Genomic DNA, 116,965 nt, shown 5'->3' on the forward strand with positions numbered 1-116,965 from the left:
AGACTGACTCCTGGCAGGATGCAACCCTTGTGGGATAAAGCTCCAATAACACATCAGCAAAGGTTCACCAACGAAGGAATGGGGCAACCCTCCCACAGAGAGACAGAGATACAGCTACGACTTCTTCGAGGGACCCCCAGATGTGAGATGTCGCTGCTGACATATAAGTTTCTTATCACACTGCTGAGACGGACTCAGTGAAAATTCGGATTCACTTGCAAGACATACATTGTCACTTTGCATGCTCCAGCGACTGATCCGGGCACACACCCCGAGAGAGATTCTGAGGACTATCTACCAACTTCCTCAGTTATATCTAACTTTTGGAGTACAATTACTCAGTTACACTGAAAGACAATAACTAGTGGATCGGGACTCATACCGTGGCCAGTTGGTTTACCAGGTGGAAGCAGATGAGTACGCAAATTTTCCACGCATCCTTCATGTTCCAATGTTTTTGGTTATTTACGAATGTTACATTACAAATGTTTGGTAATGTTTTTAGTTTAACATTATGGTTTGATTTTTATTTCTTGTTCAAAATGTGGTACTTAACTATGTGCAGCTGAGCCCAGTTCTATCTAGTATTGGAGAACATGACAGATCCAGCATTACAATACAGTACATCCAGCGTCCTTTTTTGTTAGGTGTCAAGAGAGTGCAGAGTATACTTTGTAATGGCTAATTTTGTGTCCCTGAATATAAAGGGTGCAAACTCCCCCCAGAAGAGAAAATTGGTATTTAAAGAATTACAAAATTTAAAAGCTGATGTCGCCTTTCTTCAAAAGACGCATCATAAAAAAAATGAGATTTGGAGGTTGAAGGATGCTAAATATTCCAAATGCTATTTCTCTTCAAACCCTTTAAAAAGGCGGGAGTGGCCATCCTGTTCAGTAACAAAATTAATTTCTCCCTTGAACAGAAAGAGGTGGACACAGAAGGTCACTATTTATTGTTACATGGTGTTTTGGAAGGGATTCGAATTGTACTCCTTAACGTATATGCACCAAATAGAGGTCAGATTAGATTTTTAAATAAACTGAGAGCGAAATTAAAGAAATACCCGGGGACCCTATAGTCTTAGGGGGTGACTTTAATTTAGCACTTTCTCAAATGCATAATGTACTGAGAGTCAAAACATTGGCAACCCCGAGGGAATTGGAGATCTCCTCGCAACACTTTCGCCAATTAATACGGACTTTGCCAGTTTTGGATATTTGGAGGATTAAACATCCTAGACAGAAGCAATTTACTTTCTACTCCCATCCTAATAGCACGCATAGCCGAATAGATTACATACTGATCTCGCCCCAATTGAGCCATCCCGATCTTAAATCAGAAATAGGGCAAATCACCTGGTCAGACCATGCTCCAATAATGGTTCAGATCCCTTTAGAACACCTTCATAGGTCAAAATCGTGTCAATGGAGGTTGAATGAATCGTTGCTGACCTCGTCTGAGCATATTAAATTGCTTGAGACTAAATTAGAAGAATTTTTTTAAATTAATCTGGGTTCGGTACAACATCTCTCTACTGTTTGGGAAGCGCACAAGGCCTTTATTCGAGGCGAACTGATAACTTTGGCTAGTCAATTGAAACGTAACAAACAGGCCTCATTGAAAGCCCTTCAAAGCTCCCTACGGGCCTTAGAACAACAGTTTTCCAGCAGACCCACAACGCAACAGTTAGCCAGAGTCATTGCCCTCAGAAATAAAATTAAAGATGCGCAAACTCACGTGGCAGAAAAATCAATACAATGGTCCAGGCAAAGGTACTATGAATTTGGTAATAGAGCACACACCATGTCGGCCAACAAATTAAGGGTTCGTAAAATACTCCAGAGACCATTGATAATTAGACAGGGAGATTGAATAGAATCTAATCCTAATACTATTCTGGATTGTTTTAGAAGCTACTATGAGAAATTGTACAATTTACCCACCCCATATAAGAATCCGACCCAACATCAGCAGGCCCTAAAAAAATTTTTGCAACAATCCGGACTTCCCACTCTCACTAAAACTGACTCAGACATGCTCAATGCCCAGGTAACAGTGGAGGAATTGACCTCGGTGTTAAAAGATCTCCCAGCCAAAAAGTCACCAGGACCAGATGGCCTAACATATAAGTACTATAAATGCTTCCCTAAGCAACTATATAGTAAGATGTGTGACTTGTATAACGGGTATTTACAAGGTAGCCCCATACATAGAGATACCCTGAGATCATTTATAACTGTTATCCCAAAGGAAGGACGGGATCATACTAAATGTTCTAGCTACAGGCCGATATCTCTCATGAATGCAGATTTAAAAATATTTACCAAACTCTTGGCAAATAGATTGAACGAGATTCTGCCTAGCTTAATTCATAAAGACCAAGTAGGCTTTGTGCGAGTTATTGATCTGATAGATATACTTAATACAGAGAGGAAGGGGGCTCTAGTACTAAGTGTCGATGCCGAGAAGGCGTTTGACCGTCTCAACTGGGAATTTATGTTTGCTACCCTGGGGGTGATGGGCTTTTCTGGGTCATTTATCACTGCTCTTATAGGGTTATATTCAAATCCAATGGCGCAAGTGAAGTCAGCAGGCTTACTTTCTACGACCTTCCAGATTCACAATAGGTTGCCCCTTGTCCCCGTTCTTGTTTGTGCTAAGCATAGAGCCTTTAGCTAATAGAATAAGACTTTGTCCGGACATAAAGGGAGTTTCTGTGAAGGGTCAGTCATTTAAAATCTGCTTCTATGCCGATGATGTGCTTTTTACCCTAACCCAACCTCTTACCTCTCTTCCCAATCTGCATCAGGAACTGAATTTATATGGACTGTATTCTGGGTATAAACTTAATAATGATAAGACAGAGGTTTTGCCAATAAACATGCCCCTAGCTACTCTGAAGCTGTTGAAATTGAATTTCGATTATAGATGGAAAACGTGTAGCCTCAAGTACTTGGGTATTCTGATCACTCCCAATTATCATTCACTATATAAAGCAAATTTTGAAGCACTATGGAAATCCATGGCAAAAGATATACAAAATTCGGGGAAGCTAAATTTATCATGGTTTGGCAGGATTGCCACCTTGAAAATGACTATCTTGCCCCGATTGTTATATTATTTTGAAACCCTCCCGGTGGCAGTACCTAGGCCAGCCCTACAGCACTTTCAAAATCTATGCTATAGATACTGTATATCTGGGGAGGCAAGAGACAGAGAATACGTAGAACTATTCTACAGCGCCGAAGGACTCAAGGAGGTCCCAGACTTTTACGCATACTACCTGGCTACGCAGGTTAGGCAAGCCGTACAGTGGTCCTTTAAATTTGCATATACCAAGTGGATGGAAATTGAGAAGCTAGCTCTTGCCCCTATACATCCGAGCACCTTGCTTTGGACCAAACAGACTATCAAACTGGGGAAATTAGCCCCCCGGACTATATTATTCACAAAACAAATTTGGTCTAAATGCAAAAACAAATTAGTCCCAGCGGATAAGGCAAGTTTCCTTACCCCCTTTCTCTTCCATGACGCTTTTCCCTTAGGGTTGGAGAAGCACTTTGTTCAGCTTTGGCAACATATGGTAGCTTATCAACTTGTCCATCTATTTGATATGCGAACCAAGAATTTTTTGGACAAGCAACAGCTGATAAACAGGTATGAGCTATCTGACCTTAAGGATTATGAGTATTTTCAATTGAGGCATTATGTGAAATCAGTATGTGGGACAATGAAACTTCCTGAGTTGACCCCATTTGAGCGTTTATGTATTAAAGCAGGGGAGAGGAAGGGTCATATCTCCTTCATATATAAGGAACTAGTGGCACATGATGTGGATGGTCACCCCCACTTATACATGCAGCAGTGGGAGAGAGATTTGGGGACTCCTCTTACAATTGATCAGTGGGAATGTATTTGGATTAATGCCACTAAGACCTCTATCTGTACGACTATTAAAGAAAATATTTATAAGGTTCTGTTTAAGTGGTATCATACCCCAGCCCTGTTGCATAGACTTTTCCCTGCTGTTTCACCGAGCTGTTGGAGATGTGGTACCACACCAGCAACACTGTTTCATATGTTCTGGACATGCCCCCAAATAACGATTCTGTGGTCCACGGTACAAGTCTTGGTGAACAAAGCTACTTGTTTGGAACTTCCGAGTGAGCCTTTGACTCATTTATTAGGCCACCCAGATTTGGGAGTAGGGAAAAGGACACGGAAGGTGTAAAATTGTATATTTACTGCGGCAAGGTGTTTGATAGCAGCACGACGGAAGGACCCTTCACCTCCATTTTTATGGGACCTAATTAATAAAATCGAGCATGTGCGACGTATGGAGCACCTCACTGCCATATTACATAGCACCTCACTAGCAGCAGAGGAAGACTGGTTTATGTGGAACTCCTATTATAAGGAGTTGCTTGGCGAGGGGTAATTAGTGGAACAGGGACTGGGTACATTGGTAATAATTTCCCTTTTTTCTTACTTACCTTGCATCTGGTAATGTTGCCACATCATGAAGCCACAAGTGGAAATATTGGGAGGCTATACCGGTTCCCTGGGGCGAACTGGAGCGCATTGTACCACATGATGTTTTTTCTTTTTCCTTTTTTTTGGTCTTTTTTTTTATTATTATTATTTATTTATTTATTTATTTTATTTACCGGTATTTAATTTCTTATGTCTATTCTATGTTTATCACAAATACTGTCGGTCCATATTCTGGTATATATTGTATGATATTGCTGTGCACTCCTCAAAATGGATATGTACCTATGTATTTCTTCTTTTTCTTTATGTGATCTTTAATAAATAAACAGTTGATTATTAAAATAGAAAAAATGGAAAAAAGATAAATTTAAAAAATGAAAAAAGAGAAAATAATAGATGTAAAGTTTACTTAAACATAAAAATAGAAACAATTGTAAAAATAAACAATGAAAAATAAGAAATAAAACATTGAAAATAAATAAAAATGAAAAATAAAAAATGAAAATAAAAAAGGGGGTCAAAGAAGAACAGAAAAATGTCTTAGTGATGGATTTTTCGGAAATTAGAGGTAAATATTGATGGATACACCCCTCGTCACCAATACCTGTGCATACAAAACAAAACCAATTGTGTTAGTGTTGGGGGAAAAAATGGAACATAGAATATATTGAGACTCAAGGTATTTTCATATATTAATTAGTGCACAAACTCACAAAATGATGTAAGGTTCAATTTATTTTGTAGAAAATTTAAAGAAATATTTTTAAAAGTCGTATGAATATTTTTAGATAGATTCAAATATGAAATTCTGATTCCTATAAACTGTCAGAGATATATTGAGTAGTATACAGTGTGGTGCATACACACCAACTGGTGGTGATGAAATAATTATTTATGTATGAACGGAGAATAGGATACTAGTTCATTGAGTCCATATGGACTTAAGGTTTTGAGTCTATGTATCCACCGTAGTTCACATTGGAGTAAGATCTTCTCCCGATCGCCTCCCCGAATTGGTTGGGGTACGTGGTCGATAAGCATGCACCGGAGGTTTGCCAATGTATGTCTGTGGAGAAAAAAGTGGGCTGCAACAGGTGTATCAGCCTTCCCCGTTTCTAGTGCTGATCTGATGGCGGACCAATGGTTAGCCATACAACTCGGAATGTTGTGCTGGTCTTGCCGATCTAGAATAACCTGCAGGGGCACTTGATGTAATAGATAAGACATTTGGAGGTGCACGTCAATTTATAGTTAATGTGGAAGGGTTTGCTGGAGTGCGGATGGTTGAATGTAGTACCCGTTATGAGATTGTTGCAGGTTGTACAGGAAGGGCATCTGAAGCAACCGTTTTTCTGTAAATTTAGCCATGTGGAGGATGTGTTCTTTTGGTAACAACGGCTAGGGTCGGTCTTTACAAGAATATCCCTCATGTTTTTTCCCTGCTTGTAGGCTATTCGAGGTTTAGTTCTGAAGATCGCAGGGAGTGTCGTATCTCTTTCTATACTTGCCAGTGGTCTTGTATGGCTTGTGTGAGGGATTTTTTGTCAGGGGTATAGGTGGTCAGGAAAACAAGTCTTTCTTTCTCTGTTCCTTCTTTACTGTTTGTGGCTCGTTGTAATAAATAGTACTGTGTGTGTAGTAGGGCTCTTTCTTTGCAAGCTAATAAATCAAGTTATAGCCCCTCTGTATCAGCCTTTGAATAAGGTCATCAAGTTGTAAGTGTAATTGAGGCCACTCTGACTTGTTTCTTACCATACGTATCATCTGCGAATAACGGATACTTCTCTTGATATGCGGTGGATGACAGGATGTATGGTGTAGTAGGGTTTTTCGATCTGTCGATTTCCTGAAGGTGGTGGTATTGATCCCTGAGTCTGTGAGTGTTAGGGACAGGTCCAAAAATGAGATTTGGTTTTCATTGATGTTAGCAGTAAACTGTATGGTCGACGGAAGAGAGTTAAGTTCATCAATCATTGCTGAAAATTGATCCAAAGTTCCTGTCCAAAGTAAGAACAGATCCTCAATGAAACAATATAATTTGTAGATATATGAGCCGTATTTGGTTAAAATGTGTTCATATTTGGCCATATATAAGTTTGCAAATGCTGGAGCAACACTTGATCCCATACTCGTCCCACTTGTTTGTAAGTAATAGGATAATTCAAATTTGAAGTAATTGAGTGTTAAGCACAAATGGAGAAGTTGTATTAAAAATTCAATCAGTGGTCTTTTAGGATCTGGATGTGCCATGAGAAAGTCTTTTGCTATTTCAATCCCCTCGTCGGTGGGAAGGACCGTATAAAGCGAGGACACATCCATAGTGGCGAGTTTAGTTGCCAGGGGTAATGGTGATGACTGTTGCAGCTTGGTCAAAAAGTCCCCTGTGTCCTAAATATATGTTGGGGTATTCTGCATTATCTGTAATAATCCACGAACATGGCTAATGGTTGCAGTAATGAATCTCTTGCACTAACGATGGGGTGTCCAGGAGGAGGTGTCACTCCTTTGTGGATCTTGGGGAGTGTGTATATAATGGCTACAGATAAGAAAGTCTTGTGTTAGAAAGTCTCTTGTGTCATCTTTCAGAAAACCCATTGAGTATCCAAATTGTATGGCTGTGTCCACTCGCTGTTTGAATTGGCTTGTTGGATCTTTGGGAAGTTGTTTATATACCATTGTGTCAGAAAGTTGTCTTATTATTTCACTTTAGATAATCAATGTAGTCTTGTATAACAACGGCACCACCTTTGTCGGCTGGTCTGGTGACGATGTTGGAGTTGTTAGCAAGACTCCGTAATGCTTCTCTTTCTGAGTTGTGAAATTCGGGGCTGTATGCTTAACAGTTTTAAGTTTATGGGTTTCGACGATCAAGAGTCTTGTGTAGGCTTCAATTGATTTTGGAGTGTTAGTTGGTTCGAAACGACTAGGTTTCTTGAAGATTTGTGTACGACCTGTGGATGTCCTGAAATGTTCCTTAAGTTTAAGAGATCGTTGAAATTTGTATTGTATAAATTGTGTCTGTCATTATGTCCACTGTGTTCGGTTTGTAGGTACAAAAGATAGTCCTTTGGATAGTAGGCACATTTCGCTGGTGTCAATTCGTGTGTTCTTAGATTGAAGACTACTTCTTCGGGGGTCTGTGTTGTCTTGTGGAATGGGTGCTTCCAGCCACCCCTTCTTTTGTGCGGCCGTCCCAGTCTCTGGCTTGGGGGCCTGGGCTTAAAAAAGGAGAGGCACTTAGGTGGGGTGTCCCACCAGTAGTTTGTATTTTTTGTGCTGTGAGTGTAAGGAGTAAGATAGCGTCCGTATCTACCTCTGCTATTGCCCCGGCCTCTGATGGGGGTATCTATGTCCTCTGGATCTGGACGATCTGTTGGTATAATTTACATCCCCTCCGGTTAGCCACCTGTAAAGCTTCCTATTCTCATAATCCGCGTTCATGGTTGTTACCTTGTGCTGTTTAAATTTGTATAGTTCAGATGTGTATCAAGTAAGTTGTTGATGTAGTTTGTCAATCCAATTGGTCCAAATTCCAAAACCCACCAGCACTCACTGGCCTCTCCGATACAAGCTGGTCCGGTGCAATTACGTTGCAATAAACACACAGGGCTTTGCCCGCATGTATTGAGCTCTGAGTGCCGGTTTTCTTCTTGCTAATCAATCCAATTGGTGTCACTGTCTGCTCTAAGTATTTGAAGATGTTCAACATAATTACTTAGTTTGTAATCCCACAAGAGCTACATGATGATAGACCATCTTTAACCTTCGTTACACAATAGCATCGATATATGCTTATTAGTGATCCAATATATGAACACACCACTACATGTTTTATAATCATGCAACGCAATAATGTACAATGTTGCCAAGAGAGAGAGAGAGAGAGAGAGAGAGAGAGAGAGATAGATGCATGCAAAAACGGCAGCACTCCTAGGAAATTTCCAACACTAGTATGTGTATAGTAAAAAAAAATAGGTTTATTAATTCCTTTTTTTTCTTTACATATACTTGTGTTGGAAATTTCCTAGGAGTGCTGCCGTTTTTGCATCTATTCATTATTTTTTATATGTATATATTTTTTTTATTATTTTTATGGATTAGCACCCAGGTTAAGTTTTGTCTTAAGGTTGTGCGCTCCATAAGCACTATATATATATATATATATATATATATATATATATATATATATATATATATATATATATATATATATATATATATATATATATATATATATAAAATAAAAGACTCCAAAATCCGCACACGCTATCTGCTCTTAAGTAAATGTCGGGTGCTGTGCTGTAGTTGAACGTTGTACAGGACCAGAGAGTAGCACGCACAACATATCTTCTTTACTCCAAAGGATTTATTTAGAATACAAAAAGCATTTACATCGGTTATACACCTACGTTTCGGTTGTGTTCTACAACCTTTATCAAGATATGTTGCTTAATCAATGCTTTTTGTATTCTAAATAAATCCTTTGGAGTAAAGAAGATACGGAGTGCGTGCTACTCTCTGGTCCTATATATATATATATATATATATATATATATATATATATATATATATATATATATATATATATATATATATATATATATATATATATATATATATATACTAGTAGTTTAATAACACAGCCAGTGCAGCCACAGCTACTAAATCTAGTGCTGTGTAACCCACATTAAAGTGAATGAACCATATATTTAAGTTTTAAGTGTATTCAATTTGAAAAACAGGCCCATAAATATTTGGACAGACAACTTTTTTCTAATTTTGGTTCTGTTCTGCACAATGAATTTTAAATGAAATAACTCAGATGCAGTTGAACTGCAGACTTTTAGCTTTAATTCAGTGGGTTGAACAAAAAGATTGCATAAAAACGTGATGAACTAAAGCCTTTTTTTTTTAACACAATCACTTCATTTCAGGGGCTCAAAAGAAATTGGACAATTGACAAAGGCTATTTCATGGGCAGGTGTGGGCAATTCCTTTGCCATGTCATTATCAATGAAGCAGATAAAAGCCCTGGAGTTGATTTGAGGGGGGTGCTTGTATGTGGAAGATTTTGCAGTGAACAGACAACATGCGGTCAAAGGAGCTCTCTGTGCAAGTGAAACTATATATTTTTGAAAAGTACACATTCTACCAAATCTAAAATGGGTACCCATGCCTTTCTGCTCAGAACTACTGAGTCGCAAGGCTTTCCCAAAATTGTCAGTTTTGGTGAAATATCTGAAAATTGCCTCAAAGCTTCAAATTTCCAGCATCATATTGCCCATATATCATTACGTACCAAGAAAAAGCACTCTAAATATGATTGCCAGGGGTCCTCCAATCCGTTTGGTGCCCATTGTGCATAGGATTACCAAAGTATCTGGCATTTAGAGGCCCCAAAATAAAGTTAGCGCATACAAATAGTCCTGTGGGTAACTTCAGCTTATGAAAAATCAACTGCATTTTTTGTAGGGTAAAAACACAGAAATATATGTTTACCCGACAAAACCATATACAGTATTTTTGGTAAGTACACATTCTACCAAATCTAAAATGGGTACCCATACCTTTCTTCTCCAAACTGAAAGCTTCAACTTTCCAGGATTGTTTGGTCCATGTATCATTACCAGCATAAAGCATCCTAAATATGAATGCCGAGGGTCTACTAAACAGGTTGATGCCCAATATGCATAGCTTTATCAAACTATATGACATACAGAGACCCCCAAATCAAAATAGTGCATATGAACATATGACACTCTGGCTACTACAATATAAGTACTCAGTATGTGTTTAATGTGCCATGAGACCCCCCCCCTAACAGTATGGAGACCATAGAAAACCATATATTTTCCAAAAGTACACATTCTGACTAATCTAAAATGTGTAAATATGTCTTTCTACTGCAAACTACCAAACTGCAAAGCTATGCTAAGCATATCGGTTTTTATTAAATTTATGAAAATCGTCACAAAGCTTGCATTTTACCCCATTATATACCCCATATTTTATAATCTACCAGCATAAAGCATCCTAAATCTGAACACCAGGGGTCTACTAAACAAGTTGATCCCTAATATGCATAGATCTACAGAACTATATGACAAACAGAGACCCCCAAATCCAAAAAGAGCATGTGAATTTTCCTGTATGAAACTCTGGCTACTACAATATAAGCACCCGGTATGTGTATTATGTGCCATGAGCAGGCCCGGACTGACAATCTGTCCGTTCGGCATTTGCCAGAGAGGCCGCTCTATTTTTTCTTTAAGTGGGCCGTTCCTGATCTCTACTTATTAGAAAGTGCCACTGCCTTTCAATGCATCAGGCCGGCTCTAGGACCGCTCGTGCATTCTCTCTCCCACTGTGGCTCCGCCCCTCCCAGTCCTCTCTCTGTTCTGGTGCTCCTGTGCTCTATACAGGCCCACGCGCCATCAGGAGGCCTAACAGGATTTAGACTTAAAGGGGGGCCGGCTGTGCTGATCTTTCAGGATTAGCCGCCCCCCCCCTTAAGATCGTGGACATCGCTGAAGCTGAAGACTGGATCTTTTTCTGCATTTTCTGTCCATTTTCTGAGTGCCCCGCACTCTGCCACGCACTCTGCGAGTGTCTGCCCCTCTCTCTGAATTACACTTAAAGGAGAACCAAGCCCGAAATAGAAAAAACCCATACTCCCCCCCCGCCTATATGCCCACCCGGGCAAATGCCCCTAATTTTTTACTTATCCCTCCATGCAGATCTGACCTTGGGAGTTCACGGCAGCCTTCAGACTGGCTTTTTTGTTTTTCAAGGCATGTGCAGTTGTAGTAAATTTCCGGTCCCGAACGACTGCTCATGCGCCGAAAGTCACAATGATTTCTGAAGAATTTTCGTGACTGTCTTCGCATGCGCAGTTGTTCGGGACCGGAAACTTACTACAACTGCGCATGCGCCAAAACTTCTGAAGAATACTGAAAAAAGAAGATGGCGCCCGTGAACTGCAGAGAGCCGAATCTGCATCTAGGGGCAAGTAAAAAATTAGGGGCATTTGACCAGGGGGGCAGGTAGGCTGGGGGGATCAGGGAGGGGGATCTACCCAGGGTAGGGGGTAGGGTTTTTTCAATTTCGGGTTTGGCTCTCCTTTAAGTAAGAAAGGCAGCTCTTTATGCACATACATTTTTTGCAGTTTTACTCCAATATATGAGTGGATGTGTACAAGCGTGTTTACATGTGGGTTTTTTGCCAGGCTGCTTTTTACCCTCAGTCTGGCCCTGGCCATGAGACCCCCTAACAGTATGGAGACCCTAGAAAACCATATATTTTCTGAAAGTACACATTCTGATAACAGACATCTTTCTACTGCAAGATTACCAAACCACAAAGCTATGCTAAACAATGCTTTTTTTGAGATTTCGGAAAATAGTCACAAAGCTTGTATTTTACCCCATTTTATACCCACATTTTGTAACGTACAAAAGCAAAAATGTAGCAAAAGGCATGAATATGAACACCAGGGGTGTACTTAACAGTTTGATGTCTGATATGAAAAGATTTACCAAACTAGGTGGCATATAGAGACCCCCAAATGAAAATAGTACATATGAATTTTCATGTATGACACTCTGACGGCTACAATACAAGCACCCTGTATGAGTATTACTCACCATAAGACCCCCTAACAGTATGGAGACCCTAGAAAACAATATATTTTCCGAAAGTACACATTCTGACAAATCTAAATTGGGTAAATATGCCTTTCTTTTACAAACTACCAAACTGCTAAGCTCTGCTTAACATAACGCTTTTTATAAAAATTCTGAAAATAGTCACAAAGCTTGCATTTTACCCAATTATATACCCCACATTTTGTAATGTACCAGCAAAAGGCATCCTAAATATGAATGCCAGGGGTCTACTAAACCGGTTGATACCCAATATGCATAGATTTACCAAATAACCAAATCTCAGCTATTTCCAGACTGTGTACTCACAGCCATAGTTGAAGCAGAGGGTGAGGTCCAAACAGCTGAAAAAGCTTATTGTGAGCTAGATGATAACGCTAATCACCAGTTACTAATTACAGCGCAGAAGAATTTGGAACTACTGCAGGTAACTATGACCAGGAAAAAGCTACTATATGCAGCACAAATAGCCTTTGACCAGGGGGATAGGAATGGTAAAACCTTAACATACCTAGCTAAAGGAGCCCAGCCATCTAAATTGATCCCCTGCAGGTACCTATGTAACAGACCCAGCTGAAATAGCAAATACCTTCTCGAATTACTTTGAGGAACTATACTCCTCGCAGGTACAATACTCAGATACAGACTTGAAACAATTCCTGCAAAAAATGTCATTTACCAGGCTTACCAGGGCAGAAGCCGCCTACTTAGATAGCCCGATTACCCTTGAGGAAGTTATCGAAGCCATTGGCAGTCTCCCCTCTGGGAAAACCCCAGGCTTGGATGGTCTACCCGTGGCTTGGTACCGGCTACTTAGAGACCAACTTGCTCCACATTTGCATACCACACTCTTAGGGGCTACGGAAGCAGGTTCCCTCCCCCAATCCTTCTACTCTGCACTAATTGTACTTATATTAAAGGAATGGAAAAACCCGGACCTGTGTGACTCGTATCGCCCTATTTCACTTATAAATACAGATGTTAAAATACTGGTGGAAATCCTATCTAGATGCCTCAATAAAGTAATAACCTCGATTGTACAACCGGATCAAACTGGCTTCATGTCCAATAAGAGCACCACTATGAACCTACGCAGGTTATTCTCTCACCTACAAACCTCTCATACGAATCAGGGCTCTAGACTCATGGCGGCGCTTGATGCCACTAAGGCGTTTGATTCAGTTGAGTGGCCATATCTTTGGAACGTATTAGAGAACTTTGGTATAGGGCAGAACTTTATAGGATGGCTTAAGCTACTCTATTTAACTCCAGTTGCACAGGTCCAGGTCAATAACACCCTCTCTAAGAAATTCTCCCTATCCCGAGGGACTAGACAAGGCTGCCCACTCTCCCCCCTACTGTTCGCCTTAGCGATAGAACCATATGCTCTAATGATCCGGCAAACCGATGAGATCGTAGGCCTTAAGTATGGGAGGGTGGAAGAAAAGATTGCGTTATATGTGGATGACCTCCTCTTGTTCCTGGCGACCCACAGGACTCTCTTAGTCATGCACTTAACCTGCCAGACAGGTTTGGTGTCTACAGTGGCCTGGTCATAAATAAAAGCAAGTCTGTCCTCTTCACATTGGAGACTGATCAGAGAGAGGGTGACATCCAGGGACTATGTTGGGTGTCCAAGGTCAAGTATTTGGGTATACAGATCTCCAAGAGTACACAAAACTGAAAATAGCTGAGAATATTGACCCGGTAATGCAAAAATTTAAAAGTGTAGTCACTCAATGGGTAAATCTGCCATTAACAGTGTGGGGTAGGGTGAATCTCTTCAAAATGATATATTTGCCGATATTTCTTAATTTCCTGCAGAACGCCTCAGGGGCCATTTGTTCCGCTCATTGCCTAGGGGCTGGGGAATGAGATGGAGAATGAGAGTGTGGTTTTAAAAGCCCTTTAATGCTGCAGAACAGTGGCACAATGTGTTACAGTAGAGAAGGAGGCATGGGCATCCACAGAAAATTTACCTGGGGGGGGAGGAAGAAAACAAATCAAACAAATGACTTGTACCCTGTGGAGATTGTAATGTGTTCTAAAACCTGTGAACCATGCATGTAATTAACAACCTTGTGTTAAAACCCATATTTGCATTTTGTGTTACATTTAAATGTGTAAGGGAAATGCTACAGTGTACATATATGTATAGGAAATGTAATGCATTTGTGTAACCTATATTGTAAAGGATTTTAAAATACAGCTTAATTGCAAGTGCAGCTTTAAAATTAAAAGTTTTACTATACCTGTGATACAGCATGGTGTGGTGGCTTGCACCTCTTAAGAGGCAGGCCAGCAGCACTTCCTGGAATTTAAAGGGAATGTTGCAGTGCATGGTGGGAGTTCTGACTCCTATAAAAGGCTGGAGTGATGTGCAAGCAGGAGTCATTTGTAACGCATGAGTTGGATGTGATAGTTCTAATAAGTGTTGCTATATGATGTAAATATTTGTTGTTTTTGGTAACAAAGTCTGCTTTGCAAAACTCTGAATTGTGTTAAATAAGAGTCTTGCTTATTCTTTTTTTTTTTTTTATGGCAGTCTGCAAAATTAAATAAACTTCAGATTTTTTTCATCAAGACAAGTACTTTTTAAGAAAATTTCCCCATGCCTCACATACCAGTATTTTGGTTTCTACACAAACCTAACAACAGCTTTTCTATAAATATTTGGACATTCACATAGTATGAAGGAGGCCACAAACATCTGCAGTACTGTGCTGCAACTTTTTATTCCAAATTCCATAATTTGGAATAAAATGTTGCAGCACAGTAATGTGGATGTTTGTGGCCTCATGTGAATGTTCAAATATTTGGCCTTTATGGGGTGACCCAACTAAGAAGGTGAGCCCACTAAATAAAAAGATAAGGGAAGTGCTGGGAAAACTGCATAAGCTCTTCTATAAATATATAAAGTAGTAACCAGGGCCAGATTTACAAAGTGGGCACCCCTAGGCCCACTGCTGTTCGTCGCCCCTGTCCCCTCCCCTTTAGGAATCTGACAAAAAACCTTCTGTGTCTCATAAAGCATGTTGATTCTCTGAAAAAGTTTTTTTGATGCCAGCTGCATATTTATGCATCAAATGTTGTGTGCGACAAAATGTTTTGTCGCACTAGGTGAAACGAGTCGCAGCAAATTTGCCACAAATCTATGGCAAATTTTTTCACCCATTACTATACTTTATCTAGAAAACCCGAGCATTCCATATAACAGAAACCTGCAATATCCTTCATTAGGCTTTTATTGCATTGTGACACTTAATTACACATTATAAACCTTTAACACCTGCTTGAAGGTGGTGTAGTATGTTGCTCTCAAAAGTCCTGCTGCCTCAGTCTTGCAAAAAAAAAAAGTAAACCAAAAAAAAGCATAATGGATTTGAGTGCTACTCAATTCAATAGCAAATTCGTCAAATTAGGTGACCATGCGTCAAGCTCAGGGTGCAAGCTTCAAACTCGCATTACGCGACATGCTCATCATACATGCGTCAAAATTGAGCGTCACCAGTATAAATACCCAATGCCCTGCCCTTACACACAATGGCAAGTCCTAAAATGTTGACTAAAGAGCAGCTTAGCTGTTTTATTCGATATCTGCACAGGGAAGGGTATGATATCCCCTTAGGACCCTCGGGATACAGTCCCTGTGCAGGAATATAATGGAGAGGCTGCAGCACAGGCTGAAGAGGCGTTTTAACATCCGTCTGAGACTGCGTCTCATCCAGCGGATCTGGAGCGATGTTAAAGGGCCAGTAACATCAAAAAAATTTTACAAAAAATTTGTTAAAATACAGCAAAAAAAACACCAAGACAAAATAAGTGTTAAAATAGCAAAGCCTTTATTAAGAAATAACTTACAGAAACTCCACTTACCCTCCTCTTCATAAAAGGCGACAGGGCGACCATCCATCCCGTGGCGCTCGATTTCTCCTCCCTGGCTATTCTACTTGCATCCTGTCCTCTGCCCCCCATCTCCTTCTCCAGCTCTCTGTGCCGATATCTCTTCCTGTGCTGCCAGTACATTATCCATCCTTCGCTACAGTCAGTATTGCTTCATGTGCAGCAATTGAAATGATCGTTGCTCCAAGTAACACACACTATAATGTTACATATAACGTGTCCCCCTCTAGTAAACTGACGTTGCGGCAGAAACCATCTAGTTAACTGAATTGGGTACTTTTTGGTTAAACAGCAATATAGACGGAGTAGTACTAGTAGACCAGACCTAATATAATAAACCACAGATGTTTTAAAGAAACTGGCAAAATGTGAGCACTTTTTTCTTTTGAAAAGATAGAACTCCTATCAAGTCCTAACAATGTAGGCAGCGCATGTGTGTAGCAGTATACTGAGCCAAACATGAGTGTGAATTGGTATTCCCATTGACTCCAATGGAATTCAGCACATTTTGACACAAAGCAAAATATGCCATATTCATTTATCAGAGTCTACAAAGCTTGAAAGTAAGGGAAAATATTTTAATGGTAGCCCAAAAGCTGAAAAAATGTGACACAAACAACACCCATAGACTCTCATTTCAGAATATGTATTTTGCAAAAATATACCATTTTTGGGGGTTCTTTGTGCTGTTAGGAGGGTCTTGGGCACATAATTCACAGTCTGGGGGCTTTGTTCACAGAAGGTGAATCGGCAGCGGGGAAAATTCATATGCTCTTTTTTATTTGGGGTCTGCACATGCCACGTGCTTTGGTATATCTATGCATATTGGGCATCAAACTGTTCCATAGACCCTTGGAGTCAACATTTATGGTGTATTACAATTGTATGTAAGAAGTAAGAAATATGGCGAGATAAATGCCAATTGCAATATTTTAGGCGATTATCAGAAATGCCTTTAGCGTAGCTTTGCAGTTGAATATTTTGCTGTAGAAAGACATAATTAACCATTTAGGATTCATCAGAATGTGTACTTTACCGAAAAATATGGTTTTAGGGGTGTTGAGGTCATTGCCAAGTACAAAAATGGATGTCAGCTGCAGGAAGAGAATGCAATATTGCAGAGATCAAACTCAAGACACGAGAGTATCTCTTTGTTCTATTCTGGCATAAATATTCTATAGTACTACTATACATATATATTCAGATTTAATAACAGTAGCTATTGATTGACCGTTCACCTAGTTCTGTATAATGAGACCATAAATATATACCATTTCTGGGGGGGTCTCTGTGCTTTTAGGAGGGTCTTGGGCACATAATTCACTGGGGGCTTTGTTCACAGAAGGTGAATTGGCAGTGGAGAAAATTCATATGCTCTTTTTTATTTGGGGTCCGCACATGCCACATGCTTAGGTAAACCTATACATATTGGACATAAAACTGTTATGAGGACCCCAGGCTTTCATATTTGGAGTGATTTGTTTTTATACCCAATAGTATGTGGAAAATAAGATGCTACAGGGTGGAAGTTTTAAGATGATTTTTGGAAATGTCACCAAAATCTCCAAATTTAGGAAAGGGTTGCGGCTTGGTGCTTTGGAGTAGAAAGACATGCATATCCAATTTGGTTTCTGGGGAATGTGTACTTTTTCTAGCTTTGCCCCTCCCAAAATGATGTAAATGTGTTGATTTTGCAGTATGTGGAATTACAAAACTGATAGCTTGAATGAGGTATCTAAATTTTGGGGCCCCTATATGCCACATGCTTAGGTAAACCTATACATATTGTGTGTGTGTATATATATATATATATATATATATATATATATATATATATATATATATACAAATATATACAAGGAGGTTAGTAACAGCACTCAAGCTTAGAAAAATGTAGATGTGGTGCTCGTCCTTGGGGATGCTCCGGTTAGCTTCCCATAGTATGTAAAATCAAAAGATGGACAGCACTCACTTGTTAATGCTTAAATTCTGTATTAAAAGATAAAAAACTTTACATCACCATATATGTGCACATATCATTCGGCGACGTTTCGAGCCATGTTGGCCCTTTCTCAAGCCATGTGTATCAATGGTATAAAGGCATAATCCGTAATCAAAATGGAATTTAAAGTCCAGAGAAGGAAGTGACATGCAATGTATTTTTCACACATAGTGCGGGGCTTCCACCCCATAACCTGAATGGAATCAAAGATACATAGTACATATTTAGTATAGTAACAGCAATTATTACTCACACATACTTTGCAAAAATGTAGCAAATTAATTATAAAAATAAATACAAATCATAATCTTTATTAAGGCCGTGAGGGTGAAGTGTGTGTAGTTTATTGATCCACCACACCTCCCGCTGTTTCAATCTTAGCTCCCGATCCCCCCCTCTTTTCAGTGGGGGTACAGTTTCTAGCACCATATATCGTAGCTGGTCACTGGTGTGTCCATGCTCACGAAAATGCCTAGAAAGTGGCAATGCTAGATTACCTGATTTGATTGTTGATTTATGTTGGGAAATCCGTGACTTCACTTTCTGCACAGTTTCCCCAACATATAATTTGTTGCATGGGCACACAATCACGTAAACCACATACTGTGACAAACAAGTGTGGTAGCCCACACTTGTTTGTCACAGTATGTGGTTTACGTGAAGTATGTCGTTTTGTGGAGCCGTGCTTTGGAAATTTGGTAGTGTACTGCTTGGAGATTTTGATCTATACAAGTGAGAAATCTCCATAAATCTATATATATTTGGTATTGGCGCATTCAATAGACATATGACTTTCCAAATTGTCTGTGTTCTTGTACATAAAATGTTTTGTTTCTGATATTTGCGATTGTCCTATGTGAAACATGATTTTTTTTTATTTTATTAGACACTTATAAGACTATATTTTTTTTTACAGAAGTGGAATTACACCAAAATTCTAGCATATTTTAAAAGCTCAGGCTGTCCTGAAAAAAACAATATTGTTTTCCTGGGTAAACTAAAAGACCCCCCCCCCCAGCATAGGCCCTTAAATTGAAAGAGTACAAAATGTTTAAAAATGGTCTGGCAATCTTCATTTGCCTGGTGGACAACCAATGGCATCACGAAAGTACAGGATATGTTTCGTAACTCAAAATTACTGACATGGGACACTCTGCGTACACAATATCACATACCTTTAAGAGAACACTATCGCTTTCAGCAGATATCCCACTTTATTTTCAGATTATTGGGGCAGGGGTCTCCTTGCCTTTTGAATTTGTTTGCAATAACCCCCACCGCAAGCACAAAATCAGCTTGCTTTACACCGAGCTTATGGAACTAAAACTCTACAGGGAAAACAAGGGCAATGCTTAAATGGGAGCAGCGCCTAGGAGATTCTATAGCTGATGAAGAATGGGAGATGATTCACAGAACTATGGCAAAAGCTTCAATTAACACTTGTATAAAAGAAAATGCATATAAAGTTTACCATGATTGGTATTATACGCCCCAAAAACTTAATAAATGGTTTCACACGATGGATCTTTGCCCGAGAGGCTGCGGGGAAAATGCAGATGAAATGCATATGTGGTGGACTTGCCCTTTAATCAACAGATTGTGGAAAGAAGTCTTTCAGACAATTAATGATACCTTAGCAACGGCTTTAGCTGCGGACCCTTGGACGGCTCTACTGCTACGGAAGCCCGAACAAGTGACTTCTAACGAACACAAGCTCTGTGTTCAACTTTGTTTAACGACCAGGGGCTTGATAGCAAAAAAAATGGAAAGGACTCCCCCCAACGATGCAGGAAATTCGGAATAGACTGTGGTGGACTATTGAAATGGAGAAATTAACTGCTCTTATGAATAACAGATTACACAAATTTGATGAAGTGTGGAATATCTGGCTATTTCGAAAAGGCTTACTGCATAGACAGGTATAGCATTTCAACCACCAAACTTCCTATCCTCCCCCCCCAGTTTTCTCTCCCCCCCCCCACAATATAGTTTTTCTCATGTTTGAATATGACTATATGGTATTTCACTGCTTAACAATAAGAAACGAGAATATTCAGGATGTGAATGTATGTCAAGAAGTTCTTTATTCATAACTATATGTTTACATGTGAGAAATACATTCCATTGTATGTCTTTTTTCGGTCAAGCTTTAATAAATACAAAGTTAAAAAAAAAATGGTCTGGCAATAAAAGTACCAAATCGGCTGGCACCAAAAGGGTTAAAGATTGGCAAGCACTGGTTCCAAGTGCAATAACAGACTGGCCTAAAAATGCAGGTAAAACACTTAAATAATGACTGCGATTGCACTACCGAGGGCATTTTTTTTTTTATTCAACAAAACTACACTTCTGTGCTAAAATCAACAGTTTTATGGTGGGCAGCATGTTGGGTTGCAGGTAGAGTTGTGAGTCAGAGTTGGTAAAAATGTGGGTCTCTGGACAGGCAATTTTAGTCTTTTTCACTGCCACCGCTATGGGCCTTAGTTCCTGACTTCTTCGTGATTCTTATGCACAGCGAGGAATCTCCTCTTTTTCACCAGGTCACCATTAGGTAAGTTAGTATCCCAGATATATTCAGGAGATAGGACTTTAGTGGGTTTATTATAAAAAAGATACTTATTGAAATGAGATTCTTCTTGCCACACAGCTTCAATGTTCTTTTTCTTGTCAGCAACAATGCCTTTGTGACAAAATGTGCTAAGTTTATTAATCTCTTCTACTGTCCCCCCATAGAAAGCAGCCATGTAGTAGAAATCTCCTTCTCCATATGGTATATAGGCTGCTGATTCTGGGTTCCGATCATAAGTAAACTCATCACGTTGAGCAAGAAATAGTCCAGGGTGTATAGTGGCCACTAGATCCCCTAATATCTCTACTCCTACATGGTCATTAAATACCATATCCACATCAGCACACACCAAGTAGTCCACCTCCTTTGGCAGCCGATCATGGGTCAAGTTAACCAGGATCTGCATACGCTTCATCGAAATATCCTGCCAGCGTTTATCAGCTTCAACCTCCAGTAGGTTCAAAATGCGTCCAGCACCCAAACTTATTTTCGGTACTGCTGCAGTGTTGTCAGTGAATGCATAATATGTTACATTGTACCCAACCATAAAATGTTGTTCTGCCGATTCCAAAAATGGAAGGAGAAATCGAATATACCTAAGAAGAGACCACAGAAAGCATTTGTACAAAAATTGACTGTACCAGTAAAATTACTATTATGCAATTTGACTCACGGATTGGGCATTCTGGGCACGGATAGAAAAAAGTGTAAACTTGTTTTTTATTGATTTGAATGTCTATTTTATTTTAGAGATGTATTTACCCAATGTGATAGATGATGTTGTATCAGGAAAATGTTCCTATAATAATAAAGTGAATAATGTATCCCCTATTGTAAAATATAAAGGATATAAAGTCTTCAAGGAGTTCCTCAAGGTCAGTACTTTTTTTTTTTTATACAGGTCATAAAACTCCAGGGTGACTTTTAATATCCTCATATTTTACAAAAGGGAATACAGTATTCATTATAGTATAGCAAACAAGTTTTGCAGAGTCATGTGACAGAAATTACATTACTAAGCACCAATTAAAACTGATGACATCACTAAGCACTGATTAGAAGGATATAATTTACAGGATATTCACAGCTCTCATGTATTATATAGTGAATAAAGTACCCCCTCTTGTAAATCATAAGGATATTATAAGTTACCGAGGAGTTTCATGACCATATAAAAACACGAGGCCAAAGGCCGAGTGTTTTTATACAGGTCATGGAACTCCATGACATCAGACATAACTGATGACATCAGAACTCACCGTTTATAAGGATATAATTTACAAGATATGCATGGCTTTTGTGTATTATATATATATATATATATATATATATATATATATATATATATATATATATTATATATATATATATATATATATATATATATATATATATATATAATATATATATTAAAAACAATGATATAAAAGCAGTGATATTTAGCTTTGTAAAGCATTATCTGCCAGCTAATAAGAAATCCACTCTGTTTTTAAAGTAGAAGTTTACCAAAAATATATAATGGGGAAATTCTTTTTGTCAGTTCTCCAAATTGTCACCTGCACCTTTTATGTCCAACAACTCAATTCACTGGAAGGGGTGCCAACATCATCACAATTTCAACTGCAACCACAAAACCCCAGAGGCTCCACATCACTCCAGAATTACACCTTTACTGAGCAACATATTGGAATAACCAGAAACATTAATAAGTGTTGTTGGGCCCCTCTCCTGAAGCGACCTTCTGTGCAGACACGCGGGTGCACAAATCGCAGCAGGCCCCGAGGGGATGCGGGCCCTGGTGCAATCATACCCCCTGCTGCCTCGGGTAGTTCCGCCACTGAACATGACTCTTCTTTCGTCCATAAAGCAAATATTCAGTAGGGAGACAGGAAATCTGTTGCTTTAATGAATAATACCACAGAGGTGAAGTTGGCATAGAAGTTTAGTGATCAGCCTTTGATGGCAGATCTTAGGCTAGAGACCCTGGTTTGATTCCCTCCTTGTGACCCTAGACAAGTCACTTAATATCCTGTTGTCCCAGCATATTTAGTGTGCCTATAATGGCTGCCTTGCTTGCTGTAAAAGCACTTTGAATCCCACGGGAGAAAAAAGTGTTCTTTAAATATTTACACAAATTAAAAGAATGGCAGTGTACAAGGATGATATATCCAAGGTTACAAGGAAAATATTGCCTCCATACACTAGTAAGATGTGTATCAGTTCCAGTGTTGGACTGAGGCATCACCTCAAGGGACCCCTCATGCTGCCACCACTCCACTAATACCTCCTCTAGCTTGCTTGGCCCTGAAACCTTGCATCTTCTGCCAATCAATCCTTGTGCTCCACAGATCCCAGACAGGCAGACTGCTTGGGCTCACTGAGATGAGTGAAATTATTTTTATTATTAGTATAATTTTATATTACAGCCTGATTTCTGCCTTATTCACTTACTTTTTCACTGCAAACACAAACAGTCCAATCCTTTTGCCTTTTAACTGGTTGTTTAAAATCCGAAGGTCATATGTCCCATCCCATATAATAGGTGCGAGCCAGGGAGTGAGGACTTTGAGAGCAGCTTTCTGTCTGAAAAGCAAATTAACTGAACTGGTTAGCATTACTTGGCATATATCAGTGGTATTTAATAGGCAAGCTAAAAATAATATGCTCATTACACATTTTCTGTAGTGATTATACTGGCATGTCTTAGAAATTATGGCTAAAAGAAATGTCAAAGTAGGATTGACCTAAAATTTTCAGCACAGTGTAATGCCAAGTACCTTTTTGGGGCCCCCAGCTTAAGTTTCACTTCAAAGGAGAAGGAAAGGTTAAAACTAAGTAAGCTTTATCAGAAAGGTCTATATAAATACACTAGTAAACCCTCAAAGTAATGCTGCTCAGAGTCCTCTGTCAAAAGAAACACCACATTTCTTTCTTCTATTGTGAACACATGGGCTTATGCATAAGATTTACGGTTTTCATCTTAAACCTCCAGGGCTTGGGCTTCAGCTTGCTCAGTTTGCTCCCTTCCCCTCCCTGCTGCAATCTGAGCTCAGAGCGAGTAGGGGGAGAGACTCAGGCAGGAAGTGATGTCACAGAAAGCTAATATGGCTATATCATGTTACTTTAGCCCTCACTGGCTTTCAGCAGACACAAATGCCTGAATTCTCTCTGGGGCACACTCAATAACTCTTGTGTCCTGGGAGGGTTTTCTCTTTACCTCTCCAGTCCTTTGCAGCTCTCTCCAACACAAGGGGAATCATACACTTTCCCAGGTGCTCACAAGCACTCCTTCTCAGCTGCACACAGGCCCCTTCCCTCCACTCAAGGAGGTTTACATGTGGTCCCTCACCCTCCTCCACTCAAGGAGGTTTCTAGGGGGAAGCTTCGAGGTGTTGCTCCACACATCCTTTTAACTACAAATTTATTTGCTAATTACTTAGCTACCTACCTAGCTTAGGCAGCTGCAAACCCTTACACGGAGCAAGGAATGGAAGCCCATCCTGCTCTTTTCCATCCATTCCACGGACCCATAATCCAGCTTTTACTGAGCTGGTTCACAATTTACAGCTTTACTAGCTGCAGCAACATACTATTCCCTGGAGTTTACATCATTACAGCGTTTACAGCATTAGGCTGGTGAAATATACACAATATCGTGCCCTTTTTGCACACATACTGTATCTTACATATTCCCCCCACACACACACACACACACTGAAATCCTGATAGAAATGATTTTTCTCTTAAAGGGATTTCTATTGCTTCACTCTTTGGTTTGCATTTACAAGATGCAACCAATGTGTTTCAATCACAGTGTACACACATACGCTGCCTTGTATACCTGAATCTCATTCAGGCATGCTCATGTAGGTGATGCATTTTTTCTTCATTTTACTCCACCCAGTTATCATGCCTGAACCATGGGAGTCACTTTCAACACATGCAGTTTCACATTCTGCCACTAAGCCTGAACCTGCAGAATGAAGCAAAATTTTCCTTAGAATATCCCCAGTCAAGGAAGGTATGACTCTTTGGGTTGAATCCTGCAAGGCAAACTTACTCTATCACAGGGATCCAACACATGTATGTCTATACAATTGGTCAATCACAACTCCTGCTTTTTATCACCTGGGGAAAACACTTTGGCTGAACTTGTATCAACCCAGTCAGACACACATGCTTTGGTGCCTTTATCACCATCATGCACACTCTGCATTTTACATTTACCCACTGTAGGGTGTCCTTCTTGGTCACAGATTTGTGTCACACACACTGACACACAATCAGTTACATGCTCAGTGTGCAACCCACATTTGGCAGCATTGGTATCCACACTAACAGACAGGCACTTTCTGTTTGCAACACTCCTTCCAGGGCCTGTAGAACCGGAGTGGTGACTCACATAGGATCTGGGGTATCTAGAACCTCACAACCAGAAACCTAAGAGGAAGTTTTACATCAACTTCAATTTCCTGTACACTCACACCATGTGGCTTACCATCATTGGCCGTTATGTTATTCTCAACATACAACATTCACTGAGCTTAACACAACCCACTGCCTCTAGGGGTTCACTATCGGTGGTCTGGGAATCCCCACCTGTTCACACAACTTACTACTTTTAAAGTACAAGTCAAAAGTCCTCCCTCAGCTTGGCACTTACAGCATCACATTTTTTAAAGGGGCAATTGTCAGTTGTATGACCTGTATGCCCTTTTTACACACTTATCTTACAATATACACACATTCACCATACCTCCCAACATTTTGGAAATAAAAAGAGGGACAAAAAAGTTGGCACATGTAGCAAGGTGAATTTTTTTTGACCACTGCCATTTTTGTAGCCCCATCCCCCAATTACCATGTTCATTTTACAAATTTTAACATATTTCTGTGGTTTTTTTCAGTTATTACACTTTTACTAATGAAGGTGAATTGCCCTTTAAGCTGTGAGTCTAACTTCTCCCAAGGGACCTGTTATCTAAATTGTTACAATTACGTATTTGTTTATATCAAAATTGTTACAAAAGTATTTTATCTGAACCTCGTGGCTGTTCTGGGCTCTCTGCCAAAAGCCAATTAAGTTAGAAATATTGTTTCTTTGTTTTAGCTGTTCAGTGCAGAGAAAATCAGGACTTTCCAGTACAAACAAGTGTCTGTGGGTTGAGCTGTCAAAAGAGGGACTGTCCCACTGAAAATGGGACAGTTGGGAGGTATGCATACACATGGGAGGTATGCGTACACACACACAATCTTTTCTAATTTTGGTTCTGTACATTAACACAATTAATTTTTTTTTCTGTTTTTGCAGCTTAAGGATGGCTTGTTTCACCTGCATGGAGAGCTCCTTTGTCTGTTTACAGCTCAATGTTCCACATACAAGCACCCCCCCCCCTCAAATAAACACCAGGGCTTTTATCTGCTTCATTGATAATGACATAACAAAGGAACTGCCCACACCTGCCCATGAAATAGCCTTTGAGTCAATATCCAATTGCTTTGAGTCCCTGAAATTAAGTGATTGTGTTAAAAAAAGGCTTTAGTTCCTCACATTTTTATGCAATCATTTTGTTCAACCCACTGAATTAAAGCTGAAAGTCTGCAGTTCAACTGCATCTGAGTTGTTTCATTTCAAATTAATTGTGGTAATGTACAGAACCAGATTTAGAAAAAAAGTTGTCTCCGTCCAAATATTTATGGGCCTAACTGTACATATACATATGTATACCTTGTGTCCATAGGTACTCCTTCCTTGCAGTTCTTGTATGACTTGGAAGTAAGATGCATGCATATTTAGGTCTACATGAATATTTTCAGGTAATTTTATGCCAAAATCCAGGGCAAACACTACCTCCCCCACTGCATCTATAATTCATTCATAATCTTATCACCACCAATTCTTTATAAATAATTATGTCAGATCAACCACAGTCCTAAAATACTTATCTAATTAATTATATGTATTTTTTTGATAAATGCATGCTCGTAAAACAGTTTATTGGCTAATATATCTAAAAAGAAGAAAACATTTGAGTGTTTTATTACGCAGTGTTTGTTTTGGGTATACAGTACTTGGTGGGAAAAGACACTCCAACTAAGGAAGAGGTTTTATGCCACCAGCTGCAAATAAACCAACTTGGGCTATCAGGAGCAGATGTGTGGCTGTCCTGCAGATAACCTGTCTGAAGACACTCTTACCAGAGGTGAGTAAGAGACCTCCTATGGATTCTGTAGGTCTTGAGCACTTGGTTGGGCTAAGGAACCAGTGATGGAAACAGCAGAAGAAATGGTTGTTGAGGTGGGTCCTAAGGGCTTACCAAGCTGGAGCAGGCCATAAAAGAGGGCCACACTTTTCAGAGGACACTGAGGTGGTTGCAAATAGGTCAAGAGACATGGAAGACCACTGATGACTTAATGGGTTACTGTCTTGGAAGGTGAGGTGTAAGTGTGTGTGTAATGGGATAGTCTAATATAAATATCAAAAATTGTGCATATACATGATGTGCATGAAATGCTGTTTACTTTCTTGTAGCCCCTTTGTGGGCTGTCTTTTCCCCTTGCACAATTCATCTGTTCATCAGAGCAGGTAGGGCAGATGCATAGGCACTGGTCACTAGTTGGTAGGAGAAAAAACACAAAGCAACTTTTCCTATATTTTTAACATTAATCATAATTTTTACCTGTCAGGACATTAAAAAAAATAGCTGGGTGGATTCAGGAAACCTTTCTTTTAATGACATGTATTTTGAATACATGTACAGGTCTGTGTACAGGTACAGGAAAATACAGGTTTCCATTAAATTTTTAAAGGCACTGAATACTCACCAAATTTTGTACACAGATTTATAATGACTGAACCCGAATGAGTTCTAGACTGGAGCCACTGTACCTTATATCTGGGCGACGCAGCAGAAGTTTCCTTTCGCATTGTATTATTTCCATTTTTAAATTTTCTAGGTCATTCAAATCATCATTTTTTGTGTCTTCTACTTGTTTCTCCTGAAACACAACCTGTGTTTTCTGCATTCTAATAACACTGAAAAGGAGAAAATGTCTGTTTAGTCACCAACAGTACATATGCTACAATTCGGGTAAAATGCTGTTTGCCCTATAGAAGGAACTACTAATACAGTATATAATGCTAAAAGTGCTAAAATGGGTAAAAATATGGTGGGCAGAATTAGTCATGTGTGCACCTGTCAAACCTTGGAGTGTAAGGAACACGTCTCTGCCTAATCCAACTAGAAAACTCTGTGTATAGCCGCCGAGACTAAATCTGTTTACATGCAACATGTTTACATATAAGAAGTAGAGATGTCGCGAACTGTTCGCCGGCGAACTTGTTCGCGCGAACATCGGGTGTTCGCGCTCGCCGGAAGTTCGCGAACGTCGCGCGACGTTCGCCATTTTGGGTTCGCCATTGTTGGCGCTTTTTTTTGCCCTCTCACCCCAGACCAGCAGGTACATGGCAGCCAATCAGGAAGCTCTCCCCTGGACCACTCCCCTTCCCTATAAAAACCGAAGCCCTGCAGCGTTTTTTCACTCTGCCTGTGTGTGCTGAAGAGATAGTGTAGGGAGAGAGCTGCTGCCTGTTAGTGATTTCAGGGACAGTTGAAAGTTTGCTGGCTAGTAATCGTTTTGATACTGCTCTGTTATTGGAGGGACAGAAGTCTGCAGGGGTTTGAGGGACATTTTAGCTTAGGTAGCTTTGCTGGCTAGTAATCTACCTTCTACTGCAGTGCTCTGTATGTAGCTGCAGTGGGCAGCTGTCCTGCTTCTGATCTCATCTGCTGACTGCTGCAATAACAGTAGTCCTTGTAAGGACTGCTTTTATTTATTTTTTGTTGTTTTACTACTACTACTACTACTACTACTACTACTATAAGAGCCCAGTGCTATTAGTCTAGCAGTGTTGGGGAGTGGGACTGGTGTGCTAATCTGCTGCTCCTAGTAGTTCAGCAGCACCAACTTTAATTTTTTTTTTTTAATATTCATTTTTTTTTTATTTTACTTTTTTTTATTTTACTACCGCTGTAGTAGTGTATAAGTTGACCTTTTAGGCATTATTTGCCCTGTAGGCATTATTTGCACACTGTTTTCTTCAACCCGCCATCGAGCTGTGTGACCTTGTTCCCATTCTGTCTAAATATCCATAATATTACCGTCTCCAGAAAAAACACCGGAGTCACTTTTTTTCAAGCAGCATTCATATATTTTACGTAATCCGTATCCACCGCTGTAGTAGTGTATACGTTGGCCTTGTAGGCATTATTTGCACACTGTTTTCTTCAACCCGCCATCGAGCTGTGTGACCTTGTTCCCATTCTGTCTAAATATCCATAATATTACCGTCTCCAGAAAAAACACCGGAGTCACTTTTTTCAAGCAGCATTCATATATTTTACGTAATCCGTATCCACCGCTGTAGTAGTGTATACGTTGGCCTTGTAGGCATTATTTGCACACTGTTTTCTTCAACCCGCCATCGAGCTGTGTGACCTTGTTCCCATTCTGTCTAAATATCCATAATATTACCGTCTCCAGAAAAAACACCGGAGTCACTTTTTTCAAGCAGCCATAATATATTTTACGTAATCCGTATCCACCGCTGTAGTAGTGTATACGTTGGCCTTGTAGGCATTATTTGCACACTGTTTTCTTCAACCCGCCATCGAGCTGTGTGACCTTGTTCCCATTCTGTCTAAATATCCATAATATTACCGTCTCCAGAAAAAACACCGGAGTCACTTTTTTCAAGCAGCCATAATATATTTTACGTAATCCGTATCCACCGCTGTAGTAGTGTATACGTTGGCCTTGTAGGCATTATTTGCACACTGTTTTCTTCAACCCGCCATCGAGCTGTGTGACCTTGTTCCCATTCTGTCTAAATATCCATAATATTACCGTCTCCAGAAAAAACACCGGAGTCACTTTTTTCAAGCAGCCATAATATATTTTACGTAATCCGTATCCACCGCTGTAGTAGTGTATACGTTGGCCTTGTAGGCATTATTTGCACACTGTTTTCTTCAACCCGCCATCGAGCTGTGTGACCTTGTTCCCATTCTGTCTAAATATCCATAATATTACCGTCTCCAGAAAAAACACCGGAGTCACTTTTTTCAAGCAGCCATAATATATTTTACGTAATCCGTATCCACCGCTGTAGTAGTGTATACGTTGGCCTTGTAGGCATTATTTGCACACTGTTTTCTTCAACCCGCCATCGAGCTGTGTGACCTTGTTCCCATTCTGTCTAAATATCCATAATATTACCGTCTCCAGAAAAAACACCGGAGTCACTTTTTTCAAGCAGCCATAATATATTTTACGTAATCCGTATCCACCGCTGTAGTAGTGTATACGTTGGCCTTGTAGGCATTATTTGCACACTGTTTTCTTCAACCCGCCATCGAGCTGTGTGACCTTGTTCACATTTTGTCTAAATATTGATAATATTATCGTCTCTAGAAAAACCACTTGAGTTACTTTTTTTCAAGCAGCATTCATATATTTTACGTAATCCGTATCCACCGCTGTAGTAGTGTATACGTTGACCTTGTAGGCATTATTTGCACACTGTTTTCTTCAACCCGCCATCGAGCTGTGTGAGCTTGTTCACATTTTGTCTAAATATTGATAATATTATCGTCTCTAGAAAAACCACTGAGTTACTTTTTTTCAAGCAGCATTCATATATTTTACGTAATCCGTATCCACCGCTGTAGTAGTGTATACGTTGACCTTGTAGGCATTATTTGCACACTGTTTTCTTCAACCCGCCATCGAGCTGTGTGACCTTGTTCACATTTTGTCTAAATATTGAAAATATTATCGTCTCTAGAAAAACCACTTGAGTTACTTTTTTTCAAGCAGCATTCATATATTTTACGTAATCCGTATCCACCGCTGTAGTAGTGTATACGTTGACTTTGTAGGCATTATTTGCACAGTGTTTTCTTCAACCCGCCATCTAGCTGTGTGTATTATCGTTTCCAGAAAAAACCAACTGAGTTTTTGTTGTTGTTGTTGTTTTTTTAAAAATAATGCCAGGCAAAGGCAGGCCGCCACGCAGAGGCCGTGCTAGGGGCCGTGCTGCTATGCAATCCTGTGGCCCTAGCAAATTGCCCAGTTTTAAAAAGCCAATGACCCTGAACTCCCAAAATGCTGAAGAGGTAGTTGACTGGCTTACACAGCACACCCCATCCTCTACCGTTTCTAACTTTACCACAACATCCTCCTCATCCTCCACTGCTATGGCCACCCCACGTAACACTTCCTCCACCACCGGTGCCCCTTCTTCACTGGGGTCAGAGGAGTTATTTTCCAATGAGTTTCTTGAACTGAGTAATGCGCAACCATTATTGCCAGAAGAAGATGAAGGAGATGAGGACCTTACACCAGATTTAATTCTGGCAGAGAACACGATAGAGATGGACATAATGAGTGATGAGGAGGAGGTCCCCGCTGCTGCTTCCTTCTGTGATGTGTCAGAAGAAATTGATGCATCTGAGGAGAATGATGATGAGGAGATTGATGTTTTGTGGGTGCCTAGTAGAAGAGAGCAAGAGGAGGGTAGTTCAGATGGAGAGACGGAGAGTCAGAGAGGCAGTAGGAGAATAAGACTTAGAAGAAGCAGGGAGGACAGCCCGCAGGGATCAGTAGGGCAACAACATGTATCGGCACCTGTGTTCAGCTGGCCAACGCACCCGCCATTGCCGCCAATACCGCAAACTCCGCCAACTTCTACTGTTACCGCCAGATCGCACACTTCCAAAAAGTCAGCAGTGTGGGATTTTTTTAATGTGTGTGCCTCTGACAAAAGCATTGTAATTTGCAATGAGTGCAGTCAGAAACTGAGCCTTGGTAAGCCCAACAGCCACATAGGTACAACTTCTATGCGAAGGCACATGAGCGGCAAGCACAAAGCACTTTGGGAGCAACACCTCAAAGGCAACAGGCAAACTAAAAGCCACACTCCTTCTGGTCCAGCATCTTACTGCTCTACCTCTGCTCTCCTTGACCCGTCTGAACCACCCTCCACTCCGCCTTCCACCTTGACCACCTGTTCCCATTCCCAGTCATCTGCCACCAGCCAAGTTTCTGTGAAGGCCATGTTTGAGCGTAAGAAGCCAATGTCTGACTGTCACCCCCTTGCCCGGCGTCTGACAGCTGGCTTGTCTGCACTCTTAGCCCGCCAGCTTTTACCATACCAGCTGGTGGACTCTGAGGCCTTCCGCAAATTTGTAGCAATTGGGACACCGCAGTGGAAGGTACCCAGCCGCAATTTTTTTTCTAAAAAGGGAATACCACACCTGTACCAACATGTGCAGAGCCAAGTTACCGCATCTCTGTCACTTAGTGTTGGGCCAAAGGTCCATATGACTACTGACGCATGGTCCTCCAAGCATGGTCAGGGCAGGTATGTCACCTACACTGCCCACTGGGTGAACTTGGTAATGGCTGGGAAGCAGGGAATGGGTAGCTCAACAACAACAGTGGAGTTGGTGTCACCGCCACGGATTGCACGCGGTTCTGCCACCACCTCTACTCCTCCATCGCTCTCTACCTCGTCTTCTTCTTCTTCTTACTCTGCTGCTGGGTCCTCCTTCTCCTCCTCCACACCTGTGCACCCCCAGCTCCCCCTAGGCTATTCGACGTGCCAGGTACGCCGTTGTCACGCTGTCTTGGGGATGACGTGCCTGGAAAGCAAAAACCATACCGGATCTGTACTCCTGTCATCTCTGCAGTCACAGGCCGATCGGTGGCTGACCCCACACCAACTGCAGATCGGAAAAGTGGTGTGTGACAATGGAAGCAATCTGTTGGCAGCGTTGAGACTAGGCAATTTAACACATGTGCCCTGCATGGCACATGTGTTAAATTTAATAGTCCAACGTTTTGTCTCCAAGTACCCAGGATTCCAGGACGTTCTCACCTAGTCCAGAAAGGTGTCGGCCCATTTCAGACGTTCCTACACAGCCATGGCACGCCTTGCTGACATTCAGCAGCGCTACAACATGCCAGTCAGGCGTTTGATTTCTGACAGCCAGACTCGCTGGAATTCAACGCTCCTTATGTTGGAACGTCTGCTGCAACAACAAAGGGCCGTCAACGAGTACCTTTTTGAACTGGGTGGTAGGACTGGATCTGCACAGCTGGGGATTTTTTTCCCCCGTTACTGGGTGCTTATGCGCGATGCCTGCAGGCTCATGCGACCTTTTGAAGAGGTGACAAATATGGTCAGTCGCACCGAAGGCACCATCAGCGACCTAATACCCTTCGCTTTCTTCCTGGAGCGTGCCGTGCGACGAGTGACAGATGAGGCTGTAGACCAGCGTGACGAGGAGCTGGAAGCGCACGATTTCTGGTCGGAATCACCAGAACGAACCCAGGCACCTGCTGCAACGCAGGGAGAGGTGCCAGAAGTGGAGTCAGAGGAGGAAGGTGGCTTTGTGGAGGAGGAGGAGGAGGACCAACAGGAGCAGGCTTCCCAGGGGGCTAGTGGTGACCTTTTGGGGACCCCTGGTCTTGTACGTGGCTGGGGGGAGGAGACCGTGGATGATGCAGTCCTTGATAATGAGGAAGCGGAGATGGATAGCTCTGCATCCAACCTTGTGAGAATGGGGTCTTTCATGCTGTCATGCCTGTTGAAGGACCCCCGTATCAAGAGGCTTAAGGAGAAGGACCTGTACTGGGTCGCAACGCTACTAGACCCTCGGTACAAGCATAAAGTGTCAGAAATGTTACCAACATACCACAAGTCCGAAAAGATGCGGCATTTACAAACCAGCCTGCAAAACATGTTGTACAATGCTTTTAAGGGTGATGTCACTTCAGGAACTCATCAACATTCCAGGGGCAGAGGTGCCAGTAATCCTGCCACGAGCACACCTGCAAGGACAAAGCCCTTTGGCCAGTCTGTAACGTCAGACATGCAAATGTTTTTCTGTCCAAGGCAGCGCCACAACCCTTCTGGATCCACCCTCAAAGAACGCCTCGACCGGCAGGTAGCGGACTACCTGGCATTAACTGCAGATATCGACACTCTGAGGAGCGATGAACCCCTGGACTACTGGGTGCGCAGGCTTGATCTGTGGCCAGAGCTGTCACAATTTGCCATGAACCTCTTGTCTTGCCCAGCCTCAAGTGTGCTCTCAGAAAGGACCTTCAGTGCAGCAGGAGGGATTGTAACTGAGAAGAGAACTCGCCTAGGTCACAAAAGTGTCGATTACCTGACCTTTATTAAAATGAATGAGGGGTGGATCTCGGAGGGTTACTGCACGCCGGAAGACTTGTTCTGACTTCTATGCAGCTGTCCTTCTCTTCAAGCCTCATGACTCCACACACAGCTGTCCTTTAGCGTCCTCCTCCTCCCTCCGCCACCGTTACAAACTAGGGTGCAAACCCTACTGGTTTAATTTTTTCTGGCCTCTGTGCTTCAGTGGCTGCGACCAAAAAAATGCCTATTTTCTGCATTTATATGACATAATTTTTCTGGCCTCTGTGCTTCAGTGGCTGCAACCAAAAAATTTATATTTTCAGCATTTATATGGCATAATTTTTCTGTCAACTGTGCTTCAGTGGCTGCGACCAAACAAATGCATATTTTCTGCATTTATATGGCATAATTTTTCTGGCCTCTGTGCTTCAGTGGCTGCAACCAAAAAAATTACTATTTTCAGCATTTATATGGCATATTTTTTCTGGCAACTGTGCTTCAGTGGCTGCGACCAAAAAATGCATATTTTCTGCATTTATATGGCATAATTTTTCTGGCCTCTGTGCTTCAGTGGCTGCAACCAAAAAAATTTATATTTTCAGCATTTATATGGCATAATTTTTCTGTCAACTGTGCTTCAGTGGCTGCGACCAAAAAAATGCATATTTTCTGCATTTATATGGCATAATTTTTCTGGCCTCTGTGCTTCAGTGGCTGCAACCAAAAAAATGTATATTTTCAGCATTTATATGGCATAATTTTTCTGGCAACTGTGCTTCAGTGGCTGCGACCAAAAAAATGACTATTTTCAGCATTTATATGGCATATTTTTTCTGGCCTCTGTGCTTCAGTGGCTGTGGCCAAAAAAACTGGGCAAACAATGCCTACAAGGTCAACGACGTTGACCTTGTAGGCATTGTTTGCCCAGTTTTTTTGGCCACAGCCACTGAAGCACAGAGGCCAGAAAAAATATGCCATATAAATGCTGAAAATAGTCATTTTTTGCCATACGTTGACTCAACGTATATGGCAAAAAATGACTATTTTCAGCATTTATGTGGCATATTTTTTCTGGCAACTGTGCTTCAGTGGCTGCAACCAAAAAAACTGGGCAAACAATGTCTACAAGGTCAACGTATGGCGAAAAATTACTATTTTCAGCATTTATATGGCATATTTTTTCTGGCAACTGTGCTTCAGTGGCTGCGTCCAAAAAAACTGGGCAAACAATGTCTACAAGGTCAACGTATGGCGAAAAATGACTATTTTCAGCATTTATATGGCATATTTTTTCTGGCAACTGTGCTTCAGTGGCTGCGTCCAAAAAAACTGGGCAAACAATGCCTACAAGGTCAACGTATGGCAGTTGTTTAAAGAGAACAGTAGATTACTAGCCAGCAAAGCTACCTAAGCTAAAATGTCCCTCAAATCCCTGCAGACTTCTGTCCCTCCAATACAGAGCAGTATCAAGCAGATTACTAGCCAGCAAACTTACTATCATCTGTCCCTGAAATCACTAACAGCTCTCCCCCTACACTATCTCTTCCAAGCACACACAGGCAGATTTTTCAGATACATTTTTGCCCTTGATCCCCCTCTGGCATGCCACTGTCCAGGTCGTTGCACCCTTTAAACAACTTTAAAATCATTTTTCTGGCCAGAAATGTCTTTTCTAGATGTTAAAGTTCGCCTTCCCATTGAAGTCTATGGGGTTCGCGAACCGTTCGCGAACCGCTCGCATTTTTGCGCAAGTTCGCGAATATGTTCGCGAACTTTTTTTCCGACGTTCGCTACATCCCTAATAAGAAGCAGAGGCATGTCCTATACCTATCTATTATTGCTCACATTCCACACAAATACCCATCTAGTACACTACAGCCAGTTATCTATAGAGAAGAAACAAGGCAAACTGAACAATTTGCACTAAAAAAATGAAGTCCTACTTTCACTAATTCGCAGGTTGAAAATTACCCTTTATAGCCGCTATGAACATTTCAACATATGGCAAATGAAAACGGCTATAAGTATGTAAATGAATGGAACAGAACTTTGACTTGTGTATGTACCCACCCACTCTGCAGAGCAGGGATCTTCTGACTTTTGTCACTATGACACTAATTCTGTAATAAAAGGTACATATTTTCCCAGAAGCCAAAACCCATAGCAACCAATCACAAGGTAGTGTTTACTGGTCACCTGTTTAAAAGCAAACCTCTTATTAGTTGCTGTAGGTTGCTGATCCTGGGCAAACTTAGTACCTTTTAGTACATCTGGGGGTTAGCACTTAAAGGACAAGTTCAATGTAAAATTAAAACCTGGGTAAATAGACAGGCTGTGCAAAATAAAAAATGTTTCTAATATAGTTAGTCAAAAATGTAATGTATAAAGGCTGGAGTGACTGGATGTCTAACATAATAACCAGAACACTACTTCCTGCTTTGCGGCTCTCTAACTCTGAATAGTCTGTGACTTTAAGGGGGGCCACAAGGGAATAACTGTTCAGTGAGTTTGCAATTGATCAATTGAAAACCAAGAGAGCTGCGAAGCAGGAAGTAGTGTTCTGGCTATTATGTTAGATATCTAGTCACTCCAGCCTTCATACATTACATTTTTGGCTAACTAACTATATTAGAAACATTTTTTATTTTGCACAGCCTATTTACCCAGTTTTTATTTTTATACTGAACAATTCCTTTAATCCTTAATGTAAATGTACTTTGTATTTATTATAGGGATGCACTGAATCCACTATTTGGGATTCTGCCGAATCCTTCATGAAAGAGGCTGCTGAATACCAAACCGTATCTGAATCCTAATTTGTATATCCTTATTAGGGTCAGGATAGGAAAAAGTGGGAAAAAACGTTTTAACTTCCTTGTTACCCTGATATTGACTGGAGCAACAGTACTGCCAGGTCAGTTCATGGGAACAAGTTTATAAACGTGTTGCATGACAATTTTATGGCACAAGTTCTTGAGGAGCCAACCAGACAGTGGAGTAACTACCGGGGGAGCAGGGGGTGCAATTGGGACAGGGCCCGCACCCCTCAGGACTCCCTGGCAGCACACGCACGCCGTGAAACAACGCGTACAAAGGGGGTTGGGGGGCCCAGCTGCACATCCCACACCAGGGCCCGCCCCCTCTAGTTATGTTACTGCAACCAGAAAAAATGCTATTTTATATTTAGAGATCTAGAATGTATAGAGAATGTGCAAGTAATTGAACCCGTTGGGTAATAGTGACCATAATGTGATATCATTTAATGTCTGGTGCAAAAAACAAATGTACACTGGGGCAACAAAAACCATGAATTTCAGAAAAGCTTTTAAAGCTTTTTCTAAAATTTTATTGCCTTGAGGGCTGCCCTTCAGAGCATGGATTGGGGCATTATGTTTACAGCTAAAAACACAACAGAAATGGGTCTCAATTTATTCACTTAAGGAGTAAATGTAGAAGCAATAAAAATCACCCTATGTGGCTTAATATAGAAGTAAAGACGTTTATAGGAACAAAGAGAAAGGCTTTTAAAAACTGCAAAGTGTGTAGGGACAAAAGCTGCATTTAATTAATATATAAACACTATAGTAAATATTGTAAAACAGCAATCAAGAAGGCAAAGAAAGGAAATAAGGAGTTCATTGCGGCTGAGGCTAAAGTCTAACCCCAAAACATTTTTTAAGTATATTAATAGTAAAAAGATGTGGGTTGAAAAGTGTTGCTCCTTTAAATAATGGTACCAGTATGGTTGTAAAGATAGATAGGTAGAGGAGTCAGAGTTCCCAGGCTCACTTCATAGCTGCACTGGTGGCTCAGCTCAATCTAGTTAGTGGCTGACTAAGGATATGATTCATAAAGCTTTAATGAAAATTTATGTAAACAAAAAGCCAGGCCAGATAGCATACATCCCCGGGTTCTAAGAAAGCTTAGTTCAGTTTTAGACCAGCCCTTATTTCTGATTTTCTCAGATTCGCTTTTCATCTGGTATGGTGCCTATGGATTGGAAAAAAGCTGATGTCATTCTATTATTAAAAATGGATTGCGATCTCAGCCTGGCAATTATAGGCCAGTAAATATGAAGGCGTGTTAAGGGATCACTTTCAAAATGTTGTCCTAATGAATGGCATTATGAGCAGCAATTAGCATGGCTTTATGAAGGAAAGGTCATGACAAATTTGATTGATTTTTATGATGAGGTAAGTAAGATGCTGGACAGTGTGGGAGCAGTAGATGTCATCTACGTATTTGATCTATTTTGGATCTATTTGGATAGTGTTTGATACCGTGTCCCACAAATGACTGCTTTCTAAACTAAGGTCTGTTAGGCTTAATGAAGTCATTTGCACATGGATATGAAACTGGCTACCAGATCGGGTACAGAGGGTGGTTGTTAATGGTACATTCTCTACTTGGAGTAAGGTTCTTAGTGGGGTCCCTCAGGGCTCGGTATTGGGTCCACTTTTATTTAACTTGTTCATTAATGACTTAGGGGAGGGTGTTGTAAGTAATGAATCAGTGTTTGCAGATGACACAAAACAATCCAGCCCAATTAATTACATCCAGGATGTGGCATCCTTGCAACACGATCTTGAAAAACTGGCAATCTGGGCAGCTACTGCAAGTGGCAAATGAGATTCAATGTTGATAAATAACTATGAAGATTTTCATTCATCTAGGTCATGGTATATCTAGTATAGGTAAATTTTAAAACAACTGGACTTGCTGAGTAATCAATGAAGACGTTTCACTAATCATCCGAGCAGCTTCTTCAGTTCAACTGACTGGTGTGGGAAGTTCTCGGTTTTTATGCCGAGAACTTCCCACACCAGTTAGTTGAACTGAAGAAGCTGCTCGGATGAGTAGTGAAATATCTTCATTGATTACTCAGCAAGTCCAGTTGTTTTAAAAAAAAAAAAATTTAAAATTTACCTATACTAGATAATGTTGATAAATGTAAAGTCATGCACCTGGGATGTAAAAATATCCAAGCCACTTACAGTATACCCTTAATGGTACTGGACTAGGCAAATCCATAATGGAAGAGGACCTTGGAGTCCTTGTAGATAATAAACTTGGCTGTAGCAAGCAATGCCAGTCAGCAACATCAAGGGCATATAAGGTATTGAGCTTGATCATATAATAATCTATCTAATGCTTTATTTACCAGTAGGTCTTTCCAGCTGACACAAGTTCACCCATTCTAATTAGAAGAAAAGAGGATCCGCCTTAATATACAGAAGAAGTTTTTTTTTTATAGTGAGAGCTGTGAAGATGTGGAATTCTCTCCGTGAATGAGTCATACTGGCTGATAAATTAGATAACTTTAAAAAGGGGTTGGATGGCTTTTTAGCAAATGAGGGAATTCAGGGTTATGTAAGATAGCTCATAGTACAGGTTGATCCAGGGACTAGTCCGACTGCCATTTTGGAGTCAGGAAGGAATTTTTTGTTGCCTTCCTCTGGATCAACTAGCAGTTAGACAGGTTACAATAGAGGTAAAAGGTTGAACTTGATGGATGTGTGTCTTTTTTCAACCTAACTTACTATGTTACAAAGGTCACGATTTCCCTTCCTGGCCCTAATTTAAATATGCAAATTAGGATTTAGTTCAGCCAGGCACAAGGATCTGGCCAAATCCTGCTAAAAAAAAGCCAAATCCTGGATTCGGTGCATCCCTAATTTATTATTGTAATGATCCCCTATGTAATCTATTCATTTACTGTTCTGCTGTACAGTTGTGCTAAAGTAACAATAATTCTAACAAGATTTAAAAGAGGATAGAATTTCTGAAGTGCTCACAGTTAGTATACCAATGTGATTCTTTTGAACACTCACATAAATCTATTTTATTCTCTCTCCCTGCTCTGTTCCTTTAGGTTAAAGGAACAGTAACATCAAAAAATGAAAGTGTTTTAAAGCAATAAAAATATAATGCAGTGTTGTCTGCACTGGTAAAACTGCTGTGTTTGCTTCAGAAACACTACTATTGTTTATATAAATAAGCTGCTGTCAGCGTTGCATCTGCCAGTGCTAAAACTGCCCAAATGGTGCCCATATCTGTTATCAGTGTCTTCAATGGCATCCAATTGTCACTGCCCACGCAGGTTACATTTCGTTTTAAAATCACTGAAGTACGCATTTTTCAGGTTGAAATCCACCCCATGTGTAGTGAAAGGTGGATACCATTGAAGTCTCTGGAAACAAGCACAAACAGTATTGTCATTTTTCCAATGGCATCAGTTCTCTCTCTTTTTCTCTCTCCTCATTATTTTATGCCCACTCCCTTCACATTTCAGTTTTCTATTTGTCAACATTTTTCATTTTCACTTTTTAATTTTGCATAAGGCAAACTTGTTTTTAATTGCCAGTTGAATGTCTTTGGGATATTGACTATTGATAAAAATGAAGCCTTAGGGCAATGGCACATGGGAAGTTTAAATATTGTAGAACAGCGGCTCTTGTTTCCTTCTCAACAGCCAAACTGCAAATTACCAGTAAGGAAAACATACAAGGTGTGGCTACTTGCTGAAGTATGTTTCTCCAACAACAATTTGCATTTTAGCTGATGGGAAGGAAACAATGTTTTTGTAAAGATCTTTTCTCTGAGCATGTGATACACAGCACAAAATGAATATTACTTCCTAAGAAGAATATGGGTTATAGTCCAGGTACACAATGAGATTTGTCGCATTCAGAAAATCTATGCAGAAATCCGAAATTTAGTGAATGGCAAGGCATTTTTAGGATATTTGTCGACCACCATAGTACAGATTTTCCGCAGAAAACAAATCTCCTTGTCATTGCCTTAAAGGAAAACTATACCCCCAAATATAAAAAAATATATTGCATAAAACAGCTTTTATGTAAAACCATGCTTCGTGTGAATAAACCATTTTCATAATAATGTACTTTTTTAGTAGTATGATAGAAAATTGCCATTTTAAAAAATAAGGGCCGCCCCCTGGGATAGTAGGATTCACTGTGCACACAAACAAACCATACAAGTTAGGTCACACGAGCCAATTAACAGACAGAGTTTTGTCTTTTGCTTTCACATTTCTTCCTGTTACAGTTAGAGCTGTAGTATTTCTGGTCAGGTGATCTCTGAGGCAGTACACAGTCCATCACAAAATGGTGGTTCAAGGCAAGAGATGTAAAAGGGCAATATTAACTTAAATATATATTCCAGTTGGGTAAGATTCCTTAATATGTCACTTAATATGATGTAAACTATCCGTTGCTTAAATATTTATTTTGGGGGTAAAGTTTTCTTTTACTAAGGATATCAGCTGTCTGGCATAAATATGTAAAGATTGCAACAAATGGATATAGTTAAATAAGACCATAAAGTAGTAATGAGGTAAAAACGTAACTAAAAAGAAAAAGACTGGTCACCCTATAGCTAAATTAAAAACAGGTTCCAACAGGCTCAGAGAGTCAAGAATTTCTTTCCAACTACTCATCAGTGAGCACAGACAAGTTAAGTGGTTTCCGTTGTGCTTTGAAAGGATAGTAAATAGGAGAGGGATTGAAACGATAAGTCAAAATTAAAAAAAATGTTCCACTTGCAGTCAGATTTTTTACCATATGTTTATGTTTCCAGGAGGCAGACCTGAATCTCTGGGGCATGAAGGAAGATAAATAAGGTAGACAAAGAAAGAGGAAACAAGAGAAAGCAGAAGGGGAAGTAGGTATTCTGAACTGTATATTTTCTTACTCAATTATGCAGCAACTAGCTTTGTTTATTGGAGGAAGCACAAGAAACAAACAATGGTCAGTGGCACCTGCTTAGTACTGGAAAATCCCTGCGGACCCTAGTCTGGGTTTGCCCCCAATTTATGCAGCACAGAGCATTTATGCACTAGTACCTTTTCCAGGTTCTACTTGTTAAGATATGCATTAATGGGTTTGTTCTCATACAGATCCCATAGTAATCTGATGCTGATACAGTGGCCCCGCACTGCTTTCAGTGTTTTGCTTTTATGGCTGTGTTATGTGTGTTAAAGGCAAGAATACTGTCACTGTCAGTGAGTATATACCTTGTGGGAAAAAGAATTGTAAAGCGCATGTATTCTCAACTATGTGATAACCTTCGCTCATGGGTCTGGTTTAAAGGGCATGTTAGTGCTGGATTCCATTACTGGCGCTCCGCCACTTAGGCTAGAAAAATTTTAGTACCAAAGAAGTTGGACAGCACTGACTTGCATATATTCAAATGCCTTAGTTTTTCCTTACTATTGGTGTCACTATAGAGTGAGTAAGGTGAAAGTTTATTTCAAATCAGCCTATTCAATACCATGCCATAACTCAATAAAATGACGTACTTAGTTTCCAGAAATGACAAATACACAATATTCTTTACTGTAAGTGAAAAAAAATTACACATCAATTGGTGACCAAGCATTGGGCAGAGGATAAGCACAGCCCTACCACATTTGGGTGCATACCAATAAAACATGTACCCTCTAGAGCAAAAGAAGACGGCTTTGATTACACCTTGTTTAAGGCTTTCTGGATCCATTAGGCTCAAAAGTGTGGCACCAAGAGAGTTAAATATATCATTTGTTTGGATTTTTTTTTATTTCAGCTTTAGTTTTCCCTGATGAATTCTAGACAATAAAACAGGCAATACATATCTAGTTAGGTTACATAATAATATTAAAATTTTACATAATATTGCTAAAAATTGTTCAAGTAATCTTTGATTTTGCCTTATAGTAAAGCATATGAATCCAAAATTTTTCTATTGAGTGCTATCATCATATCTACCAGTAGGAGGGATGCGGGAGGATTTTTAGCAATACAGGGAGCGGTTATCTGGATACCTTCCAATTTCTCTGTTTATGGGCTGCTGGGGGGGGCGAAGGGTGGTACAGGCTGCATTGCACGTTACAGCATAAACAGTGACTGAAGTGTAATAATGATGCTTGATCCGAATGTTATTAACAGGGGAAAAAGCAAAAAAAAAAAAGGCAAATGAATTTATTTATATAATCATGTAGCATATTGTGGTTGTAGAAAGTATATCAGATACTAACTAAAAGCAACTGATTTTGATATCTTATATCTGATATATGAATTATATATTTAAAATATCATATGTAATATAGTGTAAGAATGAGAACAGTGGTGTAACAATAGAGGAAGGTTGCAGGGGGGGTTCCAGACCATTGGGTCAGCAAATTCATAGCCCCTCCCCACTACAGGTGTGAAGTGCTGCAGCATAGTAGTACTTCCCCAATCTGCCCTTAGGTCATTCTATCTAAAATTGGGAGCCACAAATAATTATTTTAAGTGTCCCTTTGCGCAGACCTAGTGTGTGTCTCCATCATTGGCAAAGATGGGATGGTGATGTGTCTGACTCACACTAACTTTATTCAAGACTGTCACATATTTTCTAAATTGGATACAGAGATTACCAAGTATAAACTGATGAAGTTGTTTTTAGCTGGGGGGACAAAGAATAAGACAATGTGGCACATATAGCAATTTTTTTTTGCCATGCCCACTTTTGATAGGCCACACCCATAGTAATGCAAAATTTATGCCATGTACACTTTATTCATACCGCCCAACATTTTGGAAATAAAAAGAGGGACACATTTTTTTTGACCACACCCATTTTGTGGCCACACCCCCTAATTACCATGTTCATTTTACAAAATTTAGCTGGTTATAAAAGTTTGAACATATTTCTATGGTTTTTTCAATTATAGTTTTGCTAATGAAGGTGAATTGTCCTTTAAGCTTTTCCCAAGGGACCTGTTATCTTATATTGTTACAATTACTTATTTGCTTATCTAGATACATTTGAATTGTTACAAATGTATCTTATCTTCTGTTGTGGCTGTTCTGGGCTCTCTGCCAAAAGCCAATTAAGTTAGAAACTTTGTTTCTTTTTCTGGCTGTTCAGTGCAGAGAAAAACGGGACTTTCCAGTAAATGTGGAACTGCAGGTTGAGCTATCAAAAGAGGGACTGTCCCTCTAAAAACGGGACAGTTGGGAGGTATGCTTTAATTAGGATGGAGCAAGATTGTAAAGACACATCCTTTAATATTGTAAACATGTACTTAAACAGTATACTTATAAACAGTAACAGGCAGAAAGGAATTCTGCCCCAATAACATTATATACTGTGAGAGGCAGTGGGTACCTGCACCAAAGCACATTGTATATAGTGAAATGCAGTGGGTACTGCTTAATTCCCCTCCCTTCCCATTCTATTTTTCCATCCCTTTGTCCCCATTGCCTCCTCAGGGAGGTGTTTTGAATTCCTCCCCTTCTAATCTTTTCTCCCTATATTTACCATCGTATCTAGTGATGGGCGAATTTGTCATGTTTTGCTCCTCCAAAAATTTGCGAAAAGAGCAAAAATTCATAAAATGCATTGAAGTCAATGAGCATTTTTTGTGCAACTTTTTCCAAGCCGCACAACTCTTATGGGGAAATGTAATAAAAGTCGGTAACAGAAAGAATATTCGAAATGCGAAAAGTTATGCCTTTGTGTGAACAAATTTGCCTTTGCGTGAATTTACTATAGCTTTTGTGAACCCGGAAACTGTTTAGCGACCACTTCCGACAGGGGAAGAAAGTAAATGTAATAAAACTTCTTACTCAAAAAGTTGTTATGTTTGCTCCAAAAGATTAGGCCCCTTCAAATCCAATGGGTAACCGAATCATGGAGCACCAGGCAGCATTAGGGTCATATTAAAAAGTCCAATTTTATTGATAATGCATCATAAAACCATATTAGGCAACAGTGTGAATCAGCCCCACGCTTGATGCGTTTCGTGGCCCTCACGCCACTTCCTCAGATTGTTTCTCATATTCAATGTAACTGAAGGTGTAGCAGTGGGACCTGGATTTTAACTATTGAGTGCTGTTCTTATATCTACCAGGGATCTGTAATCTTGTGTTAGGGAGCCTCTATCTGGTTGTCTTTCCATTGTTCTGTTGTTAGGCTGGGGGGAAGAGGGGTGATGTCACTCAAATTTGCAGTACAGCAGTAAAGAGTGACTGAAGTTTATCAGAGCACAAGTCACATAAACGGGGGCTACTGGGAAACTGACAATATAACTAGCCCCATGACAGATTTTAAATATAAAAAAAAATTAGTTTGTTCTTTTGAAAAATGGATTGCAGTGCACAAGTCTGCTGGAGCAGCACATTTTTCCATGACAGTATCCCTTTAAATAAGGATTCCCATCCCTCCAGTGTTTAAACACAGTGCCCAGGTGCCTGTCCGTATTTAAACAGTATGCATATCAACGAGTGACAGCACTCCGAGGAATGTAAAAACAAAAAAACAAAATTAGGTTTATTTAATCCAACATTTTGGTTCTATATTGAAACCTTTGTCAGGGAAAGAGACAATAACAGTGCACAGGGTGGCGCTTAAATGTACAGAATATGGTGCCAAAAGTTGTTGCTAGGGTCCCCTAGCAACCAGTGTAACCATGTAACCAGGGAAAGTAGCTAAAGCAAACACCAGTGTATTGGAAGAATAGATAAAACTATTACTGCTTCGTGCTCAAAGACCATCATACCTCAGGAAAGCATCCAGACCTCAGAAGCGGGCAGTCATTTTGTGAAGAACCGAAACTCACAGTATAGGTTGCGTGACTCGTCCTATGTCCCATAGCAGTGGACCAGAATTCACACCGGAAACGATCGCTACAGTGAGTAGACACAGTGGAGCATTGCCTAGCAACCCGCTTTTTAGTCCGTGTCAAATTCAAAGTTAATTTGAATCACAATGGATGAGAAGAGTCTGTACACGGTAATTGCACACGATCAAGGGATCTCAGCCTGCAAGAAAACTCTACTCACCTCACACTCCCAGACGGTCCTCACTGAATTTCTTCTTCATCTCTAACTAACACTGACCTGAATTTTCTTCAGATTTGAGAAATCCTATAACCTCCAGACCTTGGGAACAGCCATGGGAATTGCACTCCTATCCTACATCCTACAGCAACATTTTCATTCTTGAATTTGAATCTGTTCACATTTTGCCTCTATTGGGGAGAGAGATACTTACCTACTTCCACTATATTGATGACCTGTTCTTGATATGGACTTACCCTAAAGAGGCTCTGCTGTCCTTTCATCAACAGCTTAATGATCTGGATACCCCTATTAAATTCACTTTGAATTTTGACACCAACAATATTGACTTTCTTGACTTGAATATTTTCCTGGTGGATTCACACCTAGTGGGACATTCACTAAGATTCGTAGTTGCGCCAGGTGTAACTTCGCCGCACTTCGCCAGGCGTAGTTTCGCCAGCGCTCCGCAAATTCACTAAAATCCGAAGTTGCGCTCAGGGGTAGCGCAAGGTTGCGAAGTTGCGCTAGCGTTGATTCGCGAAGCGAAGTTACGCTAGCGATGGTTAATGTGCATATGGCGCCAAATTCAAATTTCAATGGAGGAATATGTAGCAGCACTACAAATGCCTGGGAAACCTTCAAAACATCAAATAAAATTTTTATTTTGCCCTACACATGTGCCCACTGTATAGTTAAGTTGCCATGAGTTAGGAAATGTAGGGGGGGAAGGAGGGGAGCCCCAAAAAAAAAATTTTCTTTTTCAGCCTATCACCCATGATATAGAAAAAACGCCAGCGTTTTTTGGGACTTAGAAAAAATGTTAACTTTTTTTAAAGAAATCCCTATCTAATCTATTGCGCTTCGCCTGGTCTGAGGTGGCGAAGGAAGTCTAACGTAAAAGGTAGCGTTCAGAACAATGCGCGCATTAGTGAATTTGCGTAGTTACGTTCGTTGCGCAAATTCGCCAGGCGTAAGGGTGCGAAGTTACACTAGCGAAGTTACGCCAGCGTCCGTTAGTGAATTTGCGAAGTAACGAAAATGCCCAACGCTAGCGAATTGACACTAGCTTTAGGCGCTTCGGCGCATAGTGAATTTGCCCCCCAGGAACCAGACTCTTCAGGAAACCTACTGATCGGAACTCAATCATGCATGCTTATAGTAACCATCCTCCTGCCACAGTTAGAGGGATCCCCTATTCACAATTTCACATAACAACAGCTCAAGGGAAACCGCCTTGCTGCAAACACAAGAAATGTTTAACAGATTTCTAGAAAGGGGATACTCGGAGGAATTGCTGAACAGACGACTCGAGAGGGCACTAAAGCACACACAATAAACATTATTGGCTAACAAACCAATCACAGACAGCTCTGCCACTCCACTGATTTTTACCACTACTTTTTCAGCTGCCGCTCAACAATTATCTACAAGTATTAAGAAAAATTGGCCAATGTTGAATATGGATGAATCTCTATCCCTGCACCAGACCTCAAAACCACTAATGGACTATAAAAGTGACCAGAGCCTGAGGGATCTATTAGTGTGCAGTGACGTTATGAGATTGAGATTGGAACATACAGATACTAACTGGCTAACTAAACAGAAAAAAATTTGTGTGTTACAAATGTCCAGACTGTGTCACATGTAGGTGCTTACTCACTGGCACAGATTTTCTACACCCACACACAGGAAAAAGATTTAAAATCATGCACAGACTAATCACCTGTAGTTTCGGTCACTGACAGTGAGCTTTCTCAAGGGAATACAGCACTCTTTAGTATTCCCTTGAGAAAGGTCACAGTCTATGACTGAAAGTTCTGGTTTGTAAATTAAATAGAATAAAAAATGAATTTGTTTGCACAAGCTGTCCTTAAGGCTGGTGGCAAACTGTAAGATTCAGGGGAGAATAGTCGCCCAGTGACAAATCTCATCTTCTTCGTGTGACTAATCTCCCCGCTGGCAACAATGTGAATTGCCAGCAGGACGGCATAAGTAGCGCTTCATTTTCCAAAGTCACCTGAATCTTACTGTGTGCCACCAGCCAACCTTAGTGTTGGTTCTGGGTTTTGGGATACCAGTCGTGCCAGCAGTAAGCATTCAGTGCAGGAGGGAGGCATATCCCCAGCAGCACCCTGCCCCCTTTATTCCTGAGCTGCCTTATCTCTCTCAGCATTACAGTCTGTTATGCCTTATCTCTGAGATTTTGTTGAGTAAATAAAGTTGTACTGTGTGTAATATATATATATATATATATATATATATATATATATATATATATATATATATATATATATATATATATATATATATATATATAAATAACAAACAAGGGAAAGTTGTGCTCACCACTATTTTTTAAAACCATTAGGCGGAGGTGCAATGAGGCTGTGACCAAAAAATACATATAGACAAATACAAGAGTCCTCTGCACTCAACCCACTATCAATATATTTAAGACAGCGACATTTTGTGCATACTGCTACTGAAAAATGCCTTACCCTTTAAACAAAACAGGGATTGTTTGTCCATATATTGCAATATATTTAAGCTGGCCAACTACGTCAAAGTCATCCCATATCTGGCCAGTCCTATGCTCAATTTTATCTGATTCATTAAGAAGAAGAAGGGAAAGTTGTGCTCACCACTAATTTTTAAAACCATTAGGCGGGGGTGCAATGAGGCTGTGACCACAAAATACATATAGTCAAATACAAGAATTCCCCTTTCCCTGTTATAGTTTTCCCCTTTCCCTGTTATAGTTTATACAGGAGCAGTGACCAGCTCCATGTTGTAGCTCCCACCCTTCCCAGCTATAGTCAGGTGATCCCACTGGTGTCTAATAAAAGGGCAGCCAAGTATGGAGGTTTACTTTGAAAGCAGCAAGTAAGTTGCAGGTAAAACCTAGTCCCTTTGTAAGATGTATAATGAAGCAATAGAATTCTTAATGAATCAGATAAAATTGAGCATAGGACTGGCGAGATATGGGATGACTTTGACGTAGTTGGCCAGCTTAAATATATTGCAATATATGGACAAACAATCCCTGTTTTGTTTAAAGGGTAAGGCATTTTTTAGTAGCGATATGCACAAAATGTCGCTGTCTTAAATATAATGATAATGGGTTGAGTGCAGAGGACTATATATATATATATATATATATATATATATATATATATATATATACACACACACACAAAACACAGAGAGCACACTAAGCAAGGTGAAAAAAAGCACACACCCAGAATCTCTCAAGGGACCGTTTATCAATAAACATTGAAAAACCAACTCGCTCAACCCCCAAAAGATGCTAAAAAGCTTGTAATTATTGTTGTTAAATAAAGTTACTAAGCAAAACAAAAAATAATTATGAAAAAAAACATGTGGATATCAGGTGCGAGACCTGATATTCACAAGGAAATTAAGAATTCCTCTTTAGTAGTAGCAAACTAAAAAAAAAACAAAACCAAAATAAAGCAGTCTGGTGGTGCATGTCTGATTACCACTTGGTTTCTCACTGTTTCTTTGTGGATACACAAGTTGTCAATGGTCACATTGTAGTGACCAAAATATTGAGAGTGTGCGTATGAATATTCATAAAGTTTTTAAATTATTTGCCAAAAACCCGTGATTGTAGAACTTTTTTTTGCTTATATTTATTTTTTATATAAAGACATATACAGTATAACATTTATGTAACGCAAATCTGCTGTGCTTATTTATGCAACGAACTATGGGAGCCCAGTTGCTACATTCAGGGCAGTGGCAGCAGTGTTAATAGGTAAACAAGTATATTTTAGCAGAAAGGGCAAAACAGACGCAATAGTGCTTTCCACAACTACGAACAAAGTGCAAAAAGCTGATCTGCTGTGTTACCTGCGAATTTTCTCCTTTTCAGACTGATTAACTACCACCATGGTTGCACAGCATATTTACATAAACTATAGTAGGATTTCTAAAGCAAACTCAACAGTTTTACCAGTGCAAGGAATCACTACATTATATTTGAATTACTTCAAAACACTTTAATCATTTTTGTTGTTTCTTTAAGCATGACACATCCAAGATTTGTTCACTGTTGATACCTTCCTACTGATTTTAATGTAAGGGAAGGCTTTAACATTCTGAACTGGCCTTTCTGGAAAAGTTAAAATAAATGATAATAATATTAAGATATTAAGAAGATATAGTTGGCACTTACAAGAACAGAAGCAGGAATATCATTGAGACGATCAGGAATCCCACTATCCACTGTTTGGCTGTCATGGTTTTTGTGGCAGTAGGTTTTAGTTCCAAGGTGCAGAGCAGAACTGGAGAAGCGTATCAAAGAACAGGATCCTGATTTGTGAAAAATGGAACAAAATGGACAAAGTCACATCTTGCTTGCCTTGATTTAGATGTAACACGGAGAAATGAAGAGTAGCTATAGGTGTGGTAGAGGACTGAATACATACCCAGCTGCTCCACCCCTCCTCCCTCCTACTCTGCTGGTGCCGCTCTCAGTGAGCAAAGAGCAGGCATTCATTTTATTTTTATAAGGTTTTAAACGTATTGATGGGGTGATTAAAGGTGGGATGGTGATGTGTGTGATTCACGGTAATTTTATTCAAAATTGTAACCGATTTTTCTAAACTGGATACAGAGATTACCAAGTATACACTGACGTGAAATAGATTGCCTGTGGATAACAGGACAAACTGAAGACTGTGTTCAAAGTGTGGTTCACCTTCAAGTTAACTTTTAGTGTGTTGATAGAATGGTCTATTCTAAGCAACTTTTCAATTGGTCTACTTTTCATTATTTCTTTTTTTTTTTTAATAGTTTTTGAATTTTTTGCCTTCTGCTGACTCTTGTCAGCTCTCAAATGGGGGTCACTAACCCCATCTAAAATAATAAATGCTCTGTAAGGCAACAAAGGTATTGTTATTGTTACCTTTTACCACTCATCTTTCTATTCAGGACTCTTATTCATATTCCAGTCTCTAATTCACATCAATGCATGGTTACTAGGGTAATTTAGACCATAGCAATCAGATTGCAGAAACTGTAAACTGGAGAGATGCTGAATAAAAAGCTAAATAATTCAAAAACGACAAATAATAACAAATGAATACCAATTGCAAATTGACTCAGAATATCTCTGCAGCATACTAAACCTTAACTCAAAGGTGAACAACCCCTTTAAAATGCACAAACACAAACAGGAGTAAAGTTAGACTAAGAATACTTAACAACAAGATCTGTGTATTTATTTATTTTTTATATATATAATATTTTATTTATTTATTGTTACTTGTCCTCCCTATTTATACTCTTCTCTTTTGTACACTGCTGTGTTTCCTTACATTGCTTTACAAATAAAGTTTTACATACATACAAATATTAAAATCAAGTCTGTTGTATTGTAACAGGATTGTCAAACTGTGTTTAAAGTACTCATGGTTTCCCATAAAATTGCTCCCTTGTCTCAGAATGCTCCTAATCAAATTCTCTCCATACCACTACAGTGACATCACAGAATTCCTAACCTTCTGCACCCTCATTGCCAGGGGCACAGTTCAGTAGTCTCACACTGTGTGCATGCTCCTTTTAAAGAGATACTGACATTAAAAAATAACCTTTTTTATTATCTATCATTGTCTTTGAAGGCTATGTATTATTTTGCCATAAAAGTATTTGCCTGATGCTTTTTCATTACCTTTATTACTACCCTGTTCCTCGATGAGGGAGCTGCCATATTTGTGCAGCAGTAGCCCGTTTGCATTAGAAACTCTGACAGGTTAAGAAGGGAGTCAGGTTGGCAAAACAGTCAGGTTTAGGAACTTCAAGTGACAATAACTTACAAATTACTTACAAAAGCAGAAAAACGATCAACATGACCTATAGGTAACTTTTAATGTAGATTTTGAAAATAAAATTTTTAGTGTCAGTATCACTTTAACTGATCTTTTCCTTTTTCAAGGATGATGCGCAGGGATAATTAGAAGCGCAGGGTTAACTAGAAGCACATGTACATGCCAAAGGAAGAGTGCATGGAGATCAGAGATATAACATGTTATCACATGTTATTTACAAGTATCCAAATGCCTTAACAGAAAAAAATAGCATTTTGCGACACTGTAATGAGATGTTACATTTCACCAAACAATATCAAGTAAGCTTTCGTTCTCCTTTAAGTATTAGACGTTGCCAGGAGTAACCAGTTGGAAAGAGGTCTGTGTCCCAAAGAGCTTACAATCTTATAGGAAGAGGAGACATGGTCTTTTCCTTAGGGAGAGGTCAAAATCAGATTCCCTCCTACAGGGGAACCCCAAATTAAAACTACTGACTTTGTAAGCGTTACTTTGGAAGCATTTTTTTAAGTTTTGGTAGTGATCACTGTCCTCCCACAGATACTGCTATCTGCCACCAGTGCCAAGGTACAAAGTGTGTGCAGGAATATTGTACAGAATTCAGATGCTGCCAGTGGAATGATGCAGTTTAAATGGTTTCTTCACCTTTAAATTGTCTTTTTTTGCAGTTTTTAGCAGTCTGGTTGCTAGGGTCTAATACCCTAGCAAGCATACATTGATTTGAATGAAAGACTGGAATATGAGTAGAAGAGGGTCTAAATAAAAAAAGATGAGTAATAAAAAGTAGCAATAACAATAGATTTGTAGCCCTAGGGAGCATTTGTTATTTGGACAGGGTCAATGACCCGCCATTTGAAAGCTAGAAAGAGTCAGAAGAAGAAGGCAAATAATTCAAAAACTATAAAAAAAATATGAATTGAATGTGAATTGAAAAGTTGCTTAGAAGCCATTCTATAACATATCAAGTTAAGTGAAAGGTGAAGCACCCCTTAGCCAGATCCATGTAGGGATTTTTGATGCTGTCCAGACATCAATTTTGAAGTATTAACCCTTGTCACAAAGGCAGTTACTTACTAACTTGCAACTGATAATCAGCATTCAGCTCAGATTTAAAAGCAACAGTTATGACCCATATGACTCCCCTCAAGCCACTGATTGGCCACTGATTGGTTACTGCTTGGTCACCAGGGTAACCAGGCAGTGGAAACCAAGATAGCTGAAAAGCAGGAAGTTGTGTTCTGTTCTGATCATCCAGTCACTCCAGCCTTTATAGATTGCATGTTTGACTAACTATATTTTAAAACAGTTTTTATTTTGCACAGCCTATTTATTTACTGATTGAATTTTGGTGTAATTCCACTCCTGTAAGAAATAAAAAAACACACACCCCACTTCAACCATTTGCATCAAAATTACTATTAAAGACATCCATACGACTTAGGTACCTGCCCTTTTCAAATTAACCTAAGTGCAAGAGTGCTAGCGAAGTTTCTCTAGGCAGAAATGAACAGTAGCAAAAATTTTTGTGAATTAGTGTAGTGGTCATGAATTTGCACCTGATGAAGTGCAGAGTGTGCAAAGTGGTCACTGGCGAAAATTTGCACGTTAGTGAATTTGCCCCACTGTTACAGTGACTTTTCTATTAATCACTAGCCAACACTGGAAAGGTGTTTGCCTATACTAAAAGATCTGATTATTGGGTTTTAGACATACTGTATTATGGAAAAACTGAAGTTGATAAGAATATATTTTTATAAAGTAAAGACTTTTTTTTACCTAGATACCCCTAAAACCATACCTTTCCTAGTTACCGGGAGTAATCCTTGAGCATATGAATGTTTAATAAGCAATGTGAATATAGCATTTAGTATTTTTGGAGGCATGAGATTTGGATGTAAAATTTGTGAAGTAGAAAGCAGCAGCTTAGGGAATAATATGGATTCACATTACTATAAATGAGTAATGGATTTACCACAGTAATATGCATGACAGCAGCAAATCTTACACTCCATTCGAGACTAGAGAGAGGTAATAGATACCTTTGACATGTATACACACCCTGTGTCACACCTCCAAGCACCTGGTGTGGGGAATCCGGGCATACAGCTTCTTTCAAAGATATCACTGCTTCGCCTCATGGCGGCATCATGTAGGGCAGAGGTAACAGACCAAATAAAAGGCATGGGCATGGCCGGGAGAGCGCTTCCACATGCATAACACTACTATCTAGTTCCTCAGTGTCTGCACCTATGGCCCACCACTGTCACATTGCCACATTCCCCCTAAGGCACATGTTGCTAAGATGCTACAGAGTGGCGTAACTATTGGGGAAGCAGACCCCATGGGTGCAGGTAGAAGGCGGTCCATGGGTCCACTTACTCCATAGCATTACTCCCCCAAACATTGGGGGCCACTTACAAAACCCAAGGTTTTTTCCCGGTGTCCTGCTGGCCCGGTCCAACGCTGTTTACACAGTGGTCGGTGTACAATGTAAATCGCCAACGGGGTGGCAGTCAAATTGCTTCGGCTTTTTGAAGTTGCCCAAAGTTCCTTGTGAGGCAACTTCAGGCGACTTCGGAAAATGAAGTGCTCCGAGTGCCATCCCGCCGGTGGGAAGGCAGTTCGGGTGATTAGTCGCCCGAAGAAGAAGCGATTTGTCGCTGGGCGACTAATCTCCCAAAATAGCAGCATGTGCCCTTACCCTAACACTCTATGTAGCCTCATTGTGAAATATGCTTAGCTATACACACACACTGATAACACCTATAGCACACAATATGTTTGAGTTGGTTATGTAAATAATGTGAGTTCGCAGGACAAGGACATGTCTATCATGTACCTGTATACATACAGTATAACCACGAGACTATCTTGGATTATTTTTGTTTTGCAATACCACCATTTATGTAACTATAATGCTTGAGCTACATTCTATTCATTTAGAGAACATTCCTAATTTTGATATCTTGCAAAAATCTTCATATAGTATCCACTCTATTGACGCCTAGAATTTTCACTAAAATCACTCACAGAATACACAAGTATACAGGTTAGTGTAACTCTCGCTATAGTTAAACTGTCTTTAACAGTTAGTAAATTGACACAAATTCTGAAGAAGGTGTTGTATTTCCATACATGCTAAGATGAAGTGATATTAAAGGAAATATCTGGGACACTTTCACTAAAAATTGGAAACTTTTATAAAACTAATAATAAATCATGTTTTCCTCATTGCATTGCATTCATGCACAGGTCTATATATATATATATATATATATATATAAATAAAACTTAGTAAAATGCTGTTGCACTCAAGGGACTTTTGCTTAATTATGCTTAATAAAGATGTGTTGTGTGTGTGAATATATATATATATATATATATATATATATATATATATATATATATATATATATATATATATTGTAACAGAAATGCTGGGAAATTGGTTGAAGGGGTTTATGTATCATCCAGATTTCTGTCACTGTTTTTAAGCAACCAGGTAAATTTACATTTTTTCACGGGTCTGTGGCTAGTTGTAATAGCCGGAAAAAGGACCCGGTTCACGAGAGTGTTGAGCGGGATCCGATTCCAGATGGACTGTCTGTGTTTGCCCAACACCTGAGAGAGGAACAGGTGTTTTCTCTCCTTAAGTAGGGAAGGGATTGTGTGTGTCTCTCTCGCTCAATCCTGGGGAAAAAAGAGCAGGCAGTGCAGGCCTGTTAGAGAGCCAGATTCATGTGAGTACGTGCTGTGCCACAAATACTGTTTTCTGTTAGGTGCTGGATGTTAGATCCTCACCTTGTTAGTTAGGAGCTAATTGTTTAGTTAGTGCCGGACAGACAAGGTTTTATTTCCATTTTTGTTTGTTTTGCCAACCAGACAAATAAAACTGGTTGCGGCCATTTGCACATCACCAGCCAGTTTTGTGTTGTTTTGCGTGGACTCCAATACTGCTGTGCACCCGTCTACCCCCAGGAGACGACGACCCTGTTACCATAAACGGTTATATATATATATATATATATATATATATATATATATATATATATATATATATATATATATATATATATATATATATATATATATATATATATATATATATATATATATAAAAAAACAAGCATTTAGCAGTACTCACTCAATGTCAGCTTAATAAGTGATTGTTGGTGCAAAGTCTCAAAGGGGAAGTTCAGTTTCCTTCCTACACAAAATATACAACGTATCCAGACAAGAAGCAGGCAGCACTCGATTTTGAAAAATCAGTGAAAGTGTATTAAAAATTTACAAAAGTTCACAAATAAGCATCATATACAACCTGTTGATACAAAAATTGCATCTGTGACGTTTCGGGCCAGCATAGTACCCTTTCTTAAACTGAACAGGTAATCATAAAGCACATGTCTGCCAAACATTTAAGATTCTAGAACAGGAAATGACATTGTGGTTACTAAGTAGCAGATACAGCAGCAACATTAACCCCAAACCTGCCTTTCTTAGTTTGGGTCATGTCTATTGCACAAACATATCAGAGACGGTTAATTATTTACAAAAATGTAAATGTATCAACATTCTTGGGGTTGGGGTCCCCGGGAATGTTTCGCTGTATTGGATGTGCACAATGCTCCAGTGTGATTAGAGGTAGAGAATTTGTACACTCTGGTACTGGATTTACAGTTCAATTATGTGGGCATTATACGTGCACATTCAAATATGTGATATATGCATTTGTTTGCTCAGATGGTCAAATCACGTATCTCCCAACACAAATCCTCCATCAATTTGAGTAATGATAGATTGCCGGTTTATAAACATTTTATAGATATGGGTCACAATGCAGAAATGTATTGTATTGGAAGGGAATCCACCATTCAAATATGGAGGTAATCGAGAGCTAAAACTGAAGCAAAGAGGTATGGTGGATCCATAAGTTGAATACATTAGTACCTAATGGTTTGAATAGGGACTATGACCTATATCTTTTTTTGTAAATAATTAACTGTCTCTGATATGTTTGTGCAATAGACGTGACCCAAACTAAGAAAGGCAGGGTTGGGGTTAATGTTGCTGCTGTATCTGCTACTTAGTAACCACAATGTAATTTCCTGTTCTAGAATGTTTGGCAGACACATGTTCTTAATGATTACCTGTTCAGCTTGAGAAAGGGGCTATGCTGGCCCGAAACGTCACAGATGCAATTTTTTGTATCAACAGGTCGTATATGATGCTTATTTGTGAACTTTTGTGAAATTTTAATACACTTTTTTCACTGATTTTTCAAAAGCGAGTGCTGGCTCCTTCTTGTCTGCATATATATATATATATATATATATATATATATATATATATATATATATATATATATATATATATATATATATATATATATATATATATATATATATATATATATATATATATATATATATATATATATATATTATATATTATATATATATATATATATATATATATATATATATATATATATATATATATATATATATATATATATATATATATATATATATAAAATGTCTTTATTCAGTGGACAAACGCTGACGTTTCGGCTGACACGACAGCCTTTCTCAAAGTGCAAAAATGGTTCACACAAACGAAATAAATACCAAGTGTGGCGGGAAAAACAAAAGGAGCAGGGGAAGTGACGTGTAGCAGACCTCATCAGTGACAGCATAACAAATAATAAAGTGAAAAAAAGGGTTGATAACGAAAATAATATCAAGAATTATTAAAAGATATAAGTCGAATACAATATTAAAAAGAAATCTTTTGAGAATAATCCGATAACCCGTAGAAATAAAGAATATTGCTTATATTGAATCAAGAACCAAAAACCCGGTCATAGCCCTTCGCATAGAACAAAGTATCCATTTCATAGTTTAGTTAGTCACACTACAAACAATAACAATGTATTGAAACATGAAGGTAACATTAGTATAGATCGTAATGAAGAGGAACTACCTTGCGTATTGTATTGAAGCTGAAGCCGATGCGTCTCATACTAACAGGATCACAGGACACTAGCAGGAGAAAGGAGGAGAAGCAGGGGGTAAAATTAGAGGAAGTAAATTAAACAATGTCAAAGCAACGATCCGTGCGTCTAGATAAGGATCAGAAACTGAGATCGTTAGCATAGAGAGGAGTAGGAATGCAGCGGGGTAAAAGGAGATAGACAAATACAAGATTCCTGTGCACTCAACCCATTATCAATATATTTAAGACAGAGACATTTTGTGCATACTGCTACTGAAAAATGCCTTACCCTTTAAACAAAACAGGGATTGTTTGTCCATATATTGCAATATATTTAAGCTGGCCAACTACGTCAAAGTCATCCCATATCTGGCCAGTCCTATGCTCAATTTTCATCTGATTCATTAAGAATTCTATGGTTTAATTATACATTTTATAAAAGGGACAAATACGTTTTACCTGCAAGTAGTAGTATGCAGTATGTAGTACTGCATGTAGTATGTAGTACATGACGGACATTTAAAGCAGCCCTTTTTTTCTGTGTTGAGCCAGGTGGATGTGGTCACTTTCTGGTAGCAGTGGCTAGGGTCGGTTTTCACCAGAATGTCTCTCAGGCTCCTGCCTCTCCTGTAGGCTATCCGGGGTTTACTCCTAAAGATGGGTGGGAGTGTTGTGTCCCTTTCAAACACTGTCCAGTGCAGGAGCCTGAGAGACATTCTGGTGAAAACCGACCCTAGCCACTGCTACCAGAAAGTGACCACATCCACCTGGCTCAACACAGAAAAAAAGGGCTGCTTTAAATGTCCGTCATGTACTACCTGCAATAACATGATGACAGGCTCCACTTTCAATCATCCTCACTCCGGGAAACCCATCAATATCAACTACAAAATGACATGTATGTCTAGATTCCTTATTTATTTCATCAAGTGCCCCTGCGGGCTTCTCTACATTGGGAAGACTGTGACAACATTCCGTGAACGTATGGCGAACCATCGGTCTGCAATCCGAGCAGCATTGGAAACAGGGAAAGCTGACACACCGGTTGCTACCCACTTTCTTATTCACAGACATACCCTGGCAAGCATGCGCTGTATGCTGATTGACCACATACCACAACCACCACGTGGTGGCAATCGTGAGAAGATTCTACTACAAAGGGAATTGCGGTGGATTCATCGACTCAACACGATTAGCCCTAATGGACTGAATGAACTAATCTCTTATTCTCCATTCATTTTTAAGTAACGCCCCTAACAGTATGACACACTGTAATCAACCTGACTATTTAGTTCATAGCTATACAACTTGATTGGGAGGTCGGATTGACACAAATAATATCACCAGTGTCTGTGTACTGTAACATGCATCGAATGAGCTTTGTATCTATCTTGTGGTTATCTATGAAATCGTATATTTTTTTGACTTCTAAGTTTTGCACATTGAATCGATTATCCCTATGAATTTGTATATTCCTAGTACCACTAAAGATAGGTTTCATTTTATCCTTATATTGATTGATTAGAAAACAAAAGTAACTTGCGTTATCCAATATAGATAGCGAAGAAGCACACACTCCATGGACCAACAGATATAATAAAAGATCTTTATTGGAAAAGCTAAAACAATGATCCTTACGCGTTTCGTATCCAAAGATACTTAGTCATAGGCATAATTGAAAACAGCCGTGAACTGACATTTAAACAGGTAAAAAGGATCCTTTTTACCTGTTTAAATGTCAGTTCACGGCTGTTTTCAATTATGCCTATGACTAAGTATCTTTGGATACGAAACGCGTAAGGATCATTGTTTTAGCTGTTCCAATAAAGATCTTTTATTATATCTGTTGGTCCATGGAGTGCGTGCTTCTTCGCTATCTACGTTGAAATTACTCCCCCAGCTACGGGTTCGGGGCGCTGCACCCGGGCCACTCTGCAAATTCGGTGAGTTCTCATATATACAAAGATTGCCGTGTTTGAAACTTGAATGCTGTGTACTGATTGAAACTACACCCTCCAACGATAGACCCAGGGTCTTTACACCTGGGTCCTACTCTGCGCTGGGTGAGCAGTTAACTTTTGGCTTTATTTGGGGACTAAGCCGATAATAATTTTCTGTGTGCGTTATCCGATACCCTGATTGGTTTAACTGAATGTTACCTTCCCTCCTCGGTCCACTGCATAGGTCAGTTCACTTATAACTGCACTTCCCCTTCTTTTTCTTTTTCTTCACTAACGGCTAGCCGGCACATTTGTCCTTTGACTTCTCTTTCTGTTTGTCATACTAGTACTCCTTTCATATTCCCCCCTCTCGCATTCTTCTTTGGACTCTACCTTTTCGTTCCATCTGCTTTCCCCATTTAATTTTCTATTTTTCATATCTATTTTGATCTTTACTTTACTTTTATTTTTATTTTTTGTGCATTGCATTTTTTCACGCTAAGTACTTTTTACCAAGTTTCCATGGCACGATAATCTGTGTAACTCCTGTGCCAAACGAAATGGCCTCTGACCTGAGTCCAACCTTACAATGACATTATTTTTCACCCTTATAACAACCAGGGCTGTTCGGAATCGATTGTCTGTAGTCAATTGACGAAGTCACGAGAGGAATTTCCCCTTAGGAACGATCCATCACCTGTATAAAAGCACATGGCAACCCACTCCAAATACCAAACTGGCAACATATGGTAAGCTACAGATATGGTTATGTAGACTGTGATTAACACTCTCATTGAATATCTGTAAGCAACTCCAAAACTGTCAGAAGTCGAGCGCGGACAATGAATGATCCCATGATCCATGGCTGTGTAAGGGGCTCTACTCGCCAGCGCTACAATGGACGAGGGCCACTGAAAGATGTCCTCCGACTGCAAGATGACCATTAGAGCCATGTAAGTACATATGGCAATGGACAATTTAAAGTTTGCGACTACACATTTATGGAAACTTTGCAAATAAAAGACGCTGGCACCTGAGCACAGTTGATTGCATGTCACGGCTCTATGTGATAAGATCAGCGACTATGTAACTGAAATATCGCTACAACAGGCGACTCAAATTGGAACAGTTCCTGCATTAAATACCTGATGCCTACTGAACAGTTGTGAGAGTAAGACTAACGACTCTCAGTGGCCGACTATGATGTGGGATGATATAATTAAGCAATCGCCCTTCTTTTGAGGGCTACATATGCTTACAGTTGCGTGATTTGGATACATTCATTTTCCAGACTCTCCTAACGTCGGGATACCTTTTGACCTGTCTGATTGATTTCGTAAAAGATTGCTCACTTTTACATATGTGTTTATGTCCTGATTATTTTTCAATTTATTTCTACAGTTTTTATTTTTTATTCTTTATTTTTATGCTTCATTTTTCTTTTCTCTTGCTCCAATTCTCCCACACTTCTGTCCTGTCTGATCTATCTCCTTTTACCTGCTGCATTCCTACTCCTCTCTATGCTAACGATCTCAGTTTCTGATCCTTATCTAGACGCACGGATCGTCGCTTTGACATTGTTTAATTTACTTCCTCTAATTTTACCCCCTGCTTCTCCTCCTTTCTCCTGCTAGTGTCCTGTGATCCTGTTAGTATGAGACGCATCGGCTTCAGCTTCAATACAATACGCAAGGTAGTTCCTCTTCATTACGATCTATACTAATGTTACCTTCATGTTTCGATACATTATTGTTTGTAGTGTGACTAACTAAACTATGAAATGGATACTTTGTTCTATGCGAAGGGCTATGACCGGGTTTTTGGTTCTTGATTCAATATAAGCAATATTCTTTATTTCTACGGGTTATCGGATTATTCTCAAAAGATTTCTTTTTAATATTGTATTCGACTTATATCTTTTAATAATTCTTGATATTATTTTCGTTATCAACCCTTTTTTTCACTTTATTATTTATGCTGTCACTGATGAGGTCTGCTACACGTCACTTCCCCTGCTTTCGGTTGCTCCTTTTGTTTTTCCCGCCACACTTGGTATTTATTTAGTTTGTGTGAACCATTTTTGCACTTTGAGAAAGGCTGTCGTGTCAGCCGAAACGTCAGCGTTTGTCCACTGAATAAAGACATTTAAACACTTCTAAGACCTGTGAGTGCGATCTCCATTTCCAGCTTTATTTTCAAACTTCAACTAGGACTGCACCCAGGCATAATTGAAGACATTTTCGCCAGTGCCAGTACACACACACACACACACACACACACACACACACACACACACACACACACACACACACACACACACACACACACACACACACACACACACACACACACACACACACACACACACACACACAAAACACATCTTTATTTATCATAATTATGCTAATAATTAATAGAAAATCTATATAGATTTTGCTCTGAAAGAATTTCAGTGATAAGGCATAACAAACTGTAATGCTGAGAGAGATAAAGCAGCTCAGAAATAAGGGGGACACGGTTCTGCTGGGCATATGCCTCCCTCTTGCACTGGCTGCTTACTGCTGGCACCAGCCCATCTCAAAACCCAGAACCAACACTAAGGTCACAGCTCACGCTTTTGCCTATAGCACACACCTTTTCACCTCAGGAGCTACTTGGATGCCTCCAGGACTTAAAAGTGAGAGGACCAAGGTAAGGGTTCTGTGCAAGCAAGGAAACCAGGTCATGTGACTGGAGGAATGGGGGAAGAGTTAGCAAATTCATGAACACCGGCCGGGGTCAAACCAAACAGTATCGCAGTACAAAGTCAGGATCCGAGAGAATGGTCAGGAACAGGCAAAGGTCAGTGCAGACAGTGAACTAGTAGTAGGTAGGGATGAGTAAGGGTCAAAGAACAGTAATTTAAAGCAGAAACACTCCCATCAACTATCTGAAATAGACCTACATTGGGCAAAGGGTCAGTGCAGAGCAGGGGTTTTATACGCAGCCTAATGGCTTACACTGATCACATGTGGCCAGACTGGCACAAAAACCACACCTACCTGCAAAAACAAGGCTAGCAATAGGAGTGAAACAGGACCTTAGCTGTTTGCTCACACAGGGTAGAAGTAGTGCAGACAACATGGAAACGCCAGGTCACTGGTTTGACTCCAGGCAGGATGTTATATTACTCCATATCTAAGGGGGGCCGCCATCAGGGGGGCACAGGGGTAGGGTTGCCACCCGGCCGGTATTTTACCGGTCTAGCCGGTAAAATACCTACCGTGGCCCATATTACAAATTTACCGGCAATGTAGCTGCCGGTAAATTTGTAATACGCTTAAAAAGACTCCTCAGCCTGCCCCACAATCCCCTGGAACTTAACTTTTCTTTTGCTTCTTGAAGTGTCCGTGGCACGGCTCGCCCATTTTGACGTCACGGCCCGCCCCTTTGTGTTTCCGCCCCCCAGCAGCCGGTAAAGAATTGTAGAAAAGGTGGCAAAAACCCTACACTCAAGATGTCTCCTCAGGACCTTTCCAGTGTACCGGATGTTGTCATTTACCTCTGGAAAGACGAGAATTCACTAAGCAATCCTTGATAGCATTAGTAAGCCCCACCTATTATCATTCCAACCTGTCTCTACTGCCTAGTAGCAGAATTCTGTACGATACTCCTCGACTGCCATTTACCCTGCCTGAGGTTACAGATTTCTGAATCAGCTGAGGCAGAAATCAGGGTCGTCATAGATAGTAGCCATGGCCTTAAAAAAGGAGTCGAGAGACAGGCAGGATCAGAAGGGGATAAGCTAAAAGCCCACAGTTGGGGACCCCCTTGGAGTAGAGTAGAAACAAAATTAACTCTATTCTTTAGTGGGAAAGGAGTGAGGTAAGAACCCAAAATGTAGTTTACACGCCTCCTGGAAGACAAAAAAAATTGATAACAGTCCCCATTGAATCTTTCAGGGAATGAGACCTTAGCTTCCACTGCGGAGTTACCCGGGGAAGTGGATAGCAGCCAGAGTGCTTCCCGGGAAAGGGGCTGAATCAAATGGTTGTTGCTGGATAACATCCAACCTTGCAGACAACCTCTGGAAACATCGGACGGTTTGGTCTTGCTTAATCTTTTGTTCAGACACTGGAGGAGGCTCGCCAGGATTGCTTCTGTGATAGTGGGAGAAGCAGTTGCTCCTTTGGTGTCCATGGCTGGCTCAACATAATGTCTCGACCGGTATCCCATAACCCATGTCCCGTAAGAATTTGTGTTATACAAGTATATTTTAACATATGAATTGTTAATAATTAAGTAACTTCTATATAGAAATAGTAATGTGATGAAATGTTGTACACTTTTTCATAGTGAGACATGGTAGTATATAGAATATATGAGAAAACAACCCAATATTTATAAGAAACTAGTTGACTAGAGCATACGTAAACATTTGTCAATAAATACAATTTGCGGCTATTAGACTGAAAAATTACTGTTACAACAAAAATAGAAGGCATAATAGCTTTAGCACTATGGGGCAAATTTATTAAGATTCGTAGTTGCGCCAGCGTCCGCTTCGCCGCACTTCGCAGGCGTATTTTCGCCAGCGCTACGCAAATTCACTAAAATCCGAAGTTGCGCTCAGGGGAAGCGTAAGGTTGCGAAGTTGCGCTAGCGTTAATTCGCCAAGCAAAGCTACGCTAGCGATGCTTAATTTGCATACGGTGCCAAATTGAAGTTACAATGGAGGTATATGTAGCATCACTACACAAGCCTGGGAAACCTTCAAAACAGCAAATAAAATTTTTATTTTGCCCTACAGATGTGCCCACTGTATATTTAAGGTGCCATGAGTTAGAAAATGTAGGGGGGAAGGAGGGTAGCCACAAAAAAAATTTCGATCTTTTTCAGCCTATCACCCATAAAAAAAGAAAAAACGCCAGCGTTTTTTGGGACTTAGAAAATGTTTTGACTTTTTTTGACGCAATCCCTATATACTCTATTGCACTTCATCTGGTCTGAGGTGGCGAAGGAAGTCTGGCTTAAAAGGTAGCGTTGAGAAAAATTCTCAATTCAGTGAATTTGGGTAGTTACGTCCGTTGCGCAAATTCGCCAGGTGTAAGGGTGCGAAGTAACACTAGCGAATTTACCCAAGCGTCCGAATTAACGAAATCGGCGAATTAACGAAAATGCGCTACGCTAGCGAATTAACGCTAGCGTTAGGTGCTTCGTCCTTAGTGAATTGGCCCCTAAGAATTTAGACATAGCAGACAGTAGTAAGAGATTCTCATAATCACATCTTCTCCACAACAGGAGTGTTTGGGATATACTAGAACTTCACTGGCAACCTTTCAATTATTCGAATTATTATAAGTTAACCTTCGGGAGAGAGTATCATCTGTAGTCTTGGTAATAGGTTTTACAAATCTGACTACCATGACCACTATTCTTACAGTTATGGCAAATTTACCCCTGATTTGGGGGAATGTCTCCAAACCGGGTTCTATACGGTGTCATCATTGTGGGGTTAGTATTCTTTTGTTTCTTCAGAAGTTCTTTTAAATAACAATTTTAGAACAATAATTGTCTTGCAAATGAATGATCATGGCTAACCAATTCAGTTTTTATAGGTTCAAAAAGACCATGAATGAAAGTATCCTTTAATTTAGTACATTTTACTGAGTTTATTAAGCCACAGCACAGTCACTTTCTTTTTTAATAAGAAAATACACCTGGAGTAGTTTCGCCAGGGCTGCTCAAATTCACTAAAATCCGAAGTTGCGACCCAGGGAGGCGAAAGGCAGCGAAGTTGCGCTGTCGTGTCGTTAATTCGTCAAGCAAAGCGAAGTTACACTAGCGATAATTTGAATACGGCACCAAGTTAAAGTACAGTGGACGTATATGTTGAAGCAAATACATTACACTATACAAGCCTGGGAAAGCTTCATAAAATAAAATAGAGTTGTTAGTTTGCCCTATACATGTGCCCAGTGTATAGTTTAGCTGCTATATGTTAGGAAATGTAGGGGGGAAGGAGGGTACCCCCAAAAAATGTATGATCTTTTTCAGCCTATCACCTTTAAAAAAGTAAAAGACGCCAATGTTTTTTGGGACTTTTTTTGAAGCAAGTCCTATCTACTCTATTGTACTTCGCCTGGTCTGAGGTGGCGAAGGCAAGTCTGGCGCAAGAGGTAACGTTCAGTAAAATCCGCAAGTTAGTGAATTAGCGTAGTTACGTCCCTTTGCCATAGCGCAACTTCGCCTGGCGTTAGGGTGCGAAGTAGCGCTAGAGTATGTCTTCTTCGCTAGCAAAATTACGCCAGCCCCAGTTATTTTGCCACTTTGCTGATTTACTGGTGGTGACTTTTCGCTAGCGTTAGCCACTTCGCCCTTTAGTAAATTTGCCCTCATGGGTGTTATCATGAATATACCAAAGTTCTTACCCTAGATTCCTGTGTTGCTGTACTTGGAACATGGAATAGCTGGAGTGAACCCCCTCTGGTGTCCATCATCATTAACAAATAGAGTTCAAACAACAAGTTATCAAACAACAATATTTCACAGTTTATAGGATCCATTTTTAATTCCCCTCAGGTTTTGCCATCTGCCTTTTAACAACATACAAATAGTATATAGTAATGGTTTTACATACTTGTTTGGAGTGGATGTCATGAGTAGTTACAAAGGGTATCCTTGTCCCTGTTGTAGTTTTCATCATCTCTAGGTGCAATGGTGTAACTATTATAGGCAGCACTGGCCAGATGCCCTAGGCAACATGTCCGTTCGCAACGGCTAATAGAAAGCGTCAAAAAAAGAAAACTCCAAAAAGGTGATGCACACACATGTGTGTCAAAGAGGACGTCAAAGAAGATTCATGCACACACTCGATGGCCAGAACGGCAAGAGGGGACCGGGCTAGGGTGTGAGGCAGAGAAGGTACGTGCCTGGAGCCCCCCAGCTTTGCCCCTAGGCACGTGCCTACTCTGCCTACCCATAGTTCAAGTGCATAGGAATCAAGTGCACCCAGCCCCCCTTTCCCATGGGGCCCACATGGGATACCATGGTGCCATCGTTTAGGGATGGAGGATGGCAGATATGACCATGGGGCTATAGGTATGCTTCTGTCTGTCTGAGTGCTTGTAGTTGTATCGCTGTGTATTCACAAGTTTTCATTGTCTGTGTGTAGGAGTTAAGTTTTTTCATGTGCATCTGTCTATATAGGGCACAAGCTTGGTTGTGTGTGAGTGCTTGTGTGTGTTGGAGACACTCACATATGATGGGTAAGTTCTGTATAATGACACATTAAATCCCCCAGTGTCTCCAGACATCGTAAGGCAGGCGAGTATGAAGGTAATATAAAAGTAATATACAAAGGTCAATAAAACATTTTGCAAAACAACAAGTGCCTGACATGCTAATCCCCCACATGACCTTTGCTGTTTGCACAGCTGAGACCACAAATTACAGACCGTTATATAAGATCACTGATAAGATATGATATTTCTATAAAAGGCTGAATCTTGTAGTTTCTAATCCAAGTTCTCCTGTAACATAATGTTTTGTATTATTGAGGCAAGTGTCCATGAGATTCTGAATTTGTTTCATAAATAAAGCAACAGTTATTCTGAGAAACTTGTCTTAGTCTTGTTTCTGGTCGGTTGCAAATTACTGTAGGGACCCATAGGTTTAGTATGTCCCTATAGCTTTAAATCCTTACACTTCCTTATCTCCCTAGTTGCTGGGCTGATGCCCATGTAACTAGTTTATCATTTGCATATCTGTACTATTGGCCTACAGGCCTATGAACTCCTTCTGCCACACTTTAACATAGTGTCTGGTTAGGGGTAGATCTTCCTCTTTGGTTTCTGGTTGCTGACCCAGATGGATGTTTTCCAGGGTGACTGGGTACACCAAGCCAGTAAAGCCTTTCTGCCCTAGAGAGACCTGTACCTCTAGTGATAAGTCGAGGAGCAGAGACCCTTGAATGAGTCCAGCCAGTGACAGATTAGATCCTATTATAGTACTCTTTAGAAGAGTAAGACAGTGAGGATAAATAGAAAGAGCAGCCTGTGCTCCAACAAGGATTTTACTAGGGAGTAGCTCTCTGCTAGTCTCTAAGTCTGCCTAAAGTGAAGGGACCACAGTTAGAATATTTATCCTTGATCATTCCACTGGATGGAATCTGGACCACATGGGGCATTCCATCTTAGAGGTGTACCTTCAACTTACCTAGCTGTTTCCACATCTTGCTGTCTATATGTCCTGGCATTATACCATCTGCTAATATTTTGCCTCTGTGGATTTGTGAGTATAACCCTGCGGATCCATTTCTTTTGTTGATAAATTGATCCTTAGGTTAGCTGCAAGAACCCCCTGGCATCCTATAATTTTATGCACAGTAGCCTAGGTGAGTTGTAGTTTAACTACCTCCCAACTTCATATCTTCCACATAGGGAAGGCCCAGCCTGTTGTGCCAATGTAACCCATATTCTATGGGTTTTTTTTTTGTTTCAATATTTCTTTATTGCAAATATTCAAAAATGACATCTCAGTGCATTTATATAAAACGTACGATTACATAACCGTTAAAGACAATAGATCACAGTTAAACATAATACATGCCACATAATTGTCCGACGCATGAATGAGTGCTATATGCTACTGAGAATGTAAAATACTGACAAGCAAGATATTTGAAAAAAAATTTTAAACAGGGGTTAGGGGGGAGAGGAAAAGAGAAGAGAAACAGAAAGGGGCAGCGAGAAGAGAGAAAAAGGAGAAGGAAAGAAGGAGAGAGAAGAAGAGAAAAAAAGGGAGGGGGGGAGGGAGAGAAGGAGATTTCTTCCATACACTGCACTAAGCGTTATACATATAAAACAGCAGTAAGGATGTACCTCAGGGCTCCGGTCCTGGTACTACATAAGACCTAGTAGGCTAAAACATTACGATCAAATCTCGTAGGATAACGGTAGCAAATCCATGGGTACCAAACTTTCGTGAATTGCACCTGTTTATCTTGCGATATGCTAGTGAGTTTTTCCATAAGGAAGACAGCATCTACTCTATTTTTGACTTCAGAGAAGGGCAAATGTGGAGTTAGCCAAGCCTTTGCAATGGTTTGCTTAGTTGCAGTAAAAAAATATGTGATTAGTTTATAGTGCGATTTACATAACGCCTCTATTGGTTTGTTCAGTAATGCTTCCATTGGACATTTAGGTAAATTTACTTGCAAAACTGTATATATTAATTCGTAGACTCTAGCCCATAAGCGCTGCGCTCTATTGCACTGCCAAAATGTATGTAACATGGTGCCCAGCGTGGCACAGCCTCTGAAACAATTAGGACTAGCACCCTGTTTCCACTTGGCTATGCGAGTAGGTACCAAGTACCATCTACTTAAGAGGTTTCCTGCGCCAATATATTAACCGAAGTATGCATTGTATTAGTAAAAATCGCTTGCCAAGTCTGCTCATCCAAATCCCGTGACAATTCTGCTGTCCAATTTCTAACATATGTAAGGGATATTATAGGTTGTGAAGTAGTGCTTTGTCTGTATAAGTAACTAATAGATCCTTTCATTTGAGGAGGATGCAAACATAATGTCTCAAAGAATGTAGGAGGGGAAAAAGAGCATTGCTTTTCTAGAGTAACCAAGAAATGCCGTATTTGATTATAGCGATATTGCTCTCGATCAGGAATGGCATATCTATCTCGTAGGACAGTCCAACTTAGAACTTTATCATGCAATAAATAGTGGCGAATATGTGTGAGTCCTTTATCCACCCACCAATGGAATTGCCTAGGATCCAGGCCCGGTGGAAAGTCCGGATTATTAAACAAGGGTGCCAAGGGTTTATGTTTAGACAACCAGTGTGGTTTAGAGGCTACAGCTTGCCATATAGCCAAGGTATGCTTGACAGTGGGAAAGCTCTTAGCAGATTGTGGGACATCAGAAATCCAAAGGGTATTAGAGATGTCGCGAACTGTTCGCCGGCGAACATCGGGTGTTCGCGCTCGCCGGAAGTTCGCGAACGTCGCGCGACGTTCGCCATTTTGGGTTCGCCATTGTTGGCGCTTTTTTTTGCCCTCTCACCCCAGACCAGCAGGTACATGGCAGCCAATCAGGAAGCTCTCCCCTGGACCACTCCCCTTCCCTATAAAAACCGAAGCCCTGCAGCGTTTTTTCACTCTGCCTGTGTGTGCTGAAGAGATAGTGTAGGGAGAGAGCTGCTGCCTGTTAGTGATTTCAGGGACAGTTGAAAGTTTGCTGGCTAGTAATCGTTTTGATACTGCTCTGTTATTGGAGGGACAGAAGTCTGCAGGGGTTTGAGGGACATTTAAGCTTAGGTAGCTTTGCTGGCTAGTAATCTACCTTCTACTGCAGTGCTCTGTATGTAGCTGCAGTGGGCAGCTGTCCTGCTTCTGATCTCATCTGCTGACTGCTGCAATAACAGTAGTCCTTGTAAGGACTGCTTTTATTTATTTTTTTGTTGTTTTACTACTACTACTACTACTACTACTATAAGAGCCCAGTGCTATTAGTCTAGCAGTGTTGGGGAGTGGGACTGGTGTGCTAATCTGCTGCTCCTAGTAGTTCAGCAGCACCAACTTTAATTTTTTTTTTTAATATTCATTTTTTTTTTATTTTACTTTTTTTTATTTTACTACCGCTGTAGTAGTGTATAAGTTGACCTTTTAGGCATTATTTGCCCTGTAGGCATTATTTGCACACTGTTTTCTTCAACCCGCCATCTAGCTGTGTGACCTTGTTCACATTCTGTCTAAATATCCATAATATTACCGTCTCCAGAAAAAACACCGGAGTGACTTTTTTCAAGCAGCCATAATATATTTTACGTAATCCGTATCCACCGCTGTAGTAGTGTATACGTTGACCTTGTAGGCATTATTTGCACACTGTTTTCTTCAACCCGTCATCTAGCTGTGTGACCTTGTTCACATTCTGTCTAAATATCCATAATATTACCGTCTCCAGAAAAAACACCGGAGTGACTTTTTTCAAGCAGCCATAATATATTTTACGTAATCCGTATCCACCGCTGTAGTAGTGTATACGTTGACCTTGTAGGCATTATTTGCACACTGTTTTCTTCAACCCGCCATCTAGCTGTGTGACCTTGTTCACATTCTGTCTAAATATCCATAATATTACCGTCTCCAGAAAAAACACCGGAGTGACTTTTTTCAAGCAGCCATAATATATTTTACGTAATCCGTATCCACCGCTGTAGTAGTGTATACGTTGACCTTGTAGGCATTATTTGCACACTGTTTTCTTCAACCCGCCATCTAGCTGTGTGACCTTGTTCACATTCTGTCTAAATATCCATAATATTACCGTCTCCAGAAAAAACACCGGAGTGACTTTTTTCAAGCAGCCATAATATATTTTACGTAATCCGTATCCACCGCTGTAGTAGTGTATACGTTGACCTTGTAGGCATTATTTGCACACTGTTTTCTTCAACCCGCCATCTAGCTGTGTGACCTTGTTCACATTCTGTCTAAATATCCATAATATTACCGTCTCCAGAAAAAACACCGGAGTGACTTTTTTCAAGCAGCCATAATATATTTTACGTAATCCGTATCCACCGCTGTAGTAGTGTATACGTTGACCTTGTAGGCATTATTTGCACACTGTTTTCTTCAACCCGCCATCTAGCTGTGTGTATTATCGTTTCCAGAAAAACCAACTGAGTTTTTGTTGTTGTTGTTGTTTTTTTAAAAATAATGCCAGGCAAAGGCAGGCCGCCACGCAGAGGCCGTGCTAGGGGCCGTGCTGCTATGCAATCCTGTGGCCCTAGCAAATTGCCCAGTTTTAAAAAGCCAATGACCCTGAACTCCCAAAATGCTGAAGAGGTAGTTGACTGGCTTACACAGCACACCCCATCCTCTACCGTTTCTAACTTTACCACAACATCCTCCTCATCCTCCACTGCTATGGCCACCCCACGTAACACTTCCTCCACCACCGGTGCCCCTTCTTCACTGGGGTCAGAGGAGTTATTTTCCCATGAGTTTCTTGAACTGAGTAATGCGCAACCATTATTGCCAGAAGAAGATGAAGGAGATGAGGACCTCACACCAGATTTAATTCTGGCAGAGAACACGATAGAGATGGACATAATGAGTGATGAGGAGGAGGTCCCCGCTGCTGCTTCCTTCTGTGATGTGTCAGAAGAAATTGATGCATCTGAGGAGAATGATGATGAGGAGATTGATGTTTTGTGGGTGCCTAGTAGAAGAGAGCAAGAGGAGGGTAGTTCAGATGGAGAGACGGAGAGTCAGAGAGGTAGTAGGAGAATAAGACTTAGAAGAAGCAGGGAGGACAGCCCGCAGGGATCAGTAGGGCAACAACATGTATCGGCACCTGTGTTCAGCCGGCCAACGCACCCGCCATTGCCGCCAATACCGCCAACTCCGCCAACTTCTACTGTTACCGCCAGATCGCACACTTCCAAAAAGTCAGCAGTGTGGGATTTTTTTAATGTGTGTGCCTCTGACAAAAGCATTGTAATTTGCAATGAGTGCAGTCAGAAACTGAGCCTTGGTAAGCCCAACAGTCACATAGGTACAACTTCTATGCGAAGGCACATGAGCGGCAAGCACAAAGCACTTTGGGAGCAACACCTCAAAGGCAACAGGCAAACTAAAAGCCACACTCCTTCTGGTCCAGCATCTTACTGCTCTACCTCTGCTCTCCTTGACCCGTCTGAACCACCCTCCACTCCGCCTTCCACCTTGACCACCTGTTCCCATTCCCAGTCATCTGCCACCAGCCAAGTTTCTGTGAAGGCCATGTTTGAGCGTAAGAAGCCAATGTCTGACTGTCACCCCCTTGCCCGGCGTCTGACAGCTGGCTTGTCTGCACTCTTAGCCCGCCAGCTTTTACCATACCAGCTGGTGGACTCTGAGGCCTTCCGCAAATTTGTAGCAATTGGGACACCGCAGTGGAAGGTACCCAGCCGCAATTTTTTTTCTAAAAAGGGAATACCACACCTGTACCAACATGTGCAGAGCCAAGTTACCGCATCTCTGTCACTTAGTGTTGGGCCAAAGGTCCATATGACTACTGACGCATGGTCCTCCAAGCATGGTCAGGGCAGGTATGTCACCTACACTGCCCACTGGGTGAACTTGGTAATGGCTGGGAAGCAGGGAATGGGTAGCTCAACAACAACAGTGGAGTTGGTGTCACCACCACGGATTGCACGCGGTTCTGCCACCACCTCTACTCCTCCATCGCTCTCTACCTCGTCTTCTTCTTCTTCTTACTCTGCTGCTGGGTCCTCCTTCTCCTCCTCCACACCTGTGCACCCCCAGCTCCCCCTAGGCTATTCGACGTGCTAGGTACGCCGTTGTCACGCTGTCTTGGGGATGACGTGCCTGGAAAGCAAAAACCATACCGGATCTGTACTCCTGTCATCTCTGCAGTCACAGGCCGATCGGTGGCTGACCCCACACCAACTGCAGATCGGAAAAGTGGTGTGTGACAATGGAAGCAATCTGTTGGCAGCGTTGAGACTAGGCAATTTAACACATGTGCCCTGCATGGCACATGTGTTAAATTTAATAGTCCGTTTTGTCTCCAAGTACCCAGGATTCCAGGACGTTCTCACCCAGTCCAGAAAGGTGTCGGCCCATTTCAGACGTTCCTACACAGCCATGGCACGCCTTGCTGACATTCAGCAGCGCTACAACATGCCAGTCAGGCGTTTGATTTCTGACAGCCAGACTCGCTGGAATTCAACGCTCCTTATGTTGGAACGTCTGCTGCAACAACAAAGGGCCGTCAACGAGTACCTTTTTGAACTGGGTGGTAGGACTGGATCTGCACAGCTGGGGATTTTTTTCCCCCGTTACTGGGTGCTTATGCGCGATGCCTGCAGGCTCATGCGACCTTTTGAAGAGGTGACAAATATGGTCAGTCGCACCGAAGGCACCATCAGCGACCTAATACCCTTCGCTTTCTTCCTGGAGCGTGCCGTGCGACGAGTGACAGATGAGGCTGTAGACCAGCGTGACGAGGAGCTGGAAGCGCACGATTTCTGGTCGGAATCACCAGAACGAACCCAGGCACCTGCTGCAACGCAGGGAGAGGTGCCAGAAGTGGAGTCAGAGGAGGAAGGTGGCTTTGTGGAGGAGGAGGAGGAGGACCAACAGGAGCAGGCTTCCCAGGGGGCTAGTGGTGACCTTTTGGGGACCCCTGGTCTTGTACGTGGCTGGGGGGAGGAGACCGTGGATGATGCAGTCCTTGATAATGAGGAAGCGGAGATGGATAGCTCTGCATCCAACCTTGTGAGAATGGGGTCTTTCATGCTGTCATGCCTGTTGAAGGACCCCCGTATCAAGAGGCTTAAGGAGAAGGACCTGTACTGGGTCGCAACGCTACTAGACCCTCGGTACAAGCATAAAGTGTCAGAAATGTTACCAACATACCACAAGTCCGAAAAGATGCGGCATTTACAAACCAGCCTGCAAAACATGTTGTACAATGCTTTTAAGGGTGATGTCACTTCAGGAACTCATCAACATTCCAGGGGCAGAGGTGCCAGTAATCCTGCCACGAGCACACCTGCAAGGACAAAGCCCTTTGGCCAGTCTGTAACGTCAGACATGCAAATGTTTTTCTGTCCAAGGCAGCGCCACAACCCTTCTGGATCCACCCTCAAAGAACGCCTCGACCGGCAGGTAGCGGACTACCTGGCATTAACTGCAGATATCGACACTCTGAGGAGCGATGAACCCCTGGACTACTGGGTGCGCAGGCTTGATCTGTGGCCAGAGCTGTCACAATTTGCCATGAACCTCTTGTCTTGCCCAGCCTCAAGTGTGCTCTCAGAAAGGACCTTCAGTGCAGCAGGAGGGATTGTAACTGAGAAGAGAACTCGCCTAGGTCACAAAAGTGTCGATTACCTGACCTTTATTAAAATGAATGAGGGGTGGATCTCGGAGGGTTACTGCACGCCGGAAGACTTGTTCTGACTTCTATGCAGCTGTCCTTCTCTTCAAGCCTCATGACTCCACACACAGCTGTCCTTTAGCGTCCTCCTCCTCCCTCCGCCACCGTTACAAACTAGGGTGCAAACCCTACTGGTTTAATTTTTTCTGGCCTCTGTGCTTCAGTGGCTGCAACCAAAAAAACTGGGCAAACAATGTCTACAAGGTCAACGTATGGCAAAAAATGACTATTTTCAGCATTTATATGGCATATTTTTTCTGGCAACTGTGCTTCAGTGGCTGCGTCCAAAAAAATGCATATTTTCTGCATTTATATGGCATAATTTTTCTGGCCTCTGTGCTTCAGTGGCTGCAACCAAAAAAATTTATATTTTCAGCATTTATATGGCATAATTTTTCTGGCAACTGTGCTTCAGTGGCTGCGACCAAAAAAATTACTATTTTCAGCATTTATATGGCATATTTTTTCTGGCCTCTGTGCTTCAGTGGCTGCGGCCAAAAAAACTGGGCAAACAATGCCTACAAGGTCAACGACGTTGACCTTGTAGGCATTGTTTGCCCAGTTTTTTTGGCCGCAGCCACTGAAGCACAGAGGCCAGAAAAAATATGCCATATAAATGCTGAAAATAGTAATTTTTTGCCATACGTTGACTCAACGTATATGGCAAAAAATGACTATTTTCAGCATTTATATGGCATATTTTTTCTGGCAACTGTGCTTCAGTGGCTGCGACCAAAAAAATGCATATTTTCTGCATTTATATGGCATAATTTTTCTGGCCTCTGTGCTTCAGTGGCTGCAACCAAAAAAATTTATATTTTCAGCATTTATATGGCATAATTTTTCTGGCAACTGTGCTTCAGTGGCTGCGACCAAAAAAATGCATATTTTCTGCATTTATATGGCATAATTTTTCTGGCCTCTGTGCTTCAGTGGCTGCAACCAAAAAAATTTATATTTTCAGCATTTATATGGCATAATTTTTCTGGCAACTGTGCTTCAGTGGCTGCGTCCAAAAAAACTGGGCAAACAATGTCTACAAGGTCAACGTATGGCGAAAAATTACTATTTTCAGCATTTATATGGCATATTTTTTCTGGCAACTGTGCTTCAGTGGCTGCGTCCAAAAAAACTGGGCAAACAATGCCTACAAGGTCAACGTATGGCAGTTGTTTAAAGAGAACAGTAGATTACTAGCCAGCAAAGCTACCTAAGCTAAAATGTCCCTCAAATCCCTGCAGACTTCTGTCCCTCCAATACAGAGCAGTATCAAGCAGATTACTAGCCAGCAAGCTTACTATCATCTGTCCCTGAAATCACTAACAGCTCTCCCCCTACACTATCTCTTCCAAGCACACACAGGCAGATTTTTCAGATACATTTTTGCCCTTGATCCCCCTCTGGCATGCCACTGTCCAGGTCGTTGCACCCTTTAAACAACTTTAAAATCATTTTTCTGGCCAGAAATGTCTTTTCTAGATGTTAAAGTTCGCCTTCCCATTGAAGTCTATGGGGTTCGCGAACCATTCGCGAACCGCTCGCATTTTTGCGCAAGTTCGCGAATATGTTCGCGAACTTTTTTTCCGACGTTCGCTACATCCCTAAAGGGTATCCCCAAGGAAACTACAATGACAAATATCCTGTTCAATCAGCACCCATTTCGGTGGATGGGAAAGGACAAACCAATGCAACAACTGAGATATCTGTGCAGCCATATAATATTCACGAAAGTTTGGGACACTTAATCCACCCATTGACCTATGTCTATACAATATTGTTTTAGCAATTCTCGGTCGCTTAGCACACCAAATAAACTTGAGGCATGCATTTTGTAATCTAGTCAGCAGATCAACTGGCGGTGGGACAGGAAGGGTACGAAACAGGTACAATATACGGGGTAAAATACTCATTTTGACAATGTTAATTCTACCGAACCATGAGATCGCAAAACTTTTCCAGGAGTCTAAGTCATCCATTAATTGCTTGACAATTTGTAATTATTAATACTCAACGTATGGTATGAATCCGTAATACGGACCCCTAAATATTTGATCGAAGTTTGTACCCATGCGAAATCAAAGTTCAATTCTAAAAGTTTCTTCATAGCAGGGGAGATGTTTAGTGGTAATGCCTCAGATTTAGTTACATTAAGTTTAAGCCCAGAAAGCAAGCGAAATTTGTCCATGACATTAAAGAGGTTCGGCAATGAAATCAATGGCTTGGAAATAGTAAGCAGCAAGTCATCCGCATATAAACAACATTTGTATTCTTGCTGTGCTATAGTGATTCCCGATATATCTACATTATGCCTTATACACGCTGCCAAAAATTCCATTGCCAGAACAAACAATATTGGCGACAGTGGGCATCCCTGCCGCGTACCCCTCTCTATTACAATTGGAGTGGAAAGAAAACCACGAAACTTCATTTGTGCCGTAGGGAAATTATACAATGCCTTAATATGTGACAAAAAAGTCGGAGGGAACCCATATCTATCCAGGGCATATTTAAGAAAATCCCATGACAGTGAGTCAAAACCTTTTTCTATATCCAGAGGGAGAAGCACAGTAGGTGTGCCCCTCTCTCTGGCCCAATGCACCAAATCAATAACCCTGCGAATGTTGTCTGTAGGCTGTCTTCCAGGCACAAAACCAGCCTGGTCTCTATCTAACAAGGTATGCAAAAACACATTGATACGCTTTGCCATAATTTTTCCAATGAGTTTGATATCGTGATTCAGTATCGTAATTGGCCTATGGTTTTCTGCTAAGTGGCTATCTTTGTTCGGTTTTGGGATGGCTGTAATAAATGCTCTAAGAGAATCAGAAGCATATCGTTGTCCAATTCCTATGAAGTTGAACATATTAGTGATATAAGGTATCAAGACTTTGGAAAAATGTTTGTAATAAGGGGCTGTAAGCCCGTCCGGCCCAGGCGCCTTGTGCGATTTTAAAGATTTTATGGCCCACCGAACTTCATCCAGAGCAATAGGTTCTTCCATAGAAGCTATCTGATCGCTAGTTAAAGTAGGAAACGCTATGTCTCGGAAGAGTGAGTCCGCTTTTTGATTGTCAAATGTAGTTCGGTTCTTATAAAGTTGTGAATAGTAATCTCTAAATGTTTCAGCAATCTTGGAAGGATTAGCTGTAAGAGCGCCCGATTTGGTAAGTAAGCTATATGTAGAGGGACCTTTCTGCATATTTTTCAGTTTATTAGCTAACATGGTATCAATTTTATTAGCCTTAGTATAAAATTTTTGTCTCATCCATTGAAGTTGCTTTTCAACATCCTCCAAAAGGAGTAAGTTGAGTTCCGTCTTGAGTTGTCGGATAGTCTTAAACAATCTATTAGTAGGATTAGTTCTGTACTCTAGCTCAGTGCGCTCCAATTTCTGTGTCAATGTATTCACTTTTATAGCCTTTTCCCTTTTCTTTTTTGAACAAATTTTAATAATGATACCCCTGATGTAAGCTTTATGAGCTTCCCAAAGGATTGGTTCACTAACATCAGGGGTATTATTAACTTCAAAATAGGAAAGCAACTCCTGTTCAATTTGGGAGCGAACTTGAGGGTTCGTAAGGATGGCTTCATTCAGTCGCCATGTTGGAGTACATCTCGGAGAATCTAAATCATGCAGAACAACCTTCACAGGATTATGATCTGACCAAGAGCAGAGAGGGATTGTTGCCGAGACTACTTTTGGCAGAAGTGGAAGACCAAGTAAGACATAGTCAATTCTGGAGTAAGTCCTATTAGGGTTCGAGTAGAAAGTATAATCGTTTTTAAAGGGATTACGCTCTCTCCATGCGTCAGCAAGCCCCATATCTTTTAGTTTCGTTAGTAAGACTTTTGAAATAGATTCAGAATATTTCTTAAGTGGGTTCATTGGATCATAACGATCTTTTTTAGCATTTTAAGTAGCGTTCAAATCGCCCCCTATGATTACTTGTCCTCTGTGGTGTATGGACAGGGATGCGAAAAATCTATTATAGAATTTGAACTGGTGATCATTCGGGCTATATACTGACGCCAAGGTGTAGAGCGTTTCCCCAATAAGACAAACAATAATGACAAAATGCCCTTGCGGGTCGGGTACACACTTTAACAATTTAAATGATACATTTTTGTTAATAAAGATTCCCACACCCTTCTGTTTCCTCTCTGCCGTAGCCAAAAAAACATGTGGGAATTGGCTATGAAAATAAGTAGGAATTGAAGTCCTGGAAAAATGTGTCTCCTGCAAAAAAAGTATCTGTATGCCCATAGATTTATAATATCGAAAGGCCATAGAGCGTTTTTGAGGGCTATTAAGCCCCTTGACATTGTGCGTCAAAAAAACTGCCATTGTGGTACCGTGAAAATCTGCAGAAAATCATACCATTCCCCAAGCAACAGTAGGCACAGAGCCAACCAGAAATAAAGCAAATCCAATGCCCTTGAAATGTCAGTGCAGCATAATAAGGAAAAAAGGGAGAAAATGGAAAGAAAAAAAATGGAAACCAGTATGGTCGAAAAAAGAAAAAAATCGAAAAGTCGCAGCAAGAGAACAACAAACTGGGGGTGAAACTGTATTACCCGTATTGGATATAGATAACCAGAACAGTCCACACTAAAAGGGATCATATGAGCGGGAAATGTCTCAACATGGAGAATATGTTCCAGTAACATCCTCACCGATGTCAGATGTGTAGTGGCGAGGGGGGGTAACGTCCTCCCGGCCGAGGAAGTGACACAGAATTAACCAAACGCTACATGGTATAGTGTAGCGTAATAAGCTCCCATATAGAGAACATGTGCAAAGGCACATAAAAAAAAGGGAAACGGTTTTACCATGTGCGAGTAAGGACTCACGGAGATTTCAGCTGTGTTTTCTCCCATATAGTAGACAACGGGCTTCTTGGTGATGGCGGTGTTTGGGCGGGCAAGGAGTGCAGGCTGTGGTCCGAAGCTATTCCCAGCGAGTGAAGCGTTGCTTGCCCCTCTTTCAGCGACTTAACCAGATGTTGCTTGCTGTTGTAGGAGAATAACAACTTGAATGGAAAGCCCCACCGATACATAATATTGTGCTGCCGCAATAGCTGCGTGACAGGGCGTAAATCCCTTCTCCGCTGAATAGTAATGCTGGCCAGGTCCGAAAAGATTTGGAAAGAGTGCGAATTATATCTTAAGTCTGCAGTTCCTCGAACGGCCGCCATGACTGCCTCCTTCGTTGCGTAGTAATGAAATCGTAAGATGACATCTCGTGCCATCCCGTTGACCTTTCTAGGCCCCAATGCTCGGTGCACACGGTCCAGTTCCAAATGAGCAAGTGGTAAATCAGGAACCAGATTGGCCAATAGTTTAGGGATTTCGACCTGCAAATCCTTAATGTCCTCAGAAAGGCCCCGTATACGAATGTTATTCCGACGGGACCTATTCTCCAAATCTTCCAAACGCTCCACCACCTCCTCATATTGCGTCGTTAGGTGCGTAATGGAAGAGTCATGTTCATTCAAGCGTATGATAGCGCCATCTAGCTTATTTTCCACTTCCTCAGTACGGTGTCCCAAATCGCGTATTTCGCGTGTAAGCTGCGACGTAATAGTTACCGACATTTCAGTCAGTTCCTTGTGCAATAAAGATTTAAACTTGTGCAGTAATGTCGAGTCGCTAACATGCGGCGAGTCATGTGGCATTTCTGAGTGCAGGCTCACCTGACTATCTGGCGGCCCACTCTCCGATTGCGTAGAGGAAAAAGGACTCGCCGCCGCCATCTTGGATTCCTCCGGGGCTGAGCTTTGGGAGTCAAAGAAGTCAGTCAACGGCTTCTGTAGTGTCTTCTTCTTGGCTTTTCCCGTCCTAGTCATGTCCCCACTAGATTATGCAGCAAATGTCACAGTTTCAGGGAGAAGAAAAGGGAGCTTATAATGCTTATACCTCAGGCCGGGACGGAGCGATGTGCCAACACGTCTACTCACGAACGCATCACGTGACGTCCCCCCATATTCTATGGTTTTAGCTGAATACTAACCCTTTTGATCTAACATAGCCCGAATTAGCATTACATTACCAACATGTTTTATGTAGAACCTCCTGGACTGGCCTGGTGGGTGATTCCCAGGAGGTTTTTACCAAGCCCCATTACACCCCAGCCATGTCCTACTACACCCTGGTCACGCCCAATAATGACCTGACTAAACACCCAACTGCCTGGTATTTAAATCTAAATGACTCCTGAAAATTCCAGTGGGTCAATAGCTCTGTATGCTAAAAAATGTTTTAATATTATGGATTTATTACATGCAGCTCATGAATGGGCTGTAGTGAGCTCAAAATACATTGTGTGGTTATTATTGGTACAGTACTGTGTTTACTTAGAGCAATGGCACATGGGAAGATGCATTTGTTACAAATGCATGTTGTGGCATGTTATTATTTTCTGTTATTTAATTTCTGTTTTAATATCTGTTAGCCGTAAACTTTGGCACTACATACTGTGAAAATCTGGTAGCTTGCACACGTAACTTTTGGGGAATGGTAGGTAGGCAGCATAGGACAAAGGAGCAATAAGACAGTGACACCACTGCGCTTGGAGTAAACACAGGTTTATTTTCCCAAGTTTCCAACATACACAGTACATTCCAGCTATGGGGTGACCATCTCAAGATACAAAACATAGATCATAAAAATAACAACTGCCCACTGGGCGCTACCTTCACACATTTGAAGAGGTCCCTTACTAAACTGGTCCCCTTGTGGACAACCAGCAAAAACAGACAGTTGGCTCACCCCTGTACACACAGTACTCCTTTTGTACAGTCTTTGGCCTTCTGGCTTTTCCTCAGTCTCACTCATGATTCTTTGTCCCTTGGTCATGGGCCCTTGCAGTGGCAGGCAGCACCTCCAGCCCCTCATAGGAGTTCCTCACACAGGCAGTATCCTTCCTGCTCTATGCCCTGCTCTGAGAGACACACTCCAATTCTCCAAATAAGTTTAAATACCTTTTCCACAGGACAGCTTTCCTGTGGAAAGTGAACTCCAATCTCCGGACTGGACCTAGGGAATGGAGTGTCTGGCTACTACCATATTTAAACAGAGGGCAGATTCTCTGTTTAACAACTCCCTTCCTGGAGTATATCTCGGTCCCTGAGGAGAAACTAAAGGAGTGACCTTTTTCCAGCTTTTCTTTGTCACTCTACCACAATAAGTATATCTTTTCCAAAGGAGTTTTCAAAACAACATCAAAGAGATCATTCCAAACACAGCCACAAGTGCAGTCACGCTAAATTACACGTAATCATTGCTTGAATCCATTACATGCATATAGACACACTGCTTGCCCAGTCTGTCTGTTGAATTGTGCACAAATTGTGTTTATTTACAGGGAACCCTGGAGCTACTACCAGTGTTTGACTGGAGCACCATGGTCCCACCAGAGAACTTGAAATCAAGGCCCCACCAGCCGAATCCCCAAACCATTTTCTTCTTGCTGAGGAAAACACTGTTATCGCTATGTTTGAGACAACAATATAAATACTCTATTCAGCTCTATAAACTACTCCCAAAACACGGAAGAATCAATAACAAGTCACATAGCAGAGTGTTGGGTGGCACACAAGGAGATTAGCCTCTCACAGGTAAACAGTGTGTAAATATTTGACAATATGAACTTTCAAGGCAGGAACCAAAGGTGCTAAATAAAGGTCTAGCCTATGAACACACCTCTTTAGAAAAACCATTTGTACTACTGCTTGATATACACATCCATTAATTATACAACGTACAGAGCTCTGGAATATGTTGCTGCATTTGATAAAATTATAATGGCTGCCTGATTCTGGTTGATTTCCATGTACTTAGGATATTGGTCAATTGGTTTGCAAATTTCATCTGTAGATGCATCATGTCCGCCAGCATGTGGTACACCTGCAAATGAGGAAATGCATCAATCTGTCTGTGTGCACGAATACAGCAAGAAGTGCAGAAGACTTGCAGCTCCTCACCAAACACTTTCCAACTTGGTCCATTGGCAGAAGAATATCCACAGTACATGGAATTGGTCAATAGTGAAAGGCCATCATATACATACCAGTAAACATGCCAATAATCACATAACTGGTTTTGTACCAAATTTTGAACCATATTTATTATTTTTATGTGTATTGGCATAGGAGAACTAAAGCCGCAGGAGAACTAAAGCTTAACTAAAGAAGTAGGCTAGAAATGTTTTACATTATGTTTTGGGCTTCTGTACCAGCCCAAGGCAACCACAGCTATTTAGCATTAAAGATCTGTGTCTCCAAAGATGCCCCAGTAGCTCCCGCTCTTTTTTTCTGCTGCTTCACTGCACATGCTCTGTGCTGCTGTCACTTACTGAGCTTAGAGACTGATTCACAATATACATTACACATAGAATATAACTGTCACAATATAAAGCAGATTAGTCATTAATACAGATAATTACTACATGACAGCACAGCAACCAGTGCAACTAGTATTAGAATTTAATAATCAGCCCTGTAGCAGCAGTTTATATTAGAGGTTAACCTAATTTTCTCTTAATAATTTACAAGCTTCGCTTCTCAACAGCTGCTCCGAGTTCACTGAGCCTGTGAGTGTCGCAGACACTTGCCAAGATGGTGACCCCCTGTCACAAGTTTGAAGTCCTGGATCATTGCTGCCATTGAGAAGCAGAAACTTTAGGCTGGTGCAATAAGTTCATTATATAAAATATGGCATTTTTAGCCATTATTAATTTTTAGGATTTAGTTCTCCTTTAAGTGTGAAAAGAATTACATCTGAAATACAGCAGTTTAAGATGGAGAGTCCTTTAATGTTATTAGATTGCTCTTTTAATCTTGGTGTTACATTTTCCTTGATTAGTCTGTAAGATTTATTTCTAAACCAGACAGGCCTGGCAAATTTCTATTGATTTTGCAGAATTTCCTCTTTTGTTATAGGGCTGTTTCATTTATTGGTTTGAACCATTTGTTTTTCGATGCTTTTGTATTAGTTCTTCTAGCCAAAAATGATTTTCTGGAATGTTAGAATATATGATTTTATACTATTCATAGAGGCATATTTCTTTGGCTGGTTAATCTTGCTGATGCATGTTGCAGTTTGGCAGAATGTGCCTTGCATTCTCTGAGGGTTCATAGAGGTTAGCTAAGAATTTCCAAGTCTTATTCCCCATCTATAATATTGATTTTTTTAAACTTCTCAATTTTTAGTTGCCTGGTGTAAAAGAAAATGTTCTGGTTCATATGTTTTCTGCAGCATTTTCTACAAACATTCTTAATATTTCATTGAGGTGTCTTGTTTAATATTTCTTTAGCCTTTTCTTTCTTCTTCCCTTACAGTTACACAACCCCTCATCCAAAAAATGGAATATAGCAAAATTGTTGTACAATTGCTCATCTAAACAAATGAAAATTATTTATTGCTTAATTGTCAAGATATTAAAATAATACATACTGCTTTTATAATGCAATTGAAACAACATCACCTGCTGGTCAGTTCGTCCAGCTGTTATACAAAAAGTGTATGGTTGGTTATGCATTCCCTAAAATGTATTGAAATTATACATGTGGTGTTCTCTGCAGGGGACTCCTGGAAGATCCCCAAGTAAATGCAGAAAAAATAGGAATCTTAGTGCACTCAAATATACTTGATACAAGAAATCGTTTCTTTACATTGAAAAACCCAACGAATTTGGGTTTTTCAACACTGTTATACACACAAATAAGAAAAGTTTAGAAGAAAAACAGGTGATTCTTCTGTTGTTGCTCTGCTTAGGAAAGACATGAGAAACCTCAGATGACTTATTCTAATTTGTCAATAATTGAAGAATTCCCAGTTCTTTTTATAAACACTTCTTCCAACTGTATCAGGGTTGGAAGTATTGACCAGCAGGTATTTAATTATATTCAATATTCCTAATATCTTGAATATAAATATAAGAATATGAATATAAATTGCAAAAGTTTTAAGAAGAGCATTCTGGGCAATTTTACATTTATGAGCTTTGAATGTTCCTATTTCCTATAAATGCACACCGAAAGAGAGCTGTATTATTTGTGTGTTCTATATTGTCATCTTGATCATTTGCCATGTGTGAATAGTAGTTGTTTAAACATTTTGTTACATAGGAAGTAAATCCCTAGTTATACGTTATTTGTCTTGTATTCCAGTTATTAGCATTATGTGAGAAAAGTAACTCACCCTTGTGGTCCTGTGGTGCTGCGGGGACGCCCGCCGCTCCTCGGCCGCCATTGCAGCTACTTAGGGCGTGCGCCCGCGAAATTTGAAAGTATAAATAGCTTATTAAAGCTACAGGACCTTGCCTGTGATAGGTTTATACCTGGTGCTTGTGACCTTTTTCTATCTTGTATCCTGAACCTGTTTGATTCCTGTTGTGACCCCTGCCTGGCTTTTGACTATTCTGACCTCTGGATCCTGACCCTCGCCTGTATACCGACTACCCCTTCTGCTAAAATCCCTTCTGATTGATCTCCCGGTTTGACCCTTGCCTGCCTGACTACGCTATTTCTCTGCCAGCCTCGACCCAACCTGATCTGACTTCGATTTCGTCTCACGTCTTGTACTGTGACTGTTAGGATATGCACAGTGGTTTATTTTGTCTGCCTGTATGTGTGATATAAATGCTTTTCCTCTCTCTCTATTGCTGGCCAGCAAATCTCTTTTTCTTCCCATTTTTCTTGCTATGCAGACAAAGTAATAAACTATGCTCTCCACATTTTACCCAGCATTACAAGAATTAAAAATATTACTTACCAAGTGTGTCTGTTCCCATTTGGTATAATGGGAGCAAAACCTAAGCACTGGGTGTTTGCAGGATGCAAGCACTGAGCTTAATTACCAATTGGTAAAAGCTGCAGCAGGTCACATGTAAGCAAAATGTGTTTTTCTTATATGCTGATAATGGGGTTTTGCCTGTGTTTGTTTTGTGAATAATAAGATTGTAAGCTCCTATTATGGGGAGATAGGAAGCAAAATGTATATGAAGGTATTATTTTGTTAATAATTTCAACTTTGTTGTAGCTGAATGTGTCTTTAAGAGCATGGGCTGCTGGGAAAGGCAGACTTACCTACTTAAAGAACATACAAAATGCTGTTTAGTAGAACTCCTGATCTCAGAGCAAGCAGTCTGAGTGCAGAGGGTAGCTGCCTGGAAAGGGGTAGTTGCAAAGTACCCTGTTTATTTTTGTTATATGGAGTTATCACAGTGCTTTCTGTGAAAAAATACTTTTCTTCTGTTTTTTTTTTTGTATAATTTTCCTCTGGAAATAAAAGAACTTTCCAACAACTGCTGACTCCTGATACTTGATGAATGCAGGAAGAACTTACATTCCAACATATGGTGGGATTGCATTTGGTGTTGAATTAAGCACTGCATGGCAGGAGTAAAAGCACGTGGAAGGGAATTCATTAGGAGACGCGCAAAGGAAGCTGAGCTCCTGAAACAGTCTGGCAAAAGTCTTAAAGTGACGGAGAGATCACATCAAATAGCCAAGATGGCAGGAGCCAGGCCAAAGCCAGGCCAGGCCAAAGCCAGGCCAAAGCAGCGTGAACCTTTGATCCCAGAGGAACCTCCGGAGGAGGGCGCTATATCTGATGATGGTGCTAAAATTTCAACTGAGACTGGGACCACTCCTAAAAATGTGGAAGAACTTTTAGTCTGGTTGGTAAAGCGCCAAGAAATAGGTGACCAGCGCAGACTGGAGGAGGAGAGATTTTATCGTGAGCAAGAAAGGTATCGTATGGAAAAAGAGGAACAGCAACGTAAGGATGAGTTGAGGCATCAGGAAGCTGAGAGAGCAAAGAGAGATGACCAGTTTCTCAAATTACTGCAAGCAATGCAGCATAATATGCCTCCTGTGCCAAGTTTAAAACTCACTAAACTGTCAGAGACTGATGACATAGAAGCATATTTGACAGTATTTGAGAGAGTTGCTCAAGCAAGTCAATGGCCAGAAAATCAATGGGTCATTCATCTTGCACCCTTCCTCACCAGCAAGGCTCAGCAAGCATATAGCCAAATGAGGATTGAGGATGCTGGGGACTATCAAAAAGTCAAAAGTTCCATTTTGAGGCGGTATAATATTCACACGGAGACCTTCCGACAGAGGTTCAGAGGCTATATCTACATTGAAAAGGAGGGACCCAGAGAGACCTATACGCGTCTGACTGAATTGTGCCAAAAGTGGATTGTTCCAGAAAATAAGACTGTCCAACAAGTCTTGCAAACCATTATTCTTGAACAGTTTCTAGAAATCCTTCCTGAACCGTTGAGAGTTTGGCTAAAGGAGCATCAGCCAGAGAGCGGTGACCAGGCTGTGATATTGGCAGAGAATTATTTACTCGCAAGAAAAGGACTATCACGTAAGATGCATATGGTAAGAGCTACTCCAGTTGTTGGCAGTGGTGATAAACCCAGACAAGACACTTTAAAAAACAAAGGTCACACTAAAGATGTTATTTGTTTCTTGTGTCATAAAGTGGGACATTTAGCCAAAGACTGTTTAAGTAAGAGGGTAAAGTCTGGCAAGGAGACTGTTACAAATTGTGTTGGTGTGGTGAATGATTATTTACAACCTGTCAAAATCAACTCCAAAACTGTAAAAGCTTTAGTTGATACAGGGAGCCAACAATCTTTAATTCGGTCCAATTTGCTAGCTTCCCCAAATGTCACTGGTCAGTTACCTTTGAAGTGTGTTCACGGGGACACAAAAATATACCCTAAGACAGTACTACCTGTGGAAATAGCCAATACACGGGTGTCGTTGGAGATGGGCATAGTACCTAACTTACCTTACCCTGTTATTTTGGGGCAAGATACACCTGGTTTCAGTGATATATTGAACAGGGACAGTAAGGTGTCTGCTGTGTCAACAAGGTCTCAAGTTAAAAGCCAGACTACAGCTGAAAACTTGGGTGAAATATTTCCTTTTGAAAAAGATGTGTTTCAGGGTACAGGTAAAGGTCACCTTTCTAGAAGGGAAAAGAGGCTTGCCTGTGAAAATTGGAGGTCTCAAAATTCAAATTTTGTTCTACAAGGGGAACCATTTAAATCTCTGAAGTGGGAGGTGGATATTTCTGCTAAGCAATTGCAAGATATCACCCTTTGCCCACTGTTCACTGAGGCAAATGAAGGGAGAAACAAACTTGAACATTTTCCTTGTTTCCAATTAAAAAATGGTACATTATATCGTGTGTGTGAACACCCCCAAACTAAAGAACAAGTATGGCAATTAGTGGTACCTTCAGAGTACAGAGAGCCAATTATGGAAATAGCTCATTCTATACCATTAGCAGGCCATTTGGGTAGAAAGAAAATGGTGGCCAGAATATTAAATCGTTTTTTTTGGCCAAATATACATTCAGATGTGGCTACTTTCTGTGAATCCTGTGCCGAATGTCAATATTCTTCTCCAGGTGGAAAAAAATCTAAACTGGTTCCAGTTCCTTTGGTTGATACTCCATTTGAAAGAGTAGCCATGGATATCGTTGGTCCTTTGCAAAAAAGCAGTAAAGGAAACCAATATATATTAGTTGTGAGTGATTATATGACTCGCTATCCAGAGGCTATTCCTTTGAGAAGTATCACTACCAGGAAAATTGCAGAAGAACTGATTAAACTGTTTAGCCACATGGGTATTCCTCAAACTATACTTACAGACCAAGGTTCAAATTTCCAGTCCAGTCTAATGAGACAGATAAACCAGCTTCTGGGTATACAAGCGGTAAGAACCTCTCCATACCATCCACAAACTGATGGTCTGGTTGAGCGTTTTAATCAAACGCTAAAAAAAATGCTCAGGAAGTTTGTAAGTCAAGATCCAAAACATTGGGATCAATTACTCCCATATCTATTATTTGCATATAGGGAGGTTCCTCAAGCATCCAGTGGCTTCTCTCCATTTGAGCTGCTTTATGGCAGGTGGCCAAGAGGACCACTAGATGTTATTAAGGAAAACTGGGAGAAACCTAAATGTCAACAAAAGAATTTGGTGGATTATGTGATTTCTATGAGAGACAGGTTAAATCAGATGACTGAATTTGCCAAAGCTAACCTCACTGAATCACAGTCACACATGAAGCAATGGTATGACAAAAATGCCAAAGAGAAACATTTTTCACCAGGTGACAAAGTTCTACTTTTATTACCATCTTCTGAGAATAAGTTGCTAGCTAAATGGCAAGGACCATTTAAAATAATAAGTCAGCCTGGTCCAGTAGACTATGAAATTTTTATGCCTGGTAGAACACAGCAAAAGAAATTTTTTCATGCCAATTTATTAAAAAAGTGGGTTGACAGGTCTTCTAGTGTGTGCACTATTCTCTCAGAATGTTGCCCAAATGTCATTGAGCAAGCTTATTCTAGTTTGTCCCATAATTGTTCTGAATTATCAGACCTAAAAAGGGGTACAGAACTGACATCTAAGCAGAACACAGACTTAGATCTGTTGTTTAAGAAACACAAGGCAACATTTGTATCTAAACCCGGTCATACTAATGTAGTTAAACACATTATTGACACTGGGGATGCAAAACCAATACATCAAAAACCCTACAGGGTACCAGAGAAACTTAAACCAATAATAGAGGCAGAATTGGAAAATATGTTAGCGCTAGGTGTCATTGAACCATCTACTAGCCCATGGTGTTCTCCGATTGTCATTGTACCCAAGAAAAATGGGGAAAAGCGATTTTGCATAGACTTCAGAAAAATTAATCAAGTTTCAAAATTTGACTCTTATCCAATGCCCCTCATTGACAATATGATTAGCCAGCTGGGTGAAGCCCAATATATCTCTACATTTGATCTAACAAAAGGTTACTGGCAGATTTTATTGGATAAAGAATCCCGTGAGAAAACTGCATTTGCTACACCCCAAGGGTTATTTCAGTTTACACGTATGCCATTTGGGTTACACGGGGCCCCAGCCACATTTCAGCGTCTAATGGATATAGTGACAAAGCCACACAGTTCATACTGTGCTGCTTATCTTGACGATGTCATTATATTTAGCTCAGATTGGAAGTCTCATCTTGTCCATTTAGAGAAAGTTATTTGTGCCATTTCGAATGCTGGACTTACAATAAATCCAACCAAATGCTCTATAGCACAAAAAGAAACCTCTTATCTAGGATATGTGATAGGTAATGGCAAAGTTAAACCAGAAACTTCGAAGGTAAAGGCAGTAAAAGAAGCCCCTGTTCCTAAGACGAAAAAAGAAGTTAGGTCTTTTTTAGGTCTAGCAGGTTATTACCGCCGTTTTATCTCAAATTTCTCTGACTTAACAGCTTGTCTTAGTGATCTTACAAAAAAGACCCTAAGGAATGTTGTTGAGTGGACACCAGATTGTGACAAAGCATTTACAATTCTAAAAGAAAAACTTTGCACAGCTCCAGTCTTGACTAATCCAAACTTCTCACTACCATTTCAAGTGCAGGTTGATGCGTCAGAGAGAGGTATAGGAGCTGTTTTGTGCCAAATTCAAGATGAGAAAGAACACCCAATTTTATTCATTAGCAGAAAGTTGTTTCCAAGAGAACAGAAATATTCCACTATAGAAAAGGAATGTTTGGCCATTAAGTGGGCCATAGAGAGTTTACGTTATTATCTGACCGGAAAGGAATTTGTTTTAGTTTCCGATCATCATCCATTATATTGGTTGAACCAAATGAGAAATAACAATGCTCGTTTAGCAAGATGGTACCTGGCGTTACAACCTTACAAGTTTACAGTAAATTACAAACCAGGGAGTCAGCATAAAAATGCTGATCACCTATCTAGGTTTGGTACTGAAGTCCAGGAAGAGTTTGTGGAAGAACAAGCTTCCACTTAAGCTGGAGGGTATGTTAGGATATGCACAGTGGTTTATTTTGTCTGCCTGTATGTGTGATATAAATGCTTTTCCTCTCTCTCTATTGCTGGCCAGCAAATCTCTTTTTCTTCCCATTTTTCTTGCTATGCAGACAAAGTAATAAACTATGCTCTCCACATTTTACCCAGCATTACAAGAATTAAAAATATTACTTACCAAGTGTGTCTGTTCCCATTTGGTATAATGGGAGCAAAACCTAAGCACTGGGTGTTTGCAGGATGCAAGCACTGAGCTTAATTACCAATTGGTAAAAGCTGCAGCAGGTCACATGTAAGCAAAATGTGTTTTTCTTATATGCTGATAATGGGGTTTTGCCTGTGTTTGTTTTGTGAATAATAAGATTGTAAGCTCCTATTATGGGGAGATAGGAAGCAAAATGTATATGAAGGTATTATTTTGTTAATAATTTCAACTTTGTTGTAGCTAAATGTGTCTTTAAGAGCATGGGCTGCTGGGAAAGGCAGACTTACCTACTTAAAGAACATACAAAATGCTGTTTAGTAGAACTCCTGATCTCAGAGCAAGCAGTCTGAGTGCAGAGGGTAGCTGCCTGGAAAGGGGTAGTTGCAAAGTACCCTGTTTATTTTTGTTATATGGAGTTATCACAGTGCTTTCTGTGAAAAAATACTTTTCTTCTGTTTTTTTTTTTGTATAATTTTCCTCTGGAAATAAAAGAACTTTCCAACAACTGCTGACTCCTGATACTTGATGAATGCAGGAAGAACTTACATTCCAACATATGGTGGGATTGCATTTGGTGTTGAATTAAGCACTGCATGGCAGGAGTAAAAGCACGTGGAAGGGAATTCATTAGGAGACGCGCAAAGGAAGCTGAGCTCCTGAAACAGTCTGGCAAAAGTCTTAAAGTGACGGAGAGATCACATCAAATAGCCAAGATGGCAGGAGCCAGGCCAAAGCCAGGCCAGGCCAGGCCAAAGCCAGGCCAAAGCAGCGTGAACCTTTGATCCCAGAGGAACCTCCGGAGGAGGGCGCTATATCTGATGATGGTGCTAAAATTTCAACTGAGACTGGGACCACTCCTAAAAATGTGGAAGAACTTTTAGTCTGGTTGGTAAAGCGCCAAGAAATAGGTGACCAGCGCAGACTGGAGGAGGAGAGATTTTATCGTGAGCAAGAAAGGTATCGTATGGAAAAAGAGGAACAGCAACGTAAGGATGAGTTGAGGCATCAGGAAGCTGAGAGAGCAAAGAGAGATGACCAGTTTCTCAAATTACTGCAAGCAATGCAGCATAATATGCCTCCTGTGCCAAGTTTAAAACTCACTAAACTGTCAGAGACTGATGACATAGAAGCATATTTGACAGTATTTGAGAGAGTTGCTCAAGCAAGTCAATGGCCAGAAAATCAATGGGTCATTCATCTTGCACCCTTCCTCACCAGCAAGGCTCAGCAAGCATATAGCCAAATGAGGATTGAGGATGCTGGGGACTATCAAAAAGTCAAAAGTTCCATTTTGAGGCGGTATAATATTCACACGGAGACCTTCCGACAGAGGTTCAGAGGCTATATCTACATTGAAAAGGAGGGACCCAGAGAGACCTATACGCGTCTGACTGAATTGTGCCAAAAGTGGATTGTTCCAGAAAATAAGACTGTCCAACAAGTCTTGCAAACCATTATTCTTGAACAGTTTCTAGAAATCCTTCCTGAACCGTTGAGAGTTTGGCTAAAGGAGCATCAGCCAGAGAGCGGTGACCAGGCTGTGATATTGGCAGAGAATTATTTACTCGCAAGAAAAGGACTATCACGTAAGATGCATATGGTAAGAGCTACTCCAGTTGTTGGCAGTGGTGATAAACCCAGACAAGACACTTTAAAAAACAAAGGTCACACTAAAGATGTTATTTGTTTCTTGTGTCATAAAGTGGGACATTTAGCCAAAGACTGTTTAAGTAAGAGGGTAAAGTCTGGCAAGGAGACTGTTACAAATTGTGTTGGTGTGGTGAATGATTATTTACAACCTGTCAAAATCAACTCCAAAACTGTAAAAGCTTTAGTTGATACAGGGAGCCAACAATCTTTAATTCGGTCCAATTTGCTAGCTTCCCCAAATGTCACTGGTCAGTTACCTTTGAAGTGTGTTCACGGGGACACAAAAATATACCCTAAGACAGTACTACCTGTGGAAATAGCCAATACACGGGTGTCGTTGGAGATGGGCATAGTACCTAACTTACCTTACCCTGTTATTTTGGGGCAAGATACACCTGGTTTCAGTGATATATTGAACAGGGACAGTAAGGTGTCTGCTGTGTCAACAAGGTCTCAAGTTAAAAGCCAGACTACAGCTGAAAACTTGGGTGAAATATTTCCTTTTGAAAAAGATGTGTTTCAGGGTACAGGTAAAGGTCACCTTTCTAGAAGGGAAAAGAGGCTTGCCTGTGAAAATTGGAGGTCTCAAAATTCAAATTTTGTTCTACAAGGGGAACCATTTAAATCTCTGAAGTGGAGGTGGATATTTCTGCTAAGCAATTGCAAGATATCACCCTTTGCCCACTGTTCACTGAGGCAAATGAAGGGAGAAACAAACTTGAACATTTTCCTTGTTTCCAATTAAAAAATGGTACATTATATCGTGTGTGTGAACACCCCCAAACTAAAGAACAAGTATGGCAATTAGTGGTACCTTCAGAGTACAGAGAGCCAATTATGGAAATAGCTCATTCTATACCATTAGCAGGCCATTTGGGTAGAAAGAAAATGGTGGCCAGAATATTAAATCGTTTTTTTTGGCCAAATATACATTCAGATGTGGCTACTTTCTGTGAATCCTGTGCCGAATGTCAATATTCTTCTCCAGGTGGAAAAAAATCTAAACTGGTTCCAGTTCCTTTGGTTGATACTCCATTTGAAAGAGTAGCCATGGATATCGTTGGTCCTTTGCAAAAAAGCAGTAAAGGAAACCAATATATATTAGTTGTGAGTGATTATATGACTCGCTATCCAGAGGCTATTCCTTTGAGAAGTATCACTACCAGGAAAATTGCAGAAGAACTGATTAAACTGTTTAGCCACATGGGTATTCCTCAAACTATACTTACAGACCAAGGTTCAAATTTCCAGTCCAGTCTAATGAGACAGATAAACCAGCTTCTGGGTATACAAGCGGTAAGAACCTCTCCATACCATCCACAAACTGATGGTCTGGTTGAGCGTTTTAATCAAACGCTAAAAAAATGCTCAGGAAGTTTGTAAGTCAAGATCCAAAACATTGGGATCAATTACTCCCATATCTATTATTTGCATATAGGGAGGTTCCTCAAGCATCCAGTGGCTTCTCTCCATTTGAGCTGCTTTATGGCAGGCGGCCAAGAGGACCACTAGATGTTATTAAGGAAAACTGGGAGAAACCTAAATGTCAACAAAAGAATTTGGTGGATTATGTGATTTCTATGAGAGACAGGTTAAATCAGATGACTGAATTTGCCAAAGCTAACCTCACTGAATCACAGTCACACATGAAGCAATGGTATGACAAAAATGCCAAAGAGAAACATTTTTCACCAGGTGACAAAGTTCTACTTTTATTACCATCTTCTGAGAATAAGTTGCTAGCTAAATGGCAAGGACCATTTAAAATAATAAGTCAGCCTGGTCCAGTAGACTATGAAATTTTTATGCCTGGTAGAACACAGCAAAAGAAATTTTTTCATGCCAATTTATTAAAAAAGTGGGTTGACAGGTCTTCTAGTGTGTGCACTATTCTCTCAGAATGTTGCCCAAATGTCATTGAGCAAGCTTATTCTAGTTTGTCCCATAATTGTTCTGAATTATCAGACCTAAAAAGGGGTACAGAACTGACATCTAAGCAGAACACAGACTTAGATCTGTTGTTTAAGAAACACAAGGCAACATTTGTATCTAAACCCGGTCATACTAATGTAGTTAAACACATTATTGACACTGGGGATGCAAAACCAATACATCAAAAACCCTACAGGGTACCAGAGAAACTTAAACCAATAATAGAGGCAGAATTGGAAAAATATGTTAGAGCTAGGTGTCATTGAACCATCTACTAGCCCATGGTGTTCTCCGATTGTCATTGTACCCAAGAAAAATGGGGAAAAGCGATTTTGCATAGACTTCAGAAAAATTAATCAAGTTTCAAAATTTGACTCTTATCCAATGCCCCTCATTGACAATATGATTAGCCAGCTGGGTGAAGCCCAATATATCTCTACATTTGATCTAACAAAAGGTTACTGGCAGATTTTATTGGATAAAGAATCCCGTGAGAAAACTGCATTTGCTACACCCCAAGGGTTATTTCAGTTTACACGTATGCCATTTGGGTTACACGGGGCCCCAGCCACATTTCAGCGTCTAATGGATATAGTGACAAAGCCACACAGTTCATACTGTGCTGCTTATCTTGACGATGTCATTATATTTAGCTCAGATTGGAAGTCTCATCTTGTCCATTTAGAGAAAGTTATTTGTGCCATTTCGAATGCTGGACTTACAATAAATCCAACCAAATGCTCTATAGCACAAAAAGAAACCTCTTATCTAGGATATGTGATAGGTAATGGCAAAGTTAAACCAGAAACTTCGAAGGTAAAGGCAGTAAAAGAAGCCCCTGTTCCTAAGACGAAAAAAGAAGTTAGGTCTTTTTTAGGTCTAGCAGGTTATTACCGCCGTTTTATCTCAAATTTCTCTGACTTAACAGCTTGTCTTAGTGATCTTACAAAAAAGACCCTAAGGAATGTTGTTGAGTGGACACCAGATTGTGACAAAGCATTTACAATTCTAAAAGAAAAACTTTGCACAGCTCCAGTCTTGACTAATCCAAACTTCTCACTACCATTTCAAGTGCAGGTTGATGCGTCAGAGAGAGGTATAGGAGCTGTTTTGTGCCAAATTCAAGATGAGAAAGAACACCCAATTTTATTCATTAGCAGAAAGTTGTTTCCAAGAGAACAGAAATATTCCACTATAGAAAAGGAATGTTTGGCCATTAAGTGGGCCATAGAGAGTTTACGTTATTATCTGACCGGAAAGGAATTTGTTTTAGTTTCCGATCATCATCCATTATATTGGTTGAACCAAATGAGAAATAACAATGCTCGTTTAGCAAGATGGTACCTGGCGTTACAACCTTACAAGTTTACAGTAAATTACAAACCAGGGAGTCAGCATAAAAATGCTGATCACCTATCTAGGTTTGGTACTGAAGTCCAGGAAGAGTTTGTGGAAGAACAAGCTTCCACTTAAGCTGGAGGGTATGTTAGGATATGCACAGTGGTTTATTTTGTCTGCCTGTATGTGTGATATAAATGCTTTTCCTCTCTCTCTATTGCTGGCCAGCAAATCTCTTTTTCTTCCCATTTTTCTTGCTATGCAGACAAAGTAATAAACTATGCTCTCCACATTTTACCCAGCATTACAAGAATTAAAAATATTACTTACCAAGTGTGTCTGTTCCCATTTGGTATAATGGGAGCAAAACCTAAGCACTGGGTGTTTGCAGGATGCAAGCACTGAGCTTAATTACCAATTGGTAAAAGCTGCAGCAGGTCACATGTAAGCAAAATGTGTTTTTCTTATATGCTGATAATGGGGTTTTGCCTGTGTTTGTTTTGTGAATAATAAGATTGTAAGCTCCTATTATGGGGAGATAGGAAGCAAAATGTATATGAAGGTATTATTTTGTTAATAATTTCAACTTTGTTGTAGCTAAATGTGTCTTTAAGAGCATGGGCTGCTGGGAAAGGCAGACTTACCTACTTAAAGAACATACAAAATGCTGTTTAGTAGAACTCCTGATCTCAGAGCAAGCAGTCTGAGTGCAGAGGGTAGCTGCCTGGAAAGGGGTAGTTGCAAAGTACCCTGTTTATTTTTGTTATATGGAGTTATCACAGTGCTTTCTGTGAAAAAATACTTTTCTTCTGTTTTTTTTTTGTATAATTTTCCTCTGGAAATAAAAGAACTTTCCAACAACTGCTGACTCCTGATACTTGATGAATGCAGGAAGAACTTACATTCCAACATATGGTGGGATTGCATTTGGTGTTGAATTAAGCACTGCATGGCAGGAGTAAAAGCACGTGGAAGGGAATTCATTAGGAGACGCGCAAAGGAAGCTGAGCTGCTGAAACAGTCTGGCAAAAGTCTTAAAGTGACGGAGAGATCACATCAAATAGCCAAGATGGCAGGAGCCAGGCCAAAGCCAGGCCAGGCCAGGCCAAAGCCAGGCCAAAGCAGCGTGAACCTTTGATCCCAGAGGAACCTCCGGAGGAGGGCGCTATATCTGATGATGGTGCTAAAATTTCAACTGAGACTGGGACCACTCCTAAAAATGTGGAAGAACTTTTAGTCTGGTTGGTAAAGCGCCAAGAAATAGGTGACCAGCGCAGACTGGAGGAGGAGAGATTTTATCGTGAGCAAGAAAGGTATCGTATGGAAAAAGAGGAACAGCAACGTAAGGATGAGTTGAGGCATCAGGAAGCTGAGAGAGCAAAGAGAGATGACCAGTTTCTCAAATTACTGCAAGCAATGCAGCATAATATGCCTCCTGTGCCAAGTTTAAAACTCACTAAACTGTCAGAGACTGATGACATAGAAGCATATTTGACAGTATTTGAGAGAGTTGCTCAAGCAAGTCAATGGCCAGAAAATCAATGGGTCATTCATCTTGCACCCTTCCTCACCAGCAAGGCTCAGCAAGCATATAGCCAAATGAGGATTGAGGATGCTGGGGACTATCAAAAAGTCAAAAGTTCCATTTTGAGGCGGTATAATATTCACACGGAGACCTTCCGACAGAGGTTCAGAGGCTATATCTACATTGAAAAGGAGGGACCCAGAGAGACCTATACGCGTCTGACTGAATTGTGCCAAAAGTGGATTGTTCCAGAAAATAAGACTGTCCAACAAGTCTTGCAAACCATTATTCTTGAACAGTTTCTAGAAATCCTTCCTGAACCGTTGAGAGTTTGGCTAAAGGAGCATCAGCCAGAGAGCGGTGACCAGGCTGTGATATTGGCAGAGAATTATTTACTCGCAAGAAAAGGACTATCACGTAAGATGCATATGGTAAGAGCTACTCCAGTTGTTGGCAGTGGTGATAAACCCAGACAAGACACTTTAAAAAACAAAGGTCACACTAAAGATGTTATTTGTTTCTTGTGTCATAAAGTGGGACATTTAGCCAAAGACTGTTTAAGTAAGAGGGTAAAGTCTGGCAAGGAGACTGTTACAAATTGTGTTGGTGTGGTGAATGATTATTTACAACCTGTCAAAATCAACTCCAAAACTGTAAAAGCTTTAGTTGATACAGGGAGCCAACAATCTTTAATTCGGTCCAATTTGCTAGCTTCCCCAAATGTCACTGGTCAGTTACCTTTGAAGTGTGTTCACGGGGACACAAAAATATACCCTAAGACAGTACTACCTGTGGAAATAGCCAATACACGGGTGTCGTTGGAGATGGGCATAGTACCTAACTTACCTTACCCTGTTATTTTGGGGCAAGATACACCTGGTTTCAGTGATATATTGAACAGGGACAGTAAGGTGTCTGCTGTGTCAACAAGGTCTCAAGTTAAAAGCCAGACTACAGCTGAAAACTTGGGTGAAATATTTCCTTTTGAAAAAGATGTGTTTCAGGGTACAGGTAAAGGTCACCTTTCTAGAAGGGAAAAGAGGCTTGCCTGTGAAAATTGGAGGTCTCAAAATTCAAATTTTGTTCTACAAGGGGAACCATTTAAATCTCTGAAGTGGGAGGTGGATATTTCTGCTAAGCAATTGCAAGATATCACCCTTTGCCCACTGTTCACTGAGGCAAATGAAGGGAGAAACAAACTTGAACATTTTCCTTGTTTCCAATTAAAAAATGGTACATTATATCGTGTGTGTGAACACCCCCAAACTAAAGAACAAGTATGGCAATTAGTGGTACCTTCAGAGTACAGAGAGCCAATTATGGAAATAGCTCATTCTATACCATTAGCAGGCCATTTGGGTAGAAAGAAAATGGTGGCCAGAATATTAAATCGTTTTTTTTGGCCAAATATACATTCAGATGTGGCTACTTTCTGTGAATCCTGTGCCGAATGTCAATATTCTTCTCCAGGTGGAAAAAAATCTAAACTGGTTCCAGTTCCTTTGGTTGATACTCCATTTGAAAGAGTAGCCATGGATATCGTTGGTCCTTTGCAAAAAAGCAGTAAAGGAAACCAATATATATTAGTTGTGAGTGATTATATGACTCGCTATCCAGAGGCTATTCCTTTGAGAAGTATCACTACCAGGAAAATTGCAGAAGAACTGATTAAACTGTTTAGCCACATGGGTATTCCTCAAACTATACTTACAGACCAAGGTTCAAATTTCCAGTCCAGTCTAATGAGACAGATAAACCAGCTTCTGGGTATACAAGCGGTAAGAACCTCTCCATACCATCCACAAACTGATGGTCTGGTTGAGCGTTTTAATCAAACGCTAAAAAAAATGCTCAGGAAGTTTGTAAGTCAAGATCCAAAACATTGGGATCAATTACTCCCATATCTATTATTTGCATATAGGGAGGTTCCTCAAGCATCCAGTGGCTTCTCTCCATTTGAGCTGCTTTATGGCAGGCGGCCAAGAGGACCACTAGATGTTATTAAGGAAAACTGGGAGAAACCTAAATGTCAACAAAAGAATTTGGTGGATTATGTGATTTCTATGAGAGACAGGTTAAATCAGATGACTGAATTTGCCAAAGCTAACCTCACTGAATCACAGTCACACATGAAGCAATGGTATGACAAAAATGCCAAAGAGAAACATTTTTCACCAGGTGACAAAGTTCTACTTTTATTACCATCTTCTGAGAATAAGTTGCTAGCTAAATGGCAAGGACCATTTAAAATAATAAGTCAGCCTGGTCCAGTAGACTATGAAATTTTTATGCCTGGTAGAACACAGCAAAAGAAATTTTTTCATGCCAATTTATTAAAAAAGTGGGTTGACAGGTCTTCTAGTGTGTGCACTATTCTCTCAGAATGTTGCCCAAATGTCATTGAGCAAGCTTATTCTAGTTTGTCCCATAATTGTTCTGAATTATCAGACCTAAAAAGGGGTACAGAACTGACATCTAAGCAGAACACAGACTTAGATCTGTTGTTTAAGAAACACAAGGCAACATTTGTATCTAAACCCGGTCATACTAATGTAGTTAAACACATTATTGACACTGGGGATGCAAAACCAATACATCAAAAACCCTACAGGGTACCAGAGAAACTTAAACCAATAATAGAGGCAGAATTGGAAAAAATATGTTAGAGCTAGGTGTCATTGAACCATCTACTAGCCCATGGTGTTCTCCGATTGTCATTGTACCCAAGAAAAATGGGGAAAAGCGATTTTGCATAGACTTCAGAAAAATTAATCAAGTTTCAAAATTTGACTCTTATCCAATGCCCCTCATTGACAATATGATTAGCCAGCTGGGTGAAGCCCAATATATCTCTACATTTGATCTAACAAAAGGTTACTGGCAGATTTTATTGGATAAAGAATCCCGTGAGAAAACTGCATTTGCTACACCCCAAGGGTTATTTCAGTTTACACGTATGCCATTTGGGTTACACGGGGCCCCAGCCACATTTCAGCGTCTAATGGATATAGTGACAAAGCCACACAGTTCATACTGTGCTGCTTATCTTGACGATGTCATTATATTTAGCTCAGATTGGAAGTCTCATCTTGTCCATTTAGAGAAAGTTATTTGTGCCATTTCGAATGCTGGACTTACAATAAATCCAACCAAATGCTCTATAGCACAAAAAGAAACCTCTTATCTAGGATATGTGATAGGTAATGGCAAAGTTAAACCAGAAACTTCGAAGGTAAAGGCAGTAAAAGAAGCCCCTGTTCCTAAGACGAAAAAAGAAGTTAGGTCTTTTTTAGGTCTAGCAGGTTATTACCGCCGTTTTATCTCAAATTTCTCTGACTTAACAGCTTGTCTTAGTGATCTTACAAAAAAGACCCTAAGGAATGTTGTTGAGTGGACACCAGATTGTGACAAAGCATTTACAATTCTAAAAGAAAAACTTTGCACAGCTCCAGTCTTGACTAATCCAAACTTCTCACTACCATTTCAAGTGCAGGTTGATGCGTCAGAGAGAGGTATAGGAGCTGTTTTGTGCCAAATTCAAGATGAGAAAGAACACCCAATTTTATTCATTAGCAGAAAGTTGTTTCCAAGAGAACAGAAATATTCCACTATAGAAAAGGAATGTTTGGCCATTAAGTGGGCCATAGAGAGTTTACGTTATTATCTGACCGGAAAGGAATTTGTTTTAGTTTCCGATCATCATCCATTATATTGGTTGAACCAAATGAGAAATAACAATGCTCGTTTAGCAAGATGGTACCTGGCGTTACAACCTTACAAGTTTACAGTAAATTACAAACCAGGGAGTCAGCATAAAAATGCTGATCACCTATCTAGGTTTGGTACTGAAGTCCAGGAAGAGTTTGTGGAAGAACAAGCTTCCACTTAAGCTGGAGGGTATGTTAGGATATGCACAGTGGTTTATTTTGTCTGCCTGTATGTGTGATATAAATGCTTTTCCTCTCTCTCTATTGCTGGCCAGCAAATCTCTTTTTCTTCCCATTTTTCTTGCTATGCAGACAAAGTAATAAACTATGCTCTCCACATTTTACCCAGCATTACAAGAATTAAAAATATTACTTACCAAGTGTGTCTGTTCCCATTTGGTATAATGGGAGCAAAACCTAAGCACTGGGTGTTTGCAGGATGCAAGCACTGAGCTTAATTACCAATTGGTAAAAGCTGCAGCAGGTCACATGTAAGCAAAATGTGTTTTTCTTATATGCTGATAATGGGGTTTTGCCTGTGTTTGTTTTGTGAATAATAAGATTGTAAGCTCCTATTATGGGGAGATAGGAAGCAAAATGTATATGAAGGTATTATTTTGTTAATAATTTCAACTTTGTTGTAGCTAAATGTGTCTTTAAGAGCATGGGCTGCTGGGAAAGGCAGACTTACCTACTTAAAGAACATACAAAATGCTGTTTAGTAGAACTCCTGATCTCAGAGCAAGCAGTCTGAGTGCAGAGGGTAGCTGCCTGGAAAGGGGTAGTTGCAAAGTACCCTGTTTATTTTTGTTATATGGAGTTATCACAGTGCTTTCTGTGAAAAAATACTTTTCTTCTGTTTTTTTTTTGTATAATTTTCCTCTGGAAATAAAAGAACTTTCCAACAACTGCTGACTCCTGATACTTGATGAATGCAGGAAGAACTTTCATTCCAACAGTGACCTTCTGCCCAAAGACTCTCGCTAAACTGTCGTGCCCCTCTGCCTATCCAGAACCTCTAGCCTTGCACCTCTAGCCTTGCATCCAAGTAGCTGAGGGCTCCTCCCGAGGCCAAAGGCGGTCACACTACAGGTGAAGCACGAGCCAAGACCAGGGTGCTTGGCATTTGTTCTGGTGTTGGGTGCCGACCGTTACACATTATTATTATGTCCTACAGTGTTTAACAGAGTAAGCAGTTGCACATCCATAAACATTGCACTGGTGTAGACCAAAGCTGTCCAACTCCTGTGGTACAGAGGGCCGAAATATTTCTGGCCTACGTGGCGGAGGGCGCAGATAATGGAAGCCAGTGTTGACCAGCCCCCCTTTTAAAACACACCTACTATAAACCACACCCACGTTACCACAAGAACTTTTAAGACCATATCCACATTAACAGTGTTAGCACACCAAAAAACCAAATGGTTGGTGCTCACCGCAGGGATATCCCTCATCACTCATATGTGAAAAATTTGAGTCATGTTAAAACTTACCCTTAAATCCATATGACTCCTCCTCCCCTGTGTATAACACAACCCCCCAACACATGATTAAACACCTTAGGGCCCCTAACAACAATTTCCAAATGCTAACAACCCCTCAGAACCAACCCCTACCAGGCTTACATCCCACAGGTAGTGTAAGGCAAGCAGAAAAAGGCACACACAAGCAGCACTGGGCAAGCAGAGAATGGCTCACAGAAGAAGCACTGGGCAAGCAGAGTATGGCTCACACAAGAAGCACTGGGCAAGCAGAGTATGGCACACACAAGCAGCAGTGGGCAAGCAGAGAATGGCACACAAGCACTGGGAAAGCAGAGAATGGCACACACACAAGCAGCACTGGGCAAGCAGAGTGTGACACAGACAAGCAGCACTGGGCAAGCAGAGTATGACACACACACAAGCAGCACTGGGCAAGCAGAGAATGGCACACACAAGAAGCACTGGGAAAGCAGAGAATGGCACACACAAGCAGCACTGTGACATTTTAGAGTCAATATGAACATGGGTTTAATATTGGTTTCTGGGATTTATTATTTTTTGAGAATTAGTTTGGCATGGTGGAGCCAAACCTAGACAAATAGACAAAGTGTTTGCCTTGCTGCTGTAAGATATGTTAGTAGGTATCCTCCCTCTTAAATCGTTTTATATATTGTTCAAAAAGTTAGTCTTTTTGGGAGCAAAATTGCCCGCCTCTCTTGCTCTCCTTCAGTTCCTTGGCCTGATGTGGTAACAATCATAATCCTATACAGCTAGTAACAAGTGCAATTGATAACTTGCAGCGGGGAAGTTCATGAAACAATGGGGGGGGTATGGTGGCTGTTATTTAATGGGGAGAAAGAGACATCTACAGATTGTTATGACTAAAGAGCAAGGCTGGACAGACTGGGGAAAGTTAAGAATTTAATGCAACCACAGTGAGCCCTTCTCAAATGCCCCTTCTGCACATTTATTAAACTGGCCCTGCCAGTATGTGTTGTTGGATTTCATAAATCAGTTGTTAGAGGAGAGCACTCAGAAGCAGTTTCTGCTGTGAAGATTTAGTCAAAGACTACATATCACACAACATGTTTCGGGCCTTGCCCTTTCTCAAGTGTGCTTGACTTGAGAAAGGGCAAGGCCCGAAACATGTTGTGTGATATGTATTCTTTGAATAAATCTTCACAGCAGAAACTGCTTCTGAGTGCTCTCCTCTAACAACTGATTTATGAGTTCACACAGGGTTGCGATAACCCTTATGAGGATCGACACACCAATATATTATCTAAACACAGGCAGAGCCTAAGAACAATCTTTGTTGTTATGTGTTGTTGGATTTATAGCAAAAAAATTAACAAAAGGTGGTATAAAGGTGATACCTTAATTGACCAACTAAGATAATCATAGCAAGCTTTCAGAACTACACCACACCTTTATTCTTTCCTTTTTCAAGCTGAATAAAATGAAACTGCAGTGTTCTCTTATATATAACAAACAAGGGAAAGTTGTGCTCACCACTATTTTTTAAAAACATTAGGCGGGGGTGCAATGAGGGTGTGACCACAAAATACATATAGTCAACTACAAGAGTCCTCTGCACTCAACCCATTATCAATATATTTAAGACAGAGACATTTTGTGCATACTGCTACTAAAAAATGCCTTACCCTTTAAACAACACAGGGATTGTTTGTCCATATATTGCAATATATTTAAGCTGGCCAACTACGTCAAAGTCATCCCATATCTGGCCAGTCCTACGCTTAATTTTTATCTGATTCATTAAGAATTCAATTGCTTAATTATACATTTTAGAAAGGGACTAAGTTTTACCTGCAACTTACTAGCTGCTTTCAAAGTAAACCTCCATACTTGGCTGCCCTTTTATTAGACACCAGTGGGATCACCTGACTATAGCTGGGAAGGGTGGGAGCTACAACATGGAGCTGGTCACTGCTCCTGTATAACTATAACAAACAAGGGAAAGTTGTGCTCACCACTATTTTTTAAAAACATTAGGCGTGGGTGCAATGAGGGTGTGACCACAAAATACATATAGTCAACTACAAGAGTCCTCTGCACTCAACCCATTTGCAGGTAAAACTTGGTCTCTTTGTAAAATGTATAATTAAGCAATTGAATTCTTAATGAATCAGATGAAAATTAAGCGTAGGACTGGCCAGATATGGGATGACTTTGACGTAGTTGGCCCGCTTAAATATATTGCAATATATGGACAAACAATCCCTGTTTTGTTTAAAGGGTAAGGCATTTTTTAGTAGCAGTATGCACAAAATGTCTCTGTCTTAAATATATTGATAATGGGTTGAGTGCAGAGGACCTCTTGTAGTTGACTATATGTATTTTGTGGTCACACAACGGCACCCACCTGGCCCTCCCACCAGCTCCCTGCTGTGCACACAAAGTAGGTAAGAGAGCAGCTGGGGTGGGGAGCAGTCCCCCCTCCTCTGGGCTCCACATGAATATATAATTATGTGTATGTATAGGCCAGAATTTCGAAGTATTTTTATGGCTACTTCGACCATCGAATTGGCTACTTCAACCTTCGACTACGACTTCAACTAAAAATCGTTAAGACTATTCGACCATTCGATAGTCGAAGTACTGTCTCTTTAAAAAAAACTTGTACCACCTACTTCGCCATCTAAAACCTACCGAGCACCAATGTTAGGCTTTCCTAGCAATTTCTGATTGAAGGAAAATCGTTTGATCGATGGATTAAAAGGATTTAATCGTTCGATTGAACGATTTTACCTTCGATCGATCGAACGAATTGCAGTAAATCCTTCGACTTCGATATTCGAAGTCGAAGGATTTAACTTCGATGGTCGAATATCGAGGGTTAATTAACCCTCGATATTCGACACATAGTAAATGTGCCCCTAGGTCTTTATCTTATTATCATACTTATAACGTATTTAATTTAAATAGATACTTGTATAACATTGTTATTTAATTGAGAGGTATGGTTAAATTCTCTGGCTGTTATGACAGATGGGGAGGGGTTATGTGTGTTTAATTGCTGATTGATGTTATGGTGTCATAATTGCCTATAATTAAGTACCAGAGGGTATGAAATGTGAAAGGCTGAATACCACAGGGGCTGTATGAAAAATCTTTTAATATGGAATATTTTAATGAAATTATCTGTCATAACAGCCTTCTAACCTGTCCAATGGTTGGATGGCCATGGTACAAAAATGTCAGGATGATCCACACACTGTCCAAAATGAAGTTTTACATGACTGTCTATTGCCAGCTATATTTATTAATGGTGGTACTCCTCTGTACCTACAGCCTGTCTATAGCAGATGTTAAAGGATAAGGAAGTCCCCATTCACTTAGGGGAATGCCAATATGTCCCCCATTAAATGTAATTGCTTTTTTTCTGGGCTGGTGCTCTTTTTCAGAAGAATATGCACCAACCTGGGGAAAAAAAACGAACACAGCACTGCACTACCATCTTACTTACATTTCAGTCATTCTACTTCAGACTTCAGATTAACATTTTTGCATGTGTGAGTTTACATTTGTGCTAGAGACATCTGGGAACGGCAAACAAGATAGTGGTGCAGCATTTCTACAGCTTTTTACTGAGATTATACATTATTCACACCAGTCCCTGCCCTAAGTGACCTTACATTCTAAGGTTTCTTTCACATTCACACACAGAAGGGTCCATTTTATCAGATGCCAATTGACCCCCCACTGTGGGGGAATGTGATAGGCTCCCCATGCCTATGCCTGTATGCTTTTTGGAGTGTGGGACAAATAATAGCTTTTTGAGCATTGTCTATTCTTCTTTTTTTTGGGAGGGGATTTCATTTATATTTCCTTCTTATTTTCTTGTATGCAGCTATTTATTTGCTATATTTGCACTTTGTAATCCACATTGCTGCCTGAGCTAGATTGATCTGAGTGTGTTTTCTATTATTTCTCCAGCAGGTGGTACTGTTGTGTAAGGAATGTTCTATTTTGCCTAGGCATGTAAGAAAAATGTGATGCAAGCTAAACCATGTCACTATCAAAATGTATCTGTTTAAAAGAATTACAAACTTTGGTGGGACATGAAATGAAAATTAGATACCTCAGTAATATACTTTAATAACCAAGGGTCACAACAGGGATATAACTTAGATATGATAATTGGTAGAACAAGAAGTACCCTGTTTGACCTAAATAGTGTAGTGTCCAATTTTAATCAGTCTAAAAGAACCTCTAATAGAGGAATTAACAATCTCCACTTATCACCAAACTGACTCTCAATCAAATGTGTAAAGTGCACGTGCTTAGGGTCCACAACCCACAAAGAACGATGCTACTCAAATTAATTGCTTGGAATAAATTATTTATAACCATAAACACAATTAATTAAAACCCAATCAATTTTAGTTCATGAATTCATAAATAAATAAACATAAATTACTAAACTGCTATACGTGGATTTTTTTAAGTTGATTACAGATCCCAATCCATTCCAAAATTAATTCGAGTAAAACATCATTAAATTACTTAAATATAGTGACCATTGAATTAATTAGAAATTGATTGATATAAAGTGCTGGTGCAGAGATAAAATTAAAAAGGATTCCTCAAAGAAGTTAAAAATTGCAATAGGACATGAAGGAAATTATTGAAAAGGTTAAAAACGGCCACTTGCTCTGGTTCAAGAAAAGAGAAGAAAATTGGAAAATAGGATAATGGTGGAGTTGTCCCAAAAAGCTACTGCCTATTATTTTCTAGATCCCTAGGACACCACAAAGATGGATGCAGGCAGGGTAACCGTGGCTGTGGTCTCGATATTACACTAGCCTTACATTTAAAATTGGAGGCGCTAACTAAACCTAAAAAAACACAAACCAACGGCCCCGTGTAATGGAAATTAGATTGCAATGGAGAAGAGAAAGAGAACCGAGCAGGCAGCGTCAATGTAATGCTATGTACAGGCAAGATAAAATGTGGGCCCTCGTGTTGCCGTGTATTGAGTGTCAGTCTGTACTGTCTAAAAATAGGGACAGTGTTAGGGAGGTCAATCCCACACACCACCCCGATCCCAATCCTAATAAAAATCCTAATCCCATAGTCAGTCTGGGTGGCGGACCCTACCACCTGTGCACTGGCTTTGGTTAGGAACTGGAATTGGGACAGTGTTAGGGGCATGGCATCAAATTGATAGGAGTCGTGTACACTTTAAATTCCCCAATCAATAAAATTCTTTATTTTTCATCATTAGATTAGATGCTTTAGGATTCTTTAGACTGCTTACCCGATATTATCCCATTAAATGTACCCAGCAAACCCACCTATCTAACTCCTGGCATTAGAAAATCAACATGCAGATGGAGCCAGTCTTTTAAAACTATCCCAATAACTCAAGATACACATTTTATAAACTATATACTATATATCGTATACCATGAATATATATTGTGTACATATATATATATATATATATATATATAGGGGCTGACCAGTGATCTATGTAAATTTGTATATAACGCATGTAGTAGGTTTTTTGGTCTTTATCAGAACCAGCTTGGATAGCCACATAAATGATGGTTTTTCCTTTGGTCAAATATTTTTCATATAGAATATATATGTATAAATATAAGTATAAATGTTCTGTAAGGATTGCACTCACAGGACTTATACAAAAATAGAGTTGCTTTATTAAAAATGCCTAACGTTTCGGCTGTAGCACGAGCACAAGTGCAAAAATGCAATACAATACCAGTTTAAAAACATTGTTTGGCGTGAACTCGCTATGACGATGTCAGAACCATAGCCAATGAGCCTAGTTTGTCTCACCAAGTGCACACACCTCCCAACCCATCCGTAACTAATTAAACAAAAGACCCACGTGAAATCTGAACCATCTACTAAACCAAATGAATCCCAAATCACATCCGCGCATGTAATTTATGCCACATCCCATGAATATACCCATAGAAAAAATATTGTGAACAGTGATATCTCAAAGTGTCTAAGAAAGTATTAATTCATAAATTCCTAAAGTGTATTCATTCATAAAGTGCCTAAAAAATATTTTAGGTGTTATAGATGTTATACGTGAGTGACTCATATAATCAGTAAAACAGACAACATTCATATTATAAAGCAAATAAGATCAATCAAAGTGTGTAAAATAATCATAAGGTGATGTTAGACACAAACTCATATAGATTATAATACAAAGCACCACAATATCAATTGCATATATCCACAAAGCAACAGTCTCAATTTATTATATAAAAACAATGTATCAATTAAGTGTAGATTACAAAGCATTGACTCATTCTCCATTTCATCCTGAGACAGACAGTGCCGCATCATAGACCTAATACTTCACGGAGGGTAATTTTTGTTTTTGGGGAGGCTAATTAGAATATTATACAAAAATTCTCTCCCAGTTCGCTAGACATTAAAAACCTATGAATAAACATATATAATGCATGATACATATTCCACCTCCAAACAATGGGCAGAATACAATGGAAACTTGATTTATAATCCCCACACTGCATAACAAGATAGTAACATAGTAAGTAAGGTTGGAAAAAAGACACACCTCCATCAAGTTCAACCCCTAAATTCATATATAATACTCCAGAATGATGGGCAGGATAAATGCAGTAACAATCTAATATATAATACCTGTATAATACCCTAAAAACTCATGGTAGGATAAATGCAATTACAACAGAATGTATAATACTACAAGATTTTATAATCCTAGAACATATAGAACATATCATTGGTAAATTCAGTACAGATTTATTGTATAGTAGCCATGGAATACATGACAGGTTAAATACAGTTAAAATGGCACATAGTATACCCTAAGAATACACAGTAAAATTAATGCAGTGTAAAAATCAAGTTCACCACCCAAGGAGAAAACAAGTTCATGGATATATAGATTATTAGCCATAGAAAACAAAATAATGTGCATTAAACACCTACTTTCTATTCTTCTTCAAGAGCATGTTATAGTCATGACCATTAACTTTAATAAATTGGACTTTAAAGACACAAACACAGAAGCACAGAAGTACAAATGCTCAGACTCTATAATACACTTACAAGAACACACACACAAGCAAACTCATAAACACCTTACAGATGCCCTGTAAAGCTTACAGGCAAGAGTCCGTCAGTCTCACTCTGACATCCCCAAACTGGATTCACTGGATCAGTTTCTTCCCCTGCACCACTCAGGGTTTCCCTGACCCGCACCCGACCCTAACCCGCCCTGCTACAACCCGTGCCTGCCCGCACCCGCACTTCCGGGGTCCTTTTATAGACTCGCGCCGACTTCACAATGACGTCACAAAAGGGGCGGGGCAAGCAGACGCGAGACTATAAAACCGGAAGTCAGATGCCGGCATTTGAAGGTGGTGGGCAGGGAGAGCAGGAGAAGGGTTTGATTCTCCTTTAAGCATAAGAAAAATCAGATATGTAGGGGCCACAATATGTAAGCCACTCCCCGAGACCCTAATCAATAACTTCTGCAAGTGTTCTGATGTTCTGCCTTTGGCTCCACAATTTAAAAAGTTGAGGGCATTGATTCAGAAAATTAGTAGATGTGCCAAGATGTCACCCCCAACAGGCAAAATAAGGTTACCCAACCAGGTGTATTTTTACAAGAAGAAGTTTGCTGTCTCATATTTTCCTGTCCAAATATCTAGGTATTTGGTTCCAGGGCATTAATAAATCCAAAAACAGATGAGTGGGCTGGATATCCATTAGCCTCTAGCAGTAGTTTCAGTTCAAATTTCTCTTGAAGGTCCGACTTTTGGTCAAACTTGGGTGGCTGGTGCCTATAGGGGTTGTCACCACAAAACTTGCCCCCCCCCCACACACACACACACATGTGCAAACACCACGTTTATCTTATTGCAGCTGCAGTTGGAGATAGTGGAGGAATGCCTGGCTCAGAGCAGGAAGCAGGCCTGGGATGGAGGGTGAAACCCATTGGGTTTTTTTCCCCGGTCTCCAGCTGAGCCAGTCCAACTCTGAAGTGTCTCTGTAGGATTGCTAGAAAAACAGTCCCATGCCTTAAATTGAAATAAAATATGACCTCTGATTTTCTTGACTTCTGTTGTATACTGTGAGATACACTGTAATCATTCTCACTATTCTATGGGGGAAATGTAATAAAAATTGCGTATAAAAATTTGCATGTCACAAAGTACAGGTATGGGATCCATTATCTGGAAACCCATAATCCAGAAGGCTCTGAATTACTGAAAGGTTGTCTCCCATAGACTCCATTATAATTAAATCATCCAAATTTTTAAAAATTATTTCCTTTTCCTCTGTAACAATACAACAGCACCTTGTACTTGATTCCAACTAAGATGTATTAATCTTTATTGGAAGCCAAACCAGTCTATTTGGTTTATTTCATGTTTAAATGATTTTCTAGTGGAAATAAGGTATGAAGATCCAAAGTCCGGAAAGATCCATTATCGTAAAAACCCCAGCCCCCGAGCATTCTGGATAACAGGTCCCATACCTGTAATATTTTTCATTAGACTTTTCTTGCATTGAGAATTGTAATTATGCATTGCAAACCTTTAACACCTGCTTGAAGGTGGAGTAAACTTTTGGAGCACATTTTTTTCATTAAGAAGGTTTATTACATATACTGTACACTATTGCAAACTTTACAATTTGCAATCACTATCCTACTGTCATGTGAGGGGTAAAGTGTTCTCAAAGGCATAATGTATCACTTTGCGAACATTTATTCACATTGCAAATGAATAGTGAACAATTTTTGCGTTAGTGATCAATATTACATTCCCCCCATGTATTCTATCCCATGTGCCATTATGACCCCCCCCCCCCACACACACACACAAACATACAATCTCAGTACAACTACACTGCTTTTGTGCCGGATCCGATGTGCTGCACTAAAATGCAGGCATTAAGTTGGATGCGATGGAAAACAAGATAAGCAACAGGAACGCCGGATGGTGTTGCAGCTTTTGGCCGACGCAACACGACTGTCAGATGTAGACGATGCATGTGACTGGAATATAAATAGGAAAAAGCCTGAACAGAAAGATGAGTAATAAAAAGTAGCAGTAACAATAAATGTGTACTTTTGTAGAGCATTTGCTTTTTTTTTTTGAAAACTGGAAAGTGTCACGAGAAAAGGGAAAATAATTCAAAATCTATAAAAAAAATAATGAAGAGCAATTGAAAAGTTGCTTTGAATTGGCCATTCTATAACATGATAAAACTTAATTTAAAGTAATCTTTAAGTAATCAATTATGATTGGTATAAAGATGTATAGCAAATCCACTCCCCTACTAAAAATATGGATATGGGGCAGTAACCCCACTTCCCATGCCTTAAGATGTCAGTCACTCACTGCCATTTAAATGGTCTAAAGAGGGATGAGCCGTCCTCCTGTTCCAAGTGCAAACTGGAAAACTGGACATTGCCTATTTCAAGGCCAGGGAGATTAGGGGCAAAGGGGAAATAGGGACCATATTGTGAAAGCATAAACAAGTGGTTAAACTGGGAATGTGTGGGGTTGTTTGTGCCTTTGTGTTCTTGTCCATTTGTGTACTTGTTCCATATAAGATAGAAGTAGCAAAGCATATTTAAATCTCATAATGTGTGTAAAAAATATTTTCTATGTACCCTTAACTAAAATTCTTCCTTTGTATTTCAAAGTGGTACTGACACTCTGGGCTGGTAGACAAGTTAATGAACTAAGACAAGCTTTTCATTTTAGTATATATAGAATTTATTGTAAATCATCAGTGTTCCATAAAGATGTACCTACCATTTGTATATATTATGCACAGGGCTCATGTTTAGTGATTCTTTTGCTGTGGTGGCTGATGGTGCTTAAGATGCATTTCTGTGGCATTCTGTTTCTTTATGTGGCATTCTGTTGCCTTTAAGCAAAATTGTGCTTTTTTGCTTACAGGATGGTCCTTTTTGTTTTTCTGTTTGTTGCTTCTTGTGGTGTAGATACCATACATCTGACCCTGCAGCCCATGGCACAGGGGGCCACACCACTGGGTCTGCTGTGTCGTTGTCCCCTTCCGCAGCCACCTTCTGCCACAATAATTTTGCTTGTTTGTGTTGGACAGGGAAGAGGGAAACTGCTAAGGAGAAGCAGTGCCCCACAAAGATCTTTCTTATGGGGGGAAGCACCTTGTTACACCACCTGGTGTTTCTAGGACAGGCAGGAAAAGCAGCAATCCAAAGTTGGGCAACAGGGTGACATAATTAGCGCAAAGAGTGCAGCCAAATTTCCAATTGCTGCTCTGCCTGAAGCAGAAGGTTTTCATGTTGCCCTTTCCTGGTGTGGCTTTTCTGTTTTCCTTATCAGCTGGCAATCACAATAGTTGCTAGTACAGTGTAGGCTTTAAGATACCATAATTGCGCATTAAAATTTAGCTATGGTTATTTTGCCTTTGAGCTGCAAAACAATATTTCCTATTGCATTTTAATTCAGTGATGAGGCGATTGGGTCCAGACTGGAATTCAGTAGATACTGGCAAATGTTAGAGGGTCTGCTGGAAGATGCCATATGCAGTCACTGGTGGGGAGTTATTTGGGCCTCTGTGTACTTTCGTTGCCAAAAACTTTTTTTAATCCAAGTCTGGAGCTGGTGGAACTTAAAAGCGTTAGAATTTTCAGAGTCCAAATATTGTCATCTGCTATAGAAACAGCAAAAACAACGGTCCAATGTTGCTATGTGACCTGCCTTACATATCCAGCAGCTTGTGAATTGGAGACAAACACTTCACTATATTGCTAAACTTTGGACCCCCCGGTTGGAAAATTGGGAAATGTTACTACAATGTGATTGTGCACTGCCTCATGTGTTTCACACCGAGGGTGGTGGCACACGGGGAGATTAGTCACCAGCTATAAATCTTCGCTACTGCCGGCAACTAATCTCGTCGAAATGTCTTCCCACCAGCAAGACCACCCCGTATGGCACCACCCTAAGAGCAAGGGCACATGAGATTAGAAGCCCTTTATAAATCTCTTCTGCAGGCAACTAATCCCCTCCAAATGTATTATCACTGGCAATAAAGTGGATTGCCACTGGTAAAGCGCATTCGGCTCTTTGTTTTACCCTGAAGTTGCCTCATGAGAGTCAAGATTAGTCACCCACAGAAGAAGATCTATGACAGGCGACTAACCTCTCATGCGTCATTGCCCTTAAAATGATAGTTCACCTGTAAACTTCTAGTATAATTTAAACAGTGGTTTTCTGAGACAATTAACAGCTCTCAAGTTTGGAATAAGTTTGCCATTGGTTTGACTGAGACTGGAATATGAATAGGAGGAGTTCCAGGGTTGCCAGGTTGGCGGTTTTCGAGCCAAATTGGGCTAATAATTTAAAACCCAGTCTGGTTTTGAAAGTACAAACTAGCCAAGGAGAGGATTTGGGCCTTTGGTTGGTTTGTACTTTGGAAACTAGCCAAAGTTTTTTGTTGCCCTAATGTGCCAAGTATGTGTCTCCCAATGCATGTTGGGTAATGTAGATTTTGTTTAACAATTTTCCGACCGCCAAGTGTAATGTAAGACTACAATACCTAGCATGCAATGGGACTGACTTGTGTAGAAGTCAGCAGTCCACATTTAGTAATTGACGGCACCAGTCAGTGATTTATTTTCTTAAAATGCCTTTATTGGGACATAGGCTCTGACCCCAAACACCCGGGAATTCCATTTGTGTCAAGGTATAGCACTGTGAGTACCTATGTGGAGAAAGCAATCAGGAAGCATTGGCAATTGCTTAGAGAGGGCTTACCGGAAATTGACTCCTTTAAAAATGTTCCACTTATTTCATATAAAAAAATCAAAAACAAAACGATTGGATCGATGGCTGTAAGAGCGGACATAGGAGGGAGCGGTGCCCAAGAGCGACTGCTGCGGCCAAGAAAAAATGGGACATACCCATGTCTTGGCTGCAACTGTTGCTCAAATTGCCTAAAAGGTGATACATTGTATCATCCAAGGAAAGGTACAGCAATTAAAGTTAATGGGTTCTATACATGTGAGAGTACTTATGTTATATATGTAATTAAGTGCCCGTGTGGGTTATCCTATGTTGGACAAACTACAAGAAGCACTAAGGAGCGCATAAGAGAACACAAGTCCGCAATAAATACTAAAAAAAGTGACCAAGCAGTTGCAAGTCATTTTCTTGTTGCAGGCCATGGGGTACAACAACTCAAATATCAAATAATAGATAGTGTACAGAAAATGCGGAAGGGAGGAGATAGAGTAAAAATGTTATTAAAGAAAGAAGCAAGATGGACCAGAAAATTGGAAACGTTGGTTCCCCATGGCCTCAACAGGGAATATGACTTAAGCAAAATATATAGCTCAATTGTTTTTAATAATAATAAAAAAATTATTTTAAGATGTATTTTATTGAAGGGGTAATTATTATGTAAGGTACAAGCAAAGTTCATTCTGGAGAGCCAATTCAATGAATTTTATTCAGTCACAGTCACAACATGTTTCGGACAAACATGTCCTTCATCAGGTGATAATTACAATGTGTATTCACTCAAGCTATTTATTAACCCCATACACCAGTGAGTTCGTCAGCTCCCCCACTCAGGCCAGACAAATACAATTAGATAAAAACAATACCCAACAGAATACTGCCATCTTGTGGCCTATTTCTAAAAGGCATAAAAAGGTTGCACCAATAATATACAATGTATCAGTAAGGCCATAAATTACATAAATAGTTACCATAAATAGTACAAAAAACAGTGTATGAGAATAGTTACAATATATAGTACAAAAAGTATCGTACAAGGAAAAGTAATATCAAAGTAGTTTTCAAGTCCTACCCTTAAATTATAGTTGATCCAGTTTCATGTCAATCAGTAGAATGCAATCTAAAACAACAACAGAATAGCGTTTATAAAAAGCACTTTAAGCTAAAGGCATCATTTATCCCCCATGGTTCTAATGTATTTAAAAGATCAATCCATTTAGCTTCACATTGTAGGAGCATTCTTATTCTATCGCCACCACGTATAGGCAGCTTTATTTCCTCCAGCACTAACCATCTTAAACTTGCACTATTGTGTTTATGTTCAAAAAAATATCGTCCACATATCGTCCACGTAATTATTATGTATCCTTCTTTTACAGCAAAACTTTTTGCACATCTAAAATATTGGACACTTTAAAGGAACAGTTCAGTGTGAAAATAAAAACTGTGTAAATAGAAAGGCTGTGCAAAATAAAAAATGTTTCTAATATAGTTAGTTAGGCAAATATGTAATATATAAAGGCCGGAGTGAACAGATGTTTAATAAAACAGCCAGAATCCAACTTCCTGCTTTTCAGCTCTATAACTCTGAGTTAGTCAGCGACTTGAAGGGGGGCCACATGGTACATTTCTGTTCAGTGAGTTTATAATTGATCCTCAGCATTCAGCTCAAATTCAAAAGCAACAGATATGACCCATGTGGCCCCCCCTCAAGTCTCTGATTGGTTACTGCCTGGTAACCAGGGTAACCAGTCAGTGTAAACCAAGAGAGCAGTAGTGTTCAGACTGACATGTTATATATAAAATCACTCCAGCCTTTATACATTACATTTTTGGCTAACTAACTATATTAGAAACATGTTTTATTTTGCACAGCCTATCTATTTAGCCAGTTTTTATTTTTACACTGAACAATTCCTTTAAGGAACACAGGACTATATGCACGAAGGTATAGAGATACACGTTTTTTGGTTTATGTAAACTGAGACAATTGTGGCGATTTGCAAATGTGAAACATTGTAATTATGGAAAAATGTCACTAGGGGTCACTGTGACACATTGTATAAATAACAGAGCACAGGTGCTGTCTGAGTGGCTTGAGAAAAGACCGAGAATGGTCTGAAACGTTGCCGGGTGTTTGGGGTCAGAGCCTATGTCCCAATAAAGGCATTTTAAGAAAAAAAAAAAAAAGCCGGGTGTTTGGGGTCAGAGCCTATGTCCCAATAAAGGCATTTTAAGAAAATAAATCACTGACTGGTGCCCAGAAACGGAACTAGAGGGGGGCGGGCCCTGGCACAGGACGCGCAGCCGGGCCCCCACCCCCCTCCGTACACCCGGAACTGTCCCGGGAATATGCAAAGCAAAGCGGCACGCGGACTGCCGGGGGGCCCTGAGGGGGTGCGGCCCCTGTCCCGCTCGCACCCCCTGCTCCCCCGGTAGTTCCGCCCCTGCTGGTGCCGTCAATTACTAAATGTGGTCTGATTGAACGGATTGAAGGTGGAAACCGTTGGATGTGCATCAGATTAAAAAAAATTGGAGGTGAGGGTGCTGACTGTGAAACTTGTGAAACTAGAAGTCAGCAGTTACAAGATTTTGGCCTCTGTACCCCAGTCTCCCATCACTCTTAAGCTTTTGCACGTTTTCTGATGACTTTTCTCAATTTCAGACAATTTTGGAGCAAAAATCTGCTGGCCACCAAAATGTCTATAGAGTGACTTGTTTTACCAATATTTACTGAAATTGTATATGTATTAGGGTGTTATGGGACCCCTATACCTCCTGGGCCCCCCCTCTGTAGTTACACCAAGTGACTGGCGAATATATCCCATTTAACTTTATGGAAAAATTTGTAAAAGGCTTATTTTCACATTTATTTATTTTTTTATCACGGCACATGTGTCAGTCCCATTGCATGCTGGGTATTGTAGTCTTACATTCAACTTACATTAAACTTGGCAGTCGGCAAATTGTTAAACAAAAACTACATTACCCAACATGCATTGGGAGACTTGGCACATTAGGGCAACAGAAAACCTCG

The 116,965-nt window shown here is 40.3% G+C and overlaps 2 protein-coding genes and 1 long non-coding RNA gene across 8 annotated transcripts; 2 read left to right on the forward strand and 1 right to left on the reverse strand.

The window, feature by feature from the left end:
• Window positions 1-20,125: 20,125 nt before the first annotated feature.
• On the reverse strand, window positions 20,126-85,705 carry LOC121393112 (histo-blood group ABO system transferase 2-like). Of its 6 annotated transcripts, none has more exons than XM_041590495.1 (5): window positions 85,192-85,705; window positions 49,878-50,014; window positions 27,519-27,665; window positions 23,081-23,212; window positions 20,126-21,225 (listed from the first exon to the last, which is right to left on the reverse strand). In XM_041590495.1, exons 2-5 carry the CDS (start codon window positions 49,940-49,942, stop codon window positions 20,541-20,543), a joined length of 1,029 nt encoding a protein of 342 aa, XP_041446429.1. In that variant the 5' UTR covers window positions 49,943-50,014; window positions 85,192-85,705; the 3' UTR covers window positions 20,126-20,540. The 6 variants fall into 6 exon arrangements, with proteins under 6 accessions (XP_041446429.1, XP_041446430.1, XP_041446431.1 ...); XM_041590496.1 differs by lacking the exon at window positions 85,192-85,705 and adding an exon at window positions 57,514-57,531; XM_041590497.1 differs by lacking the exon at window positions 85,192-85,705 and adding an exon at window positions 55,850-55,865.
• LOC108713657 lies at window positions 55,218-63,898 on the forward strand. The gene is made up of 4 exons (XR_005967018.1): window positions 55,218-55,268; window positions 60,087-60,214; window positions 61,100-61,158; window positions 63,407-63,898. It is a non-coding gene; the product is annotated as an uncharacterized LOC108713657 (long non-coding RNA).
• A 5,379-nt stretch (window positions 85,706-91,084) lies between the features above and the next one.
• On the forward strand, window positions 91,085-93,524 carry LOC121403156. Its single transcript, XM_041591052.1, has 3 exons — window positions 91,085-91,218; window positions 91,251-92,671; window positions 93,130-93,524. Exons 1-3 carry the CDS (start codon window positions 91,085-91,087, stop codon window positions 93,522-93,524), a joined length of 1,950 nt encoding a protein of 649 aa, XP_041446986.1.
• The last annotated feature ends 23,441 nt before the right edge of the window (window positions 93,525-116,965 follow it).

The sequence above is a fragment of the Xenopus laevis genome, chromosome 4L (genome assembly GCF_017654675.1).
Source record: "Xenopus laevis strain J_2021 chromosome 4L, Xenopus_laevis_v10.1, whole genome shotgun sequence".
NCBI lineage: Eukaryota > Metazoa > Chordata > Amphibia > Anura > Pipidae > Xenopus > Xenopus laevis.

Bases quoted from the DNA above. Each gene is read 5' to 3' on its own strand.
- LOC121403156 (XM_041591052.1), top strand. From the start codon at position 91,085: ATGGCAGGAGTAAAAGCACGTGGAAGGGAATTCATTAGGAGACGCGCA. The intron at 91,219-91,250 runs GCCAAAGCCAGG...GGCCAAAGCCAG, and splicing joins GCCAAGATGGCAGGAGCCAG to GCCAAAGCAGCGTGAACCTT. The intron at 92,672-93,129 runs GTAAAGGTCACC...ATTCTTCTCCAG, and splicing joins AGATGTGTTTCAGGGTACAG to GTGGAAAAAAATCTAAACTG.
- LOC121393112 (XM_041590495.1), bottom strand. From the start codon at position 49,942: ATGACAGCCAAACAGTGGATAGTGGGATTCCTGATCGTCTCAATGATA. The intron at 27,666-49,877 runs GTAAGTGCCAAC...TCTCCTTTTCAG, and splicing joins ATATTCCTGCTTCTGTTCTT to TGTTATTAGAATGCAGAAAA. The intron at 23,213-27,518 runs GTACAGTGGCTC...TTTGCTTTTCAG, and splicing joins CTGCGTCGCCCAGATATAAG to ACAGAAAGCTGCTCTCAAAG.